This window comes from Lissotriton vulgaris, chromosome 10, assembly GCF_964263255.1.
Source record: "Lissotriton vulgaris chromosome 10, aLisVul1.2, whole genome shotgun sequence".
NCBI classification, from domain to species: domain Eukaryota; kingdom Metazoa; phylum Chordata; class Amphibia; order Caudata; family Salamandridae; genus Lissotriton; species Lissotriton vulgaris.
This window is the reverse complement of record NC_141698.1, coordinates 1,144,898,291-1,145,042,469: the sequence shown is the minus strand read 5'-3', so window position 1 is coordinate 1,145,042,469 and position 144,179 is coordinate 1,144,898,291. Positions and strand designations below refer to the sequence as shown.

Here is a 144,179-nt window from a genome sequence, read left to right as displayed (position 1 = left end):
ATTCTAAGTAGCAACTGATTTTTAAATAAAAGTGGACTTGTTCTGTCTCGTAATTTCCAATTGCAGATTTTTTGTGCTGAGGGCAAGATTTCCAGTAATTCACTTAGCAGGGATTTGTAAGGCTGTATACTTAACACAAGTAAAAATAGCAAACAGCACAATCAAACACAAATGTTAAAAGGAAACATGATGTGGATTCGTTTCTGCATTGTGTCCATTTCACAGTGAGGAGGTAGAAGACATCTAGTACTGGAATGAGAAACACTTTGGAAACACTTTGGAACTGGAGGGATTTGTTGTAGGTGCATGAACTGCAGGACTTCTTCATGAAACACCTTGAAACACCTGTCGCTGTATAAAGTGTCTCATATCTCATGTCTATGTCTTCCTCAGGTCAGCTATGGTGCCATGGATCCAATCTTCAGTGACAGGCATCGCTTCCCATCCTTTTACCGCACTGTACCCAATGACATGCACGAGGCAAGTGCCATCGCCCGGCTGCTCGAGCACTTTGGTTGGACCTGGGTTGGAATCCTGATATCAGATGATGAGAGCGGCAGGAGGGCTGGTGAGGAGCTGGAGAGAGAGATCAGCAGGAGTGGGGGCTGTGTGGCCTTCTTACTAAGAGTCCGCAAGTCCTGGGACCTTGAGCAGGAACAGATTGCTAAAACAATCAGTAATTCTTCTGTCAATGTGGTGATAGTTCACTGTTCTTCAGCTTACATGTTACCAAACCTCCTAGATCACTTGCAAGGTCTGCCTACTATAGTTTGGATCACTTCAGCAGTCACATCACATCTGAAAGATTTTATAAGTTTCTCTGGAATGAATATTTTCAGTGGTGCACTGGAATTTTCCATTCCAAAGGGACAGATTCCTGGACTGACAGATTTCTTGTACAGTGTGAACCCTATAAATTTCTCTGACAATTCCATGGTTGTGTGCTATTGGGTGCTAACATTCAATTGTACTCCTGCTTTACTGGATGGGACTTTTGCCTATAAATACGGCTACCCTCGTTGTACAGGGAATGAGACAATGAGAGATGTGTACCCCCTTCTGTACGATGCTCACAATTTCTACATTACTTACAGTGTTCACACTGCGGTCTACGCCGTGGCTCACGCCTTACACAATATGATCTCATCCAAGGCCCACTCAGGACACCCCTCAAGGAGTGAAAGTCTAGAGAAGGACTTCCAACCATGGCAGGTAGGAGAGTCACTTTCTAATCCTAAATATATATGTCAATCAGATACAATATGACACACATAGTGCACATTTGATGTCATTCCCCGAGAGGTAAACTCATTTCCTAATTAGGCATTTTGTACAGTGTTGTTTGTCAGTATGAAGTCATCTGAGCAGCCCCTGTCCCAACTAGTAAAGATAGGTTTATAATTAATTTAAAGTCAGTTTGCAGCTATTCATCAAGCCTTTGATGCAAACAAGTCCAAAGGCTTGATCTGGGATTACTGTACAGTACAAACCTGCATTTGTGGTTTAAAATAGTCCTAAAGTAATGAATGCTAGTGCTTTGAGCTACTTGGCGCTACTTTGTTTGTATGAGGCAGCCCACCAATCCATGGATTTGGATGCAAATCACAATTTTTGGAGAACAATAAACAAAACTTTTAACCCAAAACGTGTGCCTGCTCGAAGAAGGAATAAAGTTTAAGGAAACTTTTCTTTTCTCAGACCTCTTTCAACTTCGCATGCGTAATGAACTGTACAAATAGAAACTTCAAAAAGTGTTCAACTAGTCAAAAGCACAGTGTTTTTAAACAGGAAGATATCCTTCCAATAAACACTATACTTAACATTAAGCACACACCCTCACTAGTGCAAGAGCATGCATATTGGCACAAGGCATCACAGATTGTAGTATCACATGGGGAGAGAGGAACAGCACCAAATATTTGTACATTTGATACAGTTCTGCCCCCTACATTTAGCACAATGCAACGTTGGTTGCTAAGAATACGCCTATAACATTCTATTCCTCAACATTGTTTATAATCTTTTCTTTTAATAATGTTGGCAATTTAGAGTCTTCTTTGGAACAGGACAAGGGCATTGGTGCAAGCTCAACTCAGATAAGGCATAGGTTGTCATCTTCAGGACCAAGCCCTGCTGTGAAGTGACACTTGGAAGTCCCACACACTCGGCCCCACACCCACCCCCTCCAACCACTCATCCAACCTCGGAATCATCCTAGACACCCAGCTAACCATGAGGCAGCACATCAACACCATCCCCTCTGCTTGTTTCCACGCCCTCTGAGGGATCCCTGTCTCAACCAGGAAGACGGTCACCCAGGCCCTCATCACCAGCCAACTCGACTACGACAATGCACTCTACGCCAGAACCACCAAACAGCTCCTGAACCACCTCCAGACATCTAGAACTTGTCAGCAAGACTCGTCCTTGATCTCCCCAGAAAAAAGAGCATGACCCCCACCTAAGCACCCTCCCCAGGCTGCCCATCCAGGAAGATGCCTCTTCAAACTCCTCCCACACATCTACAGAGCCCACCTCAAGTCTGGACCCATGTACATCAACAACTGCCTGACATTCCACAAATCGACCATAGAGCTCTGATCCTCATCTCTCACCTTGGCCCACATATCCCACATCTGTTGGAAATGCTGCGGTTGCTACTCCTTCTCCTACCTCACCACAAAGTCCTGGAATAACCTCCCACTCCACCTGCACGCCTCCTCAACGTTGGAGGACTTCAGGAAACAGCTCAAGACCTGGTTCTTCAAATGCCACCACACTCTAACCAAGGCTCACAGAACCCCAGTACCTTCAGACCCCCAGGGTAACAAGCCACACTCTACAAGACCCTCTGATTGATTGATTGAGGCTCTTGACTCCTAATATGCTTCTGCACTCATTGCTGGGTGAAATGTGAAGTTGTGAGGTGTAGATGTGTTGAAAGAAGGAGTAAGATGCTGACCTTGGGAGGTATCCCAGGCCTTTGTTCTAGACGCTAATATGATAACATTTATAATTTTGAATAGATATTTGATTCTGCCAGTGATCAATGAGCTGTTTTAATAGACACAGTAGAAAACACTTTTTCCGAAGCATGGATCCTTGCATGTTGACATCTGAGAGCACAATATTGATGTGAGGATGACATGAGTTACAAAGCAGTGATCTGCTTTCGAAGTGCTTCCTAGGCTCTTATCTTTCTGTGACGTCGCTGGTGGAGTGCCCACTTAAACGTGTGCTATAGATTATATAGTAATAACCAAACTCACTCATCTATTCACTACAGTGGACAGCTAAAGGGAGCTTGAGGTTAGTCCTTCTGGACTTAAGTGCCGTGTTTGATACTGTTTCCCATTAGATACTACTCAAACGCCTACAGGAAATTGGGATCAGGGATGAGGCCTTGGACTGGATCTGATCTTTTCTGGAGGGGACGACCTTCCAGTTTTTAGTACCACCTTTTTACTCACAGGAGTTTGCTCTGCATCAGAGGGTGCCGCAGGGCTCAATATTAAACCCACTCTTCTTCAACCTTTATGTTAGACCCCTGGCGGAGGTGGCAAAGGGCAGGGGGCTGTCCTTGGTGTAGTATGGCGACGACACCCAATTGGTGATCGCTTTCTCGAAGAAATGCAATACCAATTTGGGTAAGTTCAAAGAGGATCTCCTGGTAGTCTCCGATTGGATGGCAGCAAACTGTTCACAGTTGAATGCCAGTATATCGGAGATTCTGCTGTTCGGGAAGGACCGGGACCTATGGTCTGAGCAGTGCTGGCAGGATCGCCTCAAACCCGCCACACCCCTAAGGAGGTTGTGAAGAACTTGCGTGTGTGGTTTGATAATGGCTTGACCTTTGACAAATAATCGAAAGCCACCACTGGGGTCTGCTTCAGGCTTCTGCGAGGCCTGAAACCTTTGCTTGGTTTCATCCCTTCCAAGGTGCGCCAGACAGTTGTCCAGGCGTCAATTCTGTCCAGACTTGACTATGGTAATTCCCTCTACTTGGACGCTAATAAGGCCAGCATCAAGCGCCTGCAGAGGGTCCAGAACGTGGCGGCTCGGATTCTGGTTGCAGTGCCTAGATCCTGCTCAGTGGCGCATGTGCTCCCTAAACTCCACTGGTTGCCTGTCGAAAAGTGCATTCAGTTTAAGGCGCAGTGCATATCACATAAGATTTTGACGCACCAGGCTCCATTAGGGCTATCTCGTTTGCTGGAGCCCTATGTGCCTGGGCGTTCGTTGAGATCTGCTGAACTCGCGCTGGTTCTGCACCCCTCGAGTCTGGAGAGCGAGGGCCGGGGGGCGTTCGTTCCGCTGTCTGGCGGCGAAACTTTGGAACTCGCTCTCGGCTACTACCATCTTACGTTTCAAAAAGCCTTAAATACATGGCTCTTTCCTACTTTTGCTGTTTAATCACTCTGTTGCACTTCAGGCTCTTGTCTTCGGTCTCTGGTTGCGCTCGGACGCCTCGTCGCTGATGAAGCCATGCGCATTACAAATCCAAAATAAATAAATAGATAGATAAATGTTGCCTCCACATCCCTGGCGGAGTACCATCTGCCTGATTTGTCAATCCTGCCCACCCACCTGGCTGGTATCTCTATGCCTACAGTAGAGGGAGCCCATCAGCAGCTTCTCTGTAGGATCAGTGAATTGTTTAGCAGGTGCTATCTTGTTTCGAATCCTGCTCAGCATGGCAGTCTATATTAGATAAACAACCCAAAAGTGGGAGTTTGAGTAAAATAAACAGTCAACGAGCCTGATAAAGAGTGAGAATTCTTCCTGCACTTTGGGGTTAGTTGATGGATTTCATACCGGGGACCATCATGCTTCCCATGGAGGCCAGACGAAAGGAAATCTAATGTGTATAGCCTCAACCTAATGAAGGTTTCAAACATATATATGCCAAGTCTAGAGGAGCCAGCTGAAGCTCCACTAGTAGAAACTCAGATGTTTGCTCACCACTATACATGGTATTAAACCAGTAAATTCGGCAGATGGATGAACTAGCAACTCATGGCTGTTTATTTGCTCCTCCAAACTTTAAATGGCACAGCTAGTTCAGAAATATACTTATCGACTTGTTAGCTCACTCACGAGGCCACTCATATTACTGCCCTCTACCCTTCCACACTGATTCACTCACTCTCTTATATTCTCAATCATCTGATCATTCACTCACTCACTTTGCTCACTTGATTTGTTACCCACAATATGTCTAGAAATGAAAACTTCAGTGGGATCAAATCAACTTATACCGAGCCGGCAGCGTTTGAGACTTTGGATGTCTAAATGTCTAAAGAAGAGGAGGCTTTCAAGTTATATTTCATCAGCATACTAGGATCTTATCTCTGAGAACAGTGCCAAGCAGTTCCACATAAAATTTGAAGATAACTTTGGCCTGCATGGAAGACTGGGTACACAATGTGTGATAGGGATCTGTTGAGACACGGAGGTATCCATGTGAACAGCCCTGTGTTGGGTGGAAAGATAGGTGGAGAACCTATGAAGGACATTGCTGCTGAATCCCATTCAATATTTCAGGATGTCAAAGGCAGCTAAGGAGTCTAACAATATCAGAAGGAAAGGTCATCTTCAAATGATGTTAATAGGGCATTGGCTCAATGTGTAAAGGAGCAGTGTTGGTGCTGCCATGTGATTTGAAACCAGGCTGGCACTCATGGTTGGCAATCCTCCCCTCCCTCTTCTAAGGCTTTTAAATAATTCAAGACATTGCCCTTTCTGCCTGGTTTCCCTCATTTCTTTTAAACTAATTCTGCTGATTTTAACACTGCACACTAAAGCAATTATGTCCAGTGTAGGTGCTATGGCTCTTAAAACATTATACATTGTCTAAATCCTACTTGACATATGCAGCTCTCCAATATACCAATGGCATGGGAAAGGTAAAATATTGCTCGCGGGGTACAGCACAGTTTGTTCCATACACTAATTTGCACCCTTTAAATATGTAAGTGAATTTGTCAATATAACTCGTTTTGAATGGTAGAAACCTTGCTTTTGAAAATAAAATGTCACTTCTAAGTAGGCCATTTAGCCCACAAGGCAGAGTATCTGGTATTTAAAAGTGGAACATGCAAGGGTTTAATATTTGCATCTTTCTACAGTGAATAGCCCCAAAACCTATTTTCACTATAGGAACTGTCCCTTTCCTATAAGAAAATACCAACGCTAAAATAAAGGCATAATGCTAGTTTGAATTGGGGGAAGCTACAGAGCTGCTTATACAGTTATTTTTAATATGTAATTAAAAAAGTAGATTTTTTAATACATTTTTAGGAAAAGTGATTTTCAAAAAGTTACCTAAACCTGCCTAAGCCTTCAGTAGGTTAATTAGCATTACCCTACTGGCAGATGGCTTGCCCATGCCTTCCTTTAATGAGATATGAAAACAGCTCCCGGAGAGCAAACAAAAGATTTGGCTTTGTTGAGAGAATATATTTTGATGACTAAGGTGACTCATCCCATCTCAGGAAGTTCAGCCAGAAGGATCTAAGAACTTAATTAATTTGAAATGGTGCACATCAGCGAGTTTGGCAGATGGGTCAACCACCAAATGTAAGGCTGTTCATTAGCTTTTCCAAACTCTAAATGACCCCCACATCACACACTAACTCATTATCTGGGTAACTCACTTACCTGACATCTCAATTATTATCCTCCAGCCTACCTCACTGACTCACCCACCCTCCTATATGCTCAATCTTTTGATCACTCATTCACTTTCCACTCACTGACTCAATTTATTGCTTGATTTTTTACCCTCAACATGTCTTGAAATTAGCCCCTCAGTTGGATAAAACAAGCTCAGTTTTGCACAATGAGTAGAGTTCAGTGATGACACTCAAAGAAGTTTGCTTCTACCCAGGACCATGAAGGGATCATTCAAACCTGCATGGGCAGTGTCTTAAAAAGAAAATTGCTTACAGTATCTTCCATGCCATCAGCCCCTACTCACACTAAGCCCAAGTGGACCCAGTGGCTGCTAAAGTTGTCAATGTTCTTGCTGGGGGAATTATTTCATACTGATATCATCAGATTAACACGGCCTCCATAGCAACTTTATAGACTCGCCCAGAGAAGAGCAGAAACAGGTTAAAGAATGGCCACTGTAAATGTCCTACATGTACCCCAGTGTGAGACTAAAATCAAAAAGTATGGCCTAATCAAAAGAGAAAGAGAGAGCAGGAGAAAGAGAGAGTACATTGAAGTTGAAAAATTGTAGATGTAATTCTTTCACAACAACCTCTAATTAAAGTAAGACACATCAGGCAACATATTATTGTGCTACTGGTGAGTCATACTAAGGAGTTAGTGAGTAATAAATCTTGTCAGCAACTATTACTTTGCTTTCACCCAGAAAAGCACGCAGATTGAAGTTCAATAGTGGTACACGATGGGAGAGTTCTGCACAAGCATACAGGTCATATTTTTTATCTACCATACTCCCGTTGACAAACACTCATATATGTAGGTATATATGAATGTATGTATGTACGTATGTGGTATTTCTTTATTGCAAACCTATCCAAAAGACAGTGGAGCACTGTACAAAGTCATAACTAAGCATGAAGTCAATAACTGATGGAAGAGGTGGCAGCTTCGTGGGCTGTTATTGTGATATAGAGTTCTTTAAAGAGGTGATGCATCAACTCTTTCCCAAATTGGAAGAAGGGATGGTGTTTCACATCCTGTGTACATAGATGGAAAAGGCCTGTTGTCTTTTTTTCCTTCTTTACACTTCTTAATCTGTAGTCTAATTGTGTCATGGCCCCGGGTGTGCTACAATACACCAGAGATTGTGTCAGATGCACTAACCTGAGCTATCCTAAACCCAGCAGGAGCGATATTTGTAATTATTCCACCATGCCCTTCACTGTTATGTGGACTGCATTTCTGATGGCCTGTGTCACAATGAAGGGAATGGGGCAAAATAATAATAAAGAAACAACATCATGTCTATTGGTTCAATGGATACCCTTACCTGTGGTTGCCAGGTAGGCATGTCCTTGATGTAATAAAAGGTGAGCGTTGAGGATGCGGAGTACACTATCATATAAAGGTAAACATAAACAGAATTACCCACAGATCTTCATACCCAATGTAAGCACTCCACTGCGCATCCCACCCCACTCATTCCAGTACCTGTATTATGTTTTCATGCAACCACATCAGCAGGTAGCAGAGGATCTTTGCTCAGGAAGATGACAGTTTGTTGAGATGGAATGGGTGGTGTTGAAGGCATTGATCCATGTGTCCTTTAAGACTTTGCTCCAGCTGTAGTGGGGGTTGTTAGATAGACTGGGGGCGAAGGTCAGTGAGCTGGTGATGTTGAAGTGGATGATGGAGTAATCAGTCCAAGTGAGTTTCATGGTGTGGTTGTACCTGATGCAGTCACTGATAGTGAAGATAGGGTCTAGCATGGGGTCTGCAGTGTGAATGGAGTCCTGGGTGAGCTAGGTTAGTCTGATCTAATCAATGCTGTCACAAAGGTTATTATTATTATTATTATTATTATGTTTCTTATATAGCGCCAGAATCGACCCCCGAAGCGGTATCTCCGCGCTTGCCTTGGGAACCCGTCCTGGTTTTTCCCTGTGAGATAGCCCCTACAGGGCATCCCCAAGGTGAAAGCCAGGCATCCCGCCGCGGGGGGGCCGTTGTGGAGATTAAGCAAGCTTAATGCCCAGAGTTGCAGAGTGTGAACCCATGATTAGGTCAGGCACCGAAGCGAGAATTATCGTGTCCGTGGACATTTGAGCTCAACACCCTGCCGCGTCGGGAATCGAACCCTGGTCCCGGGTCTGACCTCTGCTTCAGGGTCTGCCTGCTCTAACCAGTGAGCCACACTTCTCCAGGTTGGAAACGGTAATGTCATTGTGGACGTCAAGATAGAAGTTGAGGTGTTCCATTGCTGGGATGATATTGTCATTGTGGTGGTGCATTTGATGGTTTCCTTGCGTATGATTGGGATCCATCCATCAGGCTTGTTGATGTGGTGGTGGGCGAGCTTGCATCCTTTGTGTATTGTGGTGTTGATGCTGGGCACATAAGTGGAGTTGAGTCAGGCCTCAGTGCAGAAGAGGACTTTGGGTGTAAGAGTGGAGATGAGGTCCCACAGTTCAGTACTGTGCTTGCATAGTGAGTGTGTGTTGAGAAAGGCTCATGCAAGATGGTGTTTTTGTTCAAGTGGTGTCTGTGGTGTGCTCAGGGTGGGGCTGGTCAGTGGGCTGGTGTGTGTGCTATGGCATGTGAAGTGTCAGAGGTTGGAGGTGAAAGATCCTACAATGGAGTGTGGGTCAGCTCAGTGGCATTGTTTGCTATGGTGTCCAGGGTTGAGGATGTATAGTTCAGTGATGGTATATCTTCAGGGGCGGCAGGGCCAGGGGTTATGATGCTGGGCATGGTCCAGGTACAAATGAATACAGAGGGGCTTACCTTCGGAGCACCTTTACTATACCAGCTGCATGCTCACTGAACGCATTTGCTGAGCGGTCGCACTGTAGTCTGCATTAAGTAGGTCCTGAGGTGGGCAGGGCTTCTACTTGCAGGAAGAACAGTGAGCAGGAAAACTCAGGTAGTGGTGGTATCACTGGATCAGGCTGCGACAAGGTGCCACTATGTTTTCTGGGAGATTAAAGTTACCCAAAAGGGTGGCGTGGGCATGTCAGATGGATTAGGTGGTGAGGAGATGTGAGAATTGGTAAATGCAGACCTTGTTGTGCCGGTGAGGTCTATAGAAGAAATGAAAGGCACTATGAGTTGCAGAGAGTGAGAAATGTCATGTCAGCAGCTATATGGAGTTGAGTGTTACTCGCTTGCCAAGGGAATAGGACCAGCAGGATTTATAGATTCTCATGTGTACAGTCCACACAACAGATGCTGTAACCTGTGTGAAGATGGACAACAAGCATAGGCGAAGCTGTGGGTGCAAGAAATGTTTCTGTGATGAACAGGGCATCACGCTTGTGTGTGTGCAATGTCTGTTATGTGAAGTACTGTAGAGTGAGCATTGAGGAGCATAAGTTGGAATATGTGTTCTGTCATTTGAGGGTGTGTGGAATTTATTGGATGTGTAGAATGGTGGGTCTATGTGATGGGTATATGCCATGTGAGTGTCCGGGTTATCTTCATCTAGGTGTGCTTGTTTAGATTGGGAGTGTGGTGTGCTGGTTAAGGCAGATGATTATATGTTATCTTGTAAGTTTAAAAGGTAGAGAGGTTCTTTCCCAAGGTCCTGGGATGCCTTGAAGAGTTGACTGAAAAGGGAGGAGACAGAAAGTGATATCAATTCCTGTACAGATGGATAATAGGAACTCCAGTGATGTCATTTTCTGCGCAGATTTCTAATAGTAAATGCAGTGTTGTCACTTTCTTTGATGATGGATGATGGGAAATGAATTCCTCTTGCCTGGTATCTTCTTTTATCAATGGTTTTGATGAGACACTAGTGATGTCACCTCAGGGGGCGCTAGAGAGCCCAAAGCAAGATGGCTGCACATTAGTGCAGCTCTTCTGGTCAGGGCCATAATCCGACATTTATCCTGCTTCTTTCTGTGGCATCTGCTGGTACTTTGTGGCGGCTCTGACTCCCCTAGCTGTGGGCAGCACAAAGATGCCCCTGCGGTGAAAATTGGTGAGCTATTCGCACTCTAATCTGCCTGTCAGCTCTAGCACGCGTTACTTACAGAAAATGGCGACCGGGACCCTGTGATTGCTGTGGCCGCTTACGGTGGGCTGCTGCTGGGCTCCAGGCACTGATAGTGCGGCAGGCAGTGCAGTGCAAGGTGCGACGAGATCGGGGCAGATTGGCGACCCGCTGTGAGGTACAGAGAGAGAAGCGGCCCCACTGCGGATCATCGCGGGTGAGGAGAGCGAGTCCAGAGTGGCCCGCGCTGGCCGGGAGTGTGCGCCCTGGCTCCGGCACTGGGGATCCGAGGCCGCCAGTGGGAGCGGCGTGACCACGGAGCCTCTGCGCTCTGTTTGCCCGGGCGGCTGCTTTGGGTGAGAGCAGGCTTACCGGCAAGACTGTCTGGCACCACTACACGCTGCAACGACTGGCGCGCACCTGCTGGGGGTTTCTATGATGAGATACAGCGTTCCCGGCACCCACCACCCGCCATTTTCTGTTACGCACAGCGGGAAATGGCGGTGTCTGCTACCGGGCGAACATGGCCAATATAAACGTTTGCTCCCTGTGCCCAAGGTCGCACATTATACATCTGCCTGCCACTTACACTACACACAGTGAATTCAGGGACTCGTTTTGACTTGCCTGACTGCAGGGGCATGCCAGTGATAGTTTTTGACATTTATGTTCATCTCCTTTGCGCACTAATATAAAATGCCGACATAGGCGCTTCTGGTGGCCTCCCTTGGAGTAGTGTCGGTCAGGGAGTGACCGCAAGGCGCTTGAGGGGGCTACTATCCCTTGAATGAGTACAATCAGGGGGTGCAGAGCTTAAACCACTCACATCAGTGGGATTGTGATCTTGCAGCATGCTACTGGCGTGTGGACACTGAGTGGAGCGCGGTGGGAGACCGGACCAATATCTAGTGAAATCGTGCTTGCAAAGGGACGGCGCACCGTGCAACCTCATCGCCGAGATGGGAAAACCAGATAAGCAAGTACAGCTGAAGCTATCTTTTGAATCAAAGCGCTTCAAAAAATTAATAACACAAGCAGCATCAGACACAGAGACAGACATGGAGGCTGGGGGCACCAGTAAACTTGAACGTATGTTGTTGACCATGCAATGGAGTTTACAAACTATTGATGGCAAAATAGACACACTCAACCTCCGCATGGACACCATGGCGTCCAAACTGGACAAGCATGGAGTACGCTTAGCAGAGGCGGAACAACGTATCTCCAACGCTGAAGACAAAGTGGACACTACTACTAAATCCTGCACACAGATGGAGAAGTTGCTCCCAGTGATAAATGTGAAGAATGAGGACTTGGAAGCCAGGTCCCGTCATAATAATCTGCCCATTCTTGGGGTCTCGGAGTCCACCAATGTTGTGAAGATGGAAATATATGTTGAGGATATGCTCAAGACTTTGTTTGGCGCAGAGAACTTTTCCAACATGTTGGTGGTTCAGCGGGCGCATAGATCCTTGGCGCCGCGAACTGTTCCGGGGGCAACCCCCCCGGAACAATAATCCCCAGGCTGCTTAACTATCAGGATTGTGACGCAGCACTTTGGATGGCGAGGGAGATGGGCACTAACAAATACCAAGGGGTGGAGGTCCAGCTCCTGCTAGACTTCACGACAGCAGTACAGTAGGCAAGGCATGAGTTCCAACCGGTAAAAAAGCGGCTGCAAGCTCTGGGGACACATTACGCCATGCTTTACCCAGCGCGCCTCCGGATCCAACATGGCGGTAAGACCAGATTATTCACGACTACAAAGGATGCTCTACACTTCATCAAGCAGCTTGAGCCCAAAGAACCGGCAAGAGTGTATGGAGATGAGGTGGACAACGAAGACTGATAAACTGAGCGACTGTCTTGGCTGAACTGGTATAGTAATTGAGAAGGACGGCATTATGTCACCCCCATTTGTGATTGATGCAATGTTTTGATGACTCACTGACTCGAGACTGAGGTTGAGATGTCATGCTAGGGTCATTTTTTCCATACGGTGGGTACCATAGTAAACTATACTTTGTCTAAAGTGGTCCCCGCCATCAATGGCTGTTACAATTTGAGTTCCACACACATCCGTTTTGCATGCAGGACTGAATTGATAGCTGTCTTGTAATGATTGATTGTATGTTTTCTTGATATTGTTGCTTAACTGGTGGTGTGGGTGACGCAACCAAATGCTTCCTGCCTGGAGACCTCTACAATAACCTGATGTAGGTCCCATGCTGGTAGGACTTATTACAGAGAGAACGTTGAATGTGCCCTGACCCCCCTTTTTCACATCAAGGGGGTCATTGGGCAACTGGTGTCCTCAATTAGGTTGTTCCCCGCACAGTTACTAACTGCAGTTCTCCACAGTGAGTGGACTAGCTGCTTGTTGTTGGCCGGGTGGGGGAGTGTAGTTTTGCTGTTCAGTTATGTGGGTTTCCTCAGTGTGATTGTGATGCTGGGGTTGGTGGGGGGTTTTGTTGGGGCATTGTTCAGCGATCCACTCTTGACGAACATAATACAAAGATGGTGGGTGGTTGGAGTATACAGGTCACGTACTATATACGTTGAGTATATTGTTGTGACAAGTGCGAATGACTCAAGCAGAGGGTAGACTGCACTGGATAAAATGGGACGTTAGAGGGCTCAATAATCCAAAGAAAACACGGCAAGTGTTGGTGTACCTAGACTGCCATAACATACAGGTGGCACAGCTGCAGGTAACCCATCTCACCAAGGCAGCAGCATTCTCCATAGCCACTAAGTGGGCGGGTGCTAGATTTACTTCCTCCTATTCCTCGTATGTGCGTGGGGATATGGTCTTAATAAAAAAGAATATTCTCTTTTTTTATTTTTACAGAGTTTTATATAGCGAAACTTGACAGAATCTGGTATCAGAGGGCTTTACATAGCACCAGTTACGTTACATGAGGACACACATACATTTTTTTGGTAGGCACATGGAGATTAAGTGATTTGCCCAGAATCACAGGATGTTCGGAGTTGTTACTGGGACTCAAACCCAGTTCCCCAGGTCTGAGGTTGAACGCCCTAGCCGTTAGGCCAACTCCTCTCCTCGTTGTTAGTACGTAAGAGGAAATTGATGACACTGGCCGCTATGTACTCATTCAAGGCAAACTGTGTGGTAAGCTAGTTACAATAGTCAATGTGTATGGGCCGAATATGGATGACCCTGATTTCTATGCAGGGTTATGGAACAAAATATAACAGTTACAACCTACTGCACTTATATGTGTGGGGATTTTAATGCAATTTTAAATCCTGCACTGCACCGCCGCACTGCTTCAGACCCCGTCCACAAAAGAGCCACGCAGGCAATTCACACTGGTATGAAAGATCTAGGCCTTCTAGATGTTTGGAGACTGAGACACCCTGGGGTGCAGGAGGGTGCATGCCTTTCATTTTCTCACAATTTGTGGTCCTGTATTGACTACTGTCTGACCACTGCAGATGTTAGCACGTGGATCACTGGGGCTGTGCACCTTCCTCGTACCTTATCAGACCATTCCCCAGTACAACTTATTATGACAATACCCACTTACACACCACCCCAATTTTAGGGGTGACTGCAACCCTCCGAGCTGCTAGATCAAGTGTTCATGGAGGAGTGTATGAAGCTATAGACAATTCTTTCCCTGAAAATGTAGGATCAGTGCAGAGTCTCTGCACTCTACGGGAGGCCTTCAAGGTCACAATACAGGGTGTGCACATAGGCCTGCAGGCTGGGGTGATCAAATCGCTCCATGGCTCAATGACACAGCTAGAAAGGGAATTGGGTCAACTAGAATGGCAGTAAGGAGAGACGACTGAAGCTGCCCTGCTCACCGCTATACGTTCAAAAGTTACTGAATACAATGAGTTAGCATAACGAGAGGTGAAACATATGTGCAGACGTTGGCAAGCCCAATATTATGGGGAAGGGGGCCGTCCTGGTCGTGCATTATTGAGCAGGATTACAGAGTCAGGGACCAAACACTGCCTGATGCAGTCAATTGCAGAAGGTGGGAATATGCATTGTGATACGCTGGGGATACTTGGCATATTTACACAACACTATTGAGATATGTATGAGGCTGGGCATACTGCGAATGAGGAAGACATTGCTCAATACTTAGATGACATTGCCCTGGTGTGGTTGTCGAAGGGGCAACAGGACTTCCTGATGCATCCGTTGACAGCGGGTGAGATTAGGAATGCTATCGCAGCACTGCCGAATGTTAGAGCCAGGGGCACAGATGGGCTTCCGGCAGAGTTCTATAAAGAATATGTGGATATCTTAGTGCCTCATCTGCAGGCCATGTTTGATGAGGTGCATGAACAGCAGCGAGGCTCTCATTATCACTCTATTGAAACCAGGGAAAGGCCCAGACAAATGAGACTCCAATAGACCCTTATCACTGATGAACACGGATGTCAAGATCCTCACGAAATTGCTAGCGACTAGACTACACCTACTAATATCGGTTATGGTTTTACCTGACCAGTCAGGGTTTATCCCGGCCCGCTCCACTGCTCACAACCTCAGGACTCTATTCGCAGTGTTGAACCTCCTGAAACCTGAAATGACTGCGGTTGCAGTCCTGCTGGATGCCGCAAAAGCATTTGATTCGATCACTTGGACTTAAATGTTTGCAGTACTGCACCGCATGGGGGTTCCCCACTTTTATACAATTGGATTAAATTACTGTACACTAGCCCAGTGGCCCGAATACTGGTTAATGGCCAGACCTCGGGCACAATACCGATTAGGCCCGGCACGAGACAGGGGTGCCAACTGTCGCCTTCACTTTTTGCATTAGTTATGGAGCCCCTGGCCTGTATTCTGCAGCAAAGTAATGTCGATTCAGAACTGCATTTTTTACAACGGCCATAACAGTGTCCATGTATGCAGATGACATGGTCCTATACGTGAGAGAACCATCAGCACATCTGGACATGTTGATTTGTGAATATGTAAGGTTTTAATGGTATTCTGGCCTTGCCATGAATTGGAACAAATCGATAGTATTACCCTTGACGGACAGTACTACGCCGTTTGAGTTGGAGTGTCATTTAGCATGGACAACTGAGCCAATCAAGTACTTGGGTATCTGGGCTCATAGGGACTCTCAAGTTGTTGTTAGCGCCAATTACGGTAGAAGACCAAGTTGTTAGATGGATCAAACTGCCACTTACTTTTGCGGACAGAGTGGCGATAATTAAAAAGGTGGTGATACAAGGGTTTTTATATTTTCTTGTGATAATACCTATATACGCCTCACGCAACATTTTTTTTCTATGTTACGGTCACTGTTAATTACATTGGCATGGAGGGGCAAAAAGCCATGGGTAAAGTGCGACACACTCACAAGACAGTATGAAATGGAAGGTTTTGCTGTACCTGATATGCAGCTATACTATCTTGTGCCCAGGCGCACTATGCCTATTATTGGCAAAAGGCTCCACCGTATACACCGCACGTTGCAGTAGAGGCGGGTGCCAACCATCCCATACCTCTTAAGGCAATGGTAGTAAATAATGCTACGGTTCTTGAAAAGGACAAAATTGACACAGTGAGGTGTACATATCAGGCAAGAATTGGGATGTTGGGCAAAGAAATTACCACTATATTCACCGGTGTTGCCTCTAGTCCATCATATGGATATATCGGTGACTGGCGAGACTGGATCACTTAAAATGATGCATGCTGCTGGGGCACACAATATGAGTGGCGTTTACCCAAATGGCCAGTTTCTGCAACTCAATGACTTTGTGGGGAATAGGGAAAATGTTGTTATGTTTATTTATAGTAGATTGCGGGCAGCACTAGAAATGTTGTATCCTAGTTTCCCAGGGGAACCACCAATACTCTGCAATCTCTACACACTGCACAAAACACTACAAAGCTGGTTTTACGCTTGTGTACAGTCTCACAACTTGATGAGGCAGTCATTACAGAAAACGCACTAGCAAAATGGAATGCTCTCCTGCCACAACCACTAATGGAATAAGAGTGGGAAACAAGTTGCCGTCTCACGGGTCGATTTGCTGCAAACGGTAATCTTAAATATATTCACTATAAATATGTTCATCAAGTATACTATACCCCAATACAATTGTATACATTTGGTTTGCGAGATTCTCCTTGCTGTAAAAGATGTGGTGCTGAGAATGCAGATTTTCAGCATCTAGCCTGGGCCTGTGCCAAAGTAGCAGACTTTTGGGGTGAAGTCACGACAACGTTGTCAACCATGGTGGGTGGGGTAGTCGAATGTAGTATGAAAGTTTGTTTGTTGGGGCATGTACTGCATATTAAGAATGTGAACCGCAAACCTGTGGTGCTGGCGCTACAGTTTGAGAAGTGCAGGGTCTCGCTGCACTGGGATGGCCTGCCCAGCTCCTAAGTTGGCACATTGGCTGCAAGATGTAATGCACTGTCGAGATCAACTCACGTGTAATGCGGAGGAACTGCCCAGTGCGTCCCGTCCGCGGGACATTTGGGGCCCCTTTGCCGCCTACCTGCTGGCTAACACTGCTGATTAATGCCATCTTTGCTATTGTATCCTTGTGACTGCCCTGATCATCAATGTATTTGTTTTTTTTTTTATTTGTGACCACCTTGACTCTGTGTACATATGTGATGATTGGCTTTTCTGTATTTTGTGCGATATGTAATGATTTGATGATATCTCTGGTGATTCTGTTCTATGAAAATTTCAATGAACAAAATTTAACAACCAGTGATGTCACCTCCAGTGTGGATGGATGATGGTAAATCCAGTGATAATGGATAATGGAAAACCAAGTAATGCCTCACTTCCTGTACAAATGGATGATTGGAAAAAAAGTTGTGGTGCTTGGTGGACTGTGGTGCATTACTTGGTATTTTGGGTGATTTTGTGCTACCTTGCTCAACTGTGGTCGAACAAAGCAAACACAAGGAGATGATGGATGGAGCGCTGAAACTTTTCTGACATTCACCTCCAGTCACAGACCTGGATTGAATCCATCATCTTTATTTAGCTCACTTTGCAACCCCAGCTTGTACCCAGCCATATGCAAATCTGTCTTGACCGTGTTCCTCATGGGAGCAGCCCAGCGTGAACAGCCAAGCCAGGTAATCCCTGGACCAGAAACAACAATCCTGGTACCGCTTTCGGGGTAACAGCTCTCATCAGCTAGTCTAGCTTGAATTCAGTGACAAAGTTAGCAAGAGACCCATGTCTGGGCATTGCCTGCCAATTTAAGGCAAATAAGGAAACACAAGGAGATGATGGATGGAGTGCTGAAGTTCATCAGACACCCACACCGAGACAGAGATCTGGGTTGAACCCATCATCGTTCTTTAGCACACTTCGCCACCCCAGTTTGGATCCAGCCATATGCAAATCAGTCTTGATGCTGTGCTTCACAGGAACAGTCCATCCAGAACTGCCAAGCCAGGTTTTCCCTGGACCGGAAACAAGCATCCTGGGGCCAGTTTTGGGGTAACACCCGCATCAGCCTGGCTAGCTTGAATCCAGTTGTGATGCGAACAAGGGGCATACGTCTGGGCATACCCAACCACCTTAGGGCAAAGAAATGTTTGAAGGATCGCTGAAACATTTCAGACGCTCATCACCAGTCACAGATCTAGGTTGAATCCATAATCGTTCTTTAGCTCACTTCACCACCCAAGTTCAGACCCAACCATATGCAAATCAATCTTGACCCTGTCCTCAGGGTAACAGTCCAGCCCGAAATGCTCAGCCAGTTCTTCCCTGGACCGGAAATAAGAATCCTAGGTCCAGTTTTGGGGTAACAACCCTTATCAGCCAAACTAGCTTGAATCCAGTGGCAAAGTGAACAAGGGACCCACGTCTGAGCATACCCTGCCAATTAAAGATGCACATATGTGGTGTACTTTGGACAATAAATTGTGCCAGGCATGTATTGTTGAATTAATTGAGCCAAGTGCACTGTGACACCTTAAAGGGTCAAAGAAAAGAGCCTGAGAGAGGTAAAGGGGGGGGGGGCAGCTGCTTCCCTTTCAATGTACAGATGCAGCAAGTTATATGGGCTATAAAGCCAGTAGAGAGCATGCAAACTCTAAGCTGCCCTATAGTACAGTTCCAGGTCTGGTGTATTCCCCCCCATATTTATAGGCAAAGTAAGGTGAGAGGTTTGTTTATTGTACAGTTAATAAAAACTCACAATATAAAAACTTACAAATGTATAAGAGAAAACCATAAGTACAATTAAAATATAAGAAGAGAGGGTAGGCTCGCTTATTAAGATCATAAAAGTCACAATATGTTTTGATAAAGGCCATAAAGTTGAAGGGAACAAAGTACTCCGAGGGACTTAGCACAGCTTTGGCTTGGCTGGTACTTTAGGTGAGATGTGTGACTGTTTCATCAGTCTCCTTGCCCCTATATTGAAGAATTTTGCTAGTCTACAGTTTAACTGAGTCTCTTCAGGATTAAAACACAGCATCACAGCCTGCCTGCAAATTGTTACACCCTTCTGGTTCCATAGGACCCAAAGTAGGGATCGCCTTATGTCCATGAGGTTTGTACAGATACAGATGATGTGTATAAGGTCCTCTTTTCCTGATGTACAGAGTCTGCAACAGTTTGCTGAGCTTTCCATTTTCCAAGGTGCCAAAAGGGGTAGTTTAGGTATGTTGCCAAGGCGCATGTTTAAAAACTTGTTTTTTGTTGTCTGTGTGAGGCCCATTTTTAGGTATTCTTGTGGCTTCAGAGCGTTGTAATCTTTCAACACTGCCCATCCATAGGCCCTCTTAGCCAGGGTGTCTTTATCCTCTATGGATTAAATCATCTTGGTTACTTTCGTTACCTTTTTTTGAAGCTTTTGAGGTTTGTCGATGACTCCCAGAGGTTTGTTAATCCCAAGGTCTCCAGTGATTCTTTTAAGTAATTTCTTGCGGGTGAGTGATCTCTAGTAGATAGTTTGGTCCAAAGTTGGGCATTTAGGGATCCATGGTCAGCATCTCTGATTTCCTGCCAACTTTTTATATATGCGTCTCTTCTCGCCACTGTTTGTTTCTGTAGCCCGAATTCGAGGCAGATTTGAGCGGGCGATGTGCAGGTGGGTGTATGGAATATTGCCCTGTATGCACGACTGATAGTGTTGTCTAGAGTCGTGGCGTCTTTTCCGTGCATGGATTCGCTGCCGTATGTGCACAGTAAGAATGTCCCACTTAACCCTGGGTTTTTTACCAACCCAGGCCAACCTAATCATTAGTGAGCATAGGGTAGCAATTAATGACCTCACGAGTAACATTGCAATATTGTGAAACAGAAACAGGAACCTAGGAAGTATAACCACTGTCATTAGGGCTATACGCCTCAGTAACACCTTGGCCATGGCGCTAATTTTGCCACAGCGCTGGTCGCCATTTATGGCCACTTGGCCATAAATGGCGACCGTGCGGCGCAGGTGAGTGTGACCTGCTCCCAGGACGCCCCCGAACCGCACGGCCACCAGCTGCAGCGTGTGCCCTCCTCCTGCTGCTGCACTCAGCCTCGCTGAGCCTGCTGCCACGACCCCGCCCCTCGCTGCCCGAGCGGGATCGCATCCTCTGCCTGACTGTTGTCGTGTGAATCTGATTTATCCCCAGTGCCCTCTGTGATTTTTGGTGCTCATTGTATTATATTTCTCCAGTGTCCCCTGTTGTTATTTGTACCTTTTCCCCTTGTTGTTGTTCTCCCTGCGCCCCTGTGCCCCCCGCCCCACTCCCCGCTTCCAGCCGCCGTACTCGCGGCCACGCCCCCTTTTCTTTCTGTACCCTCCCCGCTCCTGCCTCCCAGCTCCTCCCTCCCTCCCACTTCACCATAAATGGCGACCGGGCGTACGCGCAGCGTGCACGCGCAGCGGGCGCGCCGATTGTGCGCCGAAGGCACGCCAAAGGTAAGCCTGTCTGCGCCCGTCCGCACCTAGACCGCGCCCAGCGCCCAGGCCCCTGGCCCCCACCGATGGAAGACGACCCGACTGTCCTACGATGCCACCGAACTCATCGCACTCAACGCCTGCAGACTCCCGGGCTGCTACCGAGCCACCCCGAGACGCACCCACGGACCCTTCTGCTGCAACTCCTTCAAGTTCACCTGCATCCGGACCTGCACCACTCCAGCAGTGCCCAAGACCTCGATGAGGAACAGCAGCAGCCACCTGAAGTGCATCCTGCTCAACACCCGCTCAGTCCACAGACACACCGTCGAGCTCTGGAACCTGATCGACACCACAACCCCAGACATCGGCTTCCTCATGGAAACCTGGATGAACGCCTCCTCAGCGCCCGACATCGCCATCGCCAACCCGGACGGCTACAAGATCATCCGGAGGGACCGCGTCAACCAGACAGGAGGAGGCATCGCCATCATCCACAGGAACTCCATCCGCATCACGACCAACACCGACGACACCCTCGCACCCGCCGAGCACTTGCACTTCCAGATCCACATCAACCCCAAGACCACCCTCAGAGGCACGCTCATCTACAGACCCCCGGGACCACGCACACGATTCAGCGAAGACATCGCCGACTTCATCAGCCCACATGCCCTCCCCTCCGCTGACTACATCCTCCTCGGGGACCTGAACTTCCACCTGGAGAACAACAACGACCGCAACACCACCACCCTGCTGGACAACCTCACTAACCTCGGACTCAAGCAACTGGTGACCACCCCCACCCACTACGCCGGACACACACTCGACCCCGTCTTCTCCTCCATTAAGGACATCGCCTTCAGCAAAGCCACCGGACTCCACTGGACGGACCACAGCTGTGTCCACTTCAGCTTCAAAAGGACCACGATCCACCACCAACAGCAACAGGTTGCACGCAGAAGCTGGAACAAGATCACAGCCGACCAGCTCGCAACTTCCCTGAGCAAGAACCCACCCACCAGCGCTACGAACCCCAGCCAAGCGGCCACCAACTTCACGAAGTGGATCAGCGACTGCGCAGACGACCTCGCCCCCCTGAGGACCCCGCCTAGCAGACCCAGCAGCAAAAAAGCTCCATGGTTCACCGACGAACTCAAGAACTCGAAGAAGAACTGTAGAGCCCTTGAGAAAGCCTGGCGCAGAGACCCAACACAGGACAACATGACTGCCCTCAAGCTCGCCACCGAAAAACACCACCAACTGATCCACACCACCAAGAAAACTGCATTCAAGGAACGACTGGACAACAACGCACACAACAGCAAGGAACTCTTCAACATCGTTAAAGAGCTCTCCAACCCCAACGCCGGAAACAACAACATCTCCCCTTCGCAAGACTTCTGCAACTCCCTTGCCTCCTACTTCCACAACAAGATCGCGGACATACACAACAGCTTCAGCACTCAACCGACGCACGCCACAACCGAACCACCGCCCCCCACCACCACCCTCCGCGCCTGGACCCCGATCAGCACCGAAGACACCGTCCGCACGATGAACTCCATTCACTCCGAATCTCCGACCTACCCTTGCCCTCACCACGTCTTCAACAAGGCCGACGCTGTCATCGCACCCCACCTGCGGGACATCATCAACACCTCCTTCAACACCGCCACCTTCCCGGAGAACTGGAAGCATGCCAAACTCAGCACCCTACTAAAGAAGCCATCAGCCGACCCCACCGACCTCAAGAACTACCGACCCATCTCTCTGCTCCCGTTCCCCGCTAAAGTCATCGAGAAGACCGTCAACAAGCAGCTGGCCGCCTTCCTCGAGATGAACGGATCCCTCGACCTCTCGCAGTCTGGCTTCCGGGCCAACCACAGCACCGAGGCCGCCCTGATCGCAGCCACTGATGACATCCGAGCTCTGCTCGACAACAGAGAAACAGTGGCCCGCATCCTCCTAGACCTCTCCGCGGCCTTCGACACTGTCTGCCACCGTACCCTAGTACAGCGCCTCAGCAACGTCGGAATCCAGGAGAAGGCACTGGAGTGGACCATTTCCTTCCTCGCCGGAAGGACACAGAGAGTCCGCCTCCCCCCGTTCAGATCAGAAGCCACCGAAGTCATCTGCGGCGTCCCTCAAGGTTCCTCACTCAGCCCAACCCTTGTCAACATCTACGTGAGTCCCCTCGCAGCCATCGCACTCCAGCACAACCTCAACATCATCTCCTACGCCGACGACACCCAGCTGATCCTCTCCCTCACCAACAACCCCGCCACCGCCAGAGCCAACCTACACGAAGGGATGAAAGAGGTAGCCGAATGGATGAAGAACAGCCGCCTGAAACTGAACTCGGACAAGACGGAAGTCCTCATCCTGGGATCCTCACCCTCCGCCTGGGACGACTCCTGGTGGCCCCCCGCCCTAGGCAGCGCACCCAAACCAACAGACCACGCACGCAACCTGGGCTTCTTCCTGGACTCCTCCCTCTCCATGACCAGACAAGTCAATGCCGTCTCCATGTCCTGCTTCAACATCCTACGCATGCTACGCAAGATCTTCCGGTGGATCCCCACCGAGACCAGGAAGACGGTCACCCAGGCCCTCGTCACCAGCCGACTGGACTACGGCAACTCCCTCTATGCCGGAACCACCGCCAAACTCCAGAAGAGACTCCAGCGGATCCAGAACGCCTCAGCACGACTCATCCTAGACATCCCCCGTCACAACCACATCTCCGGACACCTGAGAGACCTGCACTGGCTCCCGGTCAACAAGAGAATCACCTTCCGTCTCCTCACCCACGCACACAAAGCCCTGCACAACCAAGGCCCAGGATACCTCAACAGCCACCTGAACTTCTACGCTCCCAAACGCCAGCTTCGATCGACCGGCCACGCCCTCGCCGCCATCCCCCGCATCCGAAGAGCCACCACAGGGGGAAGGTCCTTCTCCTACCTCGCCGCCAAGACCTGGAACTCCCTCCCGACCCACCTCTGCCTGACCCAGGACCACCTCGCCTTCAGGAAGCAGCTCAAGACCTGGCTGTTCGAGCAGTAGCGGACCCCCCCTCCCCAGGTGCCTTGAGACCCTCCGGGTGAGTAGCGCGCTATACAAATGCTTTGATTGATTGATTGGAGTGGGGGGTGAGAGTGGCACCACCATGCTCGTGACGGAACCACGCCATCATGATTCACGGGCGGGCTGTGCTCATGACCGCGTGGTTCCGTCGTTGCCCCACCCGCTCATTAATTTGCCCGCACAGGCGGAGAATTAATGCTGCGTGGGCAGAGCGGCAGCTGCATGACGGAACAAGGCCATCATGAGCACAGTCCACCCGTGGCTCATGACGGCGTGGTTCCTTCATAAGCATTAAAGGGCTTAAAAATACCAGCACCCTGGTCCAGCAATCAACATCAGTCTCTAGTTTGTGAATTTCTGTGCCATAGTTATCGTTCATTACTATAACCAGGTCCGCATGTATTTGGATGCCAAGGTACCGCACTGAGTCAGATTTCCATTGCAAGGGAAATTCAAATGTCGAGAGACTTGTGGATGGAGTGAGAGGAAATATTATCTTGTTCTCCCAGATAATGCACAATCCAGAAAGGTCATAAAAAAGAGTCACCTCTCTGAGAACAGGACAAAGATTCATCTCTGATTTGTGAATATACAACAAAGAGTCTCCCGCATAATCTTATATGATGAGGTGGTAACCAGGAAAATGCAGCCCCCAATGGCAATGATATTCTCCCAAAGCACAGGCTAGTAGCTCTGAATTATTCACATATAGCAAAGGTGATAATGGGCAGCCCTATTGCGTACCTATAGTAATCATAAGGGGTCTGTAACCATATTACCAATGCAAACCTCAGTCAAAGGGGCCATATTTAGCACATTCACTAATTGCAGAAATATTTCCCTAACTTCAATGCGGCGCAGGACAGTACTCATAAAGGCCCATTCCACGAAGTTGAACACCTTTTTGGCATCTAAAAAAAACAGCAGCTGCCTTTCCCTCAGGGTCAGCGCGTTGTATTACAAAGAATAGGGCTCTAGGATTACCATATATGCTATGTCCTGGCATGAAGCCTGTTTGGGACTGACTATAAATGGGAACAATCAAGCAAGTCTATTTGCCAAGATTTTAGCAAAAATCTTGGTGTCAATATTTTAAAAGTGACAGGGGATTATATGAGGAACATTAGTTGAATTGCTTACATGGTTAAAAAGAGTGAAAATCAATGCTTCCCGCATTGAAGACGACATACCATTAGCATCACCCATCTTCTTGTATAATGTAAATAAGTGGAGTTGGAGCAATTCATGATATGTCTTGTAAAAAAAGACAGTGAGGCCATCCATTCCTGGGGCATCCGCAGCTCGCATGTTCTTTAATACCTCAAGGATCCCAGCAGGCTCCACGGGGGGTCATAAGGTGCTCTCTTTGTTCTGGGGTGAGTCATAACAAGATTATGTGCCCAAGTAATCAAGTATAGCCTCAAAGTTGGCAGTAATTCATGAATTGTACTAAGCGGCATAGTATCTGCAAAATCTATCTGCTATATTTTCACTGTCATAGAGAGACTGTCCAGATTTGTCTAAAATGTCTGTGATTGTTCCAACGTCTCTCCTTGACCGCATCAGCCCTGCCAGAGTAGCTCCAGGTCTTTCACCTTCCCCATACATCCCAGCAGTTGAGTATTACTCAAGTGTTTAATTTCACTGTACACCATGTCATAATTCTCCTTAAGCTTTGTCCTGATGTCATGCAGGGTTTGTGGATCACTGTTACCTTGATGTTCCCTCTCTAACTGTGCAATGTCTGCGTCCAGTTTCATGACACTACCTCTCAAAGACCTGAGAACCCAAACGTGCTTTGCAATGGTGACCCCCCGATAGAGACGTTAAATGTCTCTCAAACTGTCGTAAACTTGTCGACTGTGCCTATGTTATTATAAAGTTCTGCATTAAAATGGGGTCTAAAAAGGAATAGGGTGGGAAGCACCAGGCGAATAGCTCAAATGTTCAAGGAGGAAGTGCTAAATCTAAAATTATTGGCGAGTGGTCATAGTAGGTCCTCGGAAGATGATCACATTTAATTACTCTGCGAGCTAATGTTTTGGACACTTACTAAAACTCAATGCAGGTGTAAATGTTGTGAACAGCCAAATAATGTATATACCCAGTGGTTTCTGAGAAATTATATCTCCATATGTCAATTAGGCACAGTTGCTCCATTAAAACCAGGATTGCCTTAGCCTTACTATTGCAATCACTGAGAAAAGTACATGCAACAACCTATTCCTCCCCAGCGTACACTGTGTCACTATCCAATGACAGCAGCACCCACTGCAATGTTGAAAATGCATGTTGAGCATTACAGTGCACTACGTGGCAGGAACCACAATGTGCCTTCCACTTATTGTACTCAAATGTTTGGGGGGGTACCAATGCACATACATCCCCCCCATTGGGGGCCTGCAATGGGCCGTCAAACAGGATCTCCACCAGCCTTTTCGTGACGTGTCGCCGCCATGAAAACGCTGGCTCACAGCCTGCATCATAATATGGTGGACGTGCCTGCTAGGCACCACCACCATTTTATGCATGCAGATCGCTCAGCCAGGCATTCGGTCTGATTACCTGTGGTGGTTCCATGGTGGACGGTCTTTTCATCTGCCATGGTCGCAGTCTAGATCCCAGCCATCGTAATGTGGCGGGGGAAATTTATGGTCCAATGGCGGAAGGACTGCTACCACATGGCTGGTGGTGGCGGTCCTTCCACCATCGTAATGAGTCCCTAGCCTCTGGTCCGGTGTTTGTACCTGAATATAGTCACAAGTTGTTGCTGCCGCCAGACACTCTAGATGATTTTAGCAAATTATTGTGACTTCTGTTTTGCTGTCTAGCAGAGTCAGAGCCCACTCTGTTCTGAAGCAGAGTCCTCAATATGTATGTCATGTCTTTTATCTCAGCCACCTTCTTCTTTTTAAATTGAGGTTTTACTGTGGATATTTTCTTTCTTTTTTATTATGAAGTCAGAAGAGCATTGTGACTCCTTCATCTGTTTCCCGTATTCCTCCAATCTGTGCTCTGATCGAACTCCTCTCTCCGAGCATTTGTTTGGATGACTCCTGAAAGGAACAAGGACGATGTGTATCAGTGGCTTATACATTTAAAGCTGTTTAATTCTTTCATTGGTATGAAAATTGTAGCTCATCTCAGAAGACTCATGTGGAGGAGACCCGCCTTGTAATTTAATCTTGTCTTTATTTTTCTTATTATCCTAGCATTCTTTTAAAGACTGTGTAACCTGTTTTGGGGTTATCCTTTTCAGAATTACACTTAATTTGTGGTTTGTTAGGCCTGGCTCCCAAATTATCTCAACCTCTGGATGTATAGGCTTGAGCAATAATAATTTTTGGCAGTTCTCACTCCTGATTCACTAATGGTATCTGGATGAGACATTGCTATACCGCTGAATGCTGCAGATTCCTCTTTAATAAAACTAGAAATAATTCAGGAGACTGTAGCATAATTGCTAATACGTTTCATTCCCTGATACAGGGCATGGGCAACAGCTATTGATGTTGTATAAATAGCAGCAATTACTGTGCCCCACGTGGCGCAGTTTTCTACTGGGGGAACAATCTCCAAAGGAAGGCACGTTGTGAGAATTCTATGTTTATCTTGAGGTCCTGTATGGGGAAACACTGCTTCAAGCTGATTTGTTATGTGCAATCCAGAACAGAATCTTCTCCGGTTTAAGGGGAAACTTACCTATAACTGCATTAACAGTCACTGGACTAATTGTAGGCATCTAGAATTGTGGTTGTGCAGATTGACCAGCCCTTTCTGGGGCTGATGTTATGTCTCGCATAACAAATTGTATTAGTTGTCTGTATAGTGTTATTATAGCTGTATAAAGTCTACAAATTTCTGCTGCGGTGAGAACTCGGATATGGTCTATAGCTGGCTAGGACTGGCCATGTTACCTCCTCATTACTGAGGTGACCCAGTCTGATATTTTCTATTGTATGTGGTAGGGTGCCTTGGATGAATGTGAAGGAATCAAAGGCAACTCAAAATAGTTTTTAAAAAGACATACATCCACTATATTTTGTATGATATCAAGGGCTCACAATAACACAAGTGGAGGGTGAATATCATACAAATATTTCAATTATAATTACCAAGGTTTTAAAAACACATATTATTCCTTATCAGTGTTGTATAAATACCCTTGTACTGATATAAATATTAGTAATCTAACTACTCAAACATCCCATCATTCATGTCCTCATGCATTCACCTCACCTAACACTACAGGAACAAAACATAGAATGTGTGTAATGTAGGCTTTTATTAGGTCTTGATAATGATTGCAGGAAACTTGACCGTGCTTTTTGTCATATGAATGCATAGATTAAATGAATATGTAAGAAAAGAGGATTAAATAAATGTGTATTTAGAATCTGCTACTTGCTTCGATCTACCCACGTTTCAACACAATGTGAGGGAAATGTGATTTTTATTTACAAAATTTGAGGTTTGCAAGTAATTCTGGGTAACAGACCTTGGTGAGAGCCAGACAAGTCACCACATCCTGTATACCCCTGGGCGTCTATTTTTCAAAAAGGTATAGGTGCCAGCAGAGCTAGGGTTCAACATCTACAGCTAGGCAGAAAAAACAGCAATGGACCGCACACCGCTAGCCCCTCCTCCGGGTCGCCCCTAAGCACTCTGGTATGTGCAGAGCCTGAAGTTCGAAGAATTACTGAAAGTTCGTAAGTGGTTCACCTATGTAGATGCAAGTAGATACTTGTTGTTCCCCCGATCTCTAGACCCGGGACATGGCCCGGGTTTCCTGATATCTTCCCTCATCAGTAGAGAAAGTCAATAGGGGTGGAAAAGAAGGCCGCCTCGTAACCGTCACGGGCCTCGTTGCCCAGCACGCAGGTGCTTCGTCCAGAAGCTCGTCAGCTTGGGAGGCTCAAGGGAGCCCTTATGTAGAAAAAACAGCAATGGACCGCACACCGCTAGCCCCTCCTCCGGGTCGCCCCTAAGCACCCCCTCCCTGTTTTCCATCTACAGCTAGGCACTTTGCAAAAAAAAGGCTCAGTTTTCACTGTAAAAGTGAATTGTGTCCACGTTGGGTTTTGAGCCGATTCCTTTCGCGGGGGTACTAGTCCTACCCACACAAGTGAGGTACCATTTTTATTAGTAGACTTAGGGTAACACAGAATTGTAAAGCAACTGTTATTACCTATTGACTTTGATGCATTACTGCCTTTCAAATGAAAGACAATGTGCAAAAAAGAAGTCACTTATTATCATGCTACTATGGGTACTTACATTTTCAGAAATGTGCAAATAGCTACTGTTTATAAACTCTATATTTTGTTCCAATTTCATAAATACATATGTGTCTTTCATCCCGATTTTCACTGCATATATTTTCCTAAATGAATTGCTATATACCCGGCACATAATAAACCATTGCAAGACGCTGCTCAGTTATTGGCTTTGGGTTCGTCGGGTTCTCGGTGAACCTACAAGTTATATATACCCCCACAACCAGGAAGGTCTAGTGGATGTAAATGTATACTTCTTTCAAATATCTGTCATAATTAGAAGAAGTTACAGGTGAAAACGTTGGCACAAATGGCTGTTTTTTTCAACTCATTTTCAATATTTCCTATTTTCAACTTTTAGTTTCTATGAAGAAACTTTGAAGGATCTACACAAAAGACCCCTTTATGAATTCTGAATTTTTGACACATTTTCTAAAATGTATAGCTTTCCAGGATCCATTATTGCTTTCATATACGTTTTTACCATTAACTGGAAGAAGGTTAAAAACACAAAAATTGCAAAAATAGGCCATGGCCCAGTAACATGCAAAACTTGTGCAAAAATGTTTGGTTTTCAGACAAACGTCTCTCAGACCCTGAAATCTGTAAACAATGTTATTTCAGTCCCACAAACCCTTTGCTGATACCATTTTCCGGGGTCAAAACAGACGCTTTCATGTGCAGCACCTTTTTTCCCATTAAAACAAATTGCTGTATTTTGGCTAATATCTGGGTCCTTTCCAGGGGAATACACAAACCCTGGGTACCTTTAGAATTTGCATGATGTTGGAAGAAAAGAACAAAAAATATGGTGTGGATACCCTATGTGTCAAAAAGTTACAGGGCCTAAGCGCAAACTACCCCAAATAGCCAAAAAAAGGCTTGGCACGGGGGGAAAAGGCCGAGCAGCGAAAGGGTTAAAACTCTTTGCACTTGCTGTGTACTGTTGTCATATGGGTGTAGTATTTTCTAAAGATAAAATTATCAGAGATTGACCGGTGATGACACTGAAGCTCGGAGCAGGGAACCTAGTATGTACGAGAATCCCTTGATTGATAAACAACCCAACATGCCTCCTCATGCAGGTGAATAATCATATATCAGCATTAGAACAAAAATTTTCTTAAAATATAGAATCCATTCAAATTTAATATGTTGCTGAAAATTCATTAATAGACACTCTCCACTGAATAGCTCCAGTTATTGCCTTCATGGCCTGCCATCATGACCAACTCCTGCGACACCACTCACTTCACTCTGACCTGTCTTCCCAGTGCCAGTATCCGACGCTCTTCCACAGGGGCGGTGTGGTCTCTACCACTGATGTCCATCTTGTATCAATAGCACATTCATTGCCTCAAACCCAGTGCAGCAGCTCTTTCCCTGCATGCTCTGTCTACATAACTAAACTGGACAATGCACTTACCATGTGGGGCATTGATTTGGAACCTTTATGACCTGTGACCCACCATGCAGGCTTTTATCACAACCTCCAGTGCAACAATGAAAGTAGCAGCTTAGTCAGGACCCTACTGTAGGTATTATTGCAATGTGTGGTTATTTATTCACTGTGTCCTCTTTCCATTTCTCTTCTTCCAGTTACATCATTACATGAGGGATCTTCATTTTAAAACTTCCTCTGGTGATGAAATCGACTTCGATGATCTTGGGGACCCCCCCACGCACTTTCACATATTTAACTGGCATTACCAGGATTGGGGTAATTCTACAAGAATCAAAGTGGGAAGCTTCCATCGAAGCCCTTCTGGGGAGGAACAACTCATCATTGATGACCGAGCCATTCATTGGCACCCCGACTTTAAGCAGGTAATGGCTCCTGTCTGAATTGGGAACAGACTTGGAAAAAAGGTGAGATCCATATGGATGTGCAAGAATAAGAATGATCAAAAGAGAAGTCATTGTTGCCTCATTTTGAGTTTGTATCAGCAGGTGAACCACAATCTATCACGGTTCAGTTGCCCCCCTTAACTCTCAGGGACATATTTACAAGCCCCTAGCGCCACTGGGATGTCACTTTTTTTCATGCTCCAGTGGAGCTCCGTGCCATATCTAGAAGGCTGCGTTGAGCCATTTTTCATGGCTTAACAGTGACTTGCTAATCTAGCCCCCCCAACACAGCTTTTCTGCAGCAAAGGGACATGCAATGGGTGCTGCTGGGGGCGTTCCCAGCAACACCCAGGGCTTTTTGACTCTGCCCCAGATGTACAAGGATCTGTAAATCTGAGGCAGCACTAAAAATGTGCCTTTCAAAAGGAGGACGTAATGTGGTGCAAAGAGTAGTAATACTTGTATTTCTCCTAATTTTTTCTATATAATATTTTGATGCACTGCAGCACAGCAAGCCTTCCTGCTGTGCTACTGTGCATCAAAATAAAGGGTAGGAATGTGCAGTATCTATGAGGGTGCCTGGGTTGATGCATGTCATCCCGTGTGCACCAGTGCAGGGGAGAACGACAGGAATGCACCACATCGTGTAGATATTGCGCATTCTTACCCTTTTCTTTTGACGCACGGCAGCACAGCAGGAAGGCTTGCTGTGCTGCAGTGTGTCAATCTATAGTAAATGAGGCTCATAGAAAGAGGTCAAACAGCAGGAAGGCTTGCTGTGCTGCAGCGTGTCAATCTATGGTAAATGAGGCTCATAGAAAGAGGTCAAACAGCAGGAAGGCTTGCTGTGCTGCAGCGTGTCAATCTATGGTAAATGAGGCTCATAGAAAGAGGTCAAACAGCAGGAAGGCTTGCTGTGCTGGAGCGTGTCAATCTATGGTAAATGAGGCTCATAGAAAGAGGTCAAACAGCAGGAAGGCTTGCAGTGCTGCAGCGCGTCAATCTATGGTAAATGAGGCTCATAGAAAGAGGTCAAACAGCAGGAAGGCTTGCTGTGCTGCAGCGCGTCAATCTATGGTAAATGAGGCTCATAGAAAGAGGCCAAACAGCAGGAAGGCTTGCTGTGCTGCAGCGTGTCAATCTATGGTAAATGAGGCTCATAGAAAGAGGTCAAACAGCAGGAAGGCTTGCTGTGCTGCAGCGTGTCAATCTATGGTAAATGAGGCTCATAGAAAGAGGTCAAACAGCAGGAAGGCTTGCTGTGCTGCAGCGGGTCAATCTGTGGTAAATGAGGATCATAGAAAGAGGTCAAACAGCAGGAAGGCTTGCTGTGCTGCAGCGTGTCAATCTATGGTAAATGAGGCTCATAGAAAGAGGTCAAACAGCAGGAAGGCTTGCTGTGCTGCAGCGTGTCAATCTATGGTAAATGAGGCTCATAGAAAGAGGCCAAACAGCAGGAAGGCTTGCTGTGCTGCAGCGTGTCAATCTATGGTAAATGAGGCTCATAGAAAGAGGTCAAACAGCAGGAAGGCTTGCTGTGCTGCAGCGTGTCAATCTATGGTAAATGAGGCTCATAGAAAGAGGTCAAACAGCAGGAAGGCTTGCTGTGCTGCAGCGTGTCAATCTATGGTAAATGAGGCTCATAGAAAGAGGTCAAACAGCAGGAAGGCTTGCTGTGCTGCAGCGTGTCAATCTATGGTAAATGAGGCTCATAGAAAGAGGTCAAACAGCAGGAAGGCTTGCTGTGCTGCAGCGCGTCAATCTATGGTAAATGAGGCTCATAGAAAGAGGTCAAACAGCAGGAAGGCTTGCTGTGCTGCAGCGCGTCAATCTATGGTAAATGAGGCTCATAGAAAGAGGTCAAACAGCAGGAAGGCTTGCTGTGCTGCAGCGCGTCAATCTATGGTAAATGAGGCTCATAGAAAGAGGTCAAACAGCAGGAAGGCTTGCTGTGCTGCAGCGTGTCAATCTATGGTAAATGAGGCTCATAGAAAGAGGTCAAACAGCAGGAAGGCTTGCTGTGCTGCAGCGTGTCAATCTATGGTAAATGAGGCTCATAGAAAGAGGCCAAACAGCAGGAAGGCTTGCTGTGCTGCAGCGTGTCAATCGATGGTAAATGAGGCTCATAGAAAGAGGCCAAACAGCAGGAAGGCTTGCTGTGCTGCAGCATGTCAATCGATGGTAAATGAGGCTCATAGAAAGAGGCCAAACAGCAGGAAGGCTTGCTGTGCTGCAGCGTGTCAATCTATGGTAAATGAGGCTCATAGAAAGAGGTCAAACAGCAGGAAGGCTTGCTGTGCTGCAGCGTGTCAATCTATGGTAAATGAGGCTCATAGAAAGAGGTCAAACAGCAGGAAGGCTTGCTGTGCTGCAGCGTGTCAATCTATGGTAAATGAGGCTCATAGAAAGAGGTCAAACAGCAGGAAGGCTTGCTGTTCTGCAGCGTGTCAATCTATGGTAAATGAGGCTCATAGAAAGAGGTCAAACAGCAGGAAGGCTTGCTGTGCTGCAGCGTGTCAATCTATGGTAAATGAGGCTCATAGAAAGAGGTCAAACAGCAGGAAGGCTTGCTGTGCTGCAGCGTGTCAATCTATGGTAAATGAGGCTCATAGAAAGAGGTCAAACAGCAGGAAGGCTTGCTGTGCTGCAGCGTGTCAATCTATGGTAAATGAGGCTCATAGAAAGAGGTCAAACAGCAGGAAGGCTTGCTGTGCTGCAGCGCGTCAATCTATGGTAAATGAGGCTCATAGAAAGAGGTCAAACAGCAGGAAGGCTTGCTGTGCTGGAGCGTGTCAATCTATGGTAAATGAGGATCATAGAAAGAGGTCAAACAGCAGGAAGGCTTGCTGTGCTGCAGCGTGTCAATCTATGGTGAATGAGGCTCATAGAAAGAGGTCAAACAGCAGGAAGGCTTGCTGTGCTGCAGCGTGTCAATCTATGGTAAATGAGGATCATAGAAAGAGGTCAAACAGAAGGAAGGCTTGCTGTGCTGCAGCGTGTCAATCTATGGTAAATGAGGATTATAGAAAGAGGTCAAACAGCAGGAAGGCTTGCTGTGCTGCAGCGTGTCAATCTATGGTAAATGAGGCTCATAGAAAGAGGTCAAACAGCAGGAAGGCTTGCTGTGCTGCAGCGTGTCAATCTATGGTAAATGAGGCTCATAGAAAGAGGTCAAACAGCAGGAAGGCTTGCTGTGCTGCAGCGTGTCAATCTATGGTAAATGAGGCTCATAGAAAGAGGTCAAACAGCAGGAAGGCTTGCTGTGCTGCAGCGTGTCAATCTATGGTAAATGAGGCTCATAGAAAGAGGTCAAAGAGCAGGAAGGCTTGCTGTGCTGCAGCGTGTCAATCTGTGGTAAATGAGGCTCATAGAAAGAGGTCAAACAGCAGGAAGGCTTGCTGTGCTGCAGCGTGTCAATCTACGGTAAATGAGGCTCATAGAAAGAGGTGAAACAGCAGGAAGGCTTGCTGTGCTGCAGTGTGTCAATCTATGGTAAATGAGGCTCATTGAAAGAGGTCAAACAGCAGGAAGGCTTGCTGTGCTGCAGTGGGTCAATCTGTGGTAAATGAGGATCATAGAAAGAGGTCAAACAGCAGGAAGGCTTGCTGTGCTGCAGCGTGTCAATCTATGGTAAATGAGGCTCATAGAAAGAGGTCAAACAGCAGGAAGGCTTGCTGTGCTGCAGCATGTCAATCTATGGTAAATGAGGCTCAGAGAAAGAGGTCAAACAGCAGGAAGGCTTGCTGTGCTGCAGCGTGTCAATCTATGGTAAATGAGGCTCTTAGAAAGAGGTCAAACAGCAGGAAGGCTTGCTGTGCTGCAGCGCGTCAATCTATGGTAAATGAGGCTCATAGAAAGAGGTCAAACAGCAGGAAGGCTTGCTGTGCTGGAGCGTGTCAATCTATGGTAAATGAGGATCATAGAAAGAGGTCAAACAGCAGGAAGGCTTGCTGTGCTGCAGCGTGTCAATCTATGGTGAATGAGGCTCATAGAAAGAGGTCAAACAGCAGGAAGGCTTGCTGTGCTGCAGCGTGTCAATCTATGGTAAATGAGGATTATAGAAAGAGGTCAAACAGCAGGAAGGCTTGCTGTGCTGCAGCGTGTCAATCTATGGTAAATGAGGCTCATAGAAAGAGGTCAAACAGCAGGAAGGCTTGCTGTGCTGCAGCGTGTCAATCTATGGTAAATGAGGCTCATAGAAAGAGGTCAAACAGCAGGAAGGCTTGCTGTGCTGCAGCGTGTCAATCTATGGTAAATGAGGCTCATAGAAAGAGGTCAAACAGCAGGAAGGCTTGCTGTGCTGCAGCGTGTCAATCTATGGTAAATGAGGCTCATAGAAAGAGGTCAAAGAGCAGGAAGGCTTGCTGTGCTGCAGCGTGTCAATCTGTGGTAAATGAGGCTCATAGAAAGAGGTCAAACAGCAGGAAGGCTTGCTGTGCTGCAGCGTGTCAATCTACGGTAAATGAGGCTCATAGAAAGAGGTGAAACAGCAGGAAGGCTTGCTGTGCTGCAGTGTGTCAATCTATGGTAAATGAGGCTCATTGAAAGAGGTCAAACAGCAGGAAGGCTTGCTGTGCTGCAGTGGGTCAATCTGTGGTAAATGAGGATCATAGAAAGAGGTCAAACAGCAGGAAGGCTTGCTGTGCTGCAGCGTGTCAATCTATGGTAAATGAGGCTCATTGAAAGAGGTCAAACAGCAGGAAGGCTTGCTGTGCTGCAGCGTGTCAATCTATGGTAAATGAGGCTCATAGAAAGAGGTCAAACAGCAGGAAGGCTTGCTGTGCTGGAGCGTGTCAATCTATGGTAAATGAGGATCATAGAAAGAGGTCAAACAGCAGGAAGGCTTGCTGTGCTGCAGTGTGTCAATCTATGGTAAATGAGGATCATAGAAAGAGGTCAAACAGCAGGAAGGCTTGCTGTGCTGCAGCGTGTCAATCTATGGTAAATGAGGATCATAGAAAGAGGTCAAACAGCAGGAAGGCTTGCTGTGCTGCAGCGTGTCAATCTATGGTAAATGAGGATCATAGAAAGAGGTCAAACAGCAGGAAGGCTTGCTGTGCTGCAGCGCGTCAATCTATGGTAAATGAGGATCATAGAAAGAGGTCAAACAGCAGGAAGGCTTGCTGTGCTGCAGTGTGTCAATCTATGGTAAATGAGGCTCATAGAAAGAGGTCAAACAGCAGGAAGGCTTGCTGAGCTGCAGCGTGTCAATCTATGGTAAATGAGGCTCATAGAAAGAGGTCAAACAGCAGGAAGGCTTGCTGTGCTGCAGCGCGTCAATCTATGGTAAATGAGGCTCATAGAAAGAGGTCAAACAGCAGGAAGGCTTGCTGTGCTGCAGCGCGTCAATCTATGGTAAATGAGGCTCATAGAAAGAGGTCAAACAGCAGGAAGGCTTGCTGTGCTGCAGCGGGTCAATCTGTGGTAAATGAGGATCATAGAAAGAGGTCAAACAGCAGGAAGGCTTGCTGTACTGCAGCGTGTCAATCTATGGTAAATGAGGATCATAGAAAGAGGTCAAACAGCAGGAAGGCTTGCTGTGCTGCAGTGTGTCAATCTATGGTAAATGAGGCTCATTGAAAGAGGTCAAACAGCAGGAAGGCTTGCTGTGCTGCAGTGGGTCAATCTGTGGTAAATGAGTCTCATAGAAAGAGGTCAAACAGCAGGAAGGCTTGCTGTGCTGCAGCGCGTCAATCTGTGGTAAATGAGGATCATAGAAAGAGGTCAAACAGCAGGAAGGCTTGCTGTGCTGCAGTGTGTCAATCTATGGTAAATGAGGCTCATAGAAAGAGGTCAAACAGCAGGAAGGCTTGCTGTGCTGCAGCGTGTCAATCTATGGTAAGTGAGGCTCATAGAAAGAGGTCAAACAGCAGGAAGGCTTGATGTACTGCAGCGTGTCAATCTGTGGTAAATGAGGCTCATAGAAAGAGGTCAAACAGCAGGAAGGCTTGCTGTGCTGCAGCGTGTCAATCTATGGTAAATGAGGCTCATAGAAAGAGGTCAAACAGCAGGAAGGCTTGCTGTGCTGCAGCGTGTCAATCTATGGTAAATGAGGCTCATAGAAAGAGGTCAAACAGCAGGAAGGCTTGCTGTGCTGCAGCGTGTCAATCTATGGTAAATGAGGCTCATAGAAAGAGGTCAAACAGCAGGAAGGCTTGCTGTGCTGCAGCGGGTCAATCTATGGTAAATGAGGATCATAGAAAGAGGTCAAACAGCAGGAAGGCTTGCTGTGCTGCAGCGGGTCAATCTATGGTAAATGAGGCTCATAGAAAGAGGTCAAACAGCAGGAAGGCTTGCTGTGCTGCAGCGTGTCAATCTATGGTAAATGAGGCTCATAGAAAGAGGCCAAACAGCAGGAAGGCTTGCTGTGCTGGAGCGTGTCAATCTATGGTAAATGAGGATCATAGAAAGAGGTCAAACAGCAGGAAGGCTTGCTGTGCTGCAGCGGGTCAATCTATGGTGAATGAGGCTCATAGAAAGAGGTCAAACAGCAGGAAGGCTTGCTGTGCTGCAGCGGGTCAATCTATGGTAAATGAGGATCATAGAAAGAGGTCAAACAGCAGGAAGGCTTGCTGTGCTGCAGCGGGTCAATCTATGGTAAATGAGGATCATAGAAAGAGGTCAAACAGCAGGAAGGCTTGCTGTGCTGCAGCGTGTCAATCTATGGTGAATGAGGCTCATAGAAAGAGGTCAAACAGCAGGAAGGCTTGCTGTGCTGCAGCGCGTCAATCTATGGTGAATGAGGCTCATAGAAAGAGGTCAAACAATGTGAGTTTTCTACCGGTAGAGCCTAAGTGTTCTCAAGTGGCAGAGACCTTTAACCTGATAGCTTGTCTTCCACTTGACCGCCAGCTTACAGTAGCAAATGCCTGGACTGTATTGGGCAGAATGAAGGTCACAATGTTTCCCAGCCCAGGGCTACCGTGTCAGGCTTGGCGACCCATGGCAGGGGAATTGTCAAATGATGCCCACACTCAAGGACAACATTCCTCAAATTCCAGCACCATTTACTTTACTGTTTTTCATGAACTATAATATAAAACACAAAAGTTTGTATCTTGCAAGAAGTTCTTATGCCTTCAAAGCAAACACCACTGCAGTGGATGCTCTGAAGGCTTAGAGGTCCCCACCAGGAATGCGTGGGTCTCTAAAAGCAAGTGGCAGCACTTTCTCAGAGGAGCAGAGAGTGTAGCCTTTGCTGACCTCATAAGTAAGCACATTTTCTACCACAGTCTAAAGACCGGTTGTCATGTGTGCAGGATGGACCACATGCTGATGACGTTGCTAATATAATCAAGTGTACTAACCACGTACAATGGTTGTTGTTAACAAAATAATACACTAAGTGCCACAAGTACAACCAATTCATGTTGTGACTCTCAAATCACAATGTGCAAGTTGCTCAATGAAAAGTGCTGTGTATCAGACACATCTAGCAATGGGATTGCAAATGACCTATCTCATTCCTTTTCATGAGGTAGGTTGCAATTTGTGACCTATTAGTTTAGTTTATTTATTTATGTTTTGGAACTCGTAAGAGGTCCACATAAAATTTACATACACAATAACACCCCAATAGTATACAAAAAGAGAAATTTACACACATGATTAATACAAATCTAAAAAGCATTTAAAAAAGTTGAAGATTCTAGAACAAAATATTTCATTAGGGGGCGAAAGAATGGCATCAGAAAAGGCACCAGCAGATAAGATTCCGAGTTCTAAACAAATTGGTCTCACCCATTTACGACGGGATTTTTTCAAAGCCGGACATATAAATAAGACATGGGTGAGATCTTGGATCGAAACATAGCACAAAGTACATTTGTTAGAGGAACCATTCCACTTAGCTAAAAGGTTATTCAGTGGTAACATATCTTGCCTTAATAAGAACCAAAAACAGCGAATGCCGTGTGGGAGATTCCAGGTAGTGTAGAGTTGCATAGTTTTAAGACTAAGGGAGTTAATAACGGGCAAATCGCCTTTCTTTGACCTTATCTGATCTCTATCCAACGAAAAGCTTAGCTTCCACGTTGCAAATTTTAAGGAAGCTTTTAACTGATAAAGGGAAAGAGAAAAAAGGGTAGATTCCTCCAATTGCAATAACATGACCGCCTTTCTGAAGTTTTTTACAATTGGTGAAAACTCCTTTAAAGGACCTAATAATTCCTTTTGGATAAGATGTCTTAATGAGGATGGATCACATTTAGCTAGATGAAAGATCCATCTCACAATTCCAGCTAGCCCCTGAACCCAACTACTTCTCATGCCATACTCAAGCCTAAGAGAGGCTACAGAGCAGGCGGTATTAACAGAGGTTAGTTGACGCAGGAGTCTACCTTCAACAGAGTGAAGAAAACCCCAACTACTCACTTCGATAAGTTCAGTGCCGTAAAGCAGGGAAGCAGGAATTTTTGCGCGAAAAGCTTCAAGCAAATAGGGAAAATGCCGTTTTCCTGTGGCTTTATAGAGTGCATTTAGGCCCTTACCCTGCATCAGAGCCTTACGCCTGTTATTCTCAATGTGAGCCTTATTGCTCATGTTGCCACATATTATTTTCCCTAGAAACATATAGGATTTCACAATTTCTAACTTTTGGCCGCCTATTGACCACGTGAAATTCCCATGAGAATATCTTTTCTTACCAGTCAAACACATAACCTTGCTTTTGGAAATATTAATCTGTAAAAAATGCAACTCTGCAAACACCTGTAATGCATGCAGACGATTTTGTAAGCCTTTCGGAGTCAGATCTAATAGCAAAATATCGTCGGCATACATTAAACATGCAATGGCTTTATCTCCCAAAACAGGGGCAATACCACTACTCAGAGACAAAGCTTGGGGGAGATCATACACATGACCTATAAGATATGGCTTGTGATCACAGTGATGGTGGCCTTCTAGGGTCAGCCAACCACCATGAGTGTGGTTGCTTTTTAATTAAAGCAATATTCTTTATATTTAAAGACAGCCCATTTTCATTTAAGGAAAACAGGATGTACTTAAAAAAGAAAAACAAAAAGTGTACTTTTCATTTTAGAGTAGGGGACCACTGCCTGCTCTTAAGAAAATAAATTGCTGCCATTCACTAGGGGGAAGGGGTCCCCTTACTGTTTGCAACTGGCTAACCACCTACTTGAAGTAGGCAGTAAATTGAAAATATTTTGCTGTCACAAAACAAGTGCACATACCCCTGTGACCCGCTGTTAAGAAAGGACACCCTTGGCACGCTCCTTCCTAATAGCAAACACTATTTACCAAGTCAGAAATAGGTTACTGAGGGTTGGTACATGGCAAAAGCCATTTTAACGGTGGCAAATGGGCTGAATCGAATACCAACTTATGAATAGCAAGGGGTCAGAAAAGTGGGTGTGTTTATTATCCGGTGATGATATGTGCTATGATCAATGAATAGCGAAATCTATCGCTGGGTATCACAAAGTGCTCAAAGAGATCCCATCAGACTTCCACCCTGTACCGCCCTACATCATTTGGGAACCTTCACTACGCACATGGGGAATTGAGTACCCAGTGCGAGATTTGGCCAGACTCAACCAAATCTATCACATCAATCCCAAACCGCCTGTGATGTAATCTGTATTGGGTATCAGGAGGTTGCTGAAAAGCAGTGCTAAATTGTGTAAACCAAAAGTGTATAAAGTGCTATATCTAATATTGAGTAAAAGGAGGAAAATATTTTTATTGGACACCTCCTTTTTTTCAACGTTAAAAACAGTGCAAATGGTAGCCTTAACAAATAACTACACAGATGAAAAAATGGTCGACATGTTTCTGCAGACTTTTATCGGGCCCATGGGTCACCTTGCTGCTTCATCAGGACCTATTTTGCTACTGCTAGGTGTGGTGATGTGAATCAAAATCAAAAGCAGCGTGACAAACAAAGTAAATATCACCTGAGAATCTCCTGTGTTCAAATTGTCGGAGTACACCAGATGGACAGACACACACACAGATGAGAAACAAATGTACATTTCATTAGTGACAATATCATTTCAAAAGACAACTGCTGAACTATTATGTCCAGTCACTGGATAATAATAATAATAAACACACCCACTTTTCTGACCCCTTGCTGTTCATAAGTTGGTATTCAAGTAACTGTTAGGTCTGTAGCATTGGTTGGTCGTAAAATATTCCATCGGACCCCCTCTCCTTGTTATAAATAAAGCCATTTTAACGGTGGCAAATGGGCTGAATCTCCTTTTGCAACAGCTAAAAATGGTTGTATATGTGCCAACTTCTAGTCCTTGCAAATTACTCTTTCAATGAGCCATTTGTAACTGCATCCAAATAAACTTAATTACTTAATTGTAAGCTTCAACTATGATTTATAATGCTTAGCTAATATTTGAGAAACAATTCCTGGGCTATATCTTTAGCTGTCAAGCTTTCGTTTCATACCAAAGATCCAACGGTTTGATGGGTGCAGGGAGAGTCCGGACCAGGGTGGGTCTGCTCAGTTCTTTAGCAGAGATTCACCCAAGGAACCAGATGCGCAAATGTTTTGGAAACAACAAATTCTTGCAGTCGGAGATTTGGGGGGGTTAGAAATTGAGAGTGCATAAGAATCATATTCTTCCTGTTTCTAAAGAAGGTTGCGTTTAGGTGATGTAAAGTGGTGATTCCTCTCCGAAGGCACGAGGATAAGGCCCAGCAACGATCCTGTGCCCTATGTGACTGGGAGTAGCAGCTTTATTTCCTGTGCATTCTCTAGAATAGTAGGTGTTGATGGGACTGCTCACTTCTAATCAGGGTAGAAGTCTTACAGATTAAATACTGAGGTGCAGTAGTCTGGTTGACTTCTCACAAGATCTGAGTGGACTGAGACAATGTGGCCCCATGCCTCAAAGACCAATCAGAAAATCCTTATTAATACACACAGTTGAGCTCGGCATCTGGGTTGGATGCCAGGCAGCAGTTTGGTCCAAATAAAACAGGGTGGCTAGCTGTGAGGTGATACCAAATACAAAAAATCACTACTGTACTTTGGAAGAGAGATGCATGTTATGATATGTTATGGTAAGGTTTTGTTATGCTATGTTATGCTACGTTATTTTATGTTATGTTCATTTGTATAGTGCACTTATCACCCATGAGGGTACTGAGGCTCTTGAGCAGACATATAGGCATGTATTCCCTGTGATTTTATTCAAAGAATAAATAAATACAAAACAGGGGGTACGTGTTCCTATAGGAAGAAACATTGTCAAATATAAAGTGTAGGTCGAAATGATTCAATTAAGGAGAGGATCTTCCTACATGGAAGTCTGAGCCCTCAAACACACAGATGGGTATCATGATTCATCATAAGGCTTGGCTCCTCGTGGGGCCAGGGCTGCAATTACGCACAGGCATGACTAGAGGGCTACTTGGAAGTAATCTTCTGTTTAAGCCGTATAGGTGAGTGGAGGTCTAGGGTTGAGTGTATGTGGAGAGAACTGTCATTACAACTACCTAAGGAAATCAAGGAAGGACTTCAAACAGCAAAGTCTTATCCTCTTGCGGAACTCAAGAAGTAAGGAAGAGGTTCTGATGTGATGAGGGAGGTTGTTCCATGTTTTTGTGGGATGTAAGAGAATGAGAGACCTTCTGCTTTGCTTTTGCGGATATGCATAGTGCGTGCAAGTAAGAGTGAAGTAAAGCAGAGTTGTTTGGCAGGCTGGTGGAAGTGTATGTGACTTTTGAAGTAAGTTGGTCCAGTATTGTCTAAAATATAGGTGTGCATGAGAAGCTGGAATTAGATGTGCTTGTGCATAAGGAGCCAGTGAAGCTCTTTGAGGTGAAATTCGATGTGGGTGCAGTGTGAGAGGTTACATTTCAGTATTATAGTAGTGTTCTGGATGATCTGAAATCTGTGAATAAGTTATTTGGAGATTCCGATGTATTGTGCGTTGTGGTAGTCTAGACGGTGTACAGACAAAATATCGACTCCAAAATATCGACTGGACATAATATCGAGTTTTAAATATAGACTGGACAAAATATCGACTGGACATAATATCGACTACAAAAATATTGTTTTTCAGGTAAGTGAAGTAATATCGACTGTATAAAATATAGATAGCAAAAATATCGAATTTTTAATAATATATAATATTTTATAGTGTATTTTTATGTAATAATATGTGTGAATAGTGTGTATTAATGTTATAAAATATTTTATTAAATGAATTTTGTTTTTATAATAATTGCGTAATGTAATTCTGTAGCGGGTTGTGGGTTTATAGGGGAATAGGGTGGGAAGTAATTTAATAATAATTAATTAATTAATATATGTTTGTTAATATTTTTAATTAATTATTAATTGATAATTAATTAATATTAATTAGTTAATTAATTAATATAATTTTGAACACATTTTGTATTAGTAATTAATTGTTAATTAATTATTTGTAATTAGTTAATTACATTAATTAGAGTAAATTTTTAATATATATAATTTTGTGTTATTTTTAAGTAATTAATTTGGAAAAAATAATATTAATTATTAAAATAATTACAGCTAATGTTCTAATATATTTACTTTATTGTTATTGTTAATTAATCATTAATTGGTAATTAAATAATATTGATACATTTTGGGTGAAGGAGCATTTTTAGGGTTCAGGGTCAGTTTTCAGTTTTAGGGTAAAGGGGTTTTTTTGGGGTTCAGGGTCAGTTTTCAGTTTTTGGATAAAGGGGCATTTTTAGGGTTCAGGGCCAGTTTTCAGTTCATGGGTAAAGGGGTATTTTTAGGGTTCAGGGTAAGTTTTCAGTTCATGGGTAAAGGGGTATTTTTAGGGTTCAGGGTCAGTTTTCAGTTCTTGGGTAAAGGGGTATTTTTAGGGTTCAGGGTCAGTTTTCAGTTTTTGGGTAAAGGGGCATTTTTAGGGTTCAGGGTCAGTTTTCAGTTTTTGGGTAAAGGGGTATTTTTAGGGTTCAGGGTCAGTTTTGGGTTTTTGGGTAAAGGGGTATTTTTAGGGTTCAGGGTCAGTTTGGGGTTTTTGGGTAAAGGGGTATTTTTAGGGTTCAGGGTCAACTAATAAGATTGTAAAAAATTATTTTTATTATTTTCATTTATTATTTAATTATCATAATTTAATTTAAGTAGTTTTAAGTATATTTTAGTAATTTAAATTTAATATTAATTTAATTTAACACTGTTTTTAATAAAGTCGATATTTTTTACATCTATATTATTGTTAACGATATTTTGTACTCGATATTTTTGTACTTACCTGTTTGTAGATACAAACTCGATATTTTGACTGTCGATATTTTGTCCACGATATTTTGGCAAGTCGATATTTTGTCCGTCGATATTATTTCAGTGATCCAGTCTAGACAGCTAGTAAAGCCAGCTATCAAAGTATTCTTGCATAACTGTCCTTCTGGTGTTTTGGGGCATCACCTTGAAGTCTTTCATAGTATATGTAGGATGTGGAAGCAGGAGTGAGGTACTGGGTTTTTCAGAACCGGTACTGATCCGGTAACCCAGCGGTGTCAGGGGCAACACCCAAAGACCTCGAGTATTTTCCTGATTCAGACCACAGAAACACGAGTCTTCTAGGTGAAGTCAAGGATCGAATTTATTGGCTGCAACCAAGTAACAAGCATCCTAGAAGTACAACAACACGGTGTGTATATTTATTCTCAGGAGACTGCTCAACCTTACAAAGCCAGGCTCCTCTTTTTATACTAAATATTAAGCTGCAGGCAAACATTCTTAGGTTTACAGTGCAAACATTCTTAGATTTACAGTGGGTTATTCACATATTTTCACTACAAAGAAAAAGCAATGTCTGATGACAAGTCCACATTTCAGTGTGTCCAGTTCATAATAAATTACCCGGCAAGGTCCAACGTTTCCATCAGATATCGGTGTACCCTCAATAAAACCGGGCTCCTCCTCATCATAAAGCAAAAGAAGAGAAAAGAACAGGGATAGGTGTGAGCAAGATTTGGGCGGGGGTGTGTGTGCGATGGGAGCAGTTTATGGCCTGTTGTGCTTTGATGCTATCTCGTTCGGCCACTGGGAGAGGAACTGACCAAACAGGTTTGGCTTAGGGCAATGGTTCCAGCTTGCCCAGGTCACAGAAAAGTCAATTAAGGTGTATGTGTCCTTTGATATCGAATTCAGCTGTGGTTACAAGCCTATGTGAAGGGCAACTCACAAAATGGCCGCCAAGCGTAAAATGGAACCCAAGGGTTCAAAAACGAAAATGACGATTTCGAGGCATAATCGTTACTCGATTATGACGAAAATGCTTGTGCATAGTGTACTAGTCATTATCGGTCTTTTGATATAAAAATCGTCATGCTACGACAAAGTTTGTTGCACGAGTCCAGAATTTTCAGAACCACAAACCCTCCTTTTGCCCTTACATAGGCAATTTAACCTAATCTCATGCTAATCTGAGTCCAGGTCTATATTCCTGAAGTCATTGAGATGTTGCTGTAACATCATTCTGGTACTTAGTTCGTCTTTTGACACAGGCTTCCTTACACATGATGTAGCACAGAGGCCGCATATTGCAGGAGCGCACTGCACGCACAGACAGAACAGGAAAAGAATGGCTAAGACCATCCCAATGACCATCAGAATTTTCCATCCCCAGGAGGATATCAGTTCCCAGAACCATCCTATAAAAGACCAATCTCCTTTATCCACATGAATAGATTCGGAAATTTTATGCAGTTTGGAGATGGCCTGGTACACTCTTGGAGCGTAATCTGGAATAAAGACACAGCAACTCGATTGGATCAGTTTACATACCCCACCTCGGTCTGCAAGTATGATATCTAATGCGACCCTGTTCTGTAGGGACATAAGACGATCCGATTGGAGCTCAGCAGTCAAGTTACTAAGGGCACCAGCAGTTTCAATTACGGTGGATTCGACCACCCTTGCTAATTGCCTTATGTTTCTGCTGTTAACCATCGGTCCCCAGAACGGCAGAAAACCCTTTGCGAAATCCCCAAATTCTTGTTCTGCAGTGTCTTCATTACTCAAGACACCTCTAACTATCCTTGTCTTATGGTAATCTGCCGCTGCTGTGTAGGTGGGAGGCAACAGGAACAAATCAAAATATGTGCCCGAAAAGTCAGGGGGCAACCATGTATAGGCTCTATCATGGCAGATGAAATAGGTACCCTTAGCTGCTAAAAACGAAGGGGAAGTCTGAGATGTAAAAACATACGTTTCAGTACAGACACTCTTCCCTAACTGAGCTCTAGGATTCTTGCCAGTACCTTGCAGACACAGATGACCCTGATGGGGTACAATTCAAATCGGGGAAGATCTCTTAGCTTGCAGTTTCTCACTTAGAGTAGCTCCATATCCGGTCACGTTCCATCCTATGTATACTAGTGTCTCATCTCTTGGAAGAGTCTCATAGGAAATATCTTCCTTAATCATATCTACTATACCCTTAACTAGAGCACTATTCTTAGGATTGTCTGTTACAGAACGTAGGGGGTAGACTTCATGTGCATAGATGAACATTGTTCTGTATGCCCACACAGAACCATTGTGGCTGAATGGCAGGACAAGTTAGGGATACCTTTATCCGTCGTGTGAGGCATAAGACCACACACCCAACAGTTAGTCGTGTTCATTACTAGTTGGTGTTGGTGCAAGAGCTGAATGAAAGAGTTATAAATAAACTCTAATCTCCTAGCTGACTCATGTTCAGGAAGGGGTTGAAAAGAATGTGAAGAAACAGTGGGAGGAGGTACGGGCGATATAGTGGGTGCAAATGTCGCTTGTAAAGAAAATAATACATATCCTACTAAAAACATTATTGCACTGAATAACAGGAAAATGCATAATAATAGAAAACGTTTCTTTGTCATCAATCCACATATTCTTGTTTTAAAGTTCACAGCTTTGGCAGATCTCTCCATCTTGAAAAACTCCATCCTCTCTACAATGCTGCCCGCGATGGGAGGTTGATTCTGCTAAGGAATGCTTCTGTTGATTTAGGGCAACTCCCTTAGACCAACCAGAACTGACGACCTAACGTCGCCAGCTGTACCCCAAAGAATTTGGGCAATCGCGGCCCTCGCAGCGGAACCTGAATGGCGGTTCGAAAAAACAAAAATAAGCAAGTTCCTCAGATGGGAGAGCTGCACTTTCAAAAATAGTGCTTGGGAGAAAATTTTTTTATTAGTTCACTTTTATTAGTTCGTTTTTTCTTGGCCTCAGATTATACCGTTGTTTTCCCGGTATTGTATGGTCTTGAAACAAGACTTCAGGCTCTGAAGTGTCCAATCGGGCTGATGATGGTACAGCTGGTTGCAAAATGTGGTCGCTCTCTTGTTCAGTAATTGTTCCTTTCACACGAGCATCACTGAAAGGTACAAATCGTGGCACAGATTCAGTCTCTGAGTCGGCGACACCCTCCTGGACCCACCGGTCATAGGGCAGAGGCAGAGGGATCCGTTTGCAGTAGATTCCGTGGATCCAGTTCTTCTTTCCATCCACACGAACGGCTGATCTTGTGGAAAGAAGGACGAGGTGTGGGCCGGTCCACCTGGGCTGTTCGTTCTTTGTTCGCTGAAAGTTTTTCACCAACACCCAGGATCCAGGATCGATTTGATGTCCTGGAGCTTCAGAGACCGGAGGCAGAGAGTCATGGACCTGTTGGTGTAAAACACGCAATTTAGCCGTCAATTCGTACAAGTAGTCAAGCAAAACAGGGTGTTCTATTTCACTAAACTTGGTGGGTCTTGGCACCCCCCATATGTTGGCCGGACGGCCGAAAACAATTTCATAGGGAGTAAGTTTCACTCTGGAGTGCATGGTCATTCTGGTGGATAGGAGTGCTAAGGGCAGAGCGTCAGGCCAATTAAGACCAGTGCTCACTTGAATCTTGGCTAGTTTTAGCTTTAGGGTGCCGTTGTAGCATTCTACTAATCCAGCTGATTGGGGGTGATTTGCAGCGTGGAACTTTTGTCTGATGCCTAGCCCTTCACACACTTCCTTCATCACTCGTCCCACAAATTCACTCCCATTATCACTCCAGACCACTCTCGGCATTCCAAACCTGGGGAAGAATTCTTTGACAAGGGCTTTCGCTGTGGACAAGGCAGTATTGTCCTTTAGGGGATATGCTTCTACCCATCTTGAGAAGGCACAGACAACAACAAGTATGTATTTTAAATTGTTGCACCTCTCCATGTGGATGAAATCTAGCTTCAAAACCTCAAACGGATACGTAGGAGGTGCAAAATGACCAGCTGGAGTTGGGGTTCCCCCACCAGGATTGTGTTTCAGACATACCATGCAATTTTTGACCACATTCTCTGCACACTTAGGGATTCCAGCATTCTGCCATACCGGAGCCAACAACTTTCAAATCCCTTTCACGCTGATATGAGCCATTCCATGAACCATTGTAACCACTGCAAGCACGTACGCATCGGGTAGCAGCCATCTCTGATGCTCTGACAACTCAACCCAACAACCATTTGCATCCATTCCACCCGTACTTTCTCTCCACGTGCTCAACTCTTTCTCTGTAGCCTCAGATTGAATCGATTTCACACTCTCTATCGTGTCCTCACACATTCCAACATCACCAACTCATCTTGCAGGGCCTGCAAAATACATTCTGCTCATCACATTCCTTGCTGTTTCTTTCGCGACTTCATCAGCAAATGCATTCCCACGACCGACATCATCAGTCACCTTCTTGTGAGCACTACATTTTACAATCGCAACTTGTAGAGGCAAGGTCAGTGATTCAAGAAGCTCATTCACCAACTGACCATGCTGGATCTTGGCTCCATGCGAAGTCAGAAACCCACATTCGTGCCACAGACGTCCAAAACTATGAGCCACACCAAATGCATACTGACTGTCAGTGTACACATTTATTTTCATTCCTTTTGACAACACACACGCCCTCGTAAGTGCAATCAATTCTGCCGCTTGAGCTGAGTTATGTGGAATACGTGCAGCTTCAACGACTGTATGCAAAGTGGTGACAGCATATGCTGCAGTCGTGTCACCATTCGGAAGCTTAAAGCATGAACCATCCACCCATAAGGTACCATCGCATTCAGCAAGCGGAGTATCTTGGAGCTCTATTCTCCCTTTTGTTTCTTCTTCTGTTCTAAGAAAACAATCATGCTGTTCTCCAGCATTCTCTGCCGCAACTGGAATTGGCAACAACGTGGCTGGGTTTAGTGTACTACATCTTTTGATGTGCACATGGCTCGCTAACAAAGTTAGTTCGTAACCAGACAATCGAGCGCTAGTTAAGTGCTGTGTCTTGGTTCTGTTCAATAACGTGTCCACTGCATGTGGAACCATGACCACTAACGTGTTATTCATCACTAAGCCAGCAGACTGTCGAATCGAAACAGCTGCTGCCGCTGTTGCTCTTAAACAACTTGGCAATGCTTTAGCTACTGGATCCAGAGTCGACGAAAAATATGCACATGGACGCTGCTTGTCTCCATACAACTGTGTCAACACTGATAATGCACAACCTTCTTGCTCATGGACATACAATGTAAAAGGCTTACTGTAGTCGGGGGTACCCAACACAGGAGCCGAACATAATGCTGTGCGCAATTCAGAAAAACTTTTCTGACACTCTTCAGACCAAGGCACAGGATTGGGTGTATCTTTACATGTTAATGCCACCAATGGTTTGGCCAGTAAAGAAAAATTTGGAATCCACTGTCTACAGTACGATGTAATACCCAAGAAAGCACGCACTTCTCTCAGTGTTTTTGGCACACTTAAATTTGCTATTGCCTGAATTCTTTCTGGGGTCAGTTTCCTTCCCTCCTTCGATAAGAGATGACCTAAGTAGGTCACTTCTTGTTGACAATATTGTAATTTAGACAGGGACACTTTGTGATGCAGATCACACAAATGACGCAACAATGACAACGTTGCTTCTTTACAAATTTCCTCAGAATCTGCAGCAATATGCAAGTCATCAACATACTGAATGAGTGTAGCGCCTTCAGGTAAAACAATCGTGTCAAGCTGTGTTTTTAGAGCTTGACTATATATTGATGGACTTTCACAGTAGCCCTGGGGAGCGCGTTTAAAGCTGAAGCTTCGTCCTCCTAAACTGAAACCAAAAATATCCCTACTTTCTTCAGCAATTGGGATGCTGAAGAAAGCATTCTTCAAGTCAATCACCGAAAACCAAGTTGCAGAGGCTGGGATCATAGTCAACAGGGCAGTAATGTCAGGAACAACTGGAAATTGTGGCACAACTATTTTATTGACCTCTCTAAGATCAATCACAAATCTGTACACAGGTGGCTGAGAGGATCCAGTTCGTTTTAAGACAGGCAGAACAGGACTATTGCAAACGTTGCCTCTTGTCTCTTCAATCACATCTTTTTCAATCAAATCATAAATGATCGCTAACAACGCTTTTTCACCTTCACTAGAAATTTTGTATTGGGGAATTTGTGGCATCCTAACATTAGCTTTTAATGTCACAACATATGGTGGTATTTCCAAGAGGCCCACATCGTTAGGACCAGTAGCCCAAAGAATATCAGGTAGAGACAGCAATTCTGTCGGAATTTTATCCCTTGACAAATACATTGGAGAAACCACTTTCTTAGCTAGTGTAAGTTGTACTCCCGCAGGAGGACAGTACAGAGTTGCATACAATCTTTTTAACAGGTCCAATCCCAACAAGTTTTCACCACAACCTTTTGTTAGAATAAGGGGTGCTTCGAATTCACAAGGACCAACAGACAGGGACATAGGACATGAAATCGGGTTCCTAACCGGGGCGCCAGAAAAACCTACAGAAACATTCATTTTGCCAGACAAAGGTGCATCAGGGAGTTTTGAGTGCATCATAGAACTCGTTGTAGCACCAGTATCCAACAGAAAAGGTTCTGACACACCTGATGTAATCACCTCAACGTATGGTCCACTCTGATCTACTGGAACTGAAACAACTCCCTCTCTTTGTCTATGGCTGTCCTAGCAATCATTACCTTCCATATACTCATCTTCTGCATAATAATCATCAGCGTAGTACTGAGCTGTCCTACCAGATGCGTTATTCTGCTGATCAAACCTATTTATCGAATTCTGAGGCGGAAGGGAGCGTGCATTCTGAGGGACATTTCCACGTCCTCTACCTCTAGGTGTTTGCTGAACACCTCTACCTCTTGTGTTTGACACACCATTTGCGCGTTGTAACAGGATAGGGCAACTATACTTAAAATGACCCTCTTCCTTGCAATACGAACACTGATTGGGACCCTCAGGAACGAGTGGCTGAGCATACTCTACTCTTGGCTTTTGAAACTGTTGAGGTTGCTGATAATTATTCTGATAGTTATTCTGACCGCCGTTATTCTGACCACTACCACCACGTGGCGGGTATGCTTGCTGTAACAGGACCTTAGTTTTCAACTCTTTAGTTTTCTTTTCTGCTCTATCTTTCTCATCTTTGTCTCTATTTTCATAATATTGCGCGGTAGCCAATATCTGTGCTGAAGAAGAAACTGCCCATGAGCTCTCTGAATCCTTCAACTTCTTACACAAATCTGGAAGTAGATTGTGCATGAATTTATCGACGAACAGTCGCTGACCACCTTCTGTGCTCATATCTTGACCACTGTGGTCGACAAACGTTTCTTCAAACCTGGTGAAGAAATCGGACACGTTTCATCTTTCTTCTGCTTACATGTAGACAACTTATCCCAATTAACACGCAATTCGGGCATCAAAGTCTTCATATATGTAATAATCCTACCAGGAAGTTCTGCTACTAAAGGCTCAGCTTTAGCACCACCAACTTGTCTAGCATCAGCAGCGGCAATATTCACCCATGTGTCGCCTAGCTCTTGATCATGATCCGCATGACGAATCTTTCCCCATAAAGGCTGTGGAACAACATTTCCAAACAACATGTCTACGTCGGCTAAATTCATGATACAGGAGCTTGCAGTCTGTGATAACTCCTTATAATATCCTGCAGGATTTTTACGGGGATCAGGCAATGTCTGTTTAAGGGCCAAAACTTCAGCTCGCTTCCATGGGACGTGTACCCACACACGCTGAAAATGTGGCAAAACGGCGGGAACAGCATTTGCGTCCCCTTCCCTCCAAACTGGGGGGACCTCTCTCATGGGATATTGTCTTCCCTTCTTCTTGACGGAGGAATCATAATCAAACAACGACTTGGAAACACCTTCAGTCCTAATTGATAACAATGTCGCAATGGCTTTCCTAACATCTGAACCCACAATTGTACCTTTTGAAAATTCGAACCGTACATGATTCAACTCAGGCGGATTAGAGTCCAAATCATTTTCTTCTAAATCTTCGCATAGGAAAACACACATTTTCTCGAAAACGTACCTCTGGTTTGATGCTTCCCACAGATGGAAGACATCCATAACAGATTCTAAATCATATATCATCGGGTTAGTCACCCATCTATGTGCCAAATGACTTAATGTTTCCTTTTCCCTTGAATCAGGCTGTTGACTACGCAACTGCTTGTGTTCAGGGGCATGAGTCGGGCTTGCCGCTCCAAACAAAGGGTATAGAAGACTAGAAACAGTGCTTGCCACTCTCTGGCGGACAGACGGAGAAGTCAAGGAAAAGACAAGTGGGAAGGCAGGATGAGACGAGGCAGATGCAGAGGCAGTAGGAGGAGGAGTACCAGGAGTGGTAGTCGATACAGTAGTTAAAGTTGTAGGAAGTATAGGAAGAGCAGGTGTAAAAGCCGGTGACCCTTGGGAAGGCTGCTCCGGAGGAATAGGAGCCAGCTGAAGAATAGCTTGTGGGTGCTGTGGAGGAACAGGAGGCACAACAACCAGGGGTTGCACAACTAAAGGTTGTGGAGGCGCTGTAGCATTTTGCGCATAGGGTGGTGGTGAACTTAACAAATGCGACATTAGGGGGTCTTTTTCAATCTCTTTTGCTGCTTCTTGCTGAAGATGCGGCAAAACTGGGTAGCATTTATCTATTACCATTTTACGTTGCCTGTGCAACTGCTCACTCATCTGTTCTTCTTCATTGTCTTTATACTGCATAGCAGCTTGCATTATTGAGATAACCCTTTCTCTCTTATTTTTCTTCGCTAATTTTATTTCCTTTTGTTTGGCCTCCTTACGCCATAGGCGGAAAGAGTCAAACATCGCCGGCCGGGCTTTCTTCTTAAAAAGTTTAACTTTGAGATTATCTAGGATTTCCATATCAAAGCTACCATATTGGGGCCATTTTAAGACACCATCTTTTCTGGTGTATTTGATCCAGACTTCATTTTATGTGATGGGGCCTACCCCATGTTTCACATATAGTTCATAGGTTGGAGTTCCAATCGGAGGAACCGGACACGAGTCCTCCAATCGGGAGTCCCTATTATTACAACCAAGACAAAACAAATTTCCAAGTCTGCTAAGACCAGGCATCTTCGCTCTTTAGTCTAGCTTCAAACTTCAAAGGATTATCGATTACGATATTCTCGTGAATACACGAGTCCTTCGGCTTTGGCGCTTGCGCAAGTTCCAAATCAAAGTGGTCCCAAAGGGGACACCAAACAAACTAAGGACTGGGAGATGCTCCACTTATACTTAACCGAAATATCGATGACGTCACCAGAAGACTCGTCTATTGTTTCGCTCTACCAAACATCAAGGGTCCAAATCAGGGCGATAGTCAGGGCAGCAGTCCTTCGTAGCCGTCGGGATGCGGGGAACCTCGCAGCAAAGACCTTCGGAACCACGTCGACATACAGGGGTCGCTGAAGTGGCTGGCCGTCCTCCGGAATTTTCACACAAAGCTCCTCACGAACCTCTGGCTTGGACCGGTACCGCTGATACCGCCCTACGTTGGGCGCCAACTGAGGTACTGGGTTTTTCAGAACCGGTACTGATCCGGTAACCCAGCGTTGTGAGGGGCAACACCCAAAGACCTCGAGTACTTTCCTGATTCAGACCACAGAAACACGAGTCTTCTAGGTGAAGTCAAGGATCAAATTTATTGGCTGCAACCAAGTAACAAGCGTCCTAGAAGTACAACAGCACGGTGTGTATATTCTCAGGAGACTGCTCAACCTTACAAAGCCAGGCTCCTCTTTTTATACTAAATATTAAGCTGCAGGCAAACATTCTTAGATTTACAGTGCAAACATTCTTAGATTTACAGTGGGCTATTCACATATTTTCACTACAAAGAAACAGCAAAGTCATGATGACAAGTCTACATTTCAGTGTGTCCAGTTCGTAATAAATTACCCGGCAAGGCCCAATGTTTCCATCAGATATTGGTATACCCTCAATAAAACCGGGCTCCTCCTCATCACAAAGCAAAAGAAGAGAAAAGAACAGGGACAGGTGTGAGCAAGATTTGGGAGGGGGTGTGTGTGCGATGGGAGCAGTTTATGGCCTGTTGTGCTTTGATGCTATCTCGTTCGGCCACTGGGAGAGGAACTGACCAAACAGGTTTGGCTTGGGGCAATGGTTCCAGCTTGCCTAGGTCACAGAAAAGTCAATTAAGTTGTATGTGTCCTTTGATATCGAATTCAGCTGTGGTTACAAGCCTATGTGAAGGGCAACTCACAAAATGGCCGCCAAGCATAAAATGGAACCCAAGGGTTCAAAAACGAAAATGATGATTTCGAGGCATAATCGTTACTCGATTATGACGAAAATGCTTGTGCATAGTGTACTAGTCATTATCGGTCTTTTGATATAAAAATCGTCATGCTACGACAAAGTTTGTTGCACGAGTCCAGAATTTTCAGAACCACAGGAGGCACTCTCTGCATTGACTTGTGCCATCATTCTTTCCTCTAGGAAGACCCCCAGGTTTTCTGCATGGTTGGTAGATGTTGGTCCTAGCTCCAATGGGCGAAAGTTGTAGCCCTATGAAAAGGTCCTGGTTGCAAAGATCAGTACCTCTGTCTTGTGAGAGTTGAGTTTAAGACAGATGGTTTGCATCCATGCTGCTACCATTGACATGCATTTGGTGAAGTTAGTTCTAGTAGCAGTTGTATTTCCCATCCGGGAGAGGATGAGTTGGGTGTCACCGGCACAGGGGATGACGGTGATGTCTTGTGATTGGATGATGTTGGTGAGCGGTGTCATGCAGATGTTGAACTGGATAGGGCTGAAGGACTCTGCAGATCAGGTGCTTGGTTTCTGATGTGAAAGAGGCAGTCTGATCCTTTGTGTTGTTCTTGTGAGGAAGGAGCAGATTCAGGTAAGCGTGGATCCGTTGATGACAATGTTATGGAGTCTTCTGATGAGCGTGTTGTTGGATACAGTGCCCAGAGCCATTGCGAGGTCAAGAATGAGGACAGCTGTTTTTCCTCAGTCCACGATGGTCTGGATGTCATCAGTGGCTGCCATGAGTGGTGTTTTGGTGCTGTGGTTCTTACTGAGTCCTGATTGGGGATTGTCTAGCAGGTGGTGATGCACGAGGTGGGTTGAGAATTGCTTGTTGATGGCTTTCTTTTGCAGCAAGGCACAGCCACGTACAGGCACTATGCTAGACAGTGCATCAATTTTCTCTGCCTTTGAAAGCTGTTCCGGTTACATAGCCAGTTTGACTTGACTGGGTCAGGTACAGACACTGGGACCAATTCATCTGGACAAGGAAGAAAAGGCAGAAAATCAGAGAACAATACATTTTATCTTGGGGTAGTAGAAAATCAGGCTTGTGATATAGAACACCGATCTAAATTCTGGCATGTGTACATTTCGGTTCAGTTTACATTTTTAACTAGAAGGCTCTCTTCTCTCAACACTCATGCTTGTCCACATCCTTGGGTGGCACGTTTAACAAATACTACTCTGGACCTCCAATCAAACAATTTAATGTACTGATAAAGTCATTACAGAGACAAAGGTCAGTCTAGACAAGGTTGTTTCTACTATTAAACACAGCCTAGTAGGGAATGCCCGGACCTGATGGTATCCTTATGAAATTCTACATATTATGTTACAATAATTAATATTGTACACAAAAACCCCCCAGAGGGTTAACTTATCTCGGCACAAGGAGCCTCCTGACACCATACCGCTCTCACCACAAAAACTATCCCTAAAACAGTTCAGTTTTAAGTGATTTACTAAATTTGAGATGAATCGTACAGAAACATAAATGAACAGGGAGAGCATTCCAGTAGAGAGAATCTAGAGAGGAGAAAGCTCTTCCCTCTAAGCAAGACTTTTTAACACAAGGGATGACAAGCACCCTTTTTTCATGTGAGCACAGAGCCTTTTTAGGACTTTATAGAGTGTGCCTCGAGGTTAAGCATTTTGGGCCCTTCCGTATTAGGACTTTGTGAGTCATACAACAGATCTTAAAGACTATTTTCTTACAAACTGGCAATCAATGTAAAGATTGTAAAAGAGAAGCGGTTGAGGACTTTGCAGGAGCTTTGCAGCTATGAAATCTGCTGTTTTTTGCACCACCTGTAGTTTTGTCAACTAGGACTCATTGATAGAAGTGAGTAAAGCATTGACATAATCCAAGAGACTCGCCACTAAGGCTTGGACAAAGGAAGAAGCAGGATGGCACTTCTTCACAAACGTAACATTTAAAAACAAGGTTCCCCAGTTTTTCAGACCTGAGCTTCCATAGACAGGGATTGGCCCAGGAACACTCTAAGATGTTTAACAATCATCTTTGTGGTTGGGGCAATACTAACTTCTTGTGACCACCAGTTTGAGGCCCATAGGTTGGAATCAGTTAGAAATGTGAGTCTCTAGTTGGCAGAGATATGTACATTTGTCCAGACCCATGGAGCGGTACCCCGTTGCAAAATTGTCAGGGCAGCTGTGGCAGGTGTCCTGCACAATTCGACCCCCAGTTCAGGGGTTCTATCCTGTAACTTGGATCCCAGCCTAGGGTCTGTACCCTTAGACTGGGCAGAGGTCAGGGGTGAGGTTGCTCTCTCCCCGAACCCATACTGGGGCCTTGCACCCTCCCACCTAGATAGGTTCCCAGAGAAGACAACCCAGTAGGGGTACTGTTAGCAGTCTCCCCTTCCTTCGAGTCAGGGGGGACACCCTGAAACTGGCCCTCCAACCCAGGGTTTATACCCTTAGGCTGGACCTTTGCTTGGCAACCTAGGACTTCTGGGGTACTACACCAACACCCCCGAAGGGAAACACACTCCTCTGTGTAAAAGTCTGCCTGGTGTAGTCCTCCTACCTCTTGTCCACCTGACAGAGCATGAAGACTCCCCAGGCCGGAAGTGGCCTCACCAGGGTTAGTCCTGGGGGCTCTGATATCAGAGCTGGCAACCCCAGACCCACTGTTCCTTCCACTGGGGACTGCATCCCCCCTATCCCCTATCTCTGGACTCACATACACCCCCACAAATGCAGAGGGGCTGCCAGTCAACAGAACTGGTAGAATGCTAGTTACAGCAGTATCCCAAAGATCAACTTACACATTTGGATCAGCCTCAGGTTATGGCCTCCCTGTACAGACTAGGCCCCCTCCTGGTGTTCCCTTATGGAACCAACCACGCCTTGAGACTGGGTTTCAGGCACCTCAGGACACAGCCCACCCCAACTCCTTCTCCTCTGAGTCAAGACATGGGGCCCATCACACCCTTCCACCACTCTAGGACCTATCTGTGACATCACAACCCTCCCGACCTCACTTGGTTGGGGCAAACCTGAGCCACCTCCTTCAAGCCACCCCCAGATGCCTCTTGACACCCTATAGAATCCACCAAAAGGTCTGCCTCCAGTGTGAGCTCCCAGGGATCAGAGAACTCACGCTCCACCAGGTATTGGCATAGCTCGGGAAAACAGGGACTTCAAATATGCTCTCCACCAATTGAATCACACAGCCCCAACACAGGTGTTAACCAAGATACCCTTTGCCTCTCTATCCAGTGCCTCTCAAAAGTACCACACATAACTCTCCTGAGATTGGTATGACAGTGTCTGACTGTCTTTGTCACTCAACCTACACTATTCCGGGTGGTCTCCACACTCACAGACCAGGATTTCTAGCAAGGGGGAACCCTTTTCCCTGCATCTCTCATCTAGTGTCAGTAAAGTGTCCCTCCCACTACTAGGAATATGATCCCCTGTGCCAGTTCTCTAATTCAGTTTGGGGACACTGCGCACCAATGGAGCTACCTCATCAACCTGAACCCCCTTCTGTATGTCAACCCCCTACATCAAGTCAGGTGCCACATCTCTGGGTGTGTGTACTGTTCCCTCAGAACTACATACCACCTTTTTACTGCCACCATCTGTGCTGGACTTCACCTCCAGCCCAGCAAAGCTTACTTCCAGAGCTACACACATTTCTTTTTCAGCAAAGGCTCCCTCTATGATGACAAAGAGCTGCCTGAAGCTCCACTCTGGGAAGAATGAAATCCTCATCCTCGGTACATCCACCTGGGACAACTCCTGGTGACCTTCTGCCCTCGGGAGCCCACCCACCCCTGCAGACCACACACAGAACCTCAATTTCATCCTTGACTCCTCCCTCACATGACCCGCCAGATCAACGGCATTGCCTCCACCAGCTTCAACCTCCTTCGGATCCTCCAAAAGACCTTCAAATGGATTTCCCCCGAATGCAGTAAAACTGTCACCCGCGCTCTCATAACAAGCAGACTGGACTAGGTCAACACCCTCTACGGCAGAATAAACAGAACTTTCCAACGTAGACTTCAAACCATCCAGAACACCACAGTCAGACTAAACCTCAGAAACCCACGACACAAACACATGACCCAACACCTACGAGACCTCCACTGGCTCCCCATCGAGAAGAGAGTAACCTTCAAATTGCTCACTCACACCTACAAATCCCTCCACAACATCGGACCCAAATACTTCAATGAGAGTGTCTCCTTCCAGGTACCCAAGAGAAACCTACGCTCCGCCGACCTCGCCCTCGCAGAGATGCCCCACATCCGCAGAACCGGAGCAGGTAGAAGAGCCTTCTCCTACGTCACAGCCAAAACCTATAACAAGCTCCCAGTCAACATTAGATGCTCCCCCACCTGGCATGCCTTCAGGAGGAGCCTCAAGACCTGGCTCTTTGACTGAACCTGAGCTGCCCCCTCCCCACCAGCACCTTGAGACCCTCACGGGTAAGTAGCGTGCTTTAAAAATCCCTGATCGATTGATTGATTGATTGATTGATTGATCTGTCTCCTCGCGCTCCCGGTCCAGCAGCCTCAGCCTCTGGTCACAAGCACGAATCAGATTCCTCACTTCATGAGACAATTTTTCCCAATGCTTGCTCCTCAGGACCACTGCCCCCTTGGTATCCTGGCTTGATATCCTCCCCCTCAGATTCCTCCTCAGAGTCATCTGCTAGTGTTGCTTTCCAGCGTAGTACCTCATAGCTATGCAGGACTGCCTCAAGATCCTGCCTTGTGGATCACCTCTTCACAGGTAGCCCCCTCTCCTTACAAAATACTTTTAGTTCCCTCATCTTGTAGATGGGCAGGTGCCAAAAGTTGACTTCCATTTTGAAAAGGCCCAACAGATGCAACAATTAACCAGAGTTCCAACAACCAAATTCCACATTATTCACCGCATATTCACCGCTAATCACCAATGTTAGAAATAGGCATCTCTATAAGGGACCCTTGCTTCTAGTCAGGTTAAGGGAGATGCACTTCTAAAATAACCCCTGTTCGCCCCCTTGGTAGCTTGGCACCAGTAGACAGTGTTATCTCAGAGGCAGTGTGTAAAGCATTTGTGAACACTTACCGTAATACAGTGAAAACAGTACAAAAGGACACCACAACAGTTTAGAAAAATGTGTAATCTTTTTCTAAACCAAACAAGAGCAAAATGTAAAAAATCCACAATACAGTATAAAAATATGACTTTCAAATGGTAAAAATATTGCAGTTCAAAGCAAATTGCAGTTTTCACACAAAGTACCTTGAATGTGTCACGCACACAAACAAAAAGGGTCACAGGGCAGGTGATGTGTTGGTTCCTTACACTCAGGGAAGGGGATGCGTCAGTTTCTTACTGGAGAGGAGGTGATGCATCAGTTTCTTACTGCGTTCCCCAATGATGTGACAGACTTGGCGCCTCGATGGGATGCAATGATCTGTGATGATGCGTGTGTTTTTGCAGCCACAAAGCAGGCCTTGCGTCAAAATCGGTGCTGTGATCTCCGACTTCGGAGATCGGTGCACTTGATGCACCGTGAGGTGATTTATTGAGCCGTGGGAAGGCGCTGCGACAATTTCTTTGGCGATGCATGGGAAACAGGTGCGGATGTGTCGTGCTTCTCAAAGTAGAGTTACTTTTCCCAGCTTCAAGTGGCAAACAGCCTGCAGAGGTCCAAAACAATAGCTGGCACCTCCTAGCAGGAGCGAAATCCCAGCAAGGAACTTCAGGGGAACTGGTGGTGAAGTCTTTGTGTCCCTGAGACCTCAGAAGGAATCAAGCTCAGGGTCAAGCCCTTCGAGATCTTCCTCAAGCAAGGGACACAGCAAAGTCCTTTCTCCTTTCCGTGGCAACAACTAGCCACTGCAGGCCAACCCCAAACTGTAAACAGCACAGGGGCAGTATTCCTCCTCAGCTTCTACAGCACTTTTCCTTGGCAAAGGATCTAAAAGTCTGAGGTCTGAGACCCTCTTTTTATACAGTAAATGTATTTGTTCTCTTTTGGGCCCAGGGCACTGAGCCCAGTCCAAACCAGTTCTGGGGGACACTTTGCAAGTGCACAACAACCTTCATTTTCAGTGTGAGCCCTGACTCCAGACACAACACAGGGGGGCAAAGCCATCAACGATTGAGGTCCATGTCTGTTGTGTCCATGGAGTAGGAAATGTAAAGGAGCAGAATAGTAATATATATATATATATATATATATATATATATATATATATATATATATATATATATATATATTACCTACTGGCGGTCGCCAGTAGGTATATATAGTTAGGATTTTTTCTCTATGTAACTTTTGAAAATTCTATGTCTAATAACTTTGGCGTTTGTGGACGGAATCGGCTGAAATTTTCAGGAAAATGGCACAATTTGTTTCTGAGCAGCCTCCGAAAATTTGGGGGGGTTTCGTCAAGGGGGGGCCGAGAAAAAAACATTTTTAACCTTGAGTTTTCCATAGGGCGTTTGGCCTCCCTTTTAGCTCGAACGGCTGAATGGATTTGCACGAAACTTGGCAAAATTGTAGGGACTGTTAGCCCGATGTGCCTTTGCTGGGTCTCAATATATGTGCTCCAGTGGATTTTGAGAAATTAACGTTTTAAAAAATGTATATATCTGTGACAGCGTCCCGGGTAGCGATCCGGTTCGCGTACTTTTCGCGTTACGGAACTTTGCGTAGCGCAGCTGATTGGCTCTCCGGTGTCTGTCAACATTCTAAACAGTCCGGAGCGGCCGTCATCTTGTCTCTCGGTAGGATCGAGAGACAAGAGGAGGAGAAAAACGAAGGGGGAATTTAATGAAAGGGGGCAAGGTAGACCCTTCTTGACCCCCTAGGAATGATGTTGGGGTTATTAAAGGGTCCCGTGGGGCAAATAAAAAAATATTGATTTTTTTGCGGTAGAAGCGCTTTCCGGTTCGCGAACCGGTACGCAAAACGTGAATTCGCCATTTTGTGTTTCGATTTAATTAAATTACAAGATGGAGGAAAAACAATGTGAGAAATGGGTATAAGGGGGTACGGGAGACGTATCCTGACCCCCCTATGTTTTCTGAGGGTGGCTGAGGAGGCACATATATGTTGATACTTGTCTTCCAGCGGCTGCGCGTGAGCGTTTTTTTTTTTTTTTTTTGCTGCATGACGTCTGTTAACGTTCGATTCGAAGGAAATCAGGAAGTGTTGACCGCTATTTTGACACTGCGAGTAAATATATTGTTAAAAATAATTGTTATAAATTAATCCGTATTGATAAACATTGTCTGCGCCATCTGGCTTTTTTTCCAATGCCACAGTTTTGTCGTGCACGGCAGCCATTTTAGATGCCTTGACCAGACCCACTCTCTGCACGCCGCCGATCCTCAGCATGGCTCCCCACCCTTGCAAGCATCTCCCCCACGCACTGGTCACCCCCGCTCTCTGTCTTATGCATGGGCCATAAACCTCCCCCCATCTGCGCTGCTCTTCCCTGAGAATCACACCCTGTGCCCGCCCGACACCACCCTTTCACCCTATTCACTACCGCACCCTCTGACATTCCTCTTCCTTTGTGTCTGATTGTCCAGGCCGGTCCCAGGCTATCACGTAGCCCTGCGGATGTAGTTTATGGTCTCAACTGTAAAGAATCACCCCTCTTCAAAGGAGTTACGGTAGATCAAGGCCCCCACCCGATGAGATCCGTCACACCACACGCGTTCCTACTATCTGATAACCATCCTGTATTGTGATTGGGGAGGGGATTCTCACTGTGAGGGTGTGTAAGACCGAGCCTGAAGCGAAAGTTTCCAGGGATGCCTTTTTGTACATCAAAGTCTTCACAATTATGTGTCACATTAAAAATATATAGCACTCCAACAAAGTAGTAGGATTATAACACTTTAATAACTTATAAATATATACATCGCAACAAAAACAGTAAACACCTTAAACATTTTTTTATTAAAACAGAAGCAACAATGGTCAGTAGCGGTCTGTTTTGCGAATAGTCCCAAGGCAGCGTATTTACCTAGAGTGGTATCCAATCAAAAGATGTCCCCTGTAAGTAAACCCATATTAGCTGTTTCAGTTATTGAACATCCTAAGGTTTTATGACATGGGGAACAGTAGTGATATCCTGGGCGGGTGATGGAACTGGGATTGTTAATGGAAAAACATATACAGAGAAAACTATTGGTGAATTATACTTCTTGGGAAATTTAAAACTAACAAATGTTTCATTTGTGTAATCGTTTCATAAACATGTACATTAAAAAACTAAATACGCTCCACTGTTTTAGAAAATCTTTACAGCTTGCTAGATCACCCTTTAAAGTTACAACTACGAAAACCTACTTACCTAAGCTGTTGAATTCGGCTTCAAATGTAAAGCATAAGTTCAAGCTAGCATATCATATGTCTAAAAGGTTAAACATAATTGATATGCAAATTTAAATACTACCCTTTCTTAATGGTGACACCATATCTCTCCTATATCCCACAATTTCCATGAGCAAAGCAAAAGAAATTCTGAGGCCCTGAAGAAATAAGGCTTACTGTGGGGTTCAACTCAATCTGGTGTTTGGGCGCTTCCATGTTTTGGGGTGATATTCTGTGACAGGGTGCAGGCACCAGAAGAATTTTAGCCTAGTTCATCACATTGGAGAATGAGGGTCTGGGTAAATATCTAATCTGGTGAAGAACTATCCCTTCTTTAAACTCCATGGTGACCAACTATAGTTTATTCTCTATTTCGTTCCCTTGCCATAACAAAATAAAAGTCTTGGGTTATTTATGGAAGGGAAGACTTTTTGTTTCTTCCAATTTTTTTTTAAAAACAAAGGTTTAAGGAAAGGCAACCCTTAATGTGCATGTTTTCCACAGAAATTTGCCTTTGAAAACTAGAGGCAATAAATAAGGCTGAAATCTGTATTTTGTTTTTGGATACACATGTTATATGGCCGAGATACCCGCCACCCCCTCTCAACACAATCCCCAAGAATTGGGAAACCGGAAACAGTTCTTGAACTTTTGGAAGGCGGGAAGGGAGTCACCCTTCCCGGCCGTATTTATTAAAATATGAAACAAAAGAAAACATTAAAATAACAGTTTCATATAATGTACAATTTCATTTCCACATTACGATGTTTGGCTAACCTTAACAGATCTCTAATACAAAGGTTCTCCTAGCCGATCTAACATCCTACAAAACATTTGACTTGAAATTGTACATCCTAACGTTAAGGGCCAATGGCAAGGTCGTAACCGGTGTCAGATCCCTAAGCCAGAAATACCCCCCTCACTTGTGAGAGGAGCGACCGCACAGAGGCGTACCTCAAGTGCATCTACCAATTTCCCTTTGTACTTGACGGGGGCCCCAATAAACTCGACGCCATTTAACGGTCGTTCGAGGACTCGTGTGAGGTGTCTAAAAAGGTAGCGTAAACCCCCTCCCGCACCCCACACAACTTACCCATCTGCCGTCGCAGATGTCCTGGCCCCGGGAAATTCCCCAGGAGGGGCCGTAGCCCCTCCTATCGAGGAAGGGGCCTTGACCACCTTTCCTTTCCTTCCGGCGGCCTCTCCTTAGACAGGACCGCCTCCCCGTTGAGGGGCCAATTGGCCACCTCCCCCGCGCGCTCCCATCCGTAATGGGTGACGCCCCCTCATAGGGATCTTCGAATTACTGCTCACCGATCATGACCTTACCGCCCGACCAAAATAAATACGACAGTTCTACCTAAGTTACTAAGATTAACAAAGCAAAACAACATTTATTATCAAGCGTAAATACTGATCAATCCTTGTTCAAAATTACTTTATTTTCAAAACATACTGAAAATAACCAATCTTTATTGCATCTTTAAGAAATTTCACGACAATCATCACAACCTGTAAAAAAAACGGAGAAAACAAAAGGATAATATATCAACTGTATTCACAACGAATCGCTGTCCTCAGGGGCTGGTGGGTGGGTCAAAATTGCTCTTCGTTCCGTCTCGAGCTCACGTGCAGCGGGGAGGTGCAGCTTCAGAGCACAGGAACAAGAGGATGCTTTCTTGGCTTCCGCTCCTTTTATCCGTCTTCAGGGTGGGCGTGAACCCGCCCCCGCCTGCCTCCGAGGGCGTGGCCGGCCGCGTCGGTGTCTAGGCCAGCCCACTCTAGGGCGGGAAAAAGGCGCGCCCCGGCTACGCCGCTTCGGGCATACCAGCCGAGACTCGCCTCCCGCCCAAGATGGCTTCCCGGGGGGATCGTGGTACTCCACCATACGTTCGGGGGGACCGATTGGTCGCCCCTTTCCATATGGCCGAGATACCCGCCACCCCCTCTCAACACAATCCCCAAGAATTGGGAAACCGGAAACAGTTCTTGAACTTTTGGAAGGCGGGAAGGGAGTCACCCTTCCCTGCCGTATTTATTAAAGTATGAAACAAAAGAAAACATTAAAATAACAGTTTCATATAATGTACAATTTCATTTCCACATTACGATGTTTGGCTAACCTTAACAGATCTCTAATACAAAGGTTCTCCTAGCCGATCTAACATCCTACAAAACATTTGACTTGAAATTGTACATCCTAACGTTAAGGGCCAACGGCAAGGTCGTAACCGGTGTCAGATCCCTAAACCAGAAATACCCCCCTCACTTGTGAGAGGAGCGACCGCACAGAGGCGTACCTCAAGTGCATCTACCAATTTCCCTTTGTACTTGACGGGGGTCCCAATAAACTCGACGCCATTTAACGGTCGTTCGAGGACTCGTGTGAGGTGTCTAAAAAGGTAGCGTAAACCCCCTCCCGCACCCCACACAACTTACCCATCTGCCGTCGCAGATGTCCTGGCCCCGGGAAATTCCCCAGGAGGGGCCGTAGCCCCTCCTATCCAGGAAGGGGCCTTGACCACCTTTCCTTTCCTTCCGGCGGCCTCTCCTTAGACAGGACCGCCTCCCCGTTGAGGGGCCAATTGGCCACCTCCCCCGCGCGCTCCCATCCGTAATGGGTGACGCCCCCTCATAGGGATCTTCGAATTACTGCTCACCGATCATGACCTTACCGCCACAGGCCGGATAGTTGACCGGCTATCCGGACCCCCCACAACACTCCTGCCTAAAGGTCATGTCATAAAGTCTTTAGCCAGGCTATCAGGTCTCCTATGAGTAACTCGTTCCCCATCCGGGACAAATGAACACCATCCCCCGAATACATACTGTCCCCTTTAATACAACCATGCGAAATAGAATGCAGTGTACTTGAACGGAACAGTCTACTCACTTTATTATTAATTTTCCTTACTGAATGATTCAGAGCAGAAACAGAAATAGCCCCCCGCCATACTTTCCGTGGGATCATATGGGACCTTGCAATTGTGCACCCTGGAACTCTTCTTGCCAACCAACTTACCGTGGAAAGCATCGCCTCAAGAAGAAGTCGTCTACCAGTGGTCACCAAATCATTGCCCCCAAGATGTACTATGACTACAGACGGCGGTGACCTCGTCCGCCCTAACAAACCCTCGAAAAATGATCAAAACTGGTCAATACAGAGCCCGCCCTTTCCGTAGAAGGACACACTGTACCCGTATTCCCCAGCCACGTGAATCATGTCACCTGCTTTGAATACGTCCGCGGCACGCCTCACGTATGAGTGGCCCACGACCCACACCTCCTTTTTCACAGCCGGTAATGTCTGACCGCTGGCCCCCCGGTGTCGGGTCGACTGGACAGTCCGCCCCGCCTCGTAGGCTTGCGCAACTGAAAACCAAACAAAAACAAGAAGCGTGAGTACATCATTACAGCTTCACAACATGTGCAACCGCACATACCTCTTATAACAGTTCGAGGACCAACGCCCCACACGTTTTACTTGTTCGACATTCAGACCCCTGGCTGTAGCTTCCGTAGCAGCCCCTATCCGAAAGGAATGGGTCCCAAAGTCGCCGGGGTTCAAGCCCGCGGCAGAAATCGACATCGCAAGCACCCGCCGAAACTGAAACCTCGTCAGTGGGGTGGCGTCAGCGTGTCTTAACAAGGTCCCCCCCCATGCTGCCACCCTCTGCGCTAAAAATTCCTCTACGCACTCAACAGGGCACATGGCAGACCCGGGAATCCTCTGTATGATTACGCAGTCCCCGATTGCATCCTGATCGGATTTGGACCTGACAAACGAGACCGTCATTGTTTCCTCCCTGACCTGAATGTGTTCCCGGCACAGTCCCCCCATCGTATCCTGCTTGTTCTTTGCCACTAATTCGCTTACCCGCATAGCCCCATGGAATGCTAATGCAAATGCGGCTCTGAACAATACTGCTTCGTACTGGGATGAACATGTTGCCGGTAGCACGGATAATAACAGGGCCAACCTATCCAGACCTATCGGGTGCCTATCGTCTACTCTGCGACCCTCAAGGCGTTGCCACCCATGTAGCGCTTTCTGCACAACGAAAGACGCTGTCGGGTCCTGGATCCCATGAGCCCTTGCCATGAAGGAAATGGCGGCCCGATGCCTCTGGGCCGTAGCTACTGACTTGCCTGCGTGACGTAAAGAGAGCAGGAATCTCACTACACACTCTTCCAGACCCCAAAGCTCCCTCCCGGCAGTACCCAAAAAGGCCCAATACGAACGGAACGCCCCTTCATATGCCTTCCTCGTCCTGGGTGCTAAACTCTCTCCCACGAGGTCTTGTAGTTCGGGGCACTGAGAGACCAGAGAGCTTCGGGAAAGGGTGCCGCCACCGGGTCCGCTGTGGGCAGAAAACCCCAGAAGGCCTGCATACGGAAACGAGAGAGCGCATCAGCCACTTGGTTCATCACCCCCGGCACGTGTCGCGCCCTAATCAGTACATTTAATTGCATGCACAACAACACAATTTCCTTGAGCAGTCTCAGAATCAATTTGCAACGTGCTGCCTGACTATTGATACACTCAACCACGGTCATGTTATCAGACCAGAACACCACAGAGTGATCCCTAAACCCTTCTGGCCATGTTTTCAAAGCCACCAGAATAGGGAACAGTTCGAAAAAAGCAATGTTACTCGTCAACCCGCACTCATGCCACCATGACGGCCATTTTTGAGCCGACCATTGTGTACCCAATATGGCGCCAAAACCTATACTCCCCGCCGAGTCTGTCCATAGCCCCAACTCCTCGGAAGACACTGCTGGTTTATTCCAGACAATTCGACCATTGAAATCCGCCAGGAATGCAATCCAAATGCGCATGTCCTGGCGAACCTCTGCCGAGAGTCTCGTACGATGATGTCCTTCCTTCAAGCCGACCATGGACTGTGCAATTGAGCGGGAAAAGGGGCGCGCCATCGGCATTACTCTTAGGGCAAAATTCAACTGACCCACCACCTGTTGCAATTGATGCAGGTTCGCTTTTGTTGCACGAATACATGTCTCAAGGGATAACCTGAATTTTAACACTTTTTCCTTAGGTAATCGAAAACAACCTTCCACCGAGTCGAGCTCGATCCCCAGAAACTCGATCAAGGTCGAGGGACCCACCGTCTTACCTGGCGCCAATGGCACACCGAATTGATTCATTAGGACACAAAATTCATGCAAGGCCTGTCCACACTCAGAATCCCCGGCTGCCCCCAGAAACAGAAAGTCATCGAGATAGTGCATAACATGTTAAAAACCTGTCTTCCTCGTGAATACCCACTGCAGAAAACAACTGAATTTCTCGAAATAGGCACATGAAATCGAGCATCCCATTGGCATACATCTATCCATGTAATAGCGACCCTGAAACTGAAAACCAAGGAGACGCTGATCGTCTGGGTGTACCGGGAGCAACCGGAACGCTGACTTGATGTCCGATTTGGCCATCAGCGTCCCGGGCCCCAGGCGATTCAACATGGCAACGGCCTCATCGAAAGATGCGTACCGCACCGAACATATTTCCGGGTCTATCGCGTCATTCACGGAAAGACCACGTGGGGCTGACAAATTATGTATCAGCCGAAACTCACCCGGGTCCTTCTCGGGGACCACCCCTAGAGGAGAACACACAAAATTAGGAACTGGTGGCAAATCGAATGGACCGGCAACACGACCTCGAGTCACCTCTTTCCCAATCTTTACCTGCACCACCGCCGTGTGCTGTAAGACCGACATTTGATTCTTACAGTCCGGTACCCCCTGAAAATCCCCCACTGGGATGCGGAAACCATATGAAAACCCGTTCCGTAACACCCCAGCGGAAGCATGATCTGGGTATTCGCTGAGCCAAGGAATCATTGCCATGGTATCAATCGGGGTTGGTAAAGGCGCCCCTCGGACTATTTTAGACCTGTTTGGCACCTCCCTTACCACCGTTATCACCCGTTTTGGCTCTGCACATGGACTCAGGATGGGATGGCTGCCCGCACCCCCCACACTCATGTCTGAATTTGCATGACCCCTGGGGCCTGGTACATTTGCCCCTGTTAAAATTCCAACAGATCCCCCTTTTACCTGTGTTGCCACTCGGCTTCGAGTGGGACTCGTTACCTGCACCCGTCCGAAAGGGCGTCCCAGAGTTTTGGCGGGAGGATTCCCCCCCGTTACTCCCTACTAATGGCACCTTCAACATCCCTGTACTCTCCATTTTTTGCCAAGACACAGAGTCGTAACAATCCCAAGACAACAACGGGTTGTGTTCTTTAGCTTTTCTAAACAGATTATCATAGCAGAACCACTGATTGCCCCCATATGCCACAGAATACTCCATAATACGTGACTGATAAATGGGTAACTCGGTCAACAACTCAGGCCTGCGCTCCCCCATGATGGAAGTAAAAATTCCCCACGCTCTGCCCCAAGTCCCAATGGTCTCGTCGACCTTAAAGGCGGCCATTTTTGCGCGCCAAACACTCGGATGCATGAGCTCCTTTTGACTCTTCACATGCTCGATCTCGTAATGGTCGGTAAGCAATGAAAACATGTTTACATAATTATCCGCCCAAATCAATTCCTTGATTTCTAGTGGGACGTGCTGGGCAATCTTCTCCTTTCGAGAAGGTGCAGACTCCCCCCCCGCAATCGGCAATGGCCGCTTACCTGAAGTAGACCCCACGCTTGTCGCCGAACTTGGGCCTGCTGTACTTCCAACCGCCGGGACCTGTGGGGGAACAGAAGATGGCGTCTTCGCAGCCTCCCTAGATTCCCGCAATTGCCTCATCACTGCCCGGGCATCGTCAGCCGTGGCGCCCTCGCTATCGTTTCCCAACCACGCTGCCAATTGTGCCGCTAACTCAGGGGGCATATCCTCCCTGTTCGCAGGGGTGACCACCACAGGGATTGGATTCCCCTCCTTCGGCGCCGGGGTTGGCTCCTCTCGTAGAGCTTCGGGAACCGGGGTCTCCCCCCCAAGTGCTCCCCTTCTAGGCCTCTTGCTTTTTCCACTGGGAATTTTTCCCTGTAAAGGCCGTTTCGGTCCTCCCTCCCCATCCTTAGCCTCAACCTTTCTCTTCAGATCGGCTATCTCCTTCATGAGTATGCGGAGCATCTCCTCGGTACCGACCCGCTTTCCGACCTTTTTGGGCATTCTTAGACGGGATATCTGTAAGACAAAAAGAGGGATTACAACGCTCAAAATTGCTCTTCGTTCCGTCTCGAGCTCACGTGCAGCGGGGAGGTGCAGCTTCAGAGCACAGGAACAAGAGGATGCTTTCTTGGCTTCCGCTCCTTTTATCCGTCTTCAGGGTGGGTGTGAACCCGCCCCCGCCTGCCTCCGAGGGCGTGGCCGGCCGCGTCGGTGTCTAGGCCAGCCCACTCTAGGGCGGGAAAAAGGCGCGCCCCGGCTACGCCGCTTCGGGCATACCAGCCGAGACTCGCCTCCCGCCCAAGATGGCTTCCCGGGGGGATCGTGGTACTCCACCATACGTTCGGGGGGACCGATTGGTCGCCCCTTTCCATTTGTGTCTGTGTATTCATTTTTATGCATGCCTTTATAAGGAATGGTTAAAATAACTTATGATGCAACTTAACAGGAAAGATCACAAACATTCCAATGAGTGCTATGTCCCAGGTTTTAGATAAAGTAGTGTTTACCTAGAGTGGTGCTGTGTAGGACACTCTGAATGGAAATTAACCAGAACTATAACCATCTACTTCCAATAATATAACTTTTATGCCAAATTACGCAATTACTCAATTTTCGATGATTAATCAAATGGCCTTTTTTCTGCTTCACTAGACATCCTTCATAGCCAATGACTGCATATTTTCCATTATTGAAAAAACTAAAGTGACAACTTCCTCATCCTTAATTTGTCTTTCTTTGTTCCTTAAGATGTCATCTGTGTCAACCTCTTCCGAGAATGCAGATGCGTTAGGGATTTCCTTGTGTTTCTTAATAGCATTGGTGTCTTCACACTTCTTTGTCAATTCTGTGAACATGACAGCTGCTTCATAGACAGACGATATCTTTGTTAAGTCATTAGTGTTAAGTGTGTCTGAAACTACAGTGACCTTCTCTGTTTTACTTTCCTCAGACACTACAGAGTTTTGTGTGTTGTTCTTCTGAGCGACAATTATTCCAGAGGTTATTCTAGCGTTGTTCTGGCGTTTCACTTGCCATTCAGCGGTTTTCCGCCCGCTTTTGCTGCACTGTGCCTCGTCAGTAGCGGTCTGTTGTGCGAATAGTCCAAGGCAGCAGAACGCGCTGAGATCTGGACGGCACCCAGGTGATGTTCAGTAAGTTGCCGCACTGGTTTTGGTATCCTACAATGCTGCTTCGAAAAACGGGTTGGGGCGCCCGGGGTGGTTGGGGGGGGCAGGTGGCGTGAATGGACCTCCCCAGGTGGAGGCTCGTATGCTGTAGTGGGGCGCCCCTTTACCGTTTCAGTTGCCATTCCGCCCGCTTTTGCTACACTGTGCCTCTTCCGCCATTCAGCTGTTTACCGCCCGCTCTTGCGGCTACAGCGTCTCGCTCACCATGTAGTTGAGTTGCTCCCACTCTTGCGGTGCAGCGATAGGCGGCTGCTACAGGACTCTTAAAATGGCGGCCGGCTCTTCGGATTTGGGCGTGGTCGGTCTATAACCTATGGTTTTTCAGTGAATATATATATATATACATACATATATAAACATATATCATCTGTATATCTATATAAATACAAACATAAATGCATGCATACATATACTTATATGCATACAGATGCATGTTATTTACATGAAAGTTGAAAAAACACTAATAAAAGCAAAGCTAAAAAGCCACCTCATTACAAACAGAATGGCTTTAACTTAAACGAGGGCGAGATCTATTGCATTTTCAATGCTTGTTTACTTTGGTTCCATCAAGAAGGCATTCAGATGTGTCACACATTTGCCATAAATTCTGAATGTTAGCACTCTAGTTGCACATTAGATCACTGTAGTAAAGCTACTGCTCACCAGGGACGTCTGCTGCTGGTATTCAAAGTGCATGTTTCAGTCTGCATGTCAGAATTTTTTTAATGAAATAGAAGAGGATTTGAGAAGTCACTCAAAATGATCCCTAATTTTTCTTTCTGAAGCACTAATCATACTTTCTATGGCAAAATTAACCCCCTCATGTTGTTCCTTTTTAAATTGAGTGTTTTCAGACATACCACTTCATTCCAATCAAGATGGCTTCTGGTGTGCCATACTTTTGTCATAAGTAAGACTGTTAGCGCTCTAGTTGTTCTTTAGAACACTCTGGGACATTCTGTCATTGGGCTATACTTGGGGTACATCTGGGTGATATTTGGGCTACATTTAGGCTCTTTTGTCTCTGGTGGCCATCTTGGGGGACTGTATGTCAGAATTTTTTAATGAAATTGAAGAGGGTTTGAGAAGTCACTCAAAATGTGCCCTAATTTTTCTTTCTGCAGCACTAATCATAATTCATATGGCAAAATATACCCCCTCATTTTGTTCCTTTTTAAATTAAATGTTTTAAGAGTTACCACTTTATTCCAATCAAGATGGCTTCAGGTGTGCCATACCTTTGTAATAAGTAGGACTGTTAGCGCTCTAGTTGTTCTTTAGAACACTCTGGGACATTCTGTCATTGGGCTATACTTGGGCTACATCTGGGTGATATTTGGGCTACATTTGGGCTCTTTTGTCTCTGGTGGCCATTTTGGGAGACTGCATGTCAGAATGTTTTAATGAAATAGAAAAGGATTTGAGAAGTCACTCAAAATGTGCCCTAATTTTTCATTCTGCAGCACTAATCATACTTTCTATGGCAAAATATACCCCCTCATGTTGTTTCTTTTTAAATTAAATGTTTTAAGAGTTACCACTTTATTCCAATCAAGATGGCTTCAGGTGTGCCATACCTTTGTAATAAGTAGGACTGTTAGCGCTCTAGTTGTTCTTTAGAACACTCTAGGAGGCTGCAGTAGAACACAAAGGAATCAACTGACAGTCTCTGTCCTTGTTGGATGTACATGTTTTACTGAGAATGTCAGACTTCATTTTCACATGACTGAGAAAGATAATGTGAATTTACAGAAAATATGCTTTCAGTTTAGCTTATAGATCCCCTTCCAAACCACTGTGGGAAAATCATGAGATATTAGTTTTCTTTCAAACAATATTCATGATATCACAGCAGAAGGTTTTTTCACATGGTAAAATCACCTTAGAACCCACCACAATTCCTAAAACGAGTATGGTACCATCAACAAATGATTTATAATGTAACTAAAGTCCTAAAACCCTCTATTAACTACAATGCTTTTTAATGAGGTGCTATCATGTATATTTGTCCCAAGATGGCTGCCAACACTTCTTGGATGAAGTGCTGACAGCCAATCAGATCAGATGTGTGGTTAGGCTCCGCCCAGATATATATCTTTTTTTGAACCTAAATTACTCAAAATCCACTGGAGCACATATATTGAGACCTAGCAAAGGCACATCAGGCTAACAGTCCTTACAATTTTGCCAAGTTTTGTGCAAATCCATTCAGCCGTTCGAGCTAAAAGTGAGGCCAACCGCCCTATGGAAATTAACATGGGAAAAACGCGTTTTGGGACCCCCCTTTTTTCTCGGCCCCCCCTTGATGAAACCCCCCCCCAAATTGTCAGGGGCTGCTCAGAAACAAAATGTTCCATTTTCCTGAAAATTTCAGCCAATTCCGTCCACAAACGCCAAAGTTATTAGACATAGAATTTTCAAAAATCCCATAGAGAAAAAATCCTAACTATATATACCTACTGGCGACCGCCAGTAGGTAATATATATATATATATATATATATATATATGTATGTATTGAATTTTTTGGGTGGTAAAGTTGTGTCTAGTAAAGGCATATCTGTTTGAAATAAAAGACTTTTGTTGTTATGGCCTTTGTTGTTCTGACATACAGCCTTCATGTAGATGCCTCAATGTTTTTCTCATAGTAGCTAACAGTTGAAATAAAAGAAAATGAAAATTGGAAGGAAACAATGTTTATTTTTGACAACATTTTCATTTGTAACTTCTCCTCATGATGGCTGATTTACAAAAGCAGTATGCCATTAAATCTGCTAGAGACTTCTGGTTGTGGGGAAATTTAGGGTTTGTGGCTTTTCCAAGAACTCAAGGATCCCAGAACCAATAACTTAGGTGCATCTTGCAATGTTTTTTCATTGTTTAATAAGTATAGAGCAATTCACAATGTAAAATTATAAAGAGTGAAAAACAGATATCAATGAAACCCTTATAATAACAGGTGAATTAGAAGGCAATTCTCAAAACGTCTTCTTTCTTACACACTGGGTTACATTTGGAAGGCACAAATGCAGAGAAAATACAATTTGTAATAGCACTTGTTCTACTATTCTATGTTTCACTTGAATCGGTAGACCTAGTTTCTGCGATAAGAAAGACTTCAAAACGCAACATAGGCACATCACATATTTCCACTGAAACTGACCCTTTATTTGCAACGTGGCTAGCTGTGGGTTTTGGAACCTAACTTTAGCAGGCACCCAAGTAAACCTAGAAAATCTGTGCATTTTTCAAAAGTAGATATCTGGAAAAATTTACAGTGGGGTGACTTCTTGCGTGTCTCTCACCACGGTTTCTTACCCAGAAGTCCCTGCAAACCTCAAACTTTGACTAAAAAAACATTTTCCTGACCTTTCTGTGATTGAAAGTTATAGAATGTGTAGGCAGAAACTAATGTCCCACCACCTACCACACCCCCATGTCTCCCAATTAAAATGGTGCCCCACATGTGTGGATAGGGCTGGTGGCTGTAACAGGAAAGGTGCCAAAACATAACATAGACACATCCCATATTGCCACTGAAAACAAACCCATTTTTGAAAGTGGCAACCTGCACATTTTTGAAAACTAAACCCTTGGTGGAAATCAAGTGTGGGGTGACTTGCATACCTCTCACCAGGTTTACTTACTCACTCTTACCTTGCAAATCTCAAACTTTGACTAAAACGTCTGTGATGAAATGTTCTGAAATCGTCAGGAAGCAACTCATTTCCTACTATCAACCATTCCCCTACGTCTCCCAATAAAAATGGTACCTCATGTGGGTAGAGTTAGTTCCTGGGACAGGAAAAAGGCCCCAAAATGCAACAAACACACATCACATATTTCCTCTAAAAACGTATCCTTTTATTTTTTTTGCAATGTAGCTGGCTGTGGATTTTAGGCCCTAGCTCAGCCGACACCAAAGAAAACCTAGCAAACCCATAAATTTTGCAATACTAGAGACCTCGGAGAATCCACGGATGGGTGATTTGTGTGGCTCCCTCCATGTTTTCCTACCCTTAAGCCCTTGCAGACATCAAACTTTGACTGAAAACATATTGTCCTCATCTTTCTGTAATGGAAAGTTCTGGAATCTGCAGGAAGCAACTACTTTCCTACCATCTACCATTTGCCCAAAAATCCAGATAATAATGGTACCTCACTTGTTTTGCCAGGGCTAGTTATCTGTGACACAGAAGGCCCCAGAACAAAACATGGACATATCACATTTTTCCACTGAAATCGGACTCGTTTTTTTGCAATCTGCCTAACCACGGATGTTGCGGCACTATCCCAACCAGCACAAAGTGAAACAGCAGTACTGTACATTTTTGCAAACGTGCATTGCACGCGCAAGTTATAGTGAGTCCAACTAACTATAACGTGGAATTTCATTGGTTTTATGTCAGTAAAATTTCCAGCTAACTATAACATGTGTCAAACCTATGGTTTTTTCAGTGAATTTCATAGGTTTTTTAAATGCTACTTCCTAACTATAACGTGTGTAAAACCTATGGTTTTTTCTGTGAATTTCATTGGTTTTTAAAATGCAAATTCAGAAAAATGTCGTGTATGCAACCTATACATTTGGCAAAAAAGTTCTGGCAATATTTTTTTCGAAAACAAGCCGTTTTCTTCACTGTTCAAGTTGCATAGAGACTCCTTGTAAAGCGATACAGAATTCGAAAGTCTGTACCTTGCCTTTTTTTAAACACATTAAAATTTGTCTGTAAATAAAAATAGCCTTACTAAACTTTCGTGCGCGACCCGGTGTGCGCACTCTCGGCAACAGTTGTCAATAAAATGGATATCGCATTTCCAGACTTTCGTGCGCGACCGAGTGCGCGCACCTGCCTATATATTTCGTGAAAACTTTGCAATTTGAACTTTCCAAAAACAGCTCCAGGAGCATATTATAAAGGGCGTTTATCGGCTTTCGATCGTGCGCGACCGTGTGCGCGCAACCGCCTATATATATATTTCGGGAAAAGTTTGCGATTGCAACTTATTACATTTCTTCATACACCCACCATAGAACTTATACTACTCAGAAGATATATTAAATCCGGATATGTTTCGATTTACTCCTTTGCACGTTTTGAAATTGGACCGCTACTTCCAACCAGATCCTATCACCGCGTACACGTCCTGAGACGCGCATGTGAAGTCATGTGACTTGAAAACAACACTTCCAATTGGTTCCTAGTAGTTTCTATGCTGCGTCAATACCTACGCCTGCTTCAAACACATGCACAGTTTTGAAACAGCATGGGCCTGAAAGTCACTGAGTGAAATATCATACATTACAGTCAGCCACTTTCAAGACGCATTCCTTCAGTGGAACACTTACCGTTTATTAGAGGTAGATCGTCCGACTCCACCGGAAAACACCCCTAATAAAAAAGACATATATATAAAATGCGGACTAGCCGCTGTATCGTACTAGCAAACTTTAACTTAAAACTTGTTAGAGAAAACAAAAGAAATCGAACAAAATCAATAGGCCACTGATAGGATCTCTTTTTGACCTTGCTAAAATAGAAACATTAGGAACAACCCCTCATGAGAAATATGAAACTAGTGAAACTAGTGAGAGAAACCGAGCTCGACGCCCTCTTGCCCCCTTTTAGGCCCCATCACGAACATAGATAGCCCTACATAGCAAAACGTGATCTTATCGCATGCCCAACTTCAGATCTGACCCCCCCCTTTTGCTCTCATGTCCTGTCGGAATGTCCGGCTGTAGATTACAATCACATGTTCCATTTGGGAGGGGAAACGACATCAGAGCGACAAATATTAGAAATATACCACACGACAGCAAAATAACAGATTAAAACGTTTTTATTCTTGAACAAAAATATATTAAAACAACTATGGAGAACCATTACGCGAATAGTCCGGAGGCGACACCATGCGCCAAGGCCTGTCCCCAGGATGAACCAAGGAATCCATTCCTGGGACCGTGGCAGAGAGCAGCCGGTCGCCATCGGCCAGAGAAGGCATGGGCCCGACCCGAGATGTAGTTGTCTTCCCATTCTCTTCCTCTTTCGGCGCCTTGCAGGCCACGAGGGGGGGATGTCTTGCATATGCCTCCGACCCCCCCCCCTCTCTTCATCGCCTGGTCCGGCCATAACAAATGTCAGCAAAACGCCGTGGGGTACACTGGGAGGGAGAGACGGCGCGGACGATAATCTTTCAGCGCCTTGCAGGCCATGAGGGGGGATGTCTTGCATATGCCTCCGACCCCCCCCCTCTCTTCATCACCTGGTCCGCCCATAACAAATGTCAGCAAGACGCCGTGGGGTGCACTGGGAGGGACAGGCGGCGCGGACGAGCCTCTCCCGCCTCCCCACGTGCAGGCCCCTCACCTGCACCCCCAACGCTCCACGCACCCGTCAAAGGACTCGTCCACTCTTGCGGTGCAGCGACGCTCCATGCACCTGGTAAAGGACTCGTCCACTGTGGCGGTGCAACGATGCTTCGCCCGACAGGCTTGTGTCCATCAGCTCCTGCAACCCAGTGACTGCCGGTGGTTGCAGATCTTTCCTTTCAAAATGCTGCCAACAATATTTTCTGAATGGCGTAGCCACGAGACGTTGGCGCTCTCATGCTGACGCCAGCCTCAGTTTGAATGACCAACAATCCGGGGCGCGGCGCGGAGCGCGTAACGTAAGCATAACAGGTCATGTAACTTGTTAAGGCTTTTCATTGGTTTAGAAATATTTTTATGAGCATATTTGACTATTTTATTAAAGACACTACACATAACCTGTTTTGCAAGTTATGTTTAATTTTAAATGAAACGGTTTGCATTTTCACTTTTTATTTCCAGTAAATTTGAAAAATAAATGTTTATAGTTCCATATGCTGAAGCACGTCAGCTTCCCACCCTATGTCATACAATTCTGACAAATCGGCATCCTCATCATGTTCTTCATCATCCTCAGGATTTAAATCATCTAAGGGTTCCACTTCCACTGACGTTTCAATGACATGTTCAACAATAAGATCGAGACCAACGGATTGCTCATTATCACTCATGGTTAATGTCCTTATCTTTAAAGAAAGAGAACAACAATGAGATGTTGCAGAGTAAGAGACAAATCTCAGACACTATAATAGTAAAATTGTTTAACAACAGTAACATTTTGCAGCTATTATTTAGCCATGTCCAGCGATGCTGAGGAGGTGAGTCCTATGTCCAAGTTTTCAGTGAACAGGACTCATCTCTTTTTAACCTTTGATAAGCTTCACCAACTCTGTGTCCCCTGCTCATACTTAAATGTAAAGGAGCAGATTTATGTTAACTGGCGCATCCCCAGAGATGCACCAGTTAATGTGTACCGCTGCTCTGCCACCCATGGTGTGCCGCATTTACAATGTGGAGCACCATTTACTCGCAGTGACAAAATGGCGGTCAACACTTCCTGATTTCCTTCGAATCGAACGTTAACAGACGTCACGCAGCAAAAAAAAATTCCGCTCGCGCGCAGCCCCTCCTTCCCCAAAGTAGCAATGTTGGGCTACTTTTGGGCTGCTTTCTAGTAGGGTTTTTGAGTGTCAGAAAGTCTACAAAAGCCGTCGGCAACGGCCTGGGGTGGAGAACCATTACATGAATAGTCCGGAGGAGACACCACACGCCAAGGCCTGTCCCCAGGATGAACCAAGGGATCCGTTCCTGGGGCCGTGGCAAAGAGCGGCCGGCCGCCATCGGCCAGAGAAGGCATGGACCCGACCCGAGATGTAGTTGTCTTCCCATTCTCTTCTTTTTTCGGTGCCTTGCAGGCCACAAGGGGGATGTGACATACCTAATAGTATAACTCATATATATCCGACCTCCCCCTCTCTTCATCGCCTGGTCCGGCCATAACAAATGTCAGCAAGACGCCGTGGGGTCCACTGGGAGGGAGAGGCGGCGCGGACGAGCCTCCCCAGATGGAGGCCCCTCAGCTGCACCCCCAACGATCCATGCACCCGGCAAAGGGTTCGTACTCTGTGGCGATATAGGGACACTCCACGAGCCCAGCAAAGCGTTCGCATACTGTGGCGGTATAGGGACGCTCCACGAGCCCAGCAAAGGACTCGCCCACTGTTGCGGTACAGCGACGCTCCACTCACCCAGCAGGGTCTCGTCCACTGTGGCGGTGCAACGATGCTTTGCCCGACAGGCTTGAGTCCATCTGCTCCTGCAACCCAGTGACTGCCGGTGGTTGCAGATCTCCTAAAAATGGCGGTCGACTTTGCAGGAATGGGCCTGGCGTGAAAAGTTGGCCTGGTCACCTGTTAACCAGAAAATGGGCCCCTGTCTTTCCTTTCAAAATGCTGCCAACAATATTATATCAAACTCTGCATCGGTACTTACTTATAAATGCAGAAACAACTCAATTAACACAAGGGCTCTTTTCAGAGCCACCTTATATCAAAGCACTCAAACTTCTGATTTATCTCCATTTTCACACTTTTGTAAATAGGTGTGCGCGCCCGAGTGCGCGCACCCCGCAACTTTTTCGAGAAAAAAATATATATATTTTCGCTTTTAAGGACCTTACTGCACACCCTGAGAAAACCTACGCAGCAAAACAATCTCTACCTTCTCCCCTTTCCATGTTCCAACGCTTTGAAATGACAATATATTTACTCGCAGTGACAAAATGGCGGTCAACACTTCCTGATTTCCTTCGAATCGAACGTTAACAGACGTCACGCAGCAAAAAAAAATTCCGCTCACGCGCAGCCACTTGGGTGCGCGCACGCATGCGCGCCTATAGATATATAATTGACTTTAACTTTAATTTTCTCAACAACTACTGAACGGATTTACACCATTCCAAAAAAAGCGTAATCTGCGAGGCGGACTGTACAGTTTTGCCAAATTTCTTATAAATCCATTCACCCATTCGACCTGTAGCCGAGTCTAAAGGTCCTATGGAAAATAACATGAAGAAAACACGTTTTGGGACCCCCCTTTTATCTCAGCCCCCACTTGACCAATCCCCCCCAAACTTTTAGGGAAGGAGCGCAGCGGACTGAACCATCTTCTTTGAGAAATTCGCTAAGATTCTTCAACCAGGGCCAAAGTTATTCCAAATAGAATGTTGAGCATTTCCTATGGAAACTAGGTCCTAACTATAACTACCTACTGGCGACCGCCAGTAGGTAATATATATATATATATATATATATCTATATATCTATATATATATATAGATATATAGATATATAGATATATATATATATATATATATATATTCACTGAAAAAACCATAGGTTATAGACCATATATAGTTAGGAATTCGCATTTACAAAACCTTATTTTACTCACACAAAACCATTGAAATTCCATATATAGTTAGTTGCACTAACTATATATCGCGCACCGGCAATCCACTGCTGATGATGTCACATATTACATCATTCATGACATGGTCAGTGACATCACTGATGACATCTCAAATGACATCACTGATGACATCTCAAATGACATCACTGATGACATCACTGATGACATCTCATTTGACATTACTGATCACATCACTGATGATATCATTCATGTGATAATACGATGAACCTCTTCAGACTCTAATATAACCTTAGATACAATCAGTGTAACCAGACACTCACAGACTGTCACTCATCCATGGAGTTACTCACACACCTAGTCAGTCATGCAAAGAATCAATCACACCTCCATTTCCTCAACTATACAGTTATACAAACTTTACTTATTCAAACATATACTAACACATATTTACTCTCTTATACAATCCCTGATACAAGTTCACAAGGATCCATACAGCCACTCACACATTCACTGGCTCTTATGCACAGTTATTTATATATGTCAACTCTCACATGTACTGTGTTTTACATATGTACTTACTTTGACATGTAGCACTGAGATATCCATTCACTCACCAATACACTCATGCACACAGTCAACCGCCCATACAGCTGTTTCCACATGCACTTTTGAAACCATACATCTAGTGAATCAACTGCTCACACATCTATGCACAGAGTCATACACCTCCCAGCCACCCACACACACACTCAGTCTCCCATACAAATACTTGGGCAACCAATCAATAACCCATATAGTTACTCATACAGCTACTTATCAACACATGCAACAGTTTACAGAACAACAGACATAATGATGCACAAATTAAGACAGTTTAGTCACTAACCCATGCACTCAGTGAGACACATTTAATCACTCACTCATACAGTCAGTCATGCCCCTACTAAATCCTTCATCCAGACACTTATACATCCACTCATTCTTCAATATGTAAGACATATTTTAACTTTACAGAAACATACAGTCACTGGATGTTGTCATCAGTGATGTCATCAGTGATGTCATTTGAGATGTCATCAGTGATGTCATCAGTGATGTCACTGACCATGTAATGAATGATGTAATATGTGACATCATCAGCAGTGGATTGCGGGTGCGCGATATATAGTTAGTGCAACTAACTATATATGGAATTTCAATGGTTTTGTGTGAGTAAAATAAGGTTTTGTAAATGCGAATTCCTAACTATATATGGTCTATAACCTATGTTTTTTTCAGTGAATTTTCAAGGTTTTGTAAATGCTAATTCCTAACTATATATGGTCTATAACCTATGGTTTTTTCAGTGAATTTTCAAGGTTTTGTAAATGCTAATTCCTAACTATATATGGTCTATAACCTATGGTTTTTTCAGTGAATATATATATATATACATACATATATAAACATATATCATCTGTATATCTATATAAATACAAACATAAATGCATGCATACATATACTTATATGCATACAGATGCATGTTATTTACATGAAAGTTGAAAAAACACTAATAAAAGCAAAGCTAAAAAGCCACCTCATTACAAACAGAATGGCTTTAACTTAAACGAGGGCGAGATCTATTGCATTTTCAATGCTTGTTTACTTTGGTTCCATCAAGAAGGCATTCAGATGTGTCACACATTTGCCATAAATTCTGAATGTTAGCACTCTAGTTGCACATTAGATCACTGTAGTAAAGCTACTGCTCACCAGGGACGTCTGCTGCTGGTATTCAAAGTGCATGTTTCAGTCTGCATGTCAGAATTTTTTTAATGAAATAGAAGAGGATTTGAGAAGTCACTCAAAATGATCCCTAATTTTTCTTTCTGAAGCACTAATCATACTTTCTATGGCAAAATTAACCCCCTCATGTTGTTCCTTTTTAAATTGAGTGTTTTCAGACATACCACTTCATTCCAATCAAGATGGCTTCTGGTGTGCCATACTTTTGTCATAAGTAAGACTGTTAGCGCTCTAGTTGTTCTTTAGAACACTCTGGGACATTCTGTCATTGGGCTATACTTGGGGTACATCTGGGTGATATTTGGGCTACATTTAGGCTCTTTTGTCTCTGGTGGCCATCTTGGGAGACTGTATGTCAGAATTTTTTAATGAAATTGAAGAGGGTTTGAGAAGTCACTCAAAATGTGCCCTAATTTTTCTTTCTGCAGCACTAATCATAATTCATATGGCAAAATATACCCCCTCATTTTGTTCCTTTTTAAATTAAATGTTTTAAGAGTTACCACTTTATTCCAATCAAGATGGCTTCAGGTGTGCCATACCTTTGTAATAAGTAGGACTGTTAGCGCTCTAGTTGTTCTTTAGAACACTCTGGGACATTCTGTCATTGGGCTATACTTGGGCTACATATGGGTGATATTTGGGCTACATTTGGGCTCTTTTGTCTCTGGTGGCCATTTTGGGAGACTGCATGTCAGAATGTTTTAATGAAATAGAAAAGGATTTGAGAAGTCACTCAAAATGTGCCCTAATTTTTCATTCTGCAGCACTAATCATACTTTCTATGGCAAAATATACCCCCTCATGTTGTTTCTTTTTAAATTAAATGTTTTAAGAGTTACCACTTTATTCCAATCAAGATGGCTTCAGGTGTGCCATACCTTTGTAATAAGTAGGACTGTTAGCGCTCTAGTTGTTCTTTAGAACACTCTAGGAGGCTGCAGTAGAACACAAAGGAATCAACTGACAGTCTCTGTCCTTGTTGGATGTACATGTTTTACTGAGAATGTCAGACTTCATTTTCACATGACTGAGAAAGATAATGTGAATTTACAGAAAATATGCTTTCAGTTTAGCTTATAGATCCCCTTCCAAACCACTGTGGGAAAATCATGAGATATTAGTTTTCTTTCAAACAATATTCATGATATCACAGCAGAAGGTTTTTTCACATGGTAAAATCACCTTAGAACCCACCACAATTCCTAAAACGAGTATGGTACCATCAACAAATGATTTATAATGTAACTAAAGTCCTAAAACCCTCTATTAACTACAATGCTTTTTAATGAGGTGCTATCATGTATATTGGTCCCAAGATGGCTGCCAACACTTCTTGGATGAAGTGCTGACAGCCAATCAGATCAGATGTGTGGTTAGGCTCCGCCCAGATATATATCTTTTTTTGAACCTAAATTACTCAAAATCCACTGGAGCACATATATTGAGACCTAGCAAAGGCACATCGGGCTAACAGTCCTTACAATTTTGCCAAGTTTTGTGCAAATCCATTCAGCCGTTCGAGCTAAAAGTGAGGCCAACCACCCTATGGAAATTAACATGGGAAAAACGCGTTTTGGGACCCCCCTTTTTTCTCGGCCCCCCCTTGATGAAACCCCCCCCCAAATTGTCAGGGGCTGCTCAGAAACAAAATGTTCCATTTTCCTGAAAATTTCAGCCAATTCCGTCCACAAACGCCAAAGTTATTAGACATAGAATTTTCAAAAATCCCATAGAGAAAAAATCCTAACTATATATACCTACTGGCGACCGCCAGTAGGTAATATATATATATATATATATATATATGTATGTATTGAATTTTTTGGGTGGTAAAGTTGTGTCTAGTAAAGGCATATCTGTTTGAAATAAAAGACTTTTGTTGTTATGGCCTTTGTTGTTCTGACATACAGCCTTCATGTGGATGCCTCAATGTTTTTCTCATAGTAGCTAACAGTTGAAATAAAAGAAAATGAAAATTGGAAGGAAAAAATGTTTATTTTTGACAACATTTTCATTTGTAACTTCTCCTCATGATGGCTGATTTACAAAAGCAGTATGCCATTAAATCTGCTAGAGACTTCTGGTTGTGGGGAAATTTAGGGTTTGTGGCTTTTCCAAGAACTCAAGGATCCCAGAACCAATAACTTAGGTGCATCTTGCAATGTTTTTTCATTGTTTAATAAGTATAGAGCAATTCACAATGTAAAATTATAAAGAGTGAAAAACAGATATCAATGAAACCCTTATAATACCAGGTGAATCAGAAGGCAATTCTCAAAACGTCTTCTTTCTTACACACTGGGTTACATTTGGAAGGCACAAATGCAGAGAAAATACAATTTGTAATAGCACTTGTTCTACTATTCTATGTTTCACTTGAATCGGTAGACCTAGTTTCTGCGATAAGAAAGACTTCAAAACGCAACATAGGCACATCACATATTTCCACTGAAACTGACCCTTTATTTGCAACGTGGCTAGCTGTGGGTTTTGGAACCTAACTTTAGCAGGCACCCAAGTAAACCTAGAAAATCTGTGCATTTTTCAAAAGTAGATATCTGGAAAAATTTACAGTGGGGTGACTTCTTGCGTGTCTCTCACCACGGTTTCTTACCCAGAAGTCCCTGCAAACCTCAAACTTTGACTAAAAAAACATTTTCCTGACCTTTCTGTGATTGAAAGTTATAGAATGTGTAGGCAGAAACTAATGTCCCACCACCTACCACACCCCCATGTCTCCCAATTAAAATGGTGCCCCACATGTGTGGATAGGGCTGGTGGCTGTAACAGGAAAGGTGCCAAAACATAACATAGACACATCCCATATTGCCACTGAAAACAAACCCATTTTTGAAAGTGGCAACCTGCACATTTTTGAAAACTAAACCCTTGGTGGAAATCAAGTGTGGGGTGACTTGCATACCTCTCACCAGGTTTACTTACTCACTCTTACCTTGCAAATCTCAAACTTTGACTAAAACGTCTGTGATGAAATGTTCTGAAATCGTCAGGAAGCAACTCATTTCCTACTATCAACCATTCCCCTACGTCTCCCAATAAAAATGGTACCTCATGTGGGTAGAGTTAGTTCCTGGGACAGGAAAAAGGCTCCAAAATGCAACAAACACACATCACATATTTCCTCTAAAAACGTATCCTTTTATTTTTTTGGCAATGTAGCTGGCTGTAGATTTTAGGCCCTAGCTCAGCCGACACCAAAGAAAACCTAGCAAACCCGTAAATTTTGCAATACTAGAGACCTCGGAGAATCCACGGATGGGTGATTTGTGTGGCTCCCTCCATGTTTTCCTACCCTTAAGCCCTTGCAGACATCAAACTTTGACTGAAAACATATTGTCCTCATCTTTCTGTAATGGAAAGTTCTGGAATCTGCAGGAAGCAACTACTTTCCTACCATCTACCATTTTCGCTTTTAAGGACCTTACTGCACACCCTGAGAAAACCTACGCAGCAAAACAATCTCTACCTTCTCCCCTTTCCATGTTCCAACGCTTTGAAATGACAATATATTTACTCGCAGTGACAAAATGGCGGTCAACACTTCCTGATTTCCTTCGAATCGAACGTTAACAGACGTCACGCAGCAAAAAAAAATTCCGCTCACGCGCAGCCACTTGGGTGCGCGCACGCATGCGCGCCTATAGATATATAATTGACTTTAACTTTAATTTTCTCAACAACTACTGAACGGATTTACACCATTCCAAAAAAAGCGTAATCTGCGAGCCGGACTGTACAGTTTTGCCAAATTTCTTATAAATCCATTCACCCATTCGACCTGTAGCCGAGTCTAAAGGTCCTATGGAAAATAACATGAAGAAAACACGTTTTGGGACCCCCCTTTTATCTCAGCCCCCACTTGACCAATCCCCCCCAAACTTTTAGGGAAGGAGCGCAGCGGACTGAGCCATCTTCTTTGAGAAATTCGCTAAGATTCTTCAACCAGGGCCAAAGTTATTCCAAATAGAATGTTGAGCATTTCCTATGGAAACTAGGTCCTAACTATAACTACCTACTGGCGACCGCCAGTAGGTAATATATATATATATATATATATATATATATATATATATATATATATATATATTCACTGAAAAAACCATAGGTTATAGACCATATATAGTTAGGAGTTAGCATTTACAAAACCTTGAAAATTCACTGAAAAAACCATGGGTTATAGACCATATATAGTTAGGGATTAGCATTTACAAAACCTTATTTTACTCACACAAAACCATTGAAATTCCATATATAGTTAGTTGCACTAACTATATATCGCGCACCCGCAATCCACTGCTGATGATGTCACATATTACATCATTCATGACATGGTCAGTGACATCACTGATGACATCACTGATGACATCTCAAATGACATCACTGATGACATCACTGATGACAACATCCAGTGACTGTATGTTTCTGTAAAGTTAAAATATGTCTTACATATTGAAGAATGAGTGGATGTATAAGTGTATGGATGAAGGATTTAGTAGGTGCATGACTGACTGTATGAGTGAGTGATTAAATGTGTCTCACTGAGTGCATGGGTTAGTGACTAAACTGTGTTAATGGAAAGGGGCGACCAACTCGGTCCCCCCGAACGTATGGCCGAGTGCCTCGATCCCCCCGGGAAGCCATTTTTGGGCGGGAGGCGCGTCTCAGCTGGTATGCCCGAAGCGGCGTAGCTGGGGCGCGCTCGTTCCCGCCCTAGAGTGGGCTGGCCTAGACACCGACGCAGCCAGCCACGCCCTCAGGGCAGGCAGGGGCGGGTATACGCCCGCCCTGAAGACGGATAAAAAGGGACGCAAGACCAGAAGACATCCTCTTGTTCTTGTGCTCTGAAGCTGCACCTCCTCGCTGCACGTGAGCTCGGGACAGAACGAAGAGCCAATTTTGAGCGTTTTAATCTCTCTCTTTGTCTTTTAGATACTTCGTCTGAAAAGATGCCCAAGAAAGGCGCGAAGGGAATGTCGACTGACCAGTTGGTTCGGGCCCTCATGAAGGACATGTCCGAAATTAAGAAGCGGTTGGCGGAGCGAGACGGCGAGGAGGGATCGGGGCGTCCACCGGCCGGAGGGAAGCCAAAGAGGCCGAGAAGGGGGCCGGTCGGGGGAGACGTCCCGGTTCCCTGTTCCCCGCTCGAGGCGCCAGCCCCGGTACCGGCCCCGGTACCGGAGGAGGGGAATCCGATTCCCGTAGTAGTCACCCCGACATCTGCCGAGGATATGCCTCCCGAGTTGGCGGCACAGTTAGCAGCATGGTTGGGGGACAGTAATGGGGGCGCCATGGCTACCGAAGCGCAAGCACTCATAAAGCAGTTGCGCGAGAAACGTGATACAGCCAAGGTGCCCGCGCCGGATGCGGTGATAGACAAGCCACGAGGGACGGAAGCAGCGTCCGGTGCAGGTAAGCGGCCATTGCCGATCGCGAGGGATGAGTCAACACCCTCTCGTAGAGAAAAATTGGGGCAACATGTTCCTTTGGCTATAAAGGAAAAGATTTGGGCTGGGGAATACGTAAACATTTTCTCCTTGCTTGTTGATCATTATGAAGTTGAAACTGTTAAGAGTCAGAAGGATCTGATGCATCCGAGTGTTTGGCGCGCAAAAATGGCCGCCTTTAAAGTGAATGAGAATATTGGCAATTGGGGCAATGCATGGGGAATTTTTACGTCAATTTTGGGGGAACGTAGGCCTGAATTGCTCCCTGAGTTTCCAGTATATCAGTCACGAATTATGGGGTACTCGATATCGCACCAAGGTAACCAATGGTTCTGTTATGACAACCTGTTCAGGAAAGCAATGGAGCATAACAAAAGTTTAACCTGGGACTGTTATGATTCTTTGACATGGGATAAAATGAAAGAGTCCGGGATGTTGAAAATACCGTTGGTGGGGAGTACCGTGGGTGAGTTCTCCCGCCAATATGGGGGGACGCCCTTTCGGTCGGGTACGGGTACCGACGATTATCCGAGACCCGCTGGCAACACGGGGAAGAGGGGTTTCTGTTTCAATTTCAACAAAGGTAAATGTACTAGGCCCCCGGGATCCTGTAAATTCAAGCACGAATGTAGTGGTTGCGGGGCCCCCCATCCTGAGTCCTCGTGCAGAGCCAAAACGGGTGAAAATGGGGGTAGAGGAGGCGCCAAACAGGTCTAATGTAGTCCGAGGGGCGCCCTTACCAACCCCGATTGATACCTTGGCGATGATTCCTTGGCTCAGCGAATACCCAGATCGTACTTCTGCCGGGGTGCTGCGAAACGGTTTTTCATATGGTTTCCGCATCCCGGTGGGGGACTTTCAAGGTGTCGGGACGTGTAAGAACCAACTTTCTGTCTTACAGCATACGAATGTAGTTCAGGATAAAATCCTGAAAGAGGTTATCCGAGGTCGGGTTGCCGGCCCGTTTAGGGTTCCCCCGGTACAGAATTTTGTCTGTTCTCCTTTAGGGGTGGTCCCCAAAAAGGACCCAGGTGAGTTTCGATTGATCCACAATTTATCAGCTCCTCATGGCCTTTCTGTGAACGATGCAATTGATCCAGGGGTATGTTCGGTGCGGTACGCATCATTCGATGAGGCCGTAGCCATTTTGAATCGCCTGGGGCCCGGGACGCTGATGGCGAAATCAGATATCGAGTCAGCGTTCCGTTTGCTCCCGGTACACCCGGACGACCAACGTCTTCTGGGATTCGTGTTCCAAGGTTCATATTACATGGATAGGTGTATGCCGATGGGGTGCTCTATATCTTGTGCATATTTTGAGAAATTCAGTAGTTTCTTACAATGGGCTTACACGAAGGAAACGGGTTTTCGAAATGTGATGCATTACCTTGATGACTTTCTGTTCCTTGGGGCCGCTGGGGATGACGAATGTGCCCGGGCCTTGACTGAATTTTGTGTATTAATGGATCGATTTGGCGTGCCATTGGCACCAGGTAAGACTGTGGGTCCCACGACTTGCCTCGAGTTTCTGGGGATCGAGTTGGACTCTAGTGAGGGTTGTTTTCGTTTACCAGCCCCCAAAGTATCGAAATTCAGGGCAGCCCTGCAAGTGTGTATAAATGCTTCTAAAGTTACGCTGCATCAATTGCAGCAATTAGTGGGGAAGTTGAACTTTGCTCTAAGGGTGATCCCGATGGCCCGCCCTTTTTCCCGTTCAATTGCCCAGGCGATGGTCGGCCTAAAAGAGGGTCATCATCGCACGAGATTATCGGCCGAGGTCCGCCAAGACATGCGTATTTGGTTAGCATTTTTGGCGGATTTCAATGGTCGAGTCGTCTGGAACAAACCGGCCTTGTCCTCTGAAGAGCTGGGTCTATGGACGGATTCAGCGGGAAGCATGGGTTTCGGCGCCATCTTCGGCACAAAATGGTCGGCACAAAGGTGGCCAACATGGTGGCATGAAGAGGGGCTGACGAGTAATATTGCTTTCCTTGAACTGTTTCCCATTTTTGTGGCCCTCAGAACGTGGCCCGATGGATTCAAAAATCACTCTGTCATATTTTGGTCTGACAATATGACCGTTGTAGACTGCATCAATAGTCAGGCAGCACGTTGTAAAATGATTTTAAGGCTCCTTAAGGAAATTGTCTTACTGTGTATGCAACTGAACGTGGTATTCAGAGCAAAACATGTCCCAGGGGTGATGAATCAGGCTGCTGATGCACTGTCTCGTTTTCAAATGCAGGCTTTCTCGGGTTTCCTTCCCTCAGCGGACCCAGAGCCGGCACCCTTTCCCGAAGCTCTCTGGTCTCTCGCTGCCCCGAACTTCGTTACCTCGTGGGAGAGAGTCTAGCACCAAGGACGAGGAAGGCATACGAAGGGGCGTTTCGGGCTTATTTAGCCTTTTTGGGGACTGAGAGAGGGGGGCTTTGGGGGCAAGAGGATTGGGTAGTACATTTTCTGATGTCCTTGCGTAGGGCTGGGAAGTCGGTGGCTACAGCCCAGAGGCATCGTGCTGCTATTTCCTTTGTTGCCAGGGCTCATAATATCCAGGACCCGACAGCGTCTTTTGTAGTACAGAAAGCGCTGCGTGGGTGGCAACGCCTTGAGGGTCGCAGAGTAGACGAGAGGCGCCCGATAGGTCTGGATAGGTTGTCCCAGTTGCTGGTCATACTCCCCGCCACATGCTCGTCTCAGTTCGAGGCCTGTTTGTTCCGAGCTGCTTTTACGCTTGCATTTCACGGGGCAATGAGGATAAGTGAGCTGGTGGCAAGGAACAAACAGGATGTTGCGGGGGGTCTGTGCCGGGAACACGTTCAGATCAGGGGTGAGACGATGACTGTATCCTTTGTCAGGTCCAAAACCGATCAAGATGGGATAGGGGACTGCGTAGTCATTCGCAGGATTCCAGGGTCCTCCATGTGTCCGGTAAAGTGTTTAAAAGACTACCTAGCACGAAGGGTGGCATCATGGGGAGGGACATTGTTGAGACACGCTGACGCCACCCCACTGACGAGATTTCAGTTTCAGCGGGTGCTGGCGTTGTCAATTACCGCAGCGGGCTTGGACCCGGGCGAGTTTGGGACCCATTCCTTTCGGATAGGGGCTGCCACCGAAGCTACAGCCAGGGGTCTTAATGTGGAACAAGTAAAACGAGTGGGGCGTTGGTCCTCCAATTGTTATAAGAGGTATGTGCGGTTGCACATGTTGTGAAGCTGTAATAATGTACTCACGCTTCTTGTCTTTGTTTGGTTTTCAGTTACGCAAGCCTTCGAGGCGGGGCGGACTATCCAGTCGACCCAACACCAGGCCAGCGGTCAGACATCACCGGCTGTGAGAAAAGAGGTGTGGGTCGTGGGCCACTCATACGTGAGGCGTGCCGCAGACGTATTCGAGGCAGGTGACATGATTCACGTAGCTGGGGAATACGGGTACAGAATGTCCTTCTACGGAAGGGGCGGTCTCTGTATTGACCAGTTTCAGGCATTCTTTGAGGGTTTGTTAGGGCGCACGAGGTCACCGCCGTCTATAGTCATAGTACATTTAGGGGGCAATGATTTGGTCACCACCGGTAGACGACTTCTCCTAGAGGCAATGCTTTCCACTGTAAGTTGGTTGGCAAGGAAAGTTCCGGGGTGCATAATTGCGTGGTCTCATGTGATCCCTCGATTCATGCTTTGAACCATTCTGTTAGAAAACTTAATAACAAAGTGAATAGGTTGTTCCGTTCCAGGACATTGCATTCTATCTCGCATGGTTGTATTAATGAGGACAGTATGTATTTAAGGGATGGTGTGCATTTGTCTCGGGTGGGAAATGAGTTACTCATAGGAGACTTCTTAGCATGGTTAAAAACGTTGAAACATGACCTTTAGGTAGGACTTTTGTGGGGGGCCCGGATAGCCGGTCAACTATCCGGGCCTGTGGCGGTAAGGTCATGATCGGTGAGCACTAATTAGTAGATCCCTATGAGTGGGCGTCACCCAACACGGATGGGAGCGCTCGGGAGAGGTGGCCATTGGCCCCTCAATGGGGAGGCGGTCCCTTCTAAGGATGGGTCGCCGGAAGTAAAGGAAAGGCGGTCAAGGCCCCTTCCTTTGTAGGAGGGGTTACAGCCCCCTCCTGGGGAATTTCCCGGGGCCAGTGACATCTGCGACGGCAGATGCGGTAAGTTGTGTGGGGTTGGGATAAGGTCCACGATACCTTCTAGATACCTCACACGAGTATTCGAACGACCTTTAACTGGCGTCGAGTTTTTAGGTGCCCCCGTCAAGTCAAGGGAAATTGGTAGTAGTTGCACTTGAGGTACGCCTCCGTGCTGTCGCCCATCCCAAGTGGGAGGGGTAAGTCTGGTTAGGGATCTTGACACCGGTTATGTCCTTGCCGTTGGCCCTTAAACGTTAGGTTGTACAATTTCAATATGTCAAGAAATGTTTTGCAGGTTGCTAGTTCGGCTAGGTGAACCTCTGTATTAGAGAATCTGTTAAGGTTAGCCAAACATCGCAATATGGTAATGAAATTGTACATAACATGAAACGTTTAATGTTTTAATTTTGTTTTAATAAATACGGCCGGGATGGTCACTCCATCCCACTTCCAAAAACTTCAAGAACTGTTTCCGGTTTCCCTCCTTTTGGGGATTGTGTTGCGAGGGGGTGGCGGGTATCTCGGCCATATGGAAAGGGGCGACCAACTCGGTCCCCCCGAACGTATGGCCGAGTGCCTCGATCCCCCCGGGAAGCCATTTTTGGGCGGGAGGCGCGTCTCAGCTGGTATGCCCGAAGCGGCGTAGCTGGGGCGCGCTCGTTCCCGCCCTAGAGTGGGCTGGCCTAGACACCGACGCAGCCAGCCACGCCCTCAGGGCAGGCAGGGGCGGGTATACGCCCGCCCTGAAGACGGATAAAAAGGGACGCAAGACCAGAAGACATCCTCTTGTTCTTGTGCTCTGAAGCTGCACCTCCTCGCTGCACGTGAGCTCGGGACAGAACGAAGAGCCAATTTTGACCCACCCACCAGCCCCTGAAGACAGCCAGTTGTGTATAATAAAGTTGATTAATTTTGTTTTTGTTTTCGTTTACAGGTTGTAGTGCCATGTTGATTGTGAGTTAATAAAGAATGGTCGTTTTGAGTATGTTTGCCATTAAAGATATTCAGTTTAGTGTTGAATTTTGATGCAGGCTCTTTCGGTCATAGTGGCCAATGTATTCTTAGGTTAATTTGCACTGTCGTATTTATTTTGGTAGGCGGTAAGGTCATGATCGGTGAGCACTAATTAGTAGATCCCTATGAGTGGGCGTCACCCAACACGGATGGGAGCGCTCGGGAGAGGTGGCCATTGGCCCCTCAATGGGGAGGCGGTCCCTTCTAAGGATGGGTCGCCGGAAGTAAAGGAAAGGCGGTCAAGGCCCCTTCCTTTGTAGGAGGGGTTACAGCCCCCTCCTGGGGAATTTCCCGGGGCCAGTGACATCTGCGACGGCAGATGCGGTAAGTTGTGTGGGGTTGGGATAAGGTCCACGATACCTTCTAGATACCTCACACGAGTATTCAAACGACCTTTAACTGGCGTCGAGTTTTTAGGTGCCCCCGTCAAGTCAAGGGAAATTGGTAGTAGTTGCACTTGAGGTACGCCTCCGTGCTGTCGCCCATCCCAAGTGGGAGGGGTAAGTCTGGTTAGGGATCTTGACACCGGTTATGTCCTTGCCGTTGGCCCTTAAACGTTAGGTTGTACAATTTCAATATGTCAAGAAATGTTTTGCAGGTTGCTAGTTCGGCTAGGTGAACCTCTGTATTAGAGAATCTGTTAAGGTTAGCCAAACATCGCAATATGGTAATGAAATTGTACATAACATGAAACGTTTAATGTTTTAATTTTGTTTTAATAAATACGGCCGGGATGGTCACTCCATCCCACTTCCAAAAACTTCAAGAACTGTTTCCGGTTTCCCTCCTTTTGGGGATTGTGTTGCGAGGGGGTGGCGGGTATCTCGGCCATATTTGTGCATCATTATGTCTGTTGTTCTGTAATCTGCTGCATGTGTTGATCAGTAGCTATATGAGTAACTATATGGGTTATTGATTGGTTGGCCAAGTATTTGTTTGGGAGACTGAGTGTGTGTGTGGGTGGCTGGGAGGTGTATGACTCTGTGCATAGATGTGTAAGCAGTTGATTCACTAGATGTATGGGTTCAAAAGTGCATGTGGAAACAGCTGTATGGGCGGTTGACTGTGTGCATGAGTGTATTGGTGAGTGAATGGATATCTCAGTGCTACATGTCAAAGTAAGTACATATGTAAAACACAGTACATGTGAGAGTTGACATATATAAATAACTGTGCATAAGAGCCAGTGAATGTGTGAGTGGCTGTATGGATCATTGTGAACTTGTATCAGGGATTGTATAAGAGAGTAAATATGTGTTAGTATATGTTTGAATAAGTAAGGTGTGTATAACTGTATAGTTGAGGAAATGGAGGGGTGATTGATTCTTTGCATGACTGACTAGGTGTGTGAGTAACCCCATGGATGAGTGACAGTCTGTGAGTGTCTGTTTACACTGATTGTATCTAAGGTTATATTAGAGTCTGAAGAGGTTCATCGTATTATCACATGAATGATATCATCAGTGATGTGATCAGTAATGTCAAATGAGATGTCATCAGTGATGTCATCAGTGATGTCATTTGAGATGTCATCAGTGATGTCATCAGTGATGTCATTTGAGATGTCATCAGTGATGTCATCAGTGATGTCATTTGAGATGTCATCAGTGATGTCATCAGTGATGTCACTGACCATGTCATGAATGATGTAATATGTGACATCATCAGCAGTGGATTGCGGGTGCGCGATATATAGTTAGTGCAACTAACTATATATGGAATTTCAATGGTTTTGTGTGAGTAAAATAAGGTTTTGTAAATGCTAATCCCTAACTATATATGGTCTATAACCCATGGTTTTTTCAGTGAATTTTCAAGGTTTTGTAAATGCTAATTCCTAACTATATATGGTCTATAACCTATGGTTTTTTCAGTGAATTTCAATGGTTTTTTAATAGCAAATATCAAAAGCTTTAAAATGTCAAGTACGTGGTAGGTAAAAACATTTTCGTGTCTATGCACGCTGATGTGCTTTGAACGCTGCCCCCCCCCTCTTTTCTTTTAGGAGTATTCTCTCTTTGCAGATAGTGAAGGGTAGGTAACGCAGGCCTTTGCCCCCGTTGTAATCCGTCGTGCCTGCTTCCCTCTCCATTTGATTTATTTTTATCCAAGCATTTACTGTTTTAGAATTGGTTCTATTTGGTTCATTCTCATTGGGCTATACTTGGGCTACATCTGGGTGATATTTGGGCTACATTTGGGCTCTTTTGTCTCTGGTGGCCATTTTGGGAGACTGCATGTCAGAATTTTTTAATGAAATAGAAGAGGATTTGAAAAGTCACTCAAAATGGGCCCTAATTTTTCATTCTGCAGCACTAATCATAATTCATATGGCAAAATATACCCCCTCATGTTGTTCCTTTTTAAATTAAATGTTTTAAGAGTTACCACTTTATTCCCATCACGATGGCTTCAGGTGTGCCATACCTTTGTAATAAGTAGGACTGTTAGCGCTCTAGTTGTTCTTTAGAACACTCTGGGACATTCTGTCATTGGGCTATACTTGGGCTACATCTGGGTGATATTTGGGCTACATTTGGGCTCTTTTGTCTCTGGTGGCCATTTTGGGAGACTGCATGTCAGAATTTTTTAATGAAATAGAAGAGGATTTGAAAAGTCACTCAAAATGTGCCCTAATTTTTCTTTCTGCAGCACTAATCATAATTCATATGGCAAAATATACCCTCTCATTTTGTTCCTTTTTAAATTAAATGTTTTAAGAGTTACCACTTTATTCCAATCAAGATGGCTTCAGGTGTGCCATACCTTTGTAATAAGTAGGACTGTTAGCGCTCTAGTTGTTCTTTAGAACACTCTGGGACATTCTGTCATTGGGCTATACTTGGGCTACATCTGGGTGATATTTGGGCTACATTTGGGTTCTTTTGTCTCTGGTGGCCATTTTGGGAGACTGCATGTCAGAATTTTTCAATGAAATAGAAGAGGATTTGAAAAGTCACTCAAAATGTGCCCTAATTTTTCTTTCTGCAGCACTAATCATAATTCATATGGCAAAATATACCCCCTCATTTTGTTCCTTTTTAAATTAAATGTTTTAAGAGTTACCACTTTATTCCAATCAAGATGGCTTCAGGTGTGCCATACCTTTGTAATAAGTAGGACTGTTAGCGCTCTAGTTGTTCTTTAGAACACTCTGGGACATTCTGTCATTGGGCTATACTTGGGCTACATCTGGGTGATATTTGGGCTACATTTGGGCTCTTTTGTCTCTGGTTGCCATTTTGGGAGACTGCATGTCAGAATGTTTTAATGAAATAGAAAAGGATTTGAGACGTCACTCAAAATGTGCCCTAATTTTTCATTCTGCAGCACTAATCATAATTCATATGGCAAAATATACCCGCTCATTTTGTTCCTTTTTAAATTAAATGTTTTAAGAGTTACCACTTTATTCCAATCAAGATGGCTTCAGGTGTGCCATACCTTTGTAATAAGTAGGACTGTTAGCGCTCTAGTTGTTCTTTAGAACACTCTGGGACATTCTGTCATTGGGCTATACTTGGGCTACATCTGGGTGATATTTGGGCTACATTTGGGCTCTTTTGTCTCTGGTGGCCATTTTGGAAGACTGCATGTCAGAATTTTTTAATGAAATAGAAGAGGATTTGAAAAGTCACTCAAAATGTGCCCTAATTTTTCTTTCTGCAGCACTAATAATACCTTCTATTGCATAATATACCCCCTCATTTTGTTCCTTTTTAAATTAAATGTTTTAAGAGTTACCACTTTATTCCAATCAAGATGGCTTCAGGTGTGCCATACCTTTGTAATAAGTAGGACTGTTAGCGCTCTAGTTGTTCTTTAGAACACTCTGGGACATTCTGTCATTGGGCTATACTTGGGCTACATCTGGGTGATATTTGGGCTACATTTGGGCTCTTTTGTCTCTGGTGGCCATTTTGGGAGACTGCATGTCAGAATTTTTTAATGAAATAGAAGAGGATTTGAAAAGTCACTCAAAATGTGCCCTAATTTTTCTTTCTGCAGCACTAATAATACCTTCTATGGCAAAATATACCCCCTCATTTTGTTCCTTTTTAAACTAAATGTTTTAAGAGTTACCACTTTATTCCAATCAAGATGGCTTCAGGTGTGCCATACCTTTGTAATAAGTTGGACTGTTAGCGCTCTAGTTGTTCTTTAGAACACTCTGGGACATTCTGTCATTGGGCTATACTTGGGCTACATCTGGGTGATATTTGGGCTACATTTGGGCTCTTTTGTCTCTGGTGGCCATTTTGGGAGACTGCATGTCAGAATGTTTTAATGAAATAGAAAAGGATTTGAGAAGTCACTCAAAATGTGCCCTAATTTTTCATTCTGCAGCACTAATCATACTTTCTATGGCAAAATATACCCCCTCATGTTGTTTCTTTTTAAATTAAATGTTTTAAGAGTTACCACTTTATTCCAATCAAGATGGCTTCAGGTGTGCCATACCTTTGTAATAAGTAGGACTGTTAGCGCTCTAGTTGTTCTTTAGAACACTCTGGGACATTCTGTCATTGGGCTATACTTGGGCTACATCTGGGTGATATTTGGGCTACATTTGGGCTCTTTTGTCTCTGGTGGCCATTTTGGGAGACTGCATGTCAGAATGTTTTAATGAAATAGAAAAGGATTTGAGAAGTCACTCAAAATGTGCCCTAATTTTTCATTCTGCAGCACTAATCATACTTTCTATGGCAAAATATACCCCCTCATGTTGTTTCTTTTTAAATTAAATGTTTTAAGAGTTACCACTTTATTCCAATCAAGATGGCTTCAGGTGTGCCATACCTTTGTAATAAGTAGGACTGTTAGCGCTCTAGTTGTTCTTTAGAACACTCTGGGACATTCTGTCATTGGGCTATACTTGGGCTACATCTGGGTGATATTTGGGCTACATTTGGGCTCTTTTGTCTCTGGTGGCCATTTTGGGAGACTGCATGTCAGAATGTTTTAATGAAATAGAAAAGGATTTGAGAAGTCACTCAAAATGTGCCCTAATTTTTCATTCTGCAGCACTAATCATACTTTCTATGGCAAAATATACCCCCTCATGTTGTTTCTTTTTAAATTAAATGTTTTAAGAGTTACCACTTTATTCCAATCAAGATGGCTTCAGGTGTGCCATACCTTTGTAATAAGTAGGACTGTTAGCGCTCTAGTTGTTCTTTAGAACACTCTAGGAGGCTGCAGTAGAACACAAAGGAATCAACTGACAGTCTCTGTCCTTGTTGGATGTTTATGTTTTACTGAGAATGTCAGACTTCATTTTCACATGACTGAGAAAGATAATGTGAATTTACTGAAAATATGCTTTCAGTTTAGCTTATAGATCCCCTTCCAAACCACTGTGGGAAAATCATGAGATATTAGTTTTCTTTCAAACAATATTCATGATATCACAGCAGAAGGTTTTTTCACATGGTAAAATCACCTTAGAACCCACCACAATTCCTAAAACGAGTATGGTACCATCAACAAATGATTTATAATGTAACTAAAGTCCTAAAACCCTCTATTAACTACAATGCTTTTTATTGAGGTGCTATCATGTATATTGGTCCCAAGATGGCTGCCAACACTTCTTGGATGAAGTGCTGACAGCCAATCAGATCAGATGTGTGGTTAGGCTCCGCCCAGATATATATCTTTTTTTGAACCTAAATTACTCAAAATCCACTGGAGCACATATATTGAGACCTAGCAAAGGCACATCGAGCTAACAGTCCCTACAATTTTGCCAAGTTTCGTTTAAATCCATTCAGCCGTTCGAGCTAAAAGTGAGGCCAACCGCCCTATGGAAATTAACATGGGAAAAACGTGTTTTGGGACCCCCCTTTTTTCTCAGCCCCCCCTTGATGAAACCCCCCCAAATTATCAGGGGCTGCTCAGAAACAAAATGTTCCATTTTCCTGAAAATTCCAGCCAATTCCGTCCACAAACGCCAAAGTTATTAGACATAGAATTTTCAAAAATCCCATAGAGAAAAAATCCTAACTATATATACCTACTGGCGACCGCCAGTAGGTAATATATATATATATATATATATATATATATATATATATATATATATATATATATATATATATATATATATATATATATATATATATATATATATATATATATATATATATATATTCAATGAAAAAAACATTGGTTTTAGGCCATATATAGTTAGGGATTTGCATTTACAAAACCTTATTTTACTCGCATAAAACCATTGAAATTCCATATATAGTTAGATGCGCTAACTATATATCGCGCACCCGCAATCCACTGCTGATGATGTCACATATTACATCATTCATGACATGGTCAGTGACATCACTGATGACATCACTGATGACAACATCCAGTGACTATGTTTCTGTAAAGTTTAAATATGTTTTACATATTGAAGAATGAGTGGATGTATAAGTGTCTGGATGAAGAATTTAGTAGGTGCATGACTGACTGTATGAAAGAGTGATTAAATGTGTCTCACTGAGTGCATGGGTTAGTGACTAAACTGTCTTAATTTGTGCATCAGTATGTCTGTTGTTGTGTAAGCTGCTGCATGTGTTGATCAGTAGCTATAAGAGTGGCTATATGGGTTATTGATTGGTTGCCCAAGTATTTGAATGGGAGGCTGAGTGTGTGTGTGGGTGGCTGGGAGGTGTGTGACTCTCTGCATAGATGTGTAAGCAGTTGATTCACTAGGTGTATGAGTTCAAGAGTGCATGTGGAAACAGCTATATGGGCGGTTGACTGTGCATGGGTGTGTTGGTGAGTGAATGGATATCTCAGTGCTACATGTGCAAGTAAATACGTATGTAAAACACAATACATGTGAGAGTTGACATATATAAATAACTGTGGATAAGAGCCAGTGAATGTGTGAGTGGCTGTATGGATCACTGTGAGCTTGTATCAGGGATTGTATAAGAGAGTAAATATGTGTTAGAATATGTTTGAATAAGTAAGGTGTGTATAACTGTATAGTTGAGGAAATGGAGGTGTGATTGATTCTTTGCATGACTGACTAGGTGTGTGAGTAACTCCATGGATGAGTGACAGTCTGTGAGTGTCTGTTTATACTGAGTGTATGTAAGGTTATATTAGAGTCTGAAGAGGTTCATTGTATTATCACATGAGTGATGTCATCAGTGATGTCATCAGTGATGTCACTGACCATGTCATGAATGATGTAATATGTGACATCATCAGCAGTGGATTGCGGGTGCGCGATATATAGTTAGCGCATCTAACTATATATGGAATTTCAATGGTTTTATGCGAGTAAAATAAGGTTTTGTAAATGCAAATCCCTAACTATATATGGCCTAAAACCAATGGTTTTTTCATTGAATTTTCAAGGTTTTGTAAATGCAAATTCCTAACTATATATGGACTATAACCTATGGTTTTTTCATTGAATTTCAATGGTTTTTTAAAAGCTAATATCAAAAGCTGTCAAATGTCAAGTACGTGATCAGTAAAAACATTTCGTATTTATGCACGCTGATGTGCTTTGAACGCCCCCCCCCCACTCCCCTCTTTTCTCTTAGTAGTACTCTCTCTTTGCAGATAGTGAACGGTAGTTAACGCAGACCTTTGCCCCCGTTGTAATCCGTCGTACTTGCTTGTCTCTCCATTTGATTGATTATTATCCAAGCATTTACTGTTTTACAATTGGTTCTCTTTGGATCATTCTCTATTTACAAACAAGCACAAAGTCACAATACTCTGTTTAATCTTTGCAGATAGTGAAAAATCGTGTAAAAAAATAAAAGTAATCGAGCAAAATCAGTAGACCACTAATTCGATCTCTTTTTGACCTCAGTAAAATACAAACATTAGGAACAACCCTTCATGAGAAATACGAAAATAGTGAAATGAACTGAGCTCCACACCATGAGGGCTGCAAGACAGCTCGACTCCGCCACCCACACCGCCCAAAATAACGACAAACCCTATGCAAATATTATAAATATACACAACACACCAGCAAAGAAACAGAGTAAAACATTTTATTAAATAACTATTTACATAACTATTTTATACTTTTTATTGCCCGATCCGGCTAGCTCAATCGATCGAGCATGAAACTCATGCACTGATAGCAAGCGTTGAGAGTTTGTAGAACGATGGCTTCAGATTTTCCACATACGGTGTAGTGGCGCGAACTGGCAGGGGGCGTTTGGATTCTACCCCTTCCCCAAATAAGATTTTCATACGTGAATGTTCGTTCATGCTTTTAGTCCCTAAGTTGCTTCCATGTCACTGCCTTACACAAATGGCATAAGTCCTGGTTGTTGAGTGCCATACTTCAGAGTTCGAAGCAGCTCTTGTAACACTGTTTAAACCTTATTTGCACCTGCTGCAGCTTCACTATTCAAAGTAAGTGGGGTCCATTTGTGGACCTGACTGCATTGGAAAACAATGTGATACGGTGCCTCCCTAAACCGCTTGACGGAGGCCCCCGAGAGGCGGTGAGATGGCGCGGACTGAGAGGGGGCGCTTGGCTCCTGCCCCCTCCCCAAGTCGTGTTGCCCTGGTGACGCCTGAGATCGCCCCCGGCATAGGCGGCCGGCTCCCGTGGTCCGGCGGAATTTTTTCCCTTTTGAAGAATCTTCCATTCTGGACCTTGTCCCACAATCCGTTTGACCTGAAGACACGCTGTCGTGGGGCGCCCCTTTACTGTTTTAGTTGCCATTCCGCCCGCTTTTGGTACTCTGTGCCTCTTCCGCCATTCAGCTGTTTACCGCCCGCTCTTGCGACTACAACGTCTCGCTCACCATGTAGTTGAGTTGCTCCCGCTCTTAAGATTTAACCGAACTTTTTGGACTGCTGAAAGCGGTTGTATTCCGACCGCTGGTTGGTGGAGACATTTTGACTATATTCTGGACCTGCATTGTCGCGTAATGCGTCATATGACGCGACGCGTTAGCGCACCCGGAAGTGCTCCGGTGCGCAAGGCGCAGCTTCCCGGAAACGATCCAGAGCGCGCCGCGCAGCGCGTAACGTAAGCATAACAGGTCATGTGACTTGTTAATAAAACTTTTCATTGGTTCATTTTACTTTTCTTTTCCTAATGATGTAAGACTAGGTCATGTGACCTAAAAATAACACTTTTCATTGGATTAAAACATTTTTTTTCCCAAACGATGAAAGCCCCACCTTGTTTCTGGATGTTTCAGACTGAAGCTGGCGTCACCATGAGAGCACCACCATCTCGTAGCTCCGTCATGGCCATTTCGCAAGCAATCATGGCAGCCGCTCCCCACCGGAAGCCTGCGGGAGTCGACGGCCCCCAAGACTTTTGTACAATCTTCAAGGCTGAGGGGACGCTTTCGAGAATGGAACCCAAGCCATGGCAGACAAGCGTCCGAGTTCCAAGGTGTCCCAGGGCCATTGTACCGGACCAGGCCCAAATCCGAAGAGCCGGCCACCATTTTAAGAGTCCTGTGGAAGCCGCCTATCGCTGCACAGCAAGAGTGGGAGCAACTCAACTACATGGTGAGCGAGACGCTGTAGCCGTAAGAGCGGGCGGTAAACAGCTGAATGGCGGAAAATGCACAGTGTAGCAAAAGCGGGCGGAATGGCGACTGAAACGATAAAGGGGCGCCCCACTACAGTAGACGAGCCTCCGCCATGTGCTTCAAAACTGCATATGTATCTCGTGATATCAAGATTGGGCAACCAGTACACAACAAGCAGTTACGAGTCCCATTTACACCGGCGCCATTTTGGGCGCGGCCGGGCAGGTCCAGGATCTAGTCAAACATAACAAATGAGGCTGACGTCTCTGAAGCAGTTGACGAACAGCAGGACATAGCAAATAAACATGAAGTCTCTAAAGCTGTTAACTCACTGCAGGACAAAACAAGTAAACCTGAAACCTCTGGAATAATTGTCGCTCAGAAGAACAACACACAAAACTCTGTAGTGTCTGTGGAAAGTAAAACAGAAGGGCACTGGAGTTTCAGACACACTTAACACTAATGACTTAACAAAGATATCGTCTGTCTATGAAGCAGCTGTCACAAGGAAATCCCTAACGCATCAGCATTCTCGGAAGAGGTTGACACAAAAACATCTTAAGGAACAAAGAAAGACCTGTTCACTCTTGACACCCCAGGTGCTGTCTATGTTGCACTATAGTGCTGCATCGAGAAAACGGACAACCCTATTGATGTGGATTTTTCATTATTGATTATTGTAAAGAAATGGCGACTCCCCCCTTTAGCAGATTAGCTAAATGTTTGTGTAATTTAGGCATAAAAGTTATAATATTGTTCTTGTTGTTGTTATCGTTATAGTTCTGGTTAATTTCAAAAAATGGTTAAATATATTTACAGTTTTTGTTGCGTTCGTTATAGTTAAATGTTAATAAAGTTTTAAAATCTAACTTTGTTGGAGTGCTATATATGTTTAAAAAATCGGATGAATGGGGCCTTGAATCGGGTTATTGTCATGTGTGGGCTTTGCAAGTGTACTGCTACAAGATCGGACATTTCAAACTCAAATGCACATTCTTTTTCTTACCTTTCCGAAGCATGGAGCGCAATAGCAGGCAGAGAAAGGGTGATGCACGTGTTGAACACTGCCTGGCCTGGCAAGTTGCTGGCAGTGCCCCCCGCCCGCTCCTGAAAGAGGGCACACACACACAGCCGCCCCGAGTACTTCACAAATCTTTAAAAGACCATGCGCTTGTTCATGAGGCTTAAATGGTTTATCACCCCTTCTATAACCCCTGCATCGACCCTCTGACGTTTCCTGGAAGAATTAGCACGTAACACAATACCAAGCCCTGTCAGCTAAAACCCCCGAGAAATCATGGGGCATATTATCAAGGGGGTTTATTTCCACTTTTTTGGCTTTAAAAGCCAAAAAAAAAGAGATAAAATTATCTCCCTATTACCAAGCTGTCGCTAACACCAGTTAGTGACAGCTAAAAGGAGATAGCGACCATCTTGAGCCCCGCTTTGCATATCAGTGATATTTATCACTAATGACATGCAAAGTGGGCGTGCCAAGATTTTAGCGACTGGAAACAGTCCCTAACCATCGCTATCTCCTATTACCAACTTTTGGAGATATTCGCGCTAAGAGCGAATATCTCCAAAACCTAACACCTGCCCTGAGCAGTTTTAGCCATGTTATCCAATGGGAAGTGGATAACATGGCTAAGAGCATTTGCTGGATAATGCATGAATATCGCTGACTTTTCAACGATATTCATGCATTGCGGCCGTTTTTTATCGCATTTGCGATAAACCTTGCTAATAGCAAGTTTATGTGCGATATAATTCGCCGATGTGCAACGATAATTTTTGTCTCTAAACAAGTTAGAGACAAAATTACCGCTAGTTGTTGGTAATATGCCCCCGGGTTTTTCCTTGCAGGAATCAGGAAGCGAAAGACTAGCACTGAAATCAGTAGTCTCACGCCTGAATCGGGAGGGTTGGCATGTCTGGATACTCTACAGCTGGGGTCATAAACTACATTCGCAGGGCTAGGTGATAGCCTAGGTCCGGCCTGGACAATCGGACACAGAGGAAGAGGAGTGTCAGAGGGTGCGGTAGTGAATAGGGTGAAAGGGAGGTGTCGGGCAGGCACAGGGTGTGATTCTCAGAGAAGAGCAGCGCAGATGGGGGGAAGTATATGGCCCATGCATGAGAGAGAGAGCGGGGGTGACCATTGCGTGGGGGAGATGCGTGCGAGGGTGGGGAGCCATGCTGAGAATCGGCGGCGTGCAGAGAGTGGCCCTGGTCAAGGCATCTAAAATGGCTGCCGTGCACGACAAAATTGTGGCATTGGACAAAACGCAAGATGGCGCAGACAATGTTTATCAATAAGGATTCATTTATAACAAAATATTTACTCGCAGTGACAAAATGGTGGTCACCACTTCCTGATTTCCATCGAATCGAACGTTAACAAACGTCACGCAGCAAAAAAAAAAAAAAAAAAAAAAAACACGCACAGAGCAGTTTTTAGCCATGTTATCCAATGGAAGGTGGATAACACGGCTAAGAGCATTTGCTGGATAATGCATGAATATCGCTGACTTTTCAACGATATTCATGCATTGTGGCCGATGTGCGGCGATAATTTTTGTCTCTAAACAATTAAAACGAAGCACAAAATGGCGAATTCTCGTTTCGCTACCAGTTTGCGGCCCAGTTCGAGCCCCGGGAAACGCTTCTACCGTGGAAAATAATTTTTTTTTTATTTTCCCCACGGGACCCTTTAATAACCCCAACAACAATCCTAGGGGGTCAAGAGGGGGATACCTTGCCCCCTTTCATTAAATTCCCCCTTCGTTTTTCACCTCTTCTTCTCTCTCGATCCTACCGAGAGATAAGATGGCGGCCGCTCCGGACTGTCACGCAGCAAAAAAAAAAAAAGCTCACGCACAGCCGCTGGAAGAGATGTATCAACATATATGAGCCTCCTCAGCCACCCTCAGGAAATATAGGGGATTAGGATACGTCTCCCGCACCCCCTTATACCTAGTAATTTAATTAACGAAGCACAAAATGGCGAATTCCCGTTTCGCTACCAGTTTGCAGCCCAGTTCGCGGCCCGGGAAGCGCTTCTACCGTGAAAAATCATTTTTTTTTGTAATTTTCCCCACGGGACCCTTTAATAACCCCAACAACATTCCTAGGGGGTCAAGAGGGGGATACCTTGCCCCCTTTCATTAAATTCCCCTTTCGTTTTTCACCTCTTCTTCTCTCTCGATCCTACCGAGAGACAAGATGGCGGCCGCTCCAGACTGTTTAGAATGTTGACAGACACCGGAGAGCCAATCAGCTTTCTGCGCGCAAAGTTCCGATAAGCGAAAAGTAAGCGGACCGGATCGCTGCCCGGAGCGCTGTTACAGATATATATCTTGATTTAAACGTTAATTTCTCAAAATCCACTGAAGCACATATATTGAGACCTAGCAAAGGCACATCGGGCTAACAGTCCCTACAATTTTGCCAAGTTTCGTGCAAATCCATTCAGCCGTTCGAGCTAAAAGTGAGGCCAAAGGCCCTATGGAAAAATGAATGGGAAAAACGCGTTTTGGGACCCCCTTTTTTCTCGGCCCCCCCTTGACGAAACCCCACCAAATTTTCAGGGGCCGCTCAGAAACAAAATGTGCCATTTTCCTGAAAATTTCAGCCGATTCCGTCCACAAACGCCAAAGTTATTAGACATAGAATTTTCAGAAATCCCATAGGGAATTAATCCTAACTATATATACCTACTGGCGATAGCCAGTAGGTAATATATATATATATATATATATATATATATATATATATATATTCACTGAAAAAACCATAGGTTATAGACCATATATAGTTAGGAATTCGCATTTACAAAACCTTATTTTACTCACACAAAACCATTGAAATTCCATATATAGTTAGTTGCACTAACTATATATCGCGCACCCGCAATCCACTGCTGATGATGTCACATATTACATCATTCATGACATGGTCAGTGACATCACTGATGACATCTCAAATGACATCACTGATGACATCTCAAATGACATCACTGATGACATCACTGATGACATCTCATTTGACATTACTGATCACATCACTGATGATATCATTCATGTGATAATACGATGAACCTCTTCAGACTCTAATATAACCTTAGATACAATCAGTGTAACCAGACACTCACAGACTGTCACTCATCCATGGAGTTACTCACACACCTAGTCAGTCATGCAAAGAATCAATCACACCTCCATTTCCTCAACTATACAGTTATACAAACTTTACTTATTCAAACATATACTAACACATATTTACTCTCTTATACAATCCCTGATACAAGTTCACAAGGATCCATACAGCCACTCACACATTCACTGGCTCTTATGCACAGTTATTTATATATGTCAACTCTCACATGTACTGTGTTTTACATATGTACTTACTTTGACATGTAGCACTGAGATATCCATTCACTCACCAATACACTCATGCACACAGTCAACCGCCCATACAGCTGTTTCCACATGCACTTTTGAAACCATACATCTAGTGAATCAACTGCTCACACATCTATGCACAGAGTCATACACCTCCCAGCCACCCACACACACACTCAGTCTCCCATACAAATACTTGGGCAACCAATCAATAACCCATATAGTTACTCATACAGCTACTTATCAACACATGCAACAGTTTACAGAACAACAGACATAATGATGCACAAATTAAGACAGTTTAGTCACTAACCCATGCACTCAGTGAGACACATTTAATCACTCACTCATACAGTCAGTCATGCCCCTACTAAATCCTTCATCCAGACACTTATACATCCACTCATTCTTCAATACGTAAGACATATTTTAACTTTACAGAAACATACAGTCACTGGATGTTGTCATCAGTGATGTCATCAGTGATGTCATTTGAGATGTCATCAGTGATGTCATCAGTGATGTCACTGACCATGTAATGAATGATGTAATATGTGACATCATCAGCAGTGGATTGCGGGTGCGCGATATATAGTTAGTGCAACTAACTATATATGGAATTTCAATGGTTTTGTGTGAGTAAAATAAGGTTTTGTAAATGCGAATTCCTAACTATATATGGTCTATAACCTATGGTTTTTTCAGTGAATTTTCAAGGTTTTGTAAATGCTAATTCCTAACTATATATGGTCTATAACCTATGGTTTTTTCAGTGAATTTTCAAGGTTTTGTAAATGCTAATTCCTAACTATATATGGTCTATAACCTATGGTTTTTTCAGTGAATATATATATATATACATACATATATAAACATATATCATCTGTATATCTATATAAATACAAACATAAATGCATGCATACATATACTTATATGCATACAGATGCATGTTATTTACATGAAAGTTGAAAAAACACTAATAAAAGCAAAGCTAAAAAGCCACCTCATTACAAACAGAATGGCTTTAACTTAAACGAGGGCGAGATCTATTGCATTTTCAATGCTTGTTTACTTTGGTTCCATCAAGAAGGCATTCAGATGTGTCACACATTTGCCATAAATTCTGAATGTTAGCACTCTAGTTGCACATTAGATCACTGTAGTAAAGCTACTGCTCACCAGGGACGTCTGCTGCTGGTATTCAAAGTGCATGTTTCAGTCTGCATGTCAGAATTTTTTTAATGAAATAGAAGAGGATTTGAGAAGACACTCAAAATGATCCCTAATTTTTCTTTCTGAAGCAGTAATCATACTTTCTATGGCAAAATTAACCCCCTCATGTTGTTCCTTTTTAAATTGAGTGTTTTCAGACATCCCACTTCATTCCAATCAAGATGGCTTCTGGTGTGCCATACTTTTGTCATAAGTAAGACTGTTAGCGCTCTAGTTGTTCTTTAGAACACTCTGGGACATTCTGTCAATGGGCTATACTTGGGGTACATCTGGGTGATATTTGGGCTACATTTAGGCTCTTTTGTCTCTGGTGGCCATCTTGGGAGACTGTATGTCAGAATTTTTTAATGAAATTGAAGAGGGTTTGAGAAGTCACTCAAAATGTGCCCTAATTTTTCTTTCTGCAGCACTAATCATAATTCATATGGCAAAATATACCCCTTCATTTTGTTCCTTTTTAAATTAAATGTTTTAAGAGTTACCACTTTATTCCAATCAAGATGGCTTCAGGTGTGCCATACCTTTGTAATAAGTAGGACTGTTAGCGCTCTAGTTGTTCTTTAGAACACTCTGGGACATTCTGTCATTGGGCTATACTTGGGCTACATCTGGGTGATATTTGGGCTACATTTGGGCTCTTTTGTCTCTGGTGGCTATTATGGGAGACTGCATGTCAGAATGTTTTAATGAAATAGAAAAGGATTTGAGAAGTCACTCAAAATGTGCCCTAATTTTTCATTCTGCAGCACTAATCATACTTTCTATGGCAAAATATACCCCCTCATGTTGTTTCTTTTTAAATTAAATGTTTTAAGAGTTACCACTTTATTCCAATCAAGATGGCTTCAGGTGTGCCATACCTTTGTAATAAGTAGGACTGTTAGCGCTCTAGTTGTTCTTTAGAACACTCTAGGAGACTGCAGTAGAACACAAAGGAATCAACTGACAGTCTCTGTCCTTGTTGGATGTACATGTTTTACTGAGAATGTTAGACTTCATTTTCACATGACTGAGAAAGATAATGTGAATTTACAGAAAATATGCTTTCAGTTTAGCTTATAGATCCCCTTCCAAACCACTGTGGGAAAATCATGAGATATTAGTTTTCTTTCAAACAATATTCATGATATCACAGCAGAAGGTTTTTTCACATGGTAAAATCACCTTAGAACCCACCACAATTCCTAAAACGAGTATGGTACCATCAACAAATGATTTATAATGTAACTAAAGTCCTAAAACCCTCTATTAACTACAATGCTTTTTAATGAGGTGCTATCATGTATATTGGTCCCAAGATGGCTGCCAACACTTCTTGGATGAAGTGCTGACAGCCAATCAGATCAGATGTGTGGTTAGGCTCCGCCCAGATATATATCTTTTTTTAAACCTAAATTACTCAAAATCCACTGGAGCACATATATTGAGACCTAGCAAAGGCACATCGGGCTAACAGTCCTTACAATTTTGCCAAGTTTTGTGCAAATCCATTCAGCCGTTCGAGCTAAAAGTGAGGCCAACCGCCCTATGGAAATTAACATGGGAAAAACGCGTTTTGGGACCCCCCTTTTTTCTCGCCCCCCCCTTGATGAACCCCCCCCCCAAATTGTCAGGGGCTGCTCAGAAACAAAATGTTCCATTTTCCTGAAAATTTCAGCCAATTCCGTCCACAAACCCAAAGTTATTAGACATAGAATTTTCAAAAATCCCATAGAGAAAAAATCCTAACTATATATACCTACTGGCGACCGCCAGTAGGTAATATATATATATATATATATATATGTATGTATTGAATTTTTTGGGTGGTAAAGTTGTGTCTAGTAAAGGCATATCTGTTTGAAATAAAAGACTTTTGTTGTTATGGCCTTTGTTGTTCTGACATACAGCCTTCATGTGGATGCCTCAATGTTTTTCTCATAGTAGCTAACAGTTGAAATAAAAGAAAATGAAAATTGGAAGGAAAAAATGTTTATTTTTGACAACATTTTCATTTGTAACTTCTCCTCATGATGGCTGATTTACAAAAGCAGTATGCCATTAAATCTGCTAGAGACTTCTGGTTGTGGGGAAATTTAGGGTTTGTGGCTTTTCCAAGAACTCAAGGATCCCAGAACCAATAACTTAGGTGCATCTTGCAATGTTTTTTCATTGTTTAATAAGTATAGAGCAATTCACAATGTAAAATTATAAAGAGTGAAAAACAGATATCAATGAAACCCTTATAATAACAGGTGAATTAGAAGGCAATTCTCAAAACGTCTTCTTTCTTACACACTGGGTTACATTTGGAAGGCACAAATGCAGAGAAAATACAATTTGTAATAGCACTTGTTCTACTATTCTATGTTTCACTTGAATCGGTAGACCTAGTTTCTGCGATAAGAAAGACTTCAAAACGCAACATAGGCACATCACATATTTCCACTGAAACTGACCCTTTATTTGCAACGTGGCTAGCTGTGGGTTTTGGAACCTAACTTTAGCAGGCACCCAAGTAAACCTAGAAAATCTGTGCATTTTTCAAAAGTAGATATCTGGAAAAATTTACAGTGGGGTGACTTCTTGCGTGTCTCTCACCACGGTTTCTTACCCAGAAGTCCCTGCAAACCTCAAACTTTGACTAAAAAAACATTTTCCTGACCTTTCTGTGATTGAAAGTTATAGAATGTGTAGGCAGAAACTAATGTCCCACCACCTACCACACCCCCATGTCTCCCAATTAAAATGGTGCCCCACATGTGTGGATAGGGCTGGTGGCTGTAACAGGAAAGGTGCCAAAACATAACATAGACACATCCCATATTGCCACTGAAAACAAACCCATTTTTGAAAGTGGCAACCTGCACATTTTTGAAAACTAAACCCTTGGTGGAAATCAAGTGTGGGGTGACTTGCATACCTCTCACCAGGTTTACTTACTCACTCTTACCTTGCAAATCTCAAACTTTGACTAAAACGTCTGTGATGAAATGTTCTGAAATCGTCAGGAAGCAACTCATTTCCTACTATCAACCATTCCCCTACGTCTCCCAATAAAAATGGTACCTCATGTGGGTAGAGTTAGTTCCTGGGACAGGAAAAAGGCCCCAAAATGCAACAAACACACATCACATATTTCCTCTAAAAACGTATCCTTTTATTTTTTTTGCAATGTAGCTGGCTGTGGATTTTAGGCCCTAGCTCAGCCGACACCAAAGAAAACCTAGCAAACCCGTAAATTTTGCAATACTAGAGACCTCGGAGAATCCACGGATGGGTGATTTGTGTGGCTCCCTCCATGTTTTCCTACCCTTAAGCCCTTGCAGACATCAAACTTTGACTGAAAACATATTGTCCTCATCTTTCTGTAATGGAAAGTTCTGGAATCTGCAGGAAGCAACTACTTTCCTACCATCTACCATTTGCCCAAAAATCCAGATAATAATGGTACCTCACTTGTTTTGCTAGGGCTAGTTATCTGTGACACAGAAGGCCCCAGAACAAAACATGGACATATCACATTTTTCCACTGAAATCGGACTCGTTTTTTTGCAATCTGCCTAACCACGGATGTTGCGGCACTATCCCAACCAGCACAAAGTGAAACAGCAGTACTGTACATTTTTGCAAACTGTACCCTTAATAGAATTCATTGTGGGGTGAACAGTTTGACTCCCAGCAGGTTTTCTTATGCACAATCCCTCATAAATATTTTTATTGAATTAATTCTAAAAAACAAGACATAAAAGATTACAATACTGCAGCATACAGTGTGCATTGCGTCACATTAATATTCATAGCAATGCTGTTACAGTTTGTGGTACCTGCACGTTGTGGATGCGGTATGGTGAAGGTTTACAACGCGGAGGCATGAACGCGAAAGTAAGGGAGAGCTCTGCTGCCTATAACAGAACCATATAATTGAATAGAGGCTGCAAGAGTCTGTATATCCTGCGTGCTTGGGCTCCGTGATGTACACACATAAGAAAACGCATGAGGGTTGATCAACAGAACCTAGGTGGATCTTTGTAAATTTAAGCGCTCATCTGCCCTAGTCCTGAGCAGGCCCAAGAAACAAAGGGGCTGATATGCGTCAACAGTTATTTTGAAGACACCCATGAAAATCTAACTAGTGTAAAAATAATTTAGGAGCACTACAAAAAATAGAGCTTGGAGTATTAAACCTTTTGTCTCGTATAGAGGGTGATCTTCTATAAAGAAATGCTTTTTTTGATTAACTAGGGTGAAGAGAAAAAAGGAAACAAAAAGGTATGTTTGTTTGTTTAAATATCTATATATTGTATATATATAAATGTTGAAGTAATGTATATGTTTGTATATATATGTTGAAAAAGAGAAAAAAAATCTTTACTCTTATTCTGAAAAATTGCAAAATAAAATATAACTCATGATGACCAAGCAAGTTAACACTGTCTCATCATCCTGCTTCAACACCCTGCGCATGCTCTGAAAGATCTTCTAAAGGATCCCCACCGAAACCAGGAAGACGGTCACCCTGGCCCTGGTCACCAGCCGTCTGGACTACAGAACACCCTCTATGCTGGAACCACAGTCAAACTCCAGAAAAGACTCTAGCGCATTCAAAACGCCTCAGAACGACTCATCCTGGACATCCCTCACCACAGCCACTTCTCTGCCCACCTGAAAGACCTGCACTGGCTCCCCGTCAACAAGAGGATCATGTTCAGACTCCTCACCCACGCACACAAGGCTCTCCATGACACGGGCCCGAAGTACCTCAACAGCCGCCTGACATTCTACACACGCACCCGCCAGCTCCGATCCGCCAGCCTCGCCCTCGCCTCCACCCCACAAATCCGCAAATCCACTGTCGGAGGAAGATCCTTCTCCTACCTGACAGCCAAGACATTGAACTCCCTCTCCACTCACCTATGGCTGACCCTGGACCATCTCTCCTTCAGGAAACAACTCAAGACCTGGCTGTTCGAGCAGTAGCGACCCCCCCTCAGCGCCTTGAGACCCTTACGGGTGAGTAGCACGCTATACAAATTCTGTTGATTGATTGATTGATAGGAAGAGAGACAATCTCTTCAACCTATTGTATTTTGTTGCTATTTATCCCAAGGTATTATTTTTAAGTGTGGGTGGCCAGCTACGCTCCGTCTGCGGAGTGTGCGTAGTGCCGCCTACTCCGCATTTTGCGGAGCTTGCGGAGCCAGGCGGCACTCCGCAGACGGAGCGTAGCTGGCCGCCACCCGCCTCCCTCCCGCCCTCCCTAAATACTTTAAAATACAATAATCAAATAATTTAAAAAGCACTTACCTTGCCGCCGCTGCCCGCCGCGTCCCCGGGGCTCACTTACTTCCGTCTTCCGTCTTCCGTACTAATGCGCATGCGCGGGCGGCCGCGCATGCGCATTAGTACGGAAGACGGAAGATCGCGAGCCCTGGGGACGCGGCGGGCAGCGGCGGCAAGGTAAGTGCTTTTAAATTATTTGATTATTGTATTTTAAAGTATTTAGGGAGGGCGGGAGGGAGGCGGGTGGCGGGGCTGGCGGCCAGTGGTGTTTGCGGAGTGGGGCTACGCGGAGTGCGGAGGTGGGCGTAGTTTCTCGCCCACTTCGCGTAGCTCCGCGAAGCCCCACTCCGCGAACTCCGCCGCTTTATTGAAATTTAGCCATATATATTGGCCACTATCTCAACCAGCACGAAGGGAAACAGCGGTACTGTACATTTTTGCAAACTGTACCCCTAGTAGAATTCATTGTGGGGGGACCTGTTTGACTAACAGCAGGTTTTATTACACACAAGCCCTCATAAATATTTTTATTGAATTTATTCTAAAAAACAAGACATAAACGATTACAATACTGCAGCATACAGTGTGCATTGAGTCACATTATTATTCATAGCAATACTGTTACAGTTTGTGGTACCTTATTCTGTTGAACTGAGAAGGAACAGAGATAAAGAGGGGGAAGTGGGGTGGAGAAGAAGAAGTGAAGGGAAGGAAGGAGAAGGAAGGGTGGAAGTGGGAGGAGGAGCCACTCAGTCAATAATAACTAAGTGTATAATCTTTATATATAAAAACAAATGTATGTCTGTCTGTCCTTTATGCATTACTACACCATTCATTCGATAGCCATGAAACTTTGGGAAGTTGTTAAGTACACTCCCGCGAAGGTTTGTGGCATAAAAATGTTTTAAAGATTGCCCCCCCAGGGCCCTCATAATCTTTCGAATACTGAATTTGCAACCACGACTTTGCAACTATACAAGACTTTCAGTGAAAAAGATGTTGAACAATGTCATAGAAGCTAACATTTTGAATGGGAAATTCAAGGGGGAAGATGTACTGTTGCCACGTATTCCAATGATCCCAACAGATTAGCCATTTGAATTCAAGCGTTTGCAGTTTCCGGTGCGACTCGCTTTTGCAATGACCATCAACAAAGCACAAGGACAATCACTGCAAGTGTGTGGACTAGATTTGGAGAATCCGTGCTTCTCACATGGACAACTGTATGTGGCCAGCTCACGCGTCTGAAAAACTTCTGATTTATTTGTGTACGCACCAGACGGAAAAACAAAAAATATTGTGTATCCAACTACCTGGGAAACCTTTTCAATAACAAATTAAGCTGGGCCCCGTTAATGAAGACTCGAGTCCAGAGTGCTAGTCGCTCTATTGAAGGTCTGTTTCGTTTCTGTGGCAAACTAGGTCAAAAACCGGTTATACATCTAAAAACCCTGTACAAAGCAAAATGTTTGTCGGTAGCTACCTATGGGGCAGGGGTTTGGGGGACCGAAAGCCCTGATACGATACAAATTATGGAGAACAAATTTCTAAAGCGTGTATTGGCTATTCCATCAAGTTCTTCAAATAGATTTGCCCACGATGAGATAGGCCTGAGTTACGTGAGTGACATCATTCGCCTTTCTTCTTTATTATTATGGGGCAAAATATGGCTATCAGAGGACTTACAGCTTTCTAGAGATATCCTCCGGGACTGTTTAAGACTGGCAAACATGAAACAGATCCCCTGGCTATCTTATGTCAATGAAATGCTCCATAAATTAGGTCTGGGTAACATCTTTGACAACCCCGAAAACATACAGGGAGATGTTAAAGCTGTTATTAAATCAAGCTACTGGAAATCCTCATTTGCACACTCCCTGGTCAGCCCTCACGTTCCTAAGGTTACCTTACAGCATCGGTTTTATTTAACCTTCACAAATCATGTGCAATGGCGATTCTACTTGACAAGGTTCAGGTTACACATCTTGCACTTTCTTTTTGCGTTCCCTAAACAGGGGGGTTGGTGTGAGAGACTGCCCCCCTGTCCTTGTAACAACAAAGATAGCCAAAGCACGATGCATGTTGTTCTCTTCTGTTCCCTTTATAAGGATCCGAGGATTAGGTTTATTAAGCCGATCCTTAAGGAAATGCAACCATGTCATTATAAAGAGGGTTATGACCATTTGTTATCCTTGTCTTCATCTAGTGTCTGTGTGTTTATACGAGTGTCACTCCTGATTAGAAAACGGTATGGTTGAATCTGGCCCCAAAATTCTGTCTCTTTGCCCATGTATATTGTTGTATCGGATTTTCTTTTTCCCTGCCCTTGAATGTATATCCTGGTATGAAGAATTTATGAATTACCCTAATTAAATTGAAAGCAAAAGTTATGGGTTTTAACTGTGACCATTTTAACTACTGTATCTTATTAGTTTAGTGTCATAATTGTAAAATTGTCTCTTAAAAATGAATTTCAAACTATGTTTGTATATGTAATTGTTTGACTTTTATAATTCTTCTTTTCTGAATCGAATAAAGTTTTTGAAACGTGTATCCACAAGCACTCGAATAAATAAACAGAATTAAAACGACAATGTAACAACTCAGAAGAACCAGGACGCACACTGGTTCTGGGTAAATAGTGTTTTATTTTCTTTACAGTTCTTTTGTATCCACTGGTTAGTCTATCAGCTGCAAAGCTAAGGGGTCCGAGGTGGCAGGAGGTTTCCGGTACTTCTATACAGCTAGCTGACTTGTCCTCGAACTTCCTTCAGTCCATACTTCTCTGCAGCTAGCTGGCCGGGTGTCGAACTTCCTTCAGTCCGGAGATCGTATGGTAGCCTCAAAATAAAAAGGAAACAAAGGATAGGTTTAATATGTTGCTATCCGATACTCTAAATCCCAAAAAAGGGGCAGATAGTGAGGGAACACCTAGGGCACTACTGGTATGTGCACTCTATTTACAGCAAAGAACGGTGCTGGGGTGAGGCATGTTGTGTCTCTCACAAAGGTACAGGGCGTGAGGGATAATTACAGGGGGTTGACGGGTGCTTTGAGCCAGGACCCTGAGTAACGGCTTAAGGGCGGCCCGCCCCCCTACCAAACCCTCTATATGTTCATGTACCTGGGTTAGCCACGCTCTCCCGTCAGCGTGACTAGGGGATAGATTGGGTCGTTAACCTCCTGGCTTTACTCCTGCAGGCGCTGTGTTTCCTCCACCGAACGGCTCCACTCGGCTGCCAAAAGGTCCTTCCCTCCTTCTTGTTCCGGTCTCGTCTCTCCAGCTCTCTTCTTCCGTGTCAGTGACGTCACTCTCCTGGAAGTGGGCTTCTGGGCTTATATCCAATGTCCGTCCAGCGGGACTCCCTTGGGGCGAGTCTCGTCTCAGAACAGACACCAGTTAAAGGAACCGTGTCCTTTTCCTTCTTCATCATCCGGCTCAGTATTCCATGCCCAGGTCTCCTGTTGGGAGAGAGAGAGGGACGGACGTAAGGCAGTCCACCAGTCCTTTGATGCTCCTGGAAACCCCTGGGCCATGTCCGCCTGGTCCGCCCGGTCAAAGACACTTTGAAATGTTTTCCATATTAAAATGAATAAGTTTCAATGAAAATGACATAATGTAAACTGAATGTTATCATAACAAGTTTACTTAAATTTCCTTTCTGCTGAGATCACAGCAACGTGTGACGGGTGAGCTAATGACTTATAAAAGTCCCTAGTAGTCTCTAGTTGTTGCCTAAGGGTCACTTTTGCAGGCATCATTTGCGCCCAAAACCAACAGCTCAGAGTGGCCAGAGGCTCCAGAGGGAATATTTCCAACAAAGCGCCCTCTTCTGGGTTGGTAACAGTTGCATCACCTCCATTCTCTATGTGCGTGCCCAGGTATAGCTCTAGAGGGTACCAGATACCTTAAAGTCTAGATTTTGCAAGCATCAAGTTCCAATAGGTGGATAGCCGTCACCATCAGTAGAAGCCATGTCACCTCCAGCGGCAGTGGCCGCCTTTCCCTGTGCTTCGGAACTTGTCACTTTAAGAGGAACAGGAGCATAGGCGTAAGTTTGCACATGTCCAATGGGACATCCTTTACATAGCTTACTAATGCAGCCCTCGGCAGGTGGTCCAAAGTAAATCCTGTGATTGCCATAATAGCTTCAAAAACCATCTGCCAGAATCTCTGGATGCGAGGTCAAACCCATGCAGGATGAAGGAAACGAGCACTGGGCACGGAACAATACAACAGCGCTCCTCATCAAGCTGGCCCATCTTATGCAGTCTTACAGGATTTCAGTATGGGTGATGCAGGAAATTAAAATGCACCCAGACACAGGAGATAGTTAGGGTAGAGAACATTCGATTGAGTGCAGCAAATGTTCTCATGTTCTTCCATGTGGGGGCTCCCAAGATCTGCTTCCCATTCCGTGCTGGCATGGGGCTGACATACAGGTGTGGTAACCTGCATCATTGTATAAAGCCTTTTGACTAATTTCCGCAGGAGAGGGTTGTAGGTTTGACTCAAGGACTTGAAATGTGGGGGAGGTTTGAGGAAAGAATCTTGCATCAACCTATTTGCCGCTCTGAGCTGTTTGTATGTAAATATGTCTAGCAAGGTCTCATTTGTGCCGGGGATGGCCTGCTGTGTTCTGACAAAGATGACTTCTGGGTATATATCTCCTATGGAAGTTAGCTGCAGAGAATGAAACCGAAAGCAGGTTCCAGCATTCCTCATGTTTGGTAAGGAGTGGTGACCAATGAGTGGAAGCAAGAGAATAAAAAGGGTTCTTATTTGGGCTTGCTAACGGAGGTCGTTCCAGGCTGATGTTATCACATGTGCCCCACATCTCTCACTCCCTGGATTCTTTAAACTGATGTTATCAAGTGTGCCCTGCATCTCCTCCTCCCTGGATCCCTCACACTGATGCAAGTACCTGCTCCCACTGAACCTATGACATCAGCCCCTTATTTCTTTCTTCTCTGATCTCTCACATGTCAAACTATACAAATTCTTTCTCAGTCCGCAGGATGTGTGATAATGTTGCATGTCCCCTTTGTTTCCTTTCCTGTTGATGTCTCACACATCTCCATCTCTTCCTCTCCAGATCCCAACCTCTGTGTGCAGTGAGAGTTGTCCTCCTGGATTTAGGAAGGTCCCTATAAAGGAGAAACCTGTCTGTTGCTATGACTGCACCCTCTGCTCAGAAGGAGAAATTACCAACAAGATCGGTAAGTGGTAAAGCTTTGCATGACAACCAATGATCCTTTTGCAAAGACCCAAATGAGAAGATGTTCAATGTGCTCATAAGTGTGAGTTACCTTGGCAAATAACCCTCTTCATTTTAAACATTTAATTTACATATGTTCACCATGCCAGTCACATGGAAATAAAGTTATTACAACAGATGATAATATAATTTTAGGATCTGCCAAAGATAGAATTAGTCCATGGTCATCAATTAAACCACACCTTTCTTTCTTGCATTCTCCCTCTCCATTCTCCCAACCCAATGATGGCTTTGAGGTGCGGCCCCTGGTACAGTGGCACTAGGTGCCAATGTCAAGGAAGAGCCCTCTGCATGGCAGGCTGAACTGAGATAAGAGGATCCTGCAGAGAGATTTGTGTGAGAAGCATTTTCAGGGGCTATTTAAAATAGAATGACAACTGTGCTGGTAAATGCACTTGGGGGAGGATCTTTGATTTGTCTACCACAGTTTTGACTCATGATATAGTAGCAACGGGGGTTAATGTTCCTGCTGCAATGCACAACATGTGACATGCAGATCACAGATTAGTATTTTATGTGGATAGCTTTCTGGGTTATCGTTTTTATCACATAGATCCTTCTGTACTTGGAGTTCAAAAGTGACAATCCTTCAGATATAACGCATTGAGCTATGAACTGGCCTCAACATCTTGCATGCAAATTGAAAGGCAGAGGTTTAGATCATTATTGTTTTCTTCTCAATCTTTTGTTATTCCAACTCGTGGTTTTGTTCCTGCATTACTGTTGCTTTGGGAGCCAGCTGCCTTTGGTGGAAAAAAGCAGCTTGGATTGACTGCCGTCTTCGTCACAGGGGCCGGGACTGCGAGACCCAGGGTTCCGCGCATACCAACTCAGCGCACCTAGTGTCTCTTCCTGCCCCCTACTCCTCCCTCCCTCACCGGCTACAACAGCTCGCGGCCCCCGCTTCGCGGGGGCCGCTCGCAGCTTCTACCTGGGAATCGTGGTTTTGTTCCTGCATTACTGACGCTTTGGGAGCAAACTGCCTTTGGGGGAAAAAAGCGGCTTGGATTGACTGCCGTCTTAGTCACAGGGGCCGGGACTGCGAGACCCAGGGTTCCGCGCATACCAACTCAGCGCACCTGGTGTCTCTTCCCTCCCCCTGCTCCTCCCTCCCTCACCGGCTACAACAGCTCGCAGCCCCCGCGTCGCGGGAGCCGCTCGCAGCTTCTACCTGGGAATCGTGGTTTTGTTCCTGCATTACTGACGCTTTGGGAGCCAGCTGCCTTTGGGGGAAAAAAGCGGCTTGGATTGACTGCCGTCTTAGTCACAGGGGCCGGGACTGCGAGACCCAGGGTTCCGCGCATACCAACTCAGCGCACCTGGTGTCTCTTCCCGCCCCCTGCTCCTCCCTCCCTCACCGGCTACAACAGCTCGCGTCCCCCGCTTCGCGGGAGCCGCTCGCAGCTTCTACCTGGGAATCGTGGTTTTGTTCCTGCATTACTGACGCTTTGGGAGCCAGCTGCCTTTGGGGGAAAAAAGCGGCTTGGATTGACTGCCGTCTTCATCACAGGGGCCGGGACTGCGAGACCCAGGGTTCCGCGCATACCAACTCAGCGCACAAGGTGTCTCTTCCCGCCCCCTGCTCCTCCCTCCCTCATCGGCTACAACAGCTCGCGGCCCCGCTCCTCCTATATAGCAACGCCCTCAACGCTTAGCGGGACGCGAGCGGGATGCCCGGGCGAAGCCCGGACAAAGGGCAGGGCAGTCTGAGACAGTCCGAGACTGGTAGAGACTGGACTGGGCCAGGAACGTTGTCCATTTATATTCGTGAGTGATCTTCACTTTTTGTGATAACTACGAAGTATCATAGCCCTTACTAGTCGGACAGAAGGGGAGGACTCATAGTACTTGTATGCAGTGGTTTCTGGACTATAGGCTTGGTATTTATTCTGGGTCGCAGAGATTGTTGAGTGTCGGCACAAGTATGTCAAAACAAAAGCAATGTACTGCTCCTTCAAACACCATGGATAACTATTTATTCCAAGTGGTCGCTAAGATAAATAATGATAAAAGGTCTTCCCTAGGGTTGAGCCCAACGCCCACTAATATCTCATCCAAATCACCCCGAGTTAATTTACAGGAATTAGAAGACTCTAGTGAAACAGGGGTGCTTTCCCAGATTAGTACTGAGAGCCCCGCTCACAACGCATCCTCACTTGCTACATTGAGTAAAATAGATGAGGTTGATCATGATGTTGCAGACTTTGATTTAGAAATAGTGGAGGATAGCTCCCCTAATCCTGCGCCTGTTCCTGCGCCTAGAGTGACTAGAGTGACCACAAAGGGAGAACCTAAGCGTAGCGGGTTACGCTTAAGCAGAAAAAGACCAGCAACTCCACCTAGGAAAAATGGTACAGAGGATGTAGGGGTTGAGAATGATGGTAGTATGTTACGGGATGAGGCCAACATTAAGAAACTCATGGGAATCTTTCATCAGAAACTGAGGGGTATAATCAAGCCATTGTTATCTAAGATTGACCAACTTACTGACAAAGTTAACAAGCTTGAGGGTCTTCTGGTGAACGCAAAAGAAAACATGGGGGAAATACCAAACCAGGTGGTGGACAAAATTGAGCAAACAAAACATAGGGAAGGCAGAACTGGAGAAGCTAGGGAGGCGGTGATTCCGACTCACCCACTTATCCCAACACCATGCTTAGCAGCAAATATCCAGCGCCCTGCAGATCCGTTGATATTAAATAGGTCCAGGGAAGACTCTTTTCTGGAATCAGGCCCAATGGAGTTAATCGTAGAAGCATCCCCATTGATCCTAGTCCTAGCTAATGTACCAACTCTGAAGCTTGGCCAGACAGAGTCCCCCGAATCACTCTTAAGTAAAGCTCTATACTGGTTGACCAATAACATGCACATCACCCACTGGGGTAAACATAAACTCTCAGAGGAATTATTAACTGCCAGAAAAGTGAAATGGATAGGCAGTAGTCCTAAAAGATTTAAAGGCGACTGTGTGGTACTTCATTTTAAAGGACCTGAAGTATTACCTGATATTGTACCCAATCTCCTGCCCCCTCAATGCAGAACAGCAGAAATCATCCCTCTCACACTCGACTTCTTTTATAGCAGAAGAGGCTTTATTGCCAAACCAAGTGTTTTGAGGACGAAATGGACCACAGTGGTCAATAGAAGGGGCGGGGGTGGGGGTGGGGGTGCCCAAAGTTCTGACTGGGGTGTAAACCTAGAAAATAGATTTGCAGCATTGTCTAACCTAAACGAGTGCGATTGACTCGTATATCGAAAAAATATGACAGGATACTCTCATGTTGTGAAAGTAGATAATGGCAGTGCTAATAAGGAGGGCTTTTTAGCCCCAACCCAGGTAGCCAACTGATACCTTGGAGTGGCATAGCACTCTAGTTCGGTATAATAGCAGTGAGCCATTACCCGAGCTTCATCTAGATGATGGCCCTGGCATCCCTTCAGAAATTTTAGTAACAGATACTACACAGCGGAATATAAATAAAAGTAACCTTTCAAGACTTGGCCAGCCAGGGCCAATCATAGTTAAATCAGCATTGACCTTTATTTCTTGGAATCTAGCTGGTATAGCAAATAAAGTAACATCCCCTGAATGGTGTGTTTTCATCGATCTATATGATATTATATTATTCCAAGAAACATGGTCACAAAGTCCTGTATATCGGGTGGGGTACCTTAATTTCTTTATTCCTGCAGTGACAAATGGCAAAGGCCGCCCATCAGGAGGTATGCTGATCTGGGTTCGACAGTCGCTGAATTGTACAATCCAGCAAAGATCCCTTCCTTCCGGGGATATACTAGCAGTTAATATTAGATGGGACAATGGTGAAGAGCTTGCCCTTTTTAATATATATGCTAGGGGGGTCAGAGGGGGAAAGACCTCAGACGTAATAACAGTCCTCGAACAGGAGGTAGAATCATTGCCCCTAGAACAATCTATTATCGTTGGGGGGGGGACCTAAATACTACTTTTGAACCCCTGGGTCAAGAGGATACATTCTTAGCGGAGGAAGAGGATAGTAAATGGGGAATTCCGCAGCTTGAGATGGCTGCAGTTAAGAGATGGAGTACGGTGGCCATTCAAGTGAAAAGCCTCTGTCTAGCTAGAGGCCTTAGAGCCACAAATGGTCGTACACCCTCTGACCGTGCTGGGAACAGCACATTTGACAACGGTCGGGCATCTAGTAGAATAGACTATTTTCTGGTAGATACCAGGGTCTGAAGCAAACTGATTGATATGACCATAGTAAAAAGAATGGAAAGCGACCACAACCCGCTGTGTATGGCCTTCAAGTCCTATGTAGAGGAAAGGGGGGTAAGCTCAGAGGAAGAGAGAGTTACCCTGGACCTAGTATGTACAAACAACCAGCGACATCTAAAATGGGGGAAGCTAGTAGAGGGTGAGGGGAAGCTAGATGAACTCAAGAAATTAGTAGGTGAGGAAGTAAATAACATAAAACTACTCATAAGTAACTCTAACTCTCTAGATATGTTGATGGAGGCACACAAAAAACTATTTTGCAGACTGCAAACATTCTTCCTAAAACCAGTGGGCCACAATAAGGACAAAAAACACCAAAGCAGGCAGGGATGGTACGATAAAAGCTGTAGACTGGCACGTCAGAACCTTAGTAGAGAGCTTCAATCGGGGAATGCTGAGGCAGTCAGGAAAGCCAGGGACACTTACAGACGCACTCAAAAGCAGGCGAAGAGGCTATGGGACAAGGAAATATGGGGTGAGCTTAAAACTGCATGTGCGGCCAAAGATTAGAAATTATTCTGGTCCACGGTAAAGTGGGATAGGGGAGGGCTGGCTGCCCCACCTCAAAACCATGTTGCCATCAATAGCTGGATTGAATTCTTCAAACCTCAATATGCTCGCAATCAGTCGCAAGCCTGTGTTACTTTGCCACTAACTGTTTATTACAAGCATAATGTGTTTAATGAAAAAGATGTAAATGTTGCCCTTGATTGTGTAACGAGGGGAAGAGCGCCAGGCATGGACGGTATACCAGCAGACGTCTATCTAAGTGATCGGAACACATGGTGTACTTATTTTGCTTGGCTTGCCAATGCAGTGGCTATGGGTGGTGAAGTACCTTTGTCTTGGAAAGGAGCGGAAATCATCCCAGTGTTTAAAAAAGGTGACAAATCGCTCCCTAGCAACTATAGACCCATCAGTCTCATAGATTCAGCGCAGAAACTGATGGGTCGTATGGTGCAAAACAAGCTCCAAGTAAGGATAGAGGAAAATAACATCTTGTCACCATACCAAGCGGGGTTCCGTCCCCTGACAAGTTCCATCGATCAAGTTTTTTACTTCATTGCCCTGTATTGGAGGAATGTCACCTTAAATAACGGCCCTCTATATGCTGTCTTTGTGGACCTAAAGTCAGCTTTGGACGTGGTCCCCAGGGACAAGCTTTGGAAGGTCTTAGCTGATGCAGGGATAAGCCAAGAACTTCTTACTCTCCTTGTACGATTGCATGAAAATAATTATGCCAAAATTAGATGGGGGTCACAGGGAGAAGTAACCGAGCCTTTCCCCGTAGAGTGTGGGGTGAGGCAAGGTTGCGTTCTAGCGCCAACACTGTTCTCGATATATATAAATGGTATAGTAGAATTCTTGAAGAGGTCCCCCTCCGATGCCCCCATAATAGCTGGTTCACATGTTCCCGTCCTAATGTTTGCGGATGACACGCTTATATTATCACGCACACCAAGCGGTCTCCAAAAGGCGGTCAATGCATTTGGTGAGTTCTGCGATTCTCGAGGTTTAGAACTGAACACCAGTAAGACAAAGTTTATGTGTATGAACCGCCGTACATTGTTTAAAGGCGTTATTACCTTTAAAGGTATTCCTCTCGAGCAGGTAGATGCTTTTACCTACCTTGGAATAACACTACAGGGGAACATGAAATGGAACGCACACATAGATACTGCTGTATTAAAGTTTAGCCAACTAGCAGGAGCATTATCATTAAAACATAGAGCTTCTCTTACTAAACCAGTAAAGTGTGTTCTTGAGATCTATCACATGAAAGTTATCAGTGCTAGCTTATACGGTTCAGAGCTATGGGGTTTCTGTACCCTAGCAAACCTGACTATAGCAGAAAACAAGTTTCATCGGGGGCTGGTAGGGGTGCCGCAAAGTACGCCTACTGTTCCTTTGAAATTAGATCTTGGTAGGAAAAATATTGCGGATTTAGCGAAGCTGCGTCCACTCTTGTATTGGAGACGTCTAATGGTGACCCCAGAGTTAGCTCACTATGCTTCAGCATTGACAGACATTGTTCTACTTGACCGCTTTCATAAAATTGTTTGGTTGAAAGAATTACGGGGGGTACTGTCACAGTTAAAACTAGACCACCTATGGGGTAATACTGATGTGTCCTGCTTCCCTTCAAAGATAAGGTTGAAACAAATGTACTGGGAGATGGTGAATTTTAGAACTTTTGCCAATGGGACCAACTCTTCTCTGACGAGACGCTTTCTGGACCTAAAAATGTCCCCTTTGTGTGAAGCGTATTGGGACTTGATCGAGAAGCCGCACAACAGGAAGTTGTACTTTCAATTTAGAGTCGGATCGCTCCCAGTAAATGTGTTTAAAAAGAAATGGTCTACAACCTGGGACAAGCATTGTTACCACTGTAAAGATCAAGTTGAGCATGTCTCTCATGTACTGTTTTGTTGCCCTTTATATGCCAAACCACGGCACAAATGAATAAGACCCGTTTGCCTCAACTTGGGGACGCGTAGTCAAGCTACAGCACTTGCCGCCATATTCATGAAAATCGACATTTGCGATTCTGAAATAGCGAAAAATAGCGAATCGCTATTCAGAAATCGCAAATCCGAATTCATGAAGAATTGCGATAAAAAAAAGCGATTCGCACGCGATCGCAAAATCCGATAGCGATCCGATTGAAATTGCGATTAATCGCAGATTAATCGCAATTTCGGCCTACCCGCGGCTGGACTGCGATCTCGCAAATAGCGATATCGCTATTTGCGAGATCGCAAACTCGCGAGATCGGGAAAACGGGAAGTCGCATTTCGAGCCCAGTGATGACATCACAACCAGGAAGCTGCCGGTTCCCAGCACCATTTTGCACATTGAGGCACAGAGACAGGGAGCACATAGGAGAGCTGCTGCACATCTTGGCTAGTAGAGTGATCCACAGAGCCACAACCCATACCATGGCTGAGGAAGCTGCACCTGGGACCAGCAGCTCGTCTGGGAGAAAGCGAAAGCTCAAATTCTCCGAGCAGGAGATGGAGCACCTTATCGAGGGTGTTGTGGCTAACCACGACCAACTGTTCGGTGCCAATTCCAGGAGGGTCCCAGAAATGGAGAAGAGGCGCATATGGCAGGGGATAGCCTCAGCAGTAAACTCGGTGGGAGTGGCGGCCAGGTCCCTGGAAGAACTTAAAAAGCGGTGGTACGACCTCCGAGGCCGTGCCAAGGAGAAGGTGGCGGCGCGCCTTGGGGAGTCCTCGGGCACAGGAGGAGGAGGTCCGACGGTACCACCGAACACCGCCCTGGAGGACCAGGTTGACAACACCCTGGAGAGGGAGGCCTGTGTGGGTTTCACTGCACTGGACTCATCCGGCCCCACACAAGACACCCAAGGTAAGTGGCATGCGACTGCGACCCTGCCCCCTATGGATGTCCATGACCAAATAGGCTCCCCCAATGTCCCATAGGCATGTCATAGTTGCACATCAAGGAATGTCCTGAAGCATTGTGGGAGATGTAGTCTGGCCACAATGTTGTAGTACCACAATGCAGCCAGTCAGGTCCCAATGCACACAAAGCCACTGCCATTCAGGGAATGTCACCCAGCATGCATGTAGCAACTGCACGTCTGCCAGATGCATACAGCTAATGGTCCTCCACTTACCCCCACAGGTGGCGATACCAGTGACAGTGACAGGCTGGTGATCGACGACAGCGTCCTGGAGGTGGAGGTGCCAACACCTACCCAGGCACCAGCCCCTTCCGCTGCAACTGCACCACCAGCAACTACCACCAGCAGCGTCCCACCTGCAACTGCTGCAGCGCCCTCATCCGCTGCCATGGCAGCCCCCATTGTGCCCCCTGCCACCGCTGCTCCTCCCAGAGCTGCAGCCAGGTCAGTCACTCCTGTGGCCCCTGCAGCGACTGATACTGCCACACCAGCAGGCACACCCCCTGCGATGAGCACACCTGCAACACCGGTGGCCTTACCCCGAGCAGCTGGCGCCTCAACATCCGGGGCTGCGGCACTGTCCACTCAGCCCCCAGCCTCACAATCAGGCCAGCAGGGCAGGCGTGGCAGGTCATGCCAGCGCTCCACAGCTGCTACCAGGCGGGCCAATGGTGATGGACTGGCGCGGCTCAGCATCGAGCGACGGATGCTGCTCATACACCAGCGCCAGGCACGGCAGCAGGGAGCAATTCAGCTCCAACTACACAACATTGGCCGCAACGTGGCATGTGTTGCTACCCACATTGAAGGCATGAGGGCCGACCTGGCCGGTGTGGGTGATGGAATGGCCCGCATTGCTGCAGCCGTGGAGGCCAACACCCGTGCCATGTATAGGATATGCGGTGGGCAACGCCGGCACCACCGCCAACTGTTGACCCAGCTTGGCACCTACAGCAGGGCAAGCTATGTGTCGGCAAATGCCACATCCCTATTGGCGCGGCGCTGTCTGACACAGCAGCACACTGTCATCCAGTGCAGTGTGGACATGACGAGGGTGCTGGAGACCCTCACCACGGCTGTCGTGGCTCTTCACCCTCCACCCATTCCATCTGTTGTGGGGGGTGATGATGCGAGTGAGGGGGCGTCCAGCCTGAGCTCACAATCAGCCTCACAGGCCCCACTACCCACCCGCAGCACCAGGACCCCCCCATTGCCTGACGCCCCGGAGGAGGAAGCCCCTCAGAGGCGTTATGGAGGAACACGCTCTAGGCACAGGCTGAGGTCAAGCCTGCCATGCACAGCAGTATGGTGTAATACTGTTTGTGGGACTATTTTGGCACAGACCCTTATCTTTCATTTTGTGAATAGAACACGTACTTTTATTTTGAACTTTGGCACAGACCCTTATCTTTCATTTTGTGAATAGAACACGTACTTTTATTTTGAAATTTGGCACAGACCCTTATCTTTCATTTTGTGAATAGAACACGTACTTTTATTTTGAACTTTGGCACAGACCCTTATCTTTCATTTTGTGAATTGAACACGTACTTTTATTTTGAACTTTGGCACAGACCCTTATCTTTCATTTTGTGAATTGAACACGTACTTTAATTTTGAACTTTGGCACAGAACCTCATATATCATTTTGTGCATTTAACAAATACATTTATTTTCCTACACACATTAGCGTTGTGTCATCATTACATTTTGCATGCATTGTTGATTTGTGGGGTGATGGCAGTGGTTGTACTAGAAACTGTGATGTGGTTGCGACGTCTGTGCTCTTCTGCTGGGTTCTCCCCTTGTGCATGGCGCGCATGTGCAGGTGGCCGGTTGTCCCCCTCAGATTCACTGCCAGAGATGTCAACAGGTATCCGGCGCTTGGTTGCAATGTTATGTAGTATTGCGCAGACAGCCACTATGCGGCAGCACTTTGCAGGACTGTAATACATGGCCACACCTGTCTTGTGCAGTATGCGGAACCTGCTCTTGAGCAGGCCAAATGTCCTTTCTATGCAATTCCTTGTCCGTATGTGAGCAATATTGTAGCGCCGTTGCTGGGGTGTAGCAGGGTTGAGGTATGGGGTCAGGAGGTATTCACGGAGGGCGTAGCCACTGTCACCTGAATGAGAGGAGCAGATGGTGATTGCCTGTGCTGCGCTGTTACATCTTTGCAATGTGACATTTAAATCAAAGTGTACTTACCAAGTAGGTGTCCTTCCCCAAACTCTCCCCTTACCAGTCGTCTGTGGAGTCCGCTGTGCCGGAAAATGAAGGAGTCATGGGTACTCCCTGGGTACCGTGCAACGATGTCAGTGATGTATGTCTTGGCATTGCAGACCATCTGGATGTTGAGGGAGTGGTAGCACTTTCTATTGCGGAACATATACTCCATGCCAGCTGGTGGGCAGATGGCGACGTGGGTACAGTCTATACATCCGAGCACATGTGGAAAATGGGCAACATTGTAGAATTGTAGCTTTGTCATGTCCAATTCCTGTTGGCTGGCGGGGAATTTGATGTGACGGTGTAGCTGGGTGAGCATGGCGTCAACAAAAGTGTTGAGGCAGCGTGACATGGTGGGCTGGGATATTCCCCCAGCAGCCGCTACTACCCCCTGGAAGCTTCCGGAGGCCAGGAGGTGCAGGCTACACAATACCTGCACATGTGTAGGCACCGCATTGGTATGGTTTGTTGGGTGCTGCATCAGGGGGTCAAGGTCCTGTATTAGCTGCATTATCATTTCCCCATTCAGCCTGTATTTAGCATATATCTGCTCTCTGGTTTGGCCCAGCAAGGTGACCCGCTGGCGGAATATCCTGTCCTGGATCCTGCGTCTCCTCGGTGCTAATCGCTGTAGCCTGCGACGCCTCACCACCATGTACATTCCTGGCATTGTGGGACTCCTCCTGCTGCTGCTGCTGATGGTCCTTATGTGTGATTGGTCAGGCAGTACCTGTTGGTGATAGGACAACGGTTTTGTGAAATTTTTTTTCAATGGCTTTCATGGTTACCACCTGCTTTGAGTTGTCCTTATTTTGCGCCGTGCAAATAGCGATTTTTGGGTTTTTCGCTAATTGCGAATTATTTTTCGAATGTCGATAGCGATTTTTTTTGCGAATTCGCTATTATTTTCGCAGATTCCGTGGTGTGTCGCTATTTCCGAATCGCTAATGCTCAGCGGCAGGGATTCTGCGATTATATTAGCGAATTCGCAAATATGTGTTTGCGAATTCACTATTTTCTTGTTGAATGCCGATTACGGAAATTGCGCCCGCATTTGCGTTTTCGCAGCGATTGCGGGCGCAATTTCACTTCATGAATCAGGCTGTAGGAATCCTGGAGACTGATTGCTCTCCACTGTTCGTAATAGCTGTCGCAAAGTTTTTGGCCTGGGCCTGGGTGATTCGAACACGTTCTCTATTAGGAAAAATGATGTGAAGTATCTTGGTTACCATGTTTCAAATGCTATGATGTGTGAGTAAGCGTCAAGGTTGTTCTTAATAATGTTTTAATAGCTTATTGTATTCGATGGATCTTTGTTTAATACTTATCTTAAATTCTCTGTATTTTAAACTTAGTATTTATTGTATTGTGTTAGGATGGAAATGGTTTTATGACTGAAGTCGAATAAAGCTTTGAAATTGAATTGTTATTCCAAGATTGCTAAAAAGGCATCCTTTGGGGAGCAATGCAGTTTTATTAGCTTGAATCCTCGATCATGTATTACATTTATGGCCAGGTTTACAAAGACTTTGTGCCTGGGCTGCTTCAGAAAAGTGATGAAAACCTGGTGCAAAGTATTTTTGGGGCTTACCATGGGTGGCACATTGACCTTCCCCTGCACTCACCCATAGATTTTGATTTCCATTTACTAACGCTGGTATAAAGAGATTGACATAAACAAATTATGCATCCATGAAACAGACATAAAGTTTAAAGAAGGATTTCTTTTCTCCAAACCTTTCAAACTTTACATACATGCTGCACAGTACAACTCACATACATGCTGCACAGTACAACTCACATACAAAGCGGTACAACTCACATACAAAGTGGTAAAGGGTTGCACTTTGTCAAATGTAGAATTTTGTGCTGGAAGGGCACCCTTCCAGTATAAAACCTAAGTTGGAAATCACTTTCACTCCCTTGCTCAATGGTGCAAGTGTGTGTGCATTGGTGCAAGGTAGTCTAAAGTATGCAAACACTGGAGGAGAGAGCAACAGCATCATATCTTAGTGCCCCTTCATTTCTCCATGGCAAGCACTGTAAATTGTAATACCTACCTGTGAGAAAGTCATTGTTTTTACCCCGATCAGCCCCATTGTTTGATTGATACTGGTGGTAAGTCACTCTGATTGTGCCCTGGGCCATGATAACCAGACCCAGGGCCAGTAGTCTGTGTCACCCTTAGGTGCCCCAGGGGTAGGGTGCCTTGCAACTATAAACAGGAACATTATATAAGAGATGTTTTATATGCCCAGGTGTAAGAGTAACTGCATAGTTTCCCATTGTAGCACATGGGCTCCAAAGGCTAACATAGGAATACTTTAATAATTGATAACTATTGATAGAAGCCAGCTAATAATGTAATTCAAATATTAAAATGATCATTATAATAAATACAATAACTTGCCATGGTTAGATTTATTATAACTATCACAGAAAATAACTTATAGAACTATGTTTTATGATGTACTAACAAGCCAGCCTTCCTGCAGTCTCTCCTGATTGGCCAGCCTTCCAGCAGTCTCTCCTGATTGGCCAGCCTTTGACAGGCTGGTCCACATTGCTCTGATGAGGTGTGAAGTATCCTGTGCTGGCACAAAGGGCACCCAGTAGAAGGAGATCTGCAAGCTGCTGAGCAAAAGGCAGGGTGGGCGTGGAGTAGCTTAATTGGTCTTTAAAGAGGGAATGACAGTTAGGACAGGGCACAAGCTCACACTCACTTCCTGCACCCCAAGCCAGAAAGGAGCCCCAATAATTGAATTAGCAGAGGGGCTGGAAGGGAAGTGTTAAGGAACTTAGCCATGCCTGTGGTTTGGCTTAGCCAAATCTTAACCTCCAGAAATAATTCTCCATTGGGGATTTTTAAGATATAGTGTTTCTGGCACAAGAACATGCCACACATTGGAGGAAGTGCTCATACCTGATAAAGGGTGCCCTCCTGCTTATCACCCAAGAACACTGGATAAATATGGGAGAGCTGCCCAGCAACTTAGATCCCTGCTTGAAACTACAAGAAGAAGAAGGACTGACCCGCTGGAAGTCTGGCCTGCACAAAGAGGATTGCACTCTGAATGAACGCACCTGCTGCACACTTTTGGAACTACAGATTTAAGGTCTTTGCCTTGCCTTAAAAAGAGAAAGAGTGGACTCCCGGAAAGCAACATGCTAAAAGAGCTCCACTTGCATCATCTCCAGCAAGAAGAAACCAGCTGACAACTTTCAGCTGGACTTTAGAGGATTTGGCTAAGTTCATTGTGGGACACATAGTAACAACAACCCATGGAGCAACTCAGAGCTTCTGGAACCTTGGATTGGTGTATCTACACTTCAATAACCCAAAAGTTCATTCTGGAAAAATGTCCAGAAGTTTGGAGAAGATTACAGAATTTTTGGTAGAAATCACCATGATGGTGACCCACCCATCGACGGGAGTCAAGCCGGAGACATTGAATAACAACCCAACCTGATATTCACAATTGCCCCGCTGAAGCTCTGGAGCTTTTTGTTCCAGGAGATGACCTAGGCATCGCAGTGAGCCAAACTTTTGTCATGAACTCGAAACCCGGGCTGAAAAGGTTCCTTGCTTGACGTCAAGAGAGAAAGCTAAAAATAAATGACGTAGTCGGAAGGTAACAACTTGACAGGGCCCGCCTGCTAAGTGGTAGTCCTGAAAATTTGACTTTGCTCCGGTTAAGTCCAACCAGAAGTCCCAAAGTGGCACTTTTAGCTTTTATGCATTAGCAAGTCTTTATTATTTAACAATCAATGTCTCTGGTTCCCTAATTGGGTTTTGGTTGTTTTGGTGTCTTTTTAATCATAAACTGATTTCCTATTTTTATAAATTGGTGTTGGTTTTTCTTGTGTGTTGTTGCTTACTTATTTAACATATTGGTGTTTAAATGCTTTACACACCTATCGCCTAAGTTAGGTCTGCCTGCTCATAGCCAGTTTATTGGGGTTGAGCAAGGGGATAATTGTTTCAGACTTTGATTGGACCTTATATTGTTATTGTGGCCTTATTACTAGTGGTAGGTACCTACCTACACCTACTAATAAACTACCTTCCAACACTACCATGGTGGATGACACGTGACTCCTAAATATTTTAGTCATTATCGTTTTAAGTGACCTTCCCTATTCATTGGTGTACACACTTTTGTGGCTCTCTGTATATGATGTGAAGCACTATGACAGTCTACGTTGGGATGATTAGCGCTATACAATAAATACATGGCACCTAGGGGCTAAGGAGAGATGGGGGCACCATTGGCAGGTGGCAGAGCGTGAATTTATGAAGAAGAAGGGTATGGCGGTGCCAAACAAAGATTTTTGCACTTGGCGACACTAATGATGATGCCGGCCCTATTTCAACCCCTCACTGAAAGACCTCCTCTCCCTTTCCTTCAGTTTTCAGGATATTGGATCTCTCACTAGACCCTCTTCCCCTGTCAACACAGAGCACCCTCTACCTTTCTGTTTTCTCTGTGCAGTGTGCTCTCTTTATTCCTTCTGTCCCCTCCTTGCAATAAATCTTTTTTTATGTCTGTCTGTGTCAGTCTGTCAGTATCTTTCTCTCTCTCTCTGTCCCTCCACTCCATCAAACTCTGTCCCTCCTACCCTCTTTCTCTTGTCCCCAGTTGTCGCTGTCTATATCCGTCTTAACCATGTTTTCACTTTCTCTCTTTTTCATTCCTTTTACTCTCTCTCTTTCTACACTGCTTTGTCTCCATTTGGGTCTTATGTTTCCTCTATCCACTGTTGTCTTCCCTTTCTTCTCTCAATTCTCCTGGGCTCTCTTTCATTCTGCTACTCTGTCTCTTTTTTTTGTGCTCTCCTCCTCTCTCCATTGTCTGTCTTTCTCTTTATCTATGTTTTATGTCTTCTGTCTTTCATCTGAAGCCGCCTATGCCACACTACTTCCCATTAGACCATCTATACATATGAGCAGGAGACAGAGATGAAGTGTAAAGACACAGAGGTTTGAATAAGAGGGGGAGAGGCAAACACCTATGGTATCAAGCAAAGAGGAGAGATAAACTAAGAGAGACAGAAGGGCCAAGGAAAAGATCAAAGATCAGACAATTCAGGCCAATTCACAAGCTGCATTTTGTAGCAAAAAGAATAGTACTACTCACATAATACAAAATACTATTCACCAACCTACATACAGAGGCCTACGTCTCTCCTAATATTTAAATGCCGAGACCTCTCTCTCGTTGTAGGAGATCTCCATAAACATACATCTATGTTTATTTTGTGAATGTGGATTAGGGGCAGGGAGCAATTACTACAAAATGGGGAATACTTACTACAAAAAGAGAGGGGGCTAGAGAGGGTTAAGGAGGAGTTAAGGGAGGCTCAAGGATGGGTTTTTGGAGGGACAAGCATTAACCCACAAAAGAGTAAGGCCATTGCTATTCACCAACCTAGAGTAATCCCAGCACCACGCACAACCAACCACTGGCACTGCAACACTCCTAGAGAAGTAATAGAGGCAGGGCCTTATAATAACACTATACAGAAATGCTGTTAAAATAAATTAATGTATTTAAATTTTTTGTATATATGTAATTCTCAATACAAACCTTTTTCCGATGTGTTGAACACATAAGAGGTCCCACAAACACCCTGTACTCTGCCCATGGGGTCAGGGTACTTCTACCATGACCTCTTCTATCACTCTCATTGTTTAATTTCAGCTCCCGGGGACCGTGTCCTGTTACATAACATGGTGGCCGCAACTTTCTAGAGAGGGTGCAGCCAACCAATCAAAGTATTCCTGTTGGTCCTCGAATTTGTGATTCATTGCAAAATAGGCCGAAAGGATTTGTGCATATAGATATCTAAATTAATTTTTACATTAGTATCTCAAAGCCTACAGAAAGAACCCTTTTTGTTGTTTGGTGTAAATTCGTTCAGTAGTTTTCAAATGTCTATATCAAAGATGCAATATTCATTTTGTATTCATATAAAATAGTTTAACAACAGTTTAAATGTAATAATAAATGTAACCTCAGTTATTTAAAAAATGAATTGATTTAAATACATTTTCTCTATAATTTTAGGTATTTTTTACTACATAATAAATACATAAATATAAACGTTACATTTGGTAGGATTTTTAAAAAATAAATTTATGAAATACATCTTTGTTAAATGTAATATATTTTAATTAATTAAATATTTATTTCAAAATTGACCTAGTTGTGCTGTAGTATTACTTTATTTTGAGGAAATACATTGTTAATATTGTTATATTAATAGTTACCATGGGAATATGTTTTAAATGCTTTTTTAATATTGAATATATTTTTTTTAATTTCACTCTACTTTACCATGGGGAGAAATCAGCCCAGTGGTTAAGAATTCCACCCATATGTGAAAAGTTATTAGTTGTAACTTTCCACTTATAAAATTAGGCTCTTCCTCTGTGCATTATGGAGTGGGGAAACATAAGTCTACTATGGGGCCGATTACGATGAGGCTTGTAAAGGCTCTGACCGACAGTCGGGTTGCTTAGTTTTGGTTCTAGGTGTTCAGAAAGTAAACCAGCTGGTCATTCTGGCTGGCTTCCGACGGCCAGTATGAAGCCAGCCAGTAATCTCAAGGGTTGGCCTTTCCACCCTTGAGAGTGCGATACACAGTTTTTAGCAAAGTTTCCATGCTGGCCTGTACGACATGGAAACCATGTCAGAAATGTTTGTAGGCCCACAATGGGGCCCCCTGGGTGTGCAGACTCCTGTTGGGGGACGAAGATGGCACCCATTATGCCCCCTTGTTGCTCCCTGCATCCTGTGGCAGGATCCTAACCTGCACCCCGTGGCAGGCATCTGTAGGTGCCTGCCACGGGGTTCAAGGATGAACCACACCTCCCATTTCCCTCTGGGAGCATGCATTACGGCCTGGTTTACGGCCATAATGCATGCTCCTATAGTGAAATGTAGGAATGTGACTGAACAGTGTTCAGTTGCGTCCTAATTATGGGAGCAGGACCGCTGACCGGGTGACTGTAAGTCCCAGGATCGAGTCAGTGTTGGTTGAAAGGATTTCCTCCTGACATTAAATAAGGCCCTATGTAGTAAATTTACACTCGGAAATAGTGAAAACTAAAATGAATACATTTACTACAAAGTGTAATAGTAAATTTAAATGTGTGGATATTCACATTTGTGAATTTCCTACATTTGGTTATTCACCACTTCCAAGTAGAAAATTGGTGTGGGAGCAGACTGCTTCACCTCCCAGCAGGGTCGCCCCTGAGCATCATGGTAGATGCAGTCCGACAAGCGAGTACACTTGCAAAGTCTTTAGAGTGTTTCACCAGGTGGGTGCAGATTAGTGCTGGCCATCTCTGGACATGTGTTTCTAGATTATTATCTGTCATCAGCAGAGATTAGGCATTATTTGGGGTTGCTGAGCAGGCTGCCGTATCCTTGGAACGTAGTTTCTCTCCAGGCGCGCAGTTGCCTCTCCACGAGCTCGTCAACCCACAGCGGCTCGAGGGAGCCTTCAAGTAGAAAATTGGTGTGGGAGCACACTGCTTCACCTCCCAGCAGAGTCGCCCCTAAGCATCATGGTAGATGCAGTCCGACAAGCGAGTACACTTGCAAAGTCTTTAGAGTGTTTCACCAGGTGGGTGCAGATTAGTGCTGGCCATCTCTGGACACATGTTTCTAGATTATTATCTGTCATCAGCAGAGATTAGGCATTATTTGGGGTTGCTGAGCAGGCTGCTGTATCCTTGGAACGTAGTTTCTCTCCAGGCGTGCAGGTGCCTCTCCACAAGCTCATCAGCCCACAGCGGCTCGAGGGAGCCTTCAAGTAAAAAATTGGTGTGGGAGCACACTGCTTCACCTCCCAGCAGGGTCGCCAAATGCAGGATATGGTCCCTGTCGTGGAAGTTGTACGGCAATTCCACTATTGGTTGAGATGGTTTGGCTTGTTTAATCATCAGCATTTTGGATGCTTTGCCTTTGAGAACCTCCTTGGGGAGCCAGACCTCCAGAAACATGCATGGCTCCTCCTTTAACTCTGGGACTCCCACTCTTCTCACATTGTTCTCTCTTGAATGCCCTTCTGCGTCTTGGTGATTTCCCTAAAGTTGGGCAACTGTTTGGAGAAGGGCTTGGAATTCTGCATCGCTGCCCCTAACCCAGGGCCCCAGATCTCCCCGGATTTGTTCTGTTCCATCCACTTTCTCCACCTGTTTCTTGTTGTTTGTCTTCAGGAGACCAAGATTCCAGGCTAATGCGTTCTTCTTGTTTTCTGGGGCTCGTTTTGTGTTCTTAATTGCTGGACAGTGGCTGTGTGATTCTTTAGTTCATTCTCAAGTGGACTACATTTATCCCTGCTGTATGGGAGTCTCGGAGGGTCTGACATGGGACCCATATTCCTTAGCTTTGGGGCGACTGCCTCCCTAGGTCTCGGGGGCATCCCTTGGTCATCTATCATTCAGGGTGGGTTGCAGTGTGAAATCTGATGTCTAGTCAGACTCCGTCTTCAGGGCCACCTTACACAAGGGTAGTGTGGGTCTTCTGCCCCAACAAGGGCCTCCCTTCTTGACCCCCATTGGGGCCAACCATGCAGCTGCAATGTTTCCAGTGCACACCCCTGCAGGACGCCGACCCACACTCCTCCCACAGGCTCAAGCACCCTCCACCTACCTCTTAGCTCCACAGCCCGGTACTGCATCAGTCTCAGCTCCAGCTCTCATGATACCCAGCGTCTCCCCTCTTTTGCTGCTCACCTCCTGCTCACAGCCAAGAGGGAAAAGTGTGCTTCAGGGGAGCTGTTCTGCGCTCCAACCAGGTCCTTCAGTACCCCCATACAGACACCACCTGAGCGGGCCTCTTCACAGTGTTCAAAGGTGCCTCTTTATGGTCCTCGTTTCTTGTCAACCTCACTAGAGGTCATTCTTCAGCCGGTTACACTACAGGGGGGGTCCATGCCTGACTTCCCAGAATCTACTGGGCTTTAGTTGGTTCCTTCATTGGCCTCCTGTGGTCTGCATGAAATCCGGGGCCCCACAGGCCCTCAAGCCACCTGGATGTCGTTGTGCTGTTTGCTCAGTCAGAGCCCCAAATCTCAGGGTCCCCCCAGCCTCCACTGTCCTGCTAGGCCAATTAGGGTTCTTTAAGTGGCACAGGCACCCAGCCTGCCCCCACACTTTGTACATTGGTCACTACCTTTTGTCTTGGCCTCTCTCCTGACTATGTTGGATCCTGCTTTTGCCAATTTTTAGCAGCCCCTCCACTGTGCTTACAGATGTCTGCCACTCTGGGGGCACATTGTGGAGGGGGGCTTGTATATCCAGGATGATGGGCCAGGCCATGAACAGAGCTCCTCAAAATGCCTCCTTCCTGACTGCCATCTTATCCTTGACCCCATTTGCAACTGTTTTATCACGATTAGGGCAGTAGTAACCTTAGGCATGTAATTTGTGAATAACAATGGTCCTATTTATTTGTGGGTGGTGGCTGGTATTAGCACGTTCATTAATAAATTCCTCCTTACCTCATCCTAAACCCCTCCTTGCTCCTACCTAAACTCCTCCATTTACCTGCAGCTATTCCCTATTTTTGCACCGCTCCCAGATTCTCTTTCACATTAACTACAAAGGGCCAAATTCTGATGTCGGACGGGCCGTGGTCCATGTGACATCACTTGGGAACTGGAACCGAATGACCGCCTGTCTTCGGTTCCAGCCCCGCAAGTAGGGTCAGTCGCAATCATATTCTTTACAATGGGAGCATGCATTCTGAACGGAATGTTTTCATTGCAAAGCGCCTGTCACTGGGTGCAGAGATTAACAGGGGGCCCCCAAAGTCAGATTCCCAAAGCCTTTCTGTGTCAAAAAGGCCAGCACCGAAAGGCTGTGGGAATCGACCATCATAATCTAAAGGCTTCCGAATGGCAAACAGGCTCCCTGAGCCCGTTGGAGGCCATTCAGAAATTCGATTCAGATTCCCTTCTGATGACCCATTTAACATGGGTCAGTTGGAAAGGAATCCAACCAGCCAATTATGATGTGGTCTAAAGGGATCCAACCGGCGGTCGGAGCCATTTCAGCTTGCATTGTAATCGGGCACTTAGTAGAAAACACATGAATGTAAAATATACAGCTGGTGGTGGAGATTTTGAACTGAAGATTTTTGACCTGCAATATGTAGGAAAGAAGGAATACTACAGTAGTACTACTTTAAGTACTACACAGTGCAGTTTATGAAATAGACCCCTTGAGTGCCCTTCTCTGAATGTAAATGGGAGCATCATGCTTGAAGAAGGCAGAAGGAGGGAGAGTACGACCTGTACAAATTCTTTGCCCCCAGGATATTCAGGATGATGCCCCTTTTCTACCACACACACTCTGGGCACAGACCTAATGTTCTGCATTACGGTACGGTACCTTGCACACTCAGGGCTCATACATCATTTCTTTCAGTAGAGTAAAACATCTCACTCACTCAGGCCACAGATCTCAGTTTCACCACTACTCTACACTACTCTACACAACTGTAGACACTCAGGCATCGAACTGTACAGTACATTGTACACTGATTGCACAGATGTTAGTGTCTGCAGCACAGCATGGTACTGTGCACACTCAGGGACAGATCTCACTTTCTGCAGCACAGTGCATTACCGTGCACCCTCAGGGCACAGGTATTCAGTTTACAGGTCAAAGATGAGAGCTCCTAAGTTGAAGACATGTAACTGGAAGGTAATTTACAGAACATCTTAAATGGCAATCAGAGACCTCTTCGCATATGTGGCCCAGCAGCATTAAACGTCAGGTCTAAAGATAGACTTTAGATCTAAATTTAGGGGCATATTTACAAAGCCTCAGTTGCACTTTTACAGTGCTTCAGTTTTGTGATACTACGGAGGCGCAGTGTGCCGGTCTATAGCCACAAGGCCAAGCAAAGACACCCTGTGTGGCTTTTCATGGCCTTGTAAATATGCATTAAGGCAATGCCTTCATCTGCCTGAAAGGGACGTTCCATGGGTGTTGTTGTGGGTGTTGACACTCCTTCAGATTTACAACATAGCGTAAATCTGAGTCAGTCTCAAAGCTAATGACTTCCCAAAGCAGAAGTAATGAGGACAAATGTGTTCATTCCTTATTTTTCCCTCTTTCCATGTGTGCTGCATTCCGAAGCATACATATAACGGGAACAATGTCCCCTTTGATGTCCCTTCCTGCTCAAAAATAATCATGCCAACAACACAGACTCCCTTACACCATTATGAAAGGGTGCATGCATTGGCGCTCAGCTGCAGTTTGTGTGCCAGCGCTGACAGAAAGGATAGGAATGTGCTATATCTTGTAGATACGGTGCATTCCTCCCCTTATCTTTTGCTGTAGAGCAGCACAGCCAGAAGGCTTGTGGCGCTGCCCCATGCAAAAATATTTTTAAAATGTGCCTCAGACTTAAGGTCTGAAGTTAGAATTCAGATGTAGAGTTAGACTTCAGGTCTAAGCGTAGAGTTGAGGTCTAAACGTTGATGTCAGGTCTAAAGATAGACTTTAGATCTAAACTTAAACGTCAGGTCTAAGTTAAACTTTGTGAATATGGCCCCCTTCCTCTTTAGTTTACACATGTGACTTGGTCCACTATACTTGAGTAAACCATACATCCATTAGCAGAAGAAATTCTGAAAATGCTTCAAATGCCCCCTTCTGAAGAGACGCCTTCAGGTGCATCAGTCAGAACAGAGTATCCCACCTGTGTGTCTAAGGGACAGGCTCTAGCACACAACATGTGTCAATCCACAATCTTCTGCACTATGGCATTCAAACATCATCCAAGGAATTGGTTCTAAATCGACTAGAATAAGATTTGTTTCTTCAAAAAAGCAACACTTTTTATTCTGGGAAATACATAATAGGATTGATTCAAATTTGATTTGATAAAGCAACCATGGGGAATATTTACAAGGGGATTGCGCCACTGGAACGTCACTTTTACCAATGTTCCAGTGGTGCATTGCCCTGCATCAGATCTATAAAGTGGCGTTAAGCCACTTTTTGTGGCTTAACGCCACTTTTTACATATGGTACCCGTTTATGCAGGTATCTTCATGAAAGGGGTGTGCAATGGGTGTTGCTGTGGGTGAATTACCGCAACACCCATCTTTTTTTGATGCTGCCCCAGTTTTACATGAAGCCAGCGCCATGCAGGAGCGGGCATTAAAATCGCGAAATGAGGAGAGCACACCTAGAAAGAACAAAATGGCATTTTTGATTGTTCTGTCAAAATTTATCAGAGGAAAACCTTGAGGGTGTGATAATTATCCCACAAACATGTGCTTGCACTGGGATCGGAATTTAGACCTACATCTGCAATCAGAGTCTAAACGAGAGTAGTGGACTCTCGAATCTGAGGTCAAAGCAGCCCAGCTGAGCAAGATTCCTTCCTCTCTGTAACACTCACCGAAGGCGTTCCCCGACCTGAGGAGGTCTGACAGCAACAGAAGAACAATAAGAATAGCACAAGTTTGTCAAATTACTATGCTGATATAGTTTAGAAAGTCCACTTGTGTTTGAGAAGACAACATTCTGGCAAAAAAATGTATGGATTGCATGTGTACATTTCCTCACAGTCTAACCCTTTAACTGCTGCCGTCGGCCATTGGCCATCGTGAGCACTACCTCGCTGGTGCTGCGAACGTCCAACGGCCGACGCGGCCCCGCCCACTCCGCGGAGCCGCTGCACTGCAACGAAAAAAACGCCGCGGCTAAAGTGTTAAATACTGTTTTGTTGTTTTCAGTATGACTTTCATCTATATATAGTTCAAAATTTGACAGTGGAAACCTGCAAGAACAGAGAGAGGAGACATTTCAAGATTGTGTCTATACGGCAGAGGAGGGGTCTTGAAGTTAATGAGGCTTATGTAAGTTCAGGAGATTAGATTAAAACATTGATAAATTCACATATTGTAGCAAAAGGGTCTGCATTTCCAAACCAGCAGCACCAGGATGAATACAATAAGACACTTTTCCCAAGCAGGGGCCAGCCCCCTACATTACAGGTGCTGCTAGATGATCCCTTCTCTAAATATATTCTTTTATTGGCTGAGGACATGCCTCTGTGAAAAGGAGCATCTTCCTGTTGCCTATGTGCAGGATCCATTGCAGACTAATACATACATGTATGTAGAAAGGATGAGTGTATCCACCCCCTACAGCCAATCACTTCAAGAATATGTTGGTACTACTCCTAGTTTTGGGATGGCACTCAAGCGCAGTATGGTGACTCCTGCAAGCTGGCAGTTGTGCCTATGTCTGTCCTTCTGGACACCTCAATGGAGATGCCAGGTCAATATCTGTTTTAGTAATGGCTTTCCAAGGCCCAGTGTGCGTGTTCTACTGACAGTACACCCGCAAAAAGGTACACATCTAGCCATAGGACAGATCTGAATAACTATACTGTGTCACATTCCACTCATCTCTCCCAACTTGAAAGCATCTGCTGTAATACTGAACAATTTTCTTTTCCTGCAGATATGGCAAACTGCTTGGCATGCCCTGAAGATCAGTGGTCTAATCAGAAGAGAGATGCTTGTATTCCACGGGTGATAGAGTTCCTGGCCTATGAGGATCAGCTGGGAGTTGCCTTATCCTCCATTACAAGTTTCTTCTCCCTCTTTACTGCTGGAGTGCTGGCAGTCTTCATTAAATACCGGAACACACCTCTGGTTAAAGCCAATAACAGAGATCTCAGCTACATCCTCCTAGTCTCCCTCCTGCTGTCCTTCCTCTGCTGTCTTCTGTTTATTGGACGTCCTTCAAAGACTTCCTGCCTCCTTCGGCAAACTGCCTTTGGGATCATTTTCACTATTGCTGTTTCTTCAGTTTTAGCCAAAACTATCACAGTGATCATTGCCTTCAATGCCACAAAGCCGGACAGCAAGCTCAGAAAGTGGGTGGACCCACGCGTTTCCAGCTTTTTGGTGCTCTTCTGCTCACTTGGGGAGGTGGTGATATGTGTTGTGTGGCTCCTCAGCTCTGCCCCGTTCCCAGACATTGACACCAGATCAGAAACTGGGAAGATTATCTTACAGTGCAATGAGGGTTCTGCTGTTGCCTTCTACGCTGCGGTTAGTTATATGGGATTCTTGGCTCTTCTGAGTTTTGTTGTCGCCTCCATAGCAAGAAAGTTACCGGCTACTTTCAACGAGGCCCAGTTCATCACCTTCAGCATGCTGGTGTTCTGCAGCGTCTGGGTCTCCTTCATCCCAGCGTACCTGAGCACCAAGGGCAGGTACATGGTGGCCGTGGAGATCTTCGCCATCCTGACTTCCAGCGCTGGATTACTGGGCTGTATCTTCATCCCCAAAGTCTACATCATCCTCCTTAGGCCCGAACTCAACACCAAAGAATATCTAATGGGGAGACAAGGGACCCTCTGAGACCTACAGGACTGGGATAGTTGTATCTCACAATACTGAGTGACAAATCATCGTTCCGCAACAATATCAAGTGCAGAACATTGGATAGCACTATATCGTCAAGTTAGGCATATATAAGTGTGCATTTAGATTTACTATTCCTAACTTTACATATATCGATCTAATTTTGAGGGTGGACAGACTCATGTGCAACGCATCCCTGTACTACGTGACAGGCACCATGCAGTACCTGTCACTTGGTACAGTAATCTATTTGGGGGCAACATAGGTGCCACCCACACCAAAAGAAAAGGGCCTGGGGTGTAGGGGGGCTTGTTACAGGCTGTGAACCACCATGGAAAGGCTGACAGGGAGGTACCATCCTAATCCAAACGGCTGTGCCTGGTGTGCAACGCCACCATTTTAGGGATTGGGCGGCCTCCACCGCATTGGTGGGCTCAAGGAGCCTGTCGGATTCATGGCAGTTGGGATTTTCACCCGCCTGCACCCCACCCGCCATCAAAATATGGTGGGTGGAAAAGCTGCATTGGATGGCGGGGAGACTGCCACCAAAAGCCTGTCAGTGTCTCCACCATCCTAATCAGCCCCTAAGTATCTTGACAACATTTATATCATCAGGGCACATCAGTGTGGAGGTACAAATAGTAAGGGAGATTATATGGGTTTTGAATCACCCTTGGCCACTCAAGTGGGTGCAAGGGCCATGTAAATTATAGGTGGGATTCATCAAGCCATGCAAGGCCACCTTAGGTTGCCCGAGTGGCACGATAAATCCAAAGTGACGCAACTCAAATCGTAGTGTTGCCTTACTCTGCCCTTGTAAGGGGTTCCAGGGGCGGATGAGTGGTTGTTCCCACATATCCACCCATGGATTCCGAAGCATTCCCAGATTTACTAGTACTAGTAGACCTGGGAATACATCAGAGCGGCCACGCCTTCCCAGGTGAGGTGTAACAAGGAGAAATATCAGTCTATCCCCTGTTGCTTCATCTTTATTGCGTGCTGTACTCGGCAGCACCCACAGAAAGAGGAACATTCCTCAGGGGATTGTTTTTGTGCAGGAAGAGTCCCTGCTCAACCCACAGGCACCCTTGCACCATGGGGCAAGGGCACCTTCATTGATGCTAGCCAGGACATTGCATGCCAGTGCAGAGAAATGACAGGAATGCACCATATATTGTTAAGTGTGGCACATTCAGGCCCTTACTCCATCACACAGTGCAGTGCAGCACTGATACCTTGACTTACCAATGTACTTACCTTGACTTTACAGCTGCAGACACTGTCCTGACTTGATATTTTTGCAGGAAAATATTCTACACA

The 144,179-nt window shown here is 45.1% G+C and overlaps 1 protein-coding gene and 1 pseudogene across 1 annotated transcript; one reads left to right on the top strand and one right to left on the bottom strand.

Annotated features, from left to right (window-relative positions):
• The first annotated feature begins 30,528 nt into the window (after positions 1-30,528).
• Positions 30,529-142,856, top strand: LOC147689488 (vomeronasal type-2 receptor 26-like). The gene is made up of 3 exons (XM_086940116.1): positions 30,529-30,756; positions 118,342-118,465; positions 141,949-142,856. The coding sequence occupies exons 1-3, from the start codon at positions 30,529-30,531 to the stop codon at positions 142,854-142,856; spliced, it is 1,260 nt and encodes a 419-aa protein (XP_086796242.1).
• LOC147689489 (uncharacterized) lies at positions 50,741-53,187 on the bottom strand (annotated as a pseudogene).
• Positions 142,857-144,179: the final 1,323 nt, after the last annotated feature.

Coding starts and splice junctions, on each gene's coding strand:
- LOC147689488 (XM_086940116.1), top strand. CDS start 30,529: ATGAGGGATCTTCATTTTAAAACTTCCTCTGGTGATGAAATCGACTTC. Junction 30,757..118,341: donor TTAAGCAGGTAATGGCTCCT/GTCTGAATTGGG, acceptor CTTCCTCTCCAG/ATCCCAACCTCTGTGTGCAG. Junction 118,466..141,948: donor AGAAATTACCAACAAGATCG/GTAAGTGGTAAA, acceptor CTTTTCCTGCAG/ATATGGCAAACTGCTTGGCA.